At 44.7% G+C, this 123341-nt stretch overlaps 1 protein-coding gene and 1 pseudogene across 2 annotated transcripts; one reads left to right on the top strand and one right to left on the bottom strand.

Annotated features, from left to right (window-relative positions):
* Positions 1-16696: 16696 nt before the first annotated feature.
* On the bottom strand, positions 16697-114580 carry NID1 (nidogen 1). 2 transcript variants are annotated; one of them, XM_070364769.1, is made up of 20 exons: positions 114209-114580; positions 82051-82350; positions 78948-79174; positions 76033-76406; positions 71856-72005; positions 67404-67655; positions 65630-65830; positions 62844-63089; positions 60939-61082; positions 53618-53743; positions 47095-47244; positions 45581-45703; positions 36918-37133; positions 34368-34540; positions 28629-28755; positions 23480-23651; positions 22149-22306; positions 20849-20972; positions 19506-19618; positions 16697-18534 (listed from the first exon to the last, which is right to left on the bottom strand). In XM_070364769.1, exons 1-20 carry the CDS (start codon positions 114431-114433, stop codon positions 18413-18415), a joined length of 3723 nt encoding a protein of 1240 aa, XP_070220870.1. In that variant the 5' UTR covers positions 114434-114580; the 3' UTR covers positions 16697-18412. The 2 variants fall into 2 exon arrangements, with proteins under 2 accessions (XP_070220870.1, XP_005905707.2); XM_005905645.3 differs by having other exon boundaries at positions 36918-37136; positions 114209-114578.
* On the top strand, positions 106309-111438 carry LOC138986062 (charged multivesicular body protein 1B2-like; annotated as a pseudogene).
* Positions 114581-123341: the final 8761 nt, after the last annotated feature.

Genomic DNA, 123341 nt, shown 5'->3' with positions numbered 1-123341 from the left:
ACTGATGCTTTTGAACTGTGGTGCTGGAGAAGACTCTTGAGAGTCCCTTGGACTGCAAGGAGATCCAACCAGTCAATCCTAAAGGAAATCAGTCCTGAATACTCATTAGAAAGACTGATGCTGAAGCTGAAGCTCCAATACTTTGGACACCTGATGTGAAGAGCTGACTCATTGGAAAAGACCCTGCTGCTGGGAAAAATTGAAAGCAGAAGGAGAAGGGGACTACAGAGGATGAGATGATTGGGTGGCATCACCAACTCAATGGCCAGGCATTTGAGCAAGCTCTGGGAGATGGTGCAAGTCAGGGACGTCTGGAGTGCTGCAGTCCATGGAGTCTCCAAGAATTGGCCACAGCTCTCAACCAAACAACGAGGGTCCAGTAGTTAAGACTCTGTGCTTCCATTTCAGCAGGCATGGTTGGCCCCTAGTCTGGGAACTAAGATTCCATAGGCAGTAGGGCCAAAAACGTTCTTTAGCAGAATGGCGGGGAAAGCCTGAAACACAGCTTCTTTTGGGGAGGTTGTCTGATCACCGGCCTAAGCAGACATAGACAGGTGTTTCCTGCCCTCTAGTGGTCACTTCTGGAATTGCCTCCTAGGAGAAACCTTGACTCGGGCTGGAGAGCTCTCATGCTCTCATTCCGGTCCATCTTTCCCCAGGTGGCTCAGTGGGTAAAGAATCCACCTGTCAATGCAGGAGACACAAGAGATGTGGGTTTGATCCCTGGGTCGGGAAGATCCCCCGGAGAAGGGCATGACAACCCACTCCAGTATTCTGCCTGGAGAATCCCATGGACAGAGGAACCTGGCAGTGCAGTGCATAGGATCACAGAATCCGACATGACGGAAGCAACTGAGCATGCACGTGTCCTTCACCTGCACTTCACTTCAAACCACCAGCAGCCAATCTCAGAGCCTGTTGTTCATGGCTTTTTGGCCCTTCCACCTCATAATGGTGTGTTGTTTTGACAAGGGCCCCTTGTAAGCGTTCTTCTCCAAAATAAGGGACTCTCCTTTAGGCATCCTGGGTCAAGAGTTTGACGAGCAGCCAGGGCTGGACCTCTGAGCTGCAGGTGGGCAGTGACCATCCCGCCAGAGTGGCTGGGTCTTTCCAGTCCTCCTCAACCTGCTTGCTCCAGGATCTGCTAAAAGAATTTTGCAAAACCAGATTTCCTCTTGCATTTGTATTTGAAACATTTTTCAACAGAGGTTTGCTCAGTTACAGAAAGATGTAACTTCAGGTGTGCTGTCCACACCGATACTTAAAAATTAAACTGTTACTTCACTCTACTAATTTACTCAGCGAACCCCGAATACAAGAGCATTTTAGATCTTCTGTCAGTGGTTGAAAAGAACTATGAATAAATCCCTTACGTCCTTTCTCTCTTTGTACTTGTATCCCCGTTTCCTAAAATGTTATTGTAAGGGGATATGTTTTTGCCCTGGAAAGTCGTTTACTCACTACGATGAACTGAATAATCCAGATCAAAGGGAAAGGAAAGAATGCTGGAGTGAGGCACCCCATGGGGAAGGGCAGAGAAGCCTGTCAGGTGGTGGTCGCTGTTGATCAGTCGTTCGGTCCTGTCTGACTCTTCGCGATGCCATGGACTGCAGCACACCAGGCTTTCCTGTTCTTCACTATCTCCCTGAGTTTGCTCAAACTCATATCCATTGATGCCATCCAATCATCTCCTCCTCTGCCGTCTCCTTCTCCTCCTGCCCTCAATCTTTCCCAGCATCAGCATCTTTTCTAATGAGTCGGTTCTTCACATCTAGTGGCCAAAGTATTGGAGCTTCAGCTTCAGCATCAGTCCTTCCAATGAATATTCAGAATTGATTTCCTTTAGGATGGACTGGTTACATCTTCTTGCTGTCCAAGGGACTCTCAAGAGTCTTGTTCAGCACCATAGTTTGAAGGCGTCAGTTCTTCGGCACTCAGCTTTCTTTGTGGCCCAACTCTCACATCCATGCAAGACTACTGGAAAAACCATAGCTTTGACTAGATGGAGCTTTGTCGGCAAAGTAATGTCTCTGCTTTTTAATATGCTGTCTAGGTTTGTCATAGCTTTTCTTCAGGGAGCAAGTGTCTTATAATTTTGTGCAGACACACAGAGAAGGGAGCAGATGGGGTTCCAGGTCTGAGGAGCGAGGCTGAGGGACACGGAGGGCTGCCTCATGGACTACTCACTATTATTCTCCATCCCCGTGCTTGCTTCTGGAGGCTCTGTCACCTCACTGTGGTACCTGGAGCACTGCTGCGGAAGGAGGTTGGGCGGGGGGGAGGCAGGGTCTGTCCCCTGCTCTGCTTCTCCTTGGAGACCTTTGAGGAGGAAGATGGCAGTCTGGACTTGGGAGGGGGGTGCTGCAGGGGGCATGTAGGTATCAACACCAAAGATCCCAGAGGCCCCTGTGGAGCAGAGAGGAACACAGACCCACAGGCTCAGCAGCCGGAGGGCAACTCGGCACAGATGGATGCCAGCTAGAAATGCCAGAGGTCCTGGCAGCTGCCCGCTCCCAACACCGTGCCTGCTCCCAGAGAGCTCGGTTCCTGAGGGAATGTGCCTGAACTCCCCTCACCTCTTTTTTTTTTTTTTTTAATCGTTTGGCCCTGCCTCCTGGCATGTGAGAATTTAGCCCAACCAGAGATCGAACCCGAGTCTTCTCCATTGGCAATATGGTGTCTTAACCACTGGGCCCCCAGGGAAGTCCCCCCTCACCTACTTCTGTTATGAGACTTTTCGTTTTGTTAGGGGAACCACAATCCAAAACTGCCTGCCTGGGCCAGGCCCAATAGTAACCACTTACCAGGCAAGGTCATGGTAAGGAACTCTGAACTAACAAGCTACCACCAACCAGAACTCAGGAAAGGTCAAAAGGAGAGAGGTGATGCCAGTTCATATATCCCACCAACCTCCCAGCATCCTTCAAATTGGAATCCATCTTGAATGAGTGACGCGTGTGCCACCAGGAAAGACCCAGAGTCAGAGTGATTGGCCAGAGACAACCTGGAAACTCACCCCACTGCCATAAAGCCTGAGACTGGCACCAAGTGGCGGAGCAGCTCTCCCACCGGGTACCCCTTCCCAATAAGGTCTCTTGCTTTGTCAGCACATGTGTCTCTTTGGACATTTCATTTCTGAGTGTTAGACAAGAGCCTGCTGTCGGGCCCTGGAAGGGATCCCCGTTCTTGCATGCCTCCTGTACTGTCAGAAATTCTAAGTGTTAATATTTATGTTATCTAAGCCCAGCACCATATGCGCACCTAACAGATACTCAGTACATGGTGGTCGTTTCTAAACTAAATCTGTGAATGGATAAACAAAACAATGGAAGCCCTCTTGGGCTTAGTAACCAGATCCCTGAACCTTTATTCCTCAGGTAAGAAAAGTTAGTTGCTATAAGTATTAAAATGAAATGGCTTAAGTAATAGAGGGCATTCATTTGGCTTTGAGGAAGGCTGATCAAAGCAACTATACTTGCACAGCATGTCTGTCTTTTAAGACCTAACAGTTTATTTCTTCTGAGAAGCCTTTTTGAATTACTTATACCTGTCAGCTACAAATTGGCACTTGCCATGGGCACTAGCCATCTACCTCTACAAGGATTAAGTCATACCCTGCTACAACTGCTGACCTTCAATACCGCCTGAAGGGAGTTCAGGGTGGACAGCAGAAATGAAGCACTCTGTCCTCTGAAAAACAGGCAGAACAGGTCTTCAGATAGTTAGATATGTTCAGGAGCTGATATTATGAGCCCAATTCTTGTATCTCCTCGTATCTGCTGCTGCTGCTAAGTCACTTCAGTCGTGTCTGACTCTGTGCGACCCCAGAGACGGCAGCCCACCAGGCTTCCCCGTCCCTGGGATTCTCCAGGCAAAAACACTGGAGTGGGTTGCCATTTCCTTCTCCAATGCATGAAAGTGAAAAGTGAAAGTGAAGTCACTCAGTCGTGTCCAACTCTTAGCGACCCCATGGACTACAGCCCACCAGGCTCCTCCATCCATGGGATTTTCCAGGCAAGAGTACTGGAGTGGGGCGCCATTGCCTTCTCAGCTCCTCATATCTAGGAAAGCACTAAATTCCTTTACAGCGACATCTACTAACTAATCCTTCTGCAAAAATATGTGCTTGATTCTATGAACTCGCCTTTCACCAAAATCATATATGTACTGACCTAGGTCCCTGCCTCTTTGGAGCAGTTTCTCAGAGCTATCTGAGGTGCTATTTCTGGGGCGGCAGTCCTCATTTTGCCCTAAATAAAACTTAACTTGCAGGTCTCAATTTTTTTTAGGTCCACATATCCTTCTTTCTTTCTTCTTCTTCTTTTTTTTTTTTTTCTTGGCTACATTATGCAACATAAAGGATCTGTTTCCCAATCAGGAATTGAACCCATGCCCCTCTGCAGTGGAAGCATGGAATCTTAACCACTGGACAGCCAGGAAATGCCCCATCTTTACTGGCCTCTTAAACTCTGTGTGTGCATGTGTAGGTAAATTGATCATTTGAGGCATCAACCTATGGAATACCCTTTCTCTCTACCCTCTGACCCACTGGGTCTACACCACTGGGACTACATTGGCCCCAGGAAGGCTGTAGTTGGAATTATGGTGAACAAGGTCTGAGACAGAAAAGCCTGGCAGGGCCATGCCTGTGGGCAGAGAAGTCTCCACCCTCATCGCCCCTAGAAGAGCCCAGAACAGAGGAGGGGGGAGGGGAGGAGACAGAGGCAAGTGCTCTTGTGGGGGTGCTGGCCGGGAGCGGGGTGCTGGTGGTGGTGGGGGAGGAGCAGAACCTGCGGGGAGTGGGGGGTGTGGAGGCCCCTCTCAGATTCCACAGGGACCTCCGCAGGGAAGGCCCCAAGAAAGGGCATCGAGGGAGGAAGGCAGCCCACCCACCGCCCTGTCTCCCTGGGAGAGGGGAGGACAGCTTACCTCACCCCATCTATCTGTAGGACGACTGGGGAGCCGCTGTCCGGGCAGGGCAAGTGGTCAGGAGGAGGAGGCTACAGAGTGACCCGTGAGGATCAGGCGACCAAAGATTCTGAGACCCACTGAGGGAGACGCTGGGGCAAGAGAGCTTCTGCGCACAGGCAGCACCCGCAGAGAGCCACTTGGAGGGAAAGGCTGGACACAACTAAGGAGCAGGTCTGCGAGGTCCAGGTGCTGCCAACCAGGTTCATGTGCCGGACACACAGCGAGAGGCGGAGGCAGTGAAACAGGAGGGGAGGGGGCAGGGCACAGTCTTTAAAAGGATGACAGGGTCTTTGAGGATATGACAAAATCTGCTTAGAACTGTTAGACCCAAGATGGTGGAAAGTCGACTTCCAGCAGACCTTGAGACTCGCTGGGCACTCTTTGTAATATATTAGCGCATGCTATGGAGAAGGCAATGGCGCTTCACTCCAGTACTCTTGCCTGGAAAATCCCATGGACCGAGGAGCCTGGTGGGCTGCAGTCCATGGGGTTGCTAAGAGTCCGGCACGACTTTCACTTTCACTTTTCACTTTCATGCATTGGAGAAGGAAATGGCAACCCACTCCAGTGTTCTTGCCTGGAGGATCCCAGGGACCGGGGAGCCTGATGGGCTGCCGTCTATGGGGTCACACAGAGTCCAACACGACTGAAGTGACTTAGCAGCAGCAGCATATGCTAATAACACACCGGCAGGTGCCATGACACTGCTGAGACCAATCATAAAAAGCCAAAAAGTGAGCGGGTAGCCCGAGTCCTGGAAATTCCCACCTCTTCTTGAAAGTAGTAGGAATAATCCTCCCACTTATTAGCTGGGAAATTGCCCCGCCCATAGAAAACAGTGTGTGCTCCCCTTTCAGATGGCCCATATTCTGTCAATGGAATGTGTAGCTCTCTAAATAAATCCACTTTTTACCTATCACTTAGCCTCTTGCTGAATCCCTTCTGCCCTGAGGGATAAAGAATTTGAGCTTCATGGATGGGGAGGGAGGCAGGAGGGAGGTTTGGGATGGGGCACACATGTACACCCATGGCTGATTCACATCAATGTATGGCATAAACCACCACAATATTGTAAAATAATTAGCCTCCAATTAAAATAGATAAATAAAATTTTTAAAAGATAGTGGGGTTGAGTCCCAGCCCATGGGCTCAAGTCCCAAATCTGAGTTTTGGCTGGGTTCAGATCCCATCTGAGTTGTGTGGTTTCAGGAGTTTGGAGCAGAGAAAGGTTTATTGCAGGGCCAAGCAAGGAGAATGAATGGCTCATGCTCAACAACCCCAAACTGGTTTGGGGAGAGAAGTTGTTACAGGCAAAATGTGGGGTGAGAGCGGCAGAGTGTGTGTCTTTCTCCTGATTACTTTGTGGTGAGGTACCTTCTGCTCAGCCTGAAGTTACCATCCTCCACCTGGATGAGGGCTTTAGTTCCTGAAGAAGAACTCAAAGGTATTGTCATGTATGAGAAATTGAATGTGTCCTACTGTGTCAGTAATCAAGTATGTCATAGTCATGGGGGATTGCAGCCCTCCAATGTGAGATGGTGAGCTCTCGGGGAGCTCAGGGAGGGGTAGCAGACCTGCTATCCAGCAGCCCTCAGATGACAGCCACTCCCTAAGGTGAGCCCTGAGGAAAGGAAGCTCAGGATGTGAAAACACAGGACACTGGTCCCGGATAGCTGGGGTGCTCTGAAGGGTCCCAGTGAGCCCAGACTCTTGCATCTTCCCACACACAGAAAAGCGCTACATTCCTTAACTTGAGATACCTGGTTTATCTTGAAAGTGAAAGGAGTCGCTCACTCGTGTCCCTACCCGTTGCCACCCCATGGACTGTAGTCTGCCGGTCCATGGAATTCTCCAGGCAAGAATACTGGAGTGGGTAGCCATTCCCTTCTCCAGGAGATCTTCCCGACCCAGGGATTGAACCCTGGTCTCCCACATTACGGCAAATAGTTTATCATCTGAGCCACCAGGGAAGCCCACTTTCTTTAATTAGCAATAATATTTTGATGTTCAGACTACCTGCAAAACTTATAACCTGGATCCTCCCCTCGCCTCCTCAGAGCAGTTTTCTTGGGGTACTTGAGAGGCTGCTTCCCAGGCTTGAAGTCCTAAAAATTCCCACCGAATAAAACATAACTCTCAGCTTTTAGGTTGTGAATACTTTTTAAGTCGACATGTATTTCCCTTGAGAAGGAACCAGGCTCCTGCTTTAATGGCTGCACCAGTTTCTTGATCGATCCTCTTTTGTTTCTGCATTCTCTGCCTTCCCTGATTAGTAATTGTTTGAATCTGCTCTTTGGTACTCAGGAAGATCTAGGAGGTTGAAGCCTTTACCCTGCAAACAAGAAACTGGGGACACAAAGGTTTTTGTGCCCAGGAGACTCTCACAGGTACCTGCTCAGTTTCACATGAAGTTTAGATTTGGGTCTGGGGGAGAACTTGAGGAAGATTGGAGCAATGATGCTCCTTAATATAACTCAGTTATGACCCCAGAGTGACTGAGCAATCACTGTACTGAACTGGAATCCCCCAGTGTGAGCAGATTCTTTCTGCAGTTGCAGGCTCTGTATCTGAAAATCAAAATGAGCTACAAAATAAATAGGACGTTTTGGCAAATTTTTTTGGTACATCTGTATAATTCATACCTTTTAGTTACACTGTAACTGACATATATCCTGAAGAGGGGTTATAAAAAAAGATTTTTAATTTTTTTAGACTTCACTACAAACATTTGAAAACAAACTCAAAAAAAAAAAAAAAAAAAAAAACCAAGCTCAAAAGCAGATCGTAGAGCTATGAACTTACATATCAGCTAGGGCTTGTGGACTATCAGTAAACAAAGGGCGTTGCTGCCATTAGTCACTGCAGCCGCCTTGGGCTGCACACCCTGAGGGGATTCAGGACGGAGGAAAACAAAATACTGGCCCTAGATACCAAGATAAGGTGCACATCAAAGGAACAGTTTTAATAAACCCAGACTTTTGCATCTTCCCATATATAGACATCTTCCCATACATCTTTCCTTGCCCTCATGGCTCAGACAGTAAAGAGACCTGGGTTCGATTCCTGGGTTGCGAAGATCCCGTGGAGAAGGACATGGCTACTCACGCCAGTATTCTTGCCTGGAGAATCCCATAGACAGAGGAGCCTGGCGGGCTATAGTCCATAGGGTCACACAGTCAGACACGACTAAAGCGACTTAGCACGCGTGTGTGTTAGTCACTCCGTCGTGTCCGACTCTGTGACCTCCCATGAGCACACGTCTCTCGCGTGTCTGACTGTAGCCTTCCCGGCTCCTCTCTCCATGGAATTCTCCAGGCAAGAACACTGGAGTGGGTTGCCATTTCCCAGCATAAATGGATACATAGAAAAGTGCAAAATTCATTGAGATGTCTGGTTTTCTTCAATTAACAGTAACTTTTTGATGTTCTGACTCTCTGTTTTTTTGCTTTTGCAAAACTCTTTTGTATCCTGGCTCCTCTCTTATCTCTTCGGAGCAGTCCCTCAGAGTAATCTGAAACTGTAAAGTCCTCGTAAGTCTGCAGAATAGAACATAATTCTCCACTTTCAGGTTGTACAATATTTTTCAGTTGGCAGTCTCAACAGATTGAAGGCAGGAGGAGAAGGGAACGACAGAGTACAGGATGGTTGGATAGCATCACTGACTCAATAGACATGAGTTTGAGCAAACTCTGGGAGATGGTGAAGGACAGGGAAGCCTGGCATGGTGCAGTCCATGGGATCGCAAAGGGTCAGACATGACTTAGCGACTGGACAAGAGCAACAAATCTCAAAAAAAGCCAAATGTACTCATATTTGGATAATTTGAGGGAAGCAAAAGTTATGGCTTGGCTGTGGGGAACCTCAGAATAGAGCAGTCCTAGTAGATAGTACCAGAGAAGGCACTGGCACCCCACTCCAGTCCTCTTGCCTAGAAAATCCTATGGATGGAGGAGCCTGGTAGGCTGTAGTCCATGGGGTCACTACAAGTCAGATGCAACTGAAGCGACTTAGCAGCAGCAGCAGTAGAGAGTGCCAGGGGCCTGCTAACTCCCTGAGACCCAGAAACCAGGGAAGGGAGTGGTTTCTGGGGCCCTGGTAGACAGAGGGGACACCTGGAGAGGGGCAGTGACCTTCAGTGGTCAAGGGGTACAGACAGCCTTCAGCAACTCAGCAGGGAGGGAGAGGGGAACAAACATTTGGATTCATGCTCCTCTCTCCCTCCTCTGCTAGGAAGCCAGGTGGCAAAGGAGACACAGTTGTCACCCTCGAATGGATTGGCCTCTTGGGGTCCAGCTAACCAATAATCTTAATTCCATCTGCAAAGCACCTAGATTAGAATCTTGGAAATGTTAGAACTCAGCCAACTACAACAATAATCAGCATTTTGCCAAGCTTATGTTGCTGCTAAGTCACTTCAGTCGTGTCCAACTCTGTGCGACCCCATAGACAGCAGCCCACCAGGCTCCCCCGTCCCTGGGATTCTCCAGGCAGGAACACTGGAGTGGGTTGCCATTTCCTTCTCCAATGCATGAAAGTGAAAAGTGAAAGTGAAGTTGCTCAGTCGTGTCTGACTCTTAGTGACCCCATGGACTGCAGCCTACCAGGCTCCTCCATCCATGGGATTTTCCAGGCAAGAGTACTGGAGTGGGGTGCCATTGCCTTCTCCGAAGCTTATGTTACTCGCTTTTTAAAAAAAATTACAGCGATCTTTTAAAAAGCAGATTTATTGAGATATAATTTACATGCCATGCAATTCACCCATGTAGTGTACATTCAGTGTTTTTTGGTATATTAGTAATTTTTTTAAATTGTGGTAGACTATATATTGCATAAAATTTGCCATTTTTAAGTGTACAATTCAGTGGCACTAAGTACATTCATAGTGTTCTGTAACCATCACCCCTATTTATATTCAAAACTGAATTACCCTAAGCAAAAACTCTGAAACCATAAAGCAATAACTCCCCATTCCTCCTGCCCCTAGCATCGGGTAGCCTCTAATCTACTTTGTGTCTTGATGAATATGTCTATTCACATAAGTGGAATAATAATATTCATTCCTTTGTGACTGGCTTATTTCATTTAGCATAATGACTTCAAGGTTTATCCGTGTTACAGCGTATGTAAGAACTGCATATCTTTTTATGGCTTGGTATTACTCCATTGTATGTGTACATTAGATTTTGTTTCTCCTTTCGTCTGTGGATGGACTCAGGTTATTTTCATTTTCCGGATTTTTGTGAATAATGCTGCTGTAAACAGTGGTGTACTTAAAGCATCCGAGTCCCTGCTTTCAATTTTTTGGGTATATTCCTCCAAGTGAGTCATGTGGTAATTCTATATCCAACATTTTTAGGAACTACAAAACTGACTTCCATGGTGACTGCGCCATTTTACATTCCCAGTGGAATCACACAAGGGTTCCAATTCTCCACGTCCTCAACACTTGTTCCCTTCTGTTTCTGTTTTTGATAGCCATCCTCCGTCTTAATGGATATGCAGTGGTATCTAACTGTGATTTTGATTGGCATTTCCGTAAAGAATAATAATGCTGACCATCTTTTCCCGTGCTTATTGGCCATTTGTATATCTTCTTTGAAAAAATGTTTATTCAAATCCTTTGTTTGTTTTTTAATTGGGTTGTTTTTGCTATTATTGATGAGTTGTAGTTCTTTATACATTCTGGATATTAACCACTATCAGATATAGGATTCACATATACTTTCTACCCTTTCATGGGTTGGTTGTCATTTCACTCTCTTGATAGTATCCTTTGATGCACAAAAGTTTTGAATTTTGATGAAGACCAGTTTTTCTTTAAAAAAATTTTTTTTATTGGAGTGTAGTTGATTTCCAATGTTGCCGGGGTCCAGCCCTGGCTGATCCAGGGTATTCGAAGCGGGGACGGCGTCGGTGAGGATCAGGATACAATAGCTTCAATTAGATATTAATTAGAGATATAAAGAGTAATAGAATGAGGATAGCTCAGTAGGAAAATTCAGTGGAGAAAAGAGGCTGAGTAGCTTGGTTTACGCGGGAGACCAATAAAACTTCAAGACAAGAAGTTTGCACCACTTACGTAGGCCACAGGCTCCTTCCGTTCTCCCGAAGGAGAGGAGACACTGAGGCCTCCCCGGTCGGATCTTAGAAGCCCAGGCATAATTAGTAAGCATGGTGGGTTCCGCGCTCCAGATGGAAACTCAGCCAGAGTGAGAGAGAGCGACATGGGGAGACCAGTCTTTCGAGAAACTGATCTCAATTCTTTATTTTCCATGGTCTACTTTTATACACTGAGATGTTATGCAAAAGTCACGTGGGGTCAGCAGTCCTGACTTTTGTCAAAGTCAGGTGCTTCATACAAAAGTATACAGAGGTCTTAGGGGTGTTACATCATCTTCTGGCCAGGGGGCCTGCTGACAATTTATGACCCTCTCCTTGTGACAGCGGTCAGTCAACCAGGACACTTATTTCTCCAGGGGTGATTATTCTTATAACAGACGCCATCCAAATAAAGTTACATTCCTATAGGGTGAGGGTATAGTGGGTTTTAGTTAAGGAAAGAATTTACTTAGCCTAAGGTCTAACGTGATTTATATCAAAGGTTAATACTTATTTCTTCTATATATTCATTAATGTGTGTAAGGGCAGGGGATGTGGAGACTTAGCAACAAACATTGGCTCAACAAATGAAAAACCCTTCACCAATACAATTTCTAATCAGCCCACTATACTTATACTAATGTTTTTTCTAACTTCTCTAAAGAACCTGTTTTCAGAAGGTTTAAAGCATCTTGTGCCTCTCAGTTGGGAGGCTGTGAGCAATCACATGTGGCCAGACAAGCCTGTCAGGCAGGTAGAGAACCTTCAGAGGAGTTTGTAGGTTTAAACACTCTTGTCACGCCCAGGAGTTTTTATTAACTGGAGCTCCAAGTTAACTCCTTCTCCGAAAGAGGTGGTGGGGGACAGCCCCTCATAAAGTCAGAGGTGTAGGTGAGAGCACAAAGTAGCAAAGTAGGCAGGCTCTGGTTATGGGGGTAGATGTTCGAGGATTTCTAGGGGGACTCCTGAGGCTCGATCCCGCCTTTGCGTATGTCGAGCCTCCTTCCTAATGACCTTTGCCACGGGCCGAGTGCCTCACTCTGGCCCCCAACACAATGTTGTGTCACTTTCTGCTGTACAGCAAAGTGAATCAGTTATATGTATGCATATATCCAAACTTCCTTTAGATTCTTTTCCCATGTAGGTCATCACAGGGTGTTGAGTGGAGTTCCCTGTGCTATACAGTAGGTACTAACTAGTTGTCCAGTTTGCATATAGTAGTGTGTATATGTTTATCCTAATCTTCCAATTTATCCCTCCACCTCCCCCCCGATAACCATAAATTTGTTTTTTTTTTTTTTTTAATCTGTAACTACTTCTGTTCTGGAAATAAGTTCATTTGTACCATTTTTTGAGTGCACAGCTAAGTGATATCACATGATATTTGTCTCTGTCTGGTTTACTTCACTCAGTATGACAATTTCTAGGTCCATCCATGGACCTAGATAATAAATAATGCTGCAAATGGCATTATTTCATTATTTTTATGGCTAAGTAATATTCCAATATACCACATCGTCTTTATCCATTCCTCAGTGAATGGACATTTTGGTTGTTTCCATGTCTTGGCTGTTGTTAATAATGCTGCAGTGAACACTGAGGTGCATGTATCTTTTTGAATTATGGTGTTCTCTGGACCTATGCCCAGGAGTGGGTTTGCTGGATCATATGGCAACTCTTTTTTTTTTTAAAGGAACCTTTACATCATTCTCTGCCGGGAGCCGGCATATTGCATATTGAGTGCATATTGCATATTGAGTGCAGCACTTTCCACAGCATCATCTTTCAGGATCTGGAATAGCTCAACTAGAATTCTATCACTGCCGGGAGCCAGCGTGAGGAACTCCGCCCATGACAAAGGTCATGAGGAAGGAGGCTCGGCATACGCAAAGGCGGGATCGAGCCTCAGGAGTCTCCCTGGAAATTCTCGAGCATCTACCCCCAAAACCAGAGTCTGCCTACTTTCTGCTTTGTGCTTTCACCTACACCTCTGACTTTACAGGGGCTGTCCCCCACTACCTCTCTCTGAAAAAGAGTTAGCTTACAGCTCCAGTTAATAATTCCTGGATGTGACAGTGTTTAACCTACCAACTCCTTTGGAAATCCTCTAGCCTGCCTGAATAGGTTTTTCTGGCCACATGTGATTGTTCAGAGCCTCCCATCTGTGAGAGGCAGGAGATGTTCTAAACTGTCCAAACACAGATTCCTTTGAGTAGTTAAAAGATTGATTAGAAATTGTATTGGTGAAGGGTTTTTCACTTATTGGGCCAATGTTTGCTGCTAAGTCTCCATACCCCTTACCTACTGTGTCCTTGGCAATGTATTGATTGATATAATGGGTGTATAGAAATGTAAGTAGTAGCCTCAATGTTTGTAACCTTGGACCCTTGAGTTAATTCTTTTCTTGATTGAGCCCACCTCACCTTTGCCCTATAGGAATGCAGCTTTGTCCAATGCTTTTTTGGAGGCTGGTGCCTGACTTTGGAATAAATCACCTTTAGAGAAAGATAAGTTTCTTAAAATGTTAACAGGCCTCCTGGCCAAAAGATGATGTAATTCACCTGAACTTTTGCATATGATAAGTTTGAAAGCCTGGCTTCGATTAGGACCAGGAACTGCTGTCCTTGCATGACTCCACCCCTTCCCCCATTATCCTCTATGCACAACTTAAGGTATAAAAACTACTTTGGAAAATAAAGTGCAGGCCTTGTTCACTGAAACTTGGTCTCCCCATGTCGATCTCCCTCCCAAATTCTGGCTGAGTCTCCTTCTGGAGCGCGGAACCCGCCATGCTTACTAATTATGCCTGGGCTTCTAAGATCCGACCGGGGAGGCCTCAGTGTCTCCTCTCCTTCGGGAGAACGGAAGGACGCCTGCGGCCTACGTAAGTGGTGCAAACTTCTTGTCTTGAAGTTTTATTGGTCTTCCGTGTAAACCAAGCTACTCAGCCTCTTTTCTCCACTGAATTTTCCTACTGAGCTATCCTCATCCTATTACTCTTTATATCTTTGATAAAATATTTAAATAAATAGGTCGCCGACGCCGTCCCCGCTTCGAATACCCTGGATCAGCCGGGGCTGGTCCCCGGCAATTCTCCTTAATGGTTGTACCAATTTACATTCCCACCAATTAGGAGGGCTCCCTTTTCTCCACACCCTCTCCAGCAATTATGATTTGTTTTTGTCTTTTTCTTTTGTTGCCTGTGCTTTCGGTGTCATAGATAAGAAATTATTGCCAAATCCTATGTCAGGAAGATTTTTCCTCTATTCTGGCCCCCAAACAATTAGAAGCAGTAGTCAGAACCCACAAATCTGATTTTTGGAGAGCAATACTGGTTCTTATCGCTCAACCTGGTCTTAGTAAACTGTACTAGGAACATGGGCTGCTGTCTCCATAGCTGAGTGTCTTGGGGCTGGGGAAAGGGGATGGCTGCCACTATTAAGGGGAAGCTGAAACTTACCATTCTCTTCATCAAACTCTCTCCTGGGTGCTGCAAGCATTCTACTAGACACAAAGTTCTAAAGTAGTTTATTCAGATGGCTCCTGCCAGTTCAACTATTGTTTTATAGAAGGGTGGATTCCTAAAGCTTCCTACTGCACCATCTTCCCCGACATCACTTTAATGTATCTAGATTTTATGACCAGAATAAAACACTGGTCTTAGCATTTAGCCCTAATATCAGTTGTCCGTCAGTAATTCCACAGCGGCAGGATGTATTAATAACGGATCCCATTGGTGGTGCCGTTTTATAGGCGGGCCCTGATGCACCAGGTCCCTTCTCTACAATGATTGCAACCTCATTCCTGCCATTTCTGAGCGCCCTTCACTCTGTCCAAGTCAAAGGCCCATTCTCATCGCCCTCAGGAACCAACAAAGGTAGCACTAGGCATTGGTGGCAGCTGAGAACAGACCAAGGGCCTCACTCCATGGCCAATGCCAGGAAGATAAATGTGTTACTTCTGGATATGAAAAGGGGGAAAAAACACAGCTCATCTTCAGAAATGAACCAGGAAATGCTACCGCCTGTAGCTAAAATTTTTATAAAAAATTAAAGCAATGTTTAAAAGTGTGAAGTCCATGATAGAATTATTTTAAAGTCAATTATCAGCCCCTAAGTTTGTGGAAAAGCAAGAGAGTTCCAGAAAAACATCTATTTCTGCTTTATTGACTATGCCAAAGCCTTTGACCGTGTGGATCACAATAAACTCTGGAAAATTCTGAAAGAGGTGGGAATACCAGACCACCTGACCTGCCTCTTGAGAAACCTATATGCAGGTCAGAAAAAAATAGAACTGGACATGGAACAACAGACTGGTTCCAAATAGGAAAAGGAGTATGTCAAGGCTGTATATTGTCACCCTGCTTATTTAACTTATATGTAGAGTACATCATGAGAAACCCTGGGCTGGAAGAAGCACAAGTTGGAATCAAGATTGCCGGGAGAAATATCAAGAACCTCAGAAATGCAGATGACACCACCCTTATGGCAGAAAGTGAAGAGGAACTAAAAAGCCTCTTGATGAAAGTGAAAGAGGAAAGTGAAAAAGTTGACTTAAAGCTCAACATTCAGAAAACAAAGACCATGGCATCTGGTCCCATCACTTCATGGCAAATAGATGGGGAAACAATGGAAACAGTGACAGACTTTATTTTGTGGGGCTCCAAAATCCCTGCAGATGGTAACTGCAGCCATGAAATTAAAAGACGCTTACTCCTTGGAAGGAAAGTTATGACCAACCTAGATAGCATATTCAAAAGCAGAGACATTACTTTGTCAACAAAGGTCCATCTAGTCAAGGCTATGGTTTTTCCAGTGGTCATGTATGGATGTGAGAGTTGGACTATGAAGAAAGCTGAGCGCCAAAGAATTGATGCTTTTGAACTGTGGTGTTGGAAAAGACTCTTGAGAGTCCCTTGGACTGCAAGGAGATCCAACCAGTCCATCCTAAAGGAGACTGGTCCTGGGTATTCATTGGAAGGACTGATGCTGAGGCTGAAACTCCAATACTTTGGCCATCTCATGCGAAGAACTGACTCATTGGAAAAGACCCTGATGCTGGGATGGATTGGGGGTAGGAGGAGAAGGGGATGACAGACGATGAGATGGCTGGATGGCATCATCAACTCAATGCACATGAGTTTGGGTGAACTCTGGGAGTTGGTGATGGACAGGGAGGCCTAGTGTGCTGTGGTTCATGGGGTCGCAAAGAGTTGGACACGACTGAGTGACTGAACTGAACTGAAGTTTGTGGACTCACTTGGAGGAAAAAACCATCCCTTATAACACTAGGGGCTAAATAGGTTTTGCAGATTATTAAACGACTGTCTTTCCATTGTGAATCTGCCTCCTGAGATTAAGTATCTTCATTCGAACAAGATAAAAGGAGACTTTTTTAACAAAAAAAGTTTATTTTCTGCACTAAAATTTATACAGCTGTAAACTTAAGGAGTTATCCAATACTTGTACAAATCTGGGGAACAGTTAATAAGCACCTTCAATTGTTTCCACAGTTTAAGAATTTACCGTTTAAAAAATTTTTAGAATGAATCTAGCAAAATGAATAAAAGTTATAAACATTATACAAAAATCATGACAAAACATTTGATATAAAGGGTTGGATATGGAATGATAAATAGAAAAGGAAAGTTAAACTAATTTATGTGGTTGGGCTATATAAAAGACTCATGTGTTCCCCAAACCTTGTGATTCTTGGGGATATAGTTGCTTCTCAAAACAAACTCCAATTATTCAAGGAAAGGCTCTTTCCATTCAGGCTCCTATGTGCTGTAGAAAAGCAGTGTGTGTACAGGGGAGTTCAGGGTACTGAGGTTTGCAGATTAGAAGAGGGATATCTTCCTTAAGGAGAAAAATAGGGAAATTCTTTCATGTCCATAAGTGTAGAAATGTCCTCTGGCAAGGAACATACCATTTTTTCTTTGGCATTGTTTAAGAGCTTTTCTTATTGCTATTGTTAAATCTCCTCCTTTATCCTTCCTCTTGGGTTTTCCATTTCTGCTGTTGATCAATCTCTTCGTGATACTTTTCACAGAGTCTTCTCACTTTTCATTGAGTCTTCTCACTTCCTTAACCCGATCTTCACTGACTCAAATTCCTTATCCTTAGCTTTCAATTCAAAATTTCCATTTTTTTAGGACTTTGGGAAGCAGTCACCGCACCCCGCCTCCAAATACCACTATCTATATATGGTCAGGAGATGTTTTCTAAACAAGCTCTAGAAACATAAATGTGAAATGTGGTAATGGTCCTTTTAATTACACCAATGAGGAACAAACAGTTTGGCCTTCCTGGATTGTGTCTGTGGATGAGACTACAGTGAGCAAGGGCCATGGATGGAGGATGAACAAAAGAGCACAGAGCTCACGATTGATTGCAGATTGGCTCTCATGGGTGGAGGGCAGAGATGAGGGACTTCAGGGGGTCCCCAGTCCCAGCCTGTATCTCAGATGGGTCTCCACGTGGAGGCTGGACACGGGTGCCAGCAGTGGGGCTGTGCTGCCCAAAGAACCAGATGCTAGGATCCAAGTACTTTGGATAAAGAGGAATACTTTGGTAATCTTTGGTATAATTTAAGGCACATCGATAAAATCCCCATCCTCAAACATCTGACTCTGCACCTTGAATTTCTCTGGACACACTTGATTTAAGCCTTTGCCTACCAACAACTACTTCAGAAATGCCAATAACTTATCTGGGAGAGGCTGCTCAGTGTCATCCACCAAATACCCATATATCTTTTGGGCACGGTGAGTTTTGACCAAAAGGCAGGGCTTGCTCACATCCTGCCTTGGGCAGGATGCAGGATGCAGGTAATATAGAACTCAAGGGTTAAATGCTATGAGTATAAAGAGGGAAATTAGAGCACCAAGAAAAACTGTGGGAAAGCAAGCTCCCTCCTTCGCTCACAGCCTTGATGTGTCCAGCAGCTGATGGAACAATGGGTGTCTCAAAGTGAGGCTGAGCTCGTGAGGCCACAAGGAAGGGGGGCAGCTCAGGCCATGAGAAGCTCTGCTCACCATGGGGGTATGAAGGTTGGGGCCAGTTTCCAGCACAAGGATGGGGCATATAATCCTCACTCAGGGCTGTATAAGCTAGTCTGAGGGTTAGGGTCAGGGAGACTTTGTGTAGGAGTACAGGCTTTCCCATTCCAGAAGCTGAGGGCATGTGTTTTGGGGAACAATGAAGGCAATGCTGTTGGGGCTCAGGCTGGGTTGGACCTGGGCCTGGTGGCCATTCAGCCACCAGGTCAGACAGTTTTCAGTCTGGACCCTTTCAAGAAGGGCGCTGCTGTGAAATACTTTGGAGAGCACACAAGGAACTCTTCATTTCCGCTCAATACAGTCAACTCCCAGGGTATTGTCAGGGCAACGGCAGGTCCTGCTTCCTGGGGTGGCCAAGCAGAGGTGGGTGCAGCCACCGTTGTTCACTGAGCAGTAGTTGTGACCTGGAAAAGGCAGAAGTAAGCTCAGTGGTTCGATCAGTTGAGAGAGTGACCTCCATACTAGCCCCCTGTTTGGTCTCTGGGAGGCCAAGCTTAGGGGGGGTCCTGGAGAACAAGGAAGCTGTATAGAAAATTTAACTCAGCTTATCTCCTAGCTGTTTCCTCATCATTAAGGATTTGCCAAATGTGCAAAAACCTTGATTCCTGATCTGGGGGATATGCAGATTTACCATCGAAGCTATTAGCAGAGCTCAGGGGGGTTTTCAGGTCTGGTCATAACATGGAGCTGGAATTTTAAAGCAGAATATGCTTTCTATGCAGCTTGGCCGCTTCCCTAGGGGGCAAGAGGGAAGCCAGGAAGGAGGGAGCCATAGCATAGACTCTGCAGCCAGGCTGCCTAACTTACCCCCATGTCTGCTGCCACGAGCACTGGAAGTGACCGTGTGACTCTGGGCAAGTGGTTTCAGTATCCTCATTTATAAAGTGGGCAAAATAATAACACCTACCTCATAGGGCTGCTATGAGGATTAAGTGAACCAGTGGATACAAAGCACGTAGTGACTTTTAATACACGGGATGTACCCAGCTCACAGGAAGTATCACATCCATGTTTGCAATTATTATTGCTATCAATTATTGTTGTTGCTGTCTGGCCAAATGGATGAACTTTTAAAGCAGGAGAGACCCTAATACTGCTTTTCCTCCTTGGAGCCTGAAGACAGCATACTTTTAGACCCACTCCAAGAGTCAATACTTCTCCTCACCCTTATCCACTATCCACTTCATTCCCTAACATTTTCTGTTGATTCATCTGGTTTACCCACTAATTAATGAAGACCCTTGATGGAATGGACTAGGTCTCACCTGCCCTGTGATCAGGGCTACCACAGGCCACATAGGGGGCAGCCAGAGTGTGGGCTCTGAGCCCCAGGGGCCAACCCAGCCCCTGACTACATAGAGCACAGGTGAGTTACCTTCAGGACACTGAGACAGGGCGGAAGTGATGCCATAGAGCCGGGTCTGCTTGTGGGGGTGGAAGGAATCCGTCTCTTTGGAAACAGCGAGATCTACAGCGACCACAGAATTCCTACAAAGGATGGAAAGTTAAAACGCATCTAACAGCAGGATTTCCCTGATGGTCCAGTGGATAAGACTCTTCACTTTCAATGCAGGGGGCGTGGTTTGATCCCTCATGCTATGCGGCATAGCCATACAAACAAAACCCAAAAATATACTAACAAAAAACACATCTAATGGCTTGAACTTTTCTCTACAGGGCAACCTCTTTTGTCGCTTGGAGGATAAAGTGAACGCGTTAGTCTCTCGGTCCTGTCTGACTCTTTGTGACCCCATGGACTGTAACCTGCCAGGCTCCTCTGTCCATGGGATTCTCCAGGCAAGAACACTGGAGTGGGTAGCTATTCTCTTCTCCGGGGGATCTTCCCGACCCTGGGATTGAACCTGGGTCTCCTGCATTGCAGGTGGATTCTTTACCATCTGAGCCACCAGGGAAGCCCTTGGGGGATAAATTGGAGGCCATAAATGGCTTCCCAGGTGGCTCAGACAGCCAAGAATCTGCCTGCCCATGCAGGAGACACAGGAGACGTGGGTTTGATCTCTGGGTTGGGAATATCCCCTGGAGGAGGAAATGGCAACCCACTCAAGTATTCTTGCCAGGGAAATCCCATGGACAGAGAAGCCTGGTGGGCTACAGTCTGTGGGGTGGCAAAGAATCAGACAAGACAGCACAGACAGACACACAAAAAACCAAACAGATACACTGGCCTTACTTCCTAGCCATCCCTCCCTCTTCCTGAAGCCTGCAATTCTCTGGCTTCTTAAAGAAAGGACGAAGGTCAGCTAGCTCTGCCCTCTGGCTCTAAATCCCAAGCTGGGAAATCCACTTTCTATATTGAAGCTCCTGCCACAGCCGCTTGCTTGGTTTAAGCCTACTTTTCTGCAGGAAAGGTCAAGAAGGAGCTTTGGGAATACTGCAGTATAAGAATTATAATAAAATAGTGGCATGGAGTAGGCACGGTCTCTCCTAGGGAGAGAAGGGACACACGCAGCAAGTCCCCATTTATGGACTTGAAGCTGCCCATCCAAGAGCATCTAGATGATACATGGCACCCCCTACTTCCCTAGGGTTACTGCCCTCTCCTTCCTTGCCCTCCTCTCTGACAACCAGAGGGCGAGGCAGAGGGGGCATCTCTGGAGGCGGGAAGGTCAAGCCAAGAAGCTGCTTGGAAAGGGTGTGGCCTCCAGAGAGGGCAGCAAGGCAGGTCCCCCAGCCCCCGCGCTGCAGCAGCTGACGTACGTCTTCCAGTCTGTGTAGTACAGATTCTTCCCAAAGCTCGTAACGGCGAAAGGATACTGCAGCCCTTCAAGAACCTTGCGTCTGCTGGACTGACCAGGCTTCAGGCACTCGGCCCGGTGGGCGCCTGTGTGGGATGAGAACAAGTCGCCCATTGTTCACACAAGAAATGGCCCCTTTGTGTCCAAAACGAAAAGCAAGGAGGGCAAATGTTACACGCTCAGATCCAAGAGAACACAAGATGTGCTCTCCTAAACTGGGAAGCTGTCTGTTATCCTCCCACGCCCCTCTCACTGCTCAGTCCCACCTCCATCCGGTACCCACACCTGGTTCTGACGGGGAGAAGGGAGAAGGGAGCCAGAGCAGAGGAAGAGCACCCCATCTCACCCATTTCTGGAGCAGCCAGGGGCTTAGGAAGAAGGATGCCATCTTCCAGCTTCTGTTCAAATCCCTCCTGCCTGAAGCTCCTCTAGACCTCCCCTCCCTGTTTTCAGAGCCCTTAGAATTGCTAAGCTGCTCCCGCTGGGTGAGCAGGTACGCACAGCCGCGCATCAGTGGCTGCATTATGACCAACTTAAGGCTTGGGTTTTCACTTAACTGTGCTGCTTTACTTCCTGCATCTCCCGTGGCACCTCACAGAGTCTAGAACAAAGGAGGAACTCAACAGAGACTGATGGATGCCTGACATTCTTTCCCAACTGAGCATCCTGCCCACATCAGGGGCACCCCATATCTGCCCAGGCAGGAGCACACATCGGGACTGCCTTACTTTATCTTCCTTGGCTTCAAGTCCTGCCTTAGCCCTCCTTGGGGACAAGCAGGAGCTACAAAAATGTAAGTCATGAATTGCTTAATAGGTACCAGGATGAGGACAGGCTCTTGGGGGTCAGCAAACTTTTTCTTAAAGGGCCAGATAGTAACTATTTTAGGTTGTGTGAGCCAAGAGGTGAAATCGAGGACATTATATAAGAATTTGCATAAGCTTTTAAAATGTAACATTTAAAAATGTGAAAACCTTTTACAGCTCCCAGGTTATACCAAAACAGGTGGCCAAACCATTTGGCCCAAGGCTGTAGTTTGCTGACCCCTGACCTGGAAGATTGAGAATACTCCCTGGGCTACATCAAGCTGAGGGAAACAGTTTTAGAGCAAAGATATGCAGCTGATGTTTGTGCAGAAAAAAAGCAGTTATCTTATGCCTTATTCCCCACAATAGCTACTCTTGATAGTACAGTGGGTAACAATGATTATTTGGTAAAAAACGGTAAAAAACCCAGGAGCCAGGCCTGGGGCTTTCCGTCACCTGCATCCACCCAGCAGAGCTGAGACGAGTAGGCATCGAAGGTCAGCCCATTGGGCAAGCCCAGGTCGTCCTGCACCAGGATCCTCCGGTTTGTGCCATCCATGTAGGAAGTTTCAATTTTGGGGTTATCTCTGTTCCAATCCGTCCAATAAAGATTCCTGGAGCAAAAGGAAATGAAAGCGGAAGAGAAACAATGAAGATGTATGAGAAAAAGTTCACTTAAAGACACTTAAAAAGAACCTATGATAGGGAATTCCCTGGCAGTCCAGGGGTTAGAACTTTGCATTTCCACTGCAGGGGGCATGAGTTCAATACCTGGCCAGGGAATTAAGATCCTGCAGGTCATACAGTGCAACCAAGAAATTTAAAAATAAAATAAAAATTAATGGCTATAAAGAATCTGGAGGTGCCAAGACACATTGCCTTTGTAAAGATCCTTCTATTTGGTTTTTCACTTGAATTGTTCTGTTAATAACAACTTCACTTCCCTTAAATATAACTGACATATCTCAATGAAACTGTTTTTTAAAAACAGAGCACCATAACTGACATAAACACATGTGGATTCTCATATGCTGTCAGCACTCAGGAAGGCACAGCAGACCCAGAGGATGAAGCCCAGAAGCAATGCTGGCAGGATAAGTGGTCAAGGCACCTGAAATCAGAGAGGCGGCCAAACAGCCACAGAACAAGAGATGTGGTCTCACGTCAAAGCATCAAGGAGACATGGGCCTAGGGTGTAAGACTCAGAGCCTGCAGTGAGGGAAAGAATGTGCTCACAAAACCCCTAGGGAGGGCCTCCAAGGTGTTCATGCTGGGTTGGGCCCCCGGAAGGAGCCCCAGGGGGACACTGATGCTCCCTTGATATTCTTCTGGGGTTGATACAACTCAAATATTTGATTAACATTCAATCCAAGTGGAAATATCCAATTTCTGAGCCGTCAACTTACAAAGCTCTTGGTAGAAGATTTGAAAGTGGAGCATGGTACTGAGTTCATGATTCCAGTGGATTATAATAAATGTTCTGGCTTCACCTCAGATATCTAGAAGCCACCAATTGTGGCCTCATTCATCCTAAACTCATTCATTTCAGGACAGCAATGCTGGAGTTACAGTCGAACTTTGAGAATATGCACAAGGGCAGATGCAAATAGAAGAGACACACACACAGATTTACACAGAGATACCCTTTCACAGGGGCTTCCCTGGTGGCAAGATCCCATCCCAGTGTCCTTGCCTGGAGAATTCCAAGGACAGAGGAGCCTGGCGGGCTATAGTCCACAGGGTCACACAGAGCTGGACACGACTGAAGCGACTTAGCATGCACGCACCCTCTCACGGAATCTGTTACGATGCCTCTGGGATTCACCAAGTCAGTCTCAAACAGCACCCGGCGCTGGGTCCCATCTAGCTTCGCAACTTCGATCCGATCCAGTTGAGAATCCGTCCAGAAGATGTTGCGCCCAAGGTGGTCAAGAGCAATGCCTTCGGGGCTGCCAAGATCTAGAAGTAAATACCAAACATTACTGATGTTTTTTTTAAACGAGTAAGATGAGGTTTTTCTGATTACTCAGCGCTTTTTCATCTGGCATCCAACCCTTGCACTTTGAGAAAACCAATGGGAGTGTTAAATGCTTGTTAAGATAAACAACACTTAGTGACAAACGTTACGGGGCTACTCGTTCCCTTGATGGATGTCCATATGGCGAATGGACGGATGTGTACCATACTGGGAACCCGACCCATACGGATGCTGCAGCTGTGGTTGTTCAAGGAGCCCACGGCCAAGCACAATTCAGACTGAGTTCCAGGCTCTGTGGGAGCATGGAGCAGGAACACTGGACTTAGCCTGGGGAGACCAAGGAACACTTCCTGGGGGAGGCAATGCCTCATAAGGCTGGCTACTGCAGGAGCAACAGGACTTTCTCAGGCAAAGACCCTGGTCAAGGTTTTCCGAGTAGTGAGACCAGTACACTGATATAAAGGAAGAATGGATATGGCTTGAAGTATACAATGTCATTCTGTGTGGCTGGAGACCCCGAGGGTGGAGAGTGGCCAGAGATGAAGTTAGGATGCATGTGTTAACAAGCTTAGAGCTTATCTCTTATGTAAAGGGGAGGCACAGGAAGATCTAAAGATGGGGAATGGGACAGACTTATCTTATTCATTAACGGAGGAAAATAGGTCATTGCCAAGAAATAATATATGCAAGAAATCACAGCTGTTATTACTTTCATACAAGTGTTAAGAGTACAAAGAAGGGGTATCAGTGATTGCAAATAACACCCCAGAAGTCTTTACTAGGCTCTAAGTAACTGATTTTCAAGCCAGGGGTTACCACAGTATAAGCTGACTGCAATGGGAGCCTTTAGCACCCACCAAACCTAATCAGGAGTTCAAGACTGCAATGGTTTCCTGACTATAAATACAACCAAAGGGTTTTACTGGGGTCACCTTGGACTCTTCCCCTCTGCTGATTATGGAGGTGAAGGTCATTTAGTATGGCTGGAAGTGGTAACAGGAAGGGGAAGAGCCAAGGATGGAGCTACCCTGCCCCAGGGACTTGGTATGAAACCAGCCCTGCAACACTGTGTTCTTTCATCAATAGCGAAGCAGTCCCAACCCTCAGCCCCCTCCGTATCAGCTTTCACTAAACTCCTACGATGATCATGACTATGAATGATGGAAACATCCAAGCCCCCCTGAAGGACTCCCACCAGAGAAAGCTTATTAAGAGTTAGAAACAATTGTTTCTAATTCTAAACAAGGTCTTTATTATTCCAACCCAAAGCAAAGATTTATAAAGTATAACAAACTGGTTCCAAATGGGGAAAGGACAACATCAAGGATGTATATTGTCACCCTGTTTATTTAAACTTATATATGCAGAGAACATCATGAGAAATGCCGGGCTGGATGAAGCACAAGCTGGAATCAAGATTGCCAGGAGAAATAGCAATAACCTCAGATATGCAGATGACACCACCCTTATGGCAGAAAGCGAAGAAGAACTAAAGAGCCTCTTAATGAAAGAAGAGAGTGAAAATGCTGGTTTAAAACTCAACATTCAGAAAACGAAGATCATGGCATCTGGTCCCATCACTTCATGGCAAGTAGATGGGGAAACAATGGAAACAGTGACAGACTTTATTTTGTGGGGCTCCAAAATCCCTGCAGATGCTGACTGCAGCCATGAAATTAAAAGACACTTGCTCCTTGGAAGAAAAGCTATGACCAACCTAGACAGCATAATAAAAAGCAGAGACATTACTTTGCTAACAAAGCTCCATCTAGTCAAAGCTATGGTTTTTCCAGTAGTCATGTATGGATGAGAGAGTTGGACTATAAAGAAAGCTGAGTGCCAAAGAACTGATGCTTTTGAACTGTGGTGTTGGAGAAGACTCTTGAGAGTTCTTTGGACAGCAAGCAGATCCAACCGGTCCATCCTAAAGGAAATAGGTCCTGAATATTCATTGGAAGGACTGATGCTGAAGATGAAGCTCTAATATTTTGGCCACCTGATCCGAAGAACTGACTCATTTGAAAGACCCTGAAGCTGGGAAAGATTGAAGGTGGGAGGAGAAGGGCATGACAGAGGATGAGATGGTTGGATGGCATCACTGACTCAATGGACATGAGTTTGGGTAAGCTCCGGGAGTTGGTGATGGACAGGGAAGCCTGGTGTGCTGCAGTCCATGGGGTCACAAAGAGTCGGACACAACTGAGCGACTGAACCAACTGAAAATATTTCCCACATCCTTGGAGGCAAAGGGACAATGAGACTGACTTCCAAAGACCCCTTCAGACCTTCAGACAAAATCAGAAGAAATCATTCTAGGGTATATTTGGAACGAGTACATCCTGTCTGAGAGGCACAGGCTATTCAGACATGGTGGGACCAGGGAAGACTGTTTAACAAGAGTATCTTTACAAGTTCCCGGAAGGAACTCCATGCCAATTGTCTTTTTAGAAACAGCCTGGTCTTGACGTCAAACCCAAGAGCAACCAGAACTCCTCCCCCAACCAGAAAAAAACTTCTTTAAAGGCTAAGGAGCCAAAAGGAAAGGCCTGGAAAACCTCATTCTTTACTGTGAGTCAGGACAAGATGGGAAAATTGCAGGGCTATATATTCCACACTGATTATATCAAAAGGAAACAGATGATGATACTTATTAAAGATATCTGGCTAGGACTTTAACTCAAGGAAAAACAGAGAAGCCCGGGATTCAGACATTATGAAATTAGGAAGAAAAAGAAAAGATACCCACTACCATTTTCACTCGCTAGGAAAATACCATGATGAGAATGTAAGTGGAAGCTTCTTTCTCTTTTTTGAAATTAAAAGGACAATGTATTCCTAGTGATCTTTCTTCTACAAAGATCACATTCTGATTTAATTCTGTATTTTCACAGTGGGCTTTTGTCTGGAATGTTTCTTACTGGTCTTAATGCTTTCTTGGATCATTATCAGTTCCAAAAACAACAGGAAATAGCAAACGATGACCTACTCCCCACTTCCTGTGGGTTTTGAAGTCAAATTACAGATAATAGAAACAACATTTTCAACAGCATTAAGATGCAAAAAGTCATCTTCAAACTTGTATTCATTAGAAACTTCATTCTATTCATTAAAGCAAGCCATGAAAACTAGCAGACATTATTTAAATAGCACGTTGGCTTCCAGAAAAGTATTTGAGGTCTGTGTCCATAGTCGACCTGTGTAACTCAACCTCAGCTTAATTCCTGCTATATTATCTCTTATGAAGGAGCCAAGGAAGGAAAAATATATCCCAGCGGCTGTTCCACAGGCACTTCTGACACTATCAAAAGTTGTTAGAGAGATGTTAAATTAGAAAAGCTACACCTAGCCCTTGGAAGAAAAGCTATGACAAACCTAGACAGAGTATTAAAAAACAGAGACATGACTTTGCTGACAAAGGTTCGTCTAGTCAAGGCTTTGGTTTTTCCAGGAGTCATATTCAGATGTGAGCGTTGGACCATAAAGAGGGCTGAGTGCCAAAGAACTGATACTTTTGAATTGTGGTGCTGGAGAGGACTCTTGAGAGTTCTTTGGACTGCAAGGAGATCAAACCAGCCAATCCTAAAGGAAATCAACCTGAATATTCACTGGAAGGACTGATGCTGAAGCTGAAGCTCCAAAACTTAAGCCACTTGATGCTAAAAGCAGACTCATTGGAAAAGACCCTGATGCTGGGAAAGACTGAAGGCAGGAAGAGAAGGGGATGACAGAGAATGAGATGGTTGGATGGCATCACTGACTCAATGGACATGAGTTTGAGCAAACTCCAGGAGATGGTAAGGGACAGGGAGGCCTGGCATGCTGCAGTCCATGGGGTTGCAAAGAGTCAGACACAACTTGGCAACTGAACAATAACACTCAGCCCCAAGCATCAGTAAAAAGAAATACCAAAGAGGCTCAAATATTTTAAAGATGTATCTTTGCTTTTTCCCCCAAGCCAGGAAGTCCTTAAAGATGTACCTTTGAGTGTTTTGCAGAGAAAACAAGATGATTTTACATAGCACATCTCATTGGCAAGGCAATGTTTTTTGACTGAAAATATCTGCAAGGCAGCTGGTTAAGTCACAGACTGAGCAATGTGCAATATTTGACCTTTTCAGTAGAGGAGAATTTTTACAGGTCCTTGGACTTTTTGTCATAATGGACTTGAATCTTGATAAAACATATTCATTTAAAATAGTCTTGACTTATTGACTGTAGGCATTAAAATAATAGAGTCCTTGGCTTAAATTGGCACCCATAAGTTAAGGAATTGAGGTTAAATGTTAAGGGGTAGGCTGTGCCAAAGTGTCATGTGGTTTACCATTAGTGATGCAACAGAAACAGAAATATCTGTAAAAGTTCAGCCTACTTTGCTGTACTCCTCTGGCAATCTGAGCAAGGTCCAGTGAGGGTGAGATGGAATAGAGGAGACCCACCCCACCATGAGGTTACAGGTTGAAGTGATAACCCTTCAAATTGAAAACTGTCTTGGGAATAGACTCACCTCTCAGGGACAGTATTTGCCAATATGCTTGTGACCCTCCCATCTTTATGATTTTTCTGTTTATTGCCTCATGGACCACCCCAAGGGGCAGACAGTCTGAGAATCAACTCGAGGCTCAGCAGCCAGAGGGAGATGCATATATCCAAACCAGATGGTTGAGTTTAGCCTTTATTATTCCTTAAAACTGGCTACATACGCTTTCAGAGACAGGCATGGACACTTACCCTGTTTTAATTTTATTTCAGCAACACATCCCAGCTAAGATGTTCATGATTTAGTGATGAGTCCTTGGACTATTCAGAGAAGGCTAGAAAGGGTGATGTTTGGGCCCGAGAACCCAACCCATCTCCAATCACCATATCCTGCAAGCAACCATACACCACACGACTCTGCTCTCTCCCCCAAGAGCCACGTGGGCTACTAAAAGCAAAACCCAGAATGCTTGCTTGCCCACCTTGTCGAACGATGGTGGCTGGCTCTCCGCCATGCAGACTGGCTCTCCCGATGGAAGGTTGACTGATGTCGGTCCAGTAAACCATCTTGTCCACACAGTCGAAGGCCAGTCCGATGATGACTTTACCCTGGAAGTGTAGACCAGTGGTGAGAGGGTCCCTCTACTCGCGCCTCATGATAGTAGGGATCTTTCATGTGCTTACAGGCATTTGGACACCTTTCAAAATGAAGTGTCTTCGAGTCTTTTGTCCATTTTTAAAATTAAATTATCGAGTGGCAGGAGTTTTTTATAAACTTCAGATAAAAACCTGTTGTCATATAAGTATGTATACGTATGGGGCTTCCCAGGTGGCGCTGGTGGTAAAGAACCCATCTGCCAACGCAGGAGACGTAAGACACATGGGTTTGATCCCTGGGTCAGGAAGATGCCCTGGAGGAGGGCATGGCAACCTGCTTCAGTTTCTCTCAGCAAATAGCACTTTTTCATTTTCTTAAATGATGTTTTTTGGGAGCAAAAGTTTTCAATTTTTGTAAAGTCCAATTTATTATTCTTTTATGGATAATGCTTTTTGTATATTATCTAAGAAACCTTTGACAAACTGAAGATCATAAAAAAGAAATAAAACACATAAATATTGGAAAGGAAGAAGTAAAATGATTCTATTTTAAGACAATATGATTATTTATGTAGAAACTCCTGGGGAATCTATACTAATATTTTAATTAATAATTGAATCTAGCAAGGTTTCAGAATCCAAGATCAACATAAAACTGTATTTCAACATACCAGCAAGAAGTAGGATTTTAAGATAATAATGTTTATAATAGCAACAAAACCAAAATATTTTAGGCTGAATACTATAAGACATTGCATACCAAAATTAAAGAAGATGCAAATAAATGAAGAGATGTTAGTTTAATGGATCAAAGATCCAATGCTATCCATATCAAAATCCCAGAAGGCTTTTCTTTCTTTCCTTTTTATAAAGTAGAAACTTACAAGTTCACTCGAAAATATATATGGAAACATAAGTAAAGCCCCTGGACACCACAGAAGTAAAAGACCAGGAAGATGTTTTAGGAGAGAACCAGTTATCAGCACACACTTCCCCTTTAGAGGTCAGGTCATAAAGGACACAGAGACCCTCACCTTACACCGTATACAAAAATAAGCTCAAGATGAATCAGAAACCCAAATGTAACCATTAAAACTATAAATTTCTTAGAAGAAAACATGGTTGAAAGCCTCATAGTGTTTGATTTGGCAATAATTTCTTGGCTATGACATCAAAAGCAAAAAATAGATAAATTGGATCTTATCAAAATGGAAAACTTTTGTTCAGTAAAAGATACAGTCAACAAAGTGAAAAGGTAACCAACTCATGGAAGGTGAGGAAATATTTGCAAGTCATGTATCTGATGAGGGGTTGATAAAATATATGAAGAACTCCTACAGCTCAGTAACAACAACAAAATAACCACAAAATGGGCAAAGGATATGAATAGATATTTTTCCAAAGAAGATATATAAGTGGCCCTTAAGCACATGAAAAGATGCTAACAAATGTCCATCTAGTCAAAGCTATGGTTTTTCCAGTGGTCATGTATGGATGTGAGAGTTGGACTATAAAGAAAGCTGAGCACCAAAGAATTGATGCTTTTGAACTGTGGTGTTGGAGGAGACTCTTGAGAGTCCCTTGGACTGCAAGGAGATCCAACCAGTCCATCCTAAAGGAAATAGGTCCTGAATACTCATTGGAAGCACTGATGCTGAAGCTGAAACTCCAATACTCTGACCACCTGATACAAAGAAGTGACTCATTGGAAAAGACTCTGATGCTGGGAAAGATTGAAGGTGGGAGGAGAAGGGGATGACAGAGGATGAGATGGTTGGATGGCATCACCGACTGAATGGACATGAGTTTGAGTAAGCTCTGAGAGTTGGTGATGGACAGGGAGGCCTGGCGTCTGCAGTCCATGGGGTTGCAAAGAGTCGGACAGGACTGAGCAACTGAACTGAACTGACCTGAACATCTCATTCACAATCCTTGTGAATGTGAAGTGAAAGTCACTCAGTCGTGTCCAACTCTTTGTGACCCCATGGATTATATAGTCCATGGAATTCTCCAGGCCAGAATCCTGGAGTGGGTAGCCTTTCCCTTCTCCAGGGGATCTTCCCAATCCAGGGATCGAACCCAGGTCTCCCACATTGCAGGAGGATTCTTTACCAGCTGAGCTACAAGGGAAGCCCAATAATACTGGAGGGGGTAGCCTATCCTTTCTCCAGGGGATCTTCCTGATCCAGGAATTGAACTGGGGTCTCCTGCATTGCAGATGCATTCTTTACCAACTAGAGAAATGCAAATCAAAATCACAAAATACCACTTCACACATATTAGTATGGCTACAATTAAAAAAAAATAATAATGTGTTAGCAAAGTAGCAGGGAAATTTGGAATTTTTGTGCTCTGGTGGTGGGAATGCAAAATGGTGCAGTTGCTAAGGAAAACAGTATGGCAGTTCCTCAAAAAATTAAAAGTAGAATTACCATGTAATTTCATGTCTGGTTTATTTCCAAAAGAAGTGAAAGTAAGGACTTGAACAGATGTTTATAAACCCATGTTTATAGAAACATTAATCACAATAGTCAAAAAGCAGAAGCAGCCCAAGTTCTCCACTGATGAACAGATAAACAAAATATGAAATATCCATATGATGGACTATTACTCAGTCATAAAAAGGAAGAAAATTCTGACACATGTCACAATATGGATGAAATCTGAAGATATTATGTTAAGTGAAGTAAGCCAGTTACAAGAGACCAAGCACTGCATGATTCCACTTAGAGGAGTTTCCCTAGAACAGGCTAATTCATAGAAAGTAGAATGAGGTTGCAGAAGACTGGTGGAGGAGGAGGGAGCATTAGTGAATGGATCCAGAGTTTCAGTTTGGGACAATGGATGGTGATGACGGTGGGATTTAATGCCACTGAACGGTGGCATTAGGTACAGTTAAACTAAAATACCTAGGTGGTAAAAACAGATAGCTAGATGGATGTATCCATAAATGGATAAATGATTGATAGATAGATAATAGATAGGAAAGACACAGTGAATATTGTTTCAGCACCTTCCCCTCCATGGATCACATCTCAGTTTCCTGCTTCTCACAGCCTCATTTGACATTTAAGCCTCTCCCCTGGGTGTTGGGGGAATGGCTTTCCCGACTCCTACTACCTGGGAGTATGTGCTGGTGGATATAAGAGAAGAACAATGATTGACCCTTGAGGGATTTGTGCTTCAGTGAGGTAATAGGAAATCATAAAGATCACTTATGCATTCCTTCAGTAAATACTTCTCAAGTGCCAAACACTGTTTGGGGTCTGGAAACAGCATTTGAAACAAACACCTCCATGAAACAGACGGACAACTTCTGGTCTTGGTGTGCTTACAGTCTTTTTTTTAATTGGGGTATAGCTGCTTTACAATGCTGCGTTAGTTTCTGCTGCACAACAAAGTGAATCAGCCATAGGTATACGGCTATCTCCTCTCTCTTGGACCTCCCCGCTGCCCATCCCCTCTAGGTCATCACAGCACTGAGCTGAGCTCCTGCCCATCCCCTCTAGGTCATCACAGCACTGAGCTGAGCTCCCTGTGCAAGACAGCAGGTTCCCATCAGCTATCTGTTTTACACATGGGAGTGCCCATGTCAATCCCAATCTCCCAGTTCATCTTGCCTGCCATCCCCCAACCCCACCCCATCCACTCATCCGTTCCCTATGCCTGTGTCTATTCCTGTGTTGCAAATAGGTTCATCTGTACCATTTTCCTAGATTCCACACACATGCTTTAGTGTATGATACTTGTTTTTCTCTGATTTATTTCACTCTATATGACAGACATTAGGTCCATCCAGGTCTCTATTCTTGGTGGGAAGAGATACATGAGATACAGAACATGTACCCTGAGGAGTAGTGCTGAGTGTTTGCTAAAAGACAGAGAAGGGTGACTGGAGGCTGCAGTCTGAACAGGGCAGCCAGGACAGGCTTCTCCCAGAGGTGATGTGCAGCAGAAGTTTGTGTAAGGTACATGTGGCCGTGTCTATGTACATGTCAACCGTGCAACGTACATGTGAGCCGTGCCAGGGTCTAGAGCGAGAAAACTGCAGGCAGGGGCCAGCAGATGCAAATGCCCTGAGGTGCACGTGTGTGCGGCGAGTTGAGGATCAGCTGGAAGGCCAGAGGGCTGCGGCCAGTGAGTGAGGGGGCAGCTGCAGGAAATGGGGTTGGGACAGGTAGCCAAAGGCCACGAAAATAACTGATTTTTTTTCCCTCTGGGTGAAAGGGGAATCCATCAGAGGGCTTTGTGCTGGGGAAGAACAATCAAGGCTGCTTTGCAAGAGGCTTTTGAAAAGCATTTTTTACCATGGATGGACCTAAAGATTACCATCTCTAGTAAGTTAGTAAGCCAGAAACAGAAAGATGAATACCATACGACATCACTCACATGTGGAATCTAAAATATGACACAAGTGAGCTTATCTATGAAACAGAAACACACCCAGACAGAGAGCAGACTTGTGGTCGCCAGGGCAGTGGGGTGTGAAGGGGCAGGAACGGGAGTTTGGGATTAGCAGATAAAAACTATTGTGTAGAGAATGGATAAACAACAAGGCCCTACTGTATAGCATAGGGAACTACATTCAATATCCTGTGAGAAACCATAATGGAAAAGGGTGTGAAAAACCATGTATATATGTGTGTGTGTGTATAACGGAGTCACTTTGCTGTACAACAGAAATTAACACGACATTGTAAATCAACTATACTTCAATAAAATAAAATTTAAAAAAAGAAGCATTTTTACTTTGCAGACTTTTTTTGACCTTGGTCAAAAAGAAGAGCGGTGTGGCCGTGTGTGGTACCTATGATGTGGAGATTGATGCAGGAAGAGAAAATAGGGCAGGCAGCAGAGACAGGGGAGTGGGGAAGGAAGACGAGAAGAAAGCAACATTTCTATCCAGAATTTTCAAGAAGGCTCTGCAACCAGCACTGAGGGGTGATGAGGATTTCTGCTGGACTTTCATCTCCAAGGCCAATCTCCAAGGCCTGATGGACCACTCACTGCTACTTCTCCCCTCCTTAGAGGACCCTGATGGCCCACCAGTGTCCTGGCACCCCTGTAGTCCACAGTTGGAAGCCTCCACCAGGTCTTAAGTTTGATTTCCTGGCAGAAGGTCAGGATCCCAGATAAAACAACAGCTTCTCAGAGTGTCCGACCTCTATCTAACAGACAAAAATTCCCTAGCTCACAAAACACATCTTTGAAGCTTTGAAAAGCTCTGGTTACTGCCTCCAGGCAGACATGAAGATCTTGAGTTGAGTTGCTGCCAAAAGATGAGTCATTTTGTGAATTTAGCAGGGATGGTGAGATCAAACCTGACAGATGCTCGCAGATAAGATACAGTAAGCACAGGTGATGCCCTCCACTAGGGGTCAGATTCCAAAGTGGTCTCTAGCAGGCATTCCGTTTCTGTTCCCACCCTTGAATCTTCTGGAGGGAGGGGAGGGGACTTAGAAGTAAAGTGGTCTTATTTAGAGATAGACACCCAGGGTCACACAGAATGAAGAGGCCCTAGGTCCAGGGATCTAGTCCCAGTCCCTGGTCTGACCACACCCTGCTTGTTGCTCCAGGTCATGGAAGCAGAAATTGTCACTGAAGTGCCATCAGCCAACACTCACCGGGGCGTGAAGCAGTGTCTTGGCTTCCGACTTGGTCATGGTGCTTCCCTCCAGGGGAAGGCGCTCTATCTTCCCTGTCTGGGCGAAGAGTAGATGGGTCCCAGGAGGCAGGGGGATCACAGTGGTAGGGACCGGGGGTCCATAGTGAACTGGAGGAGCCACTGTACTCAGACCTGGGTGGCGGGAGACGGCATTGAGCAAGGCCCGAATGCAGCAGGAATGCACAAATACACGTGTGTGGGCACACACACACGGACTCATACACGTGCACCCACACGCCTGGTCACGCCACCTTCTCGGCACCACAAACTGCACAGTCACATGTGCCTATTAATATCTGAGAGCACAAGGAACAGAAGGACCACAGCCAATCAGAAGGCGTTTGTGATGAAGATGACACAGGGCTTGAGTATAACATTAAACGTCAAGTGGAAAAAACAGCTCAGCCTCTCCCTCAATGGAACTAACCTGGCTATGGGTGCCCTGCTCTGGATGCTGGGCATCCAGGCTGTGGCAGCGATCCAAAACAAAGAGACAGCAGAAACCCCGAAATCCTGGCCACAGGGAACTCGCACCCCCACGGGAAGCTGCTGAGTATTTTCATGCCCAGTGGACTTGAAAGTCTAGGCAAGTCCATCAGAGTGGACTTGCCCGCTCACCCCATCCCATGGGGGCAGGAGGGTCTCAGGCCCCACAAGCAGGAACAGAGTCCTTCTGGACTTTCCAGGACAAAACGAGGCGGGAGGCTCATCCTCCCTTAGACGCAGCCTTGCCTCCCTGCTGAGCTGCATGCCCAGCAGAGCTCTGGTTCACCTGGCAGAATCTCCCAGGAGGGGACATGCACCCTGGCTGAGGGTAAGGAACACACAGAGGGTGTCGGGGAACCTGGGTCCCCGACCTGGTCCTGCCACTCACCACGTGGACACATTATGGACCTCTGCAGTGAGAGGGTGGAACCAGGTCATGGCCAAGATCATTTTCAGTTCTTTCCTCTGGTCCATCTTGCCTGTTATACCCACTCAGTGACATAAACCAATCTGGTGGATCTCTTTAAATCTCTAGAATCTATCCCTGAGGTGCAGGTCAACCCTCGCCATTTCTCACCTGGCTTAACTGTAAATACTGCAGCAGCCCCCGGCTCCCCATGGCCATGGTCTCATTCCTTCCTCTCAGCTCTTCTAAAACTGAAACCTGGTCACATCAGCACCTGCTCAAAACCCTTCCTGGGCTCCCCTCCCCTGTTCTCAGGATCAAGCCAGATCCCTGCGCAGAGCCTCTGATGTCCTCACTTCCACTCTGCTCCCCCGGCATGGGACACAAACTCCTGATGGCTTCCTTCCTGCCCCTCAACGCGCTCCTGACACTGGAGCACAGATCTCCTCAACCCCACTTCCCCAGTGCAGGTGACTCTGGTCCTGTCAAGGCCTTGGGTCAGGCGGTATTGCCTGCAAAGCCTTCCCTGGCCAGCCCACGACCCCCCAGGTCAGGGACACTGTGGTCCTTGGTCTGCCTCTCTCTGAGGGTTCCTTTCCCTAGCCTGCCTCTGCTTCCCTGGCCCCTGAGGTTCTAGGGCCCACACTGGGGCCTTTCCCTCTGCAGATGCCTGCAAGACCATGGCATCTGACACACCAGGTTAATGCTGGCTGGGTGGGATAATGAAGTTTGTGAGTGATCCCTTCTTAGCAGCCTCTTAGCAGCTCTGGGAAACTATCTGGTAGGGGATCAATTTATGATTATTGGCTATCTGGTGAATGGAGATGTCAAGAATGATTATATTCGATTTCGGTAACTTGTGACAATTAGCCTTTTCTACATCTGGGACTGAATTTTAGAGCTGAGAAACATCTTAGAGATTATTTTGCTCAAGTGAGATGTTGAAGTCAAGGGCGCCAAAACTCAGGCAAGTGTCTGTCCAGTGTCACACAGCCTGGCCCTAGTCCCAACTTGACGCCTTCCTACCAGCACGGATTGTCGCAGAGCCAGCTGGCAGAAACCTTTGTGGCTGTTGGTTCCTGGCATCATTACAAATGGATCAAGCACCTAAAGGTCCAGGCACAACCTTGCAGGAGGCTGGTGTGACTAAGAGTTCCATGCCTGAGTAACAGGGTGCTGAGGAGGGGCTCTGGTTGGTCTCTCCCATGCCTGCCATGCCCCAGCACAGAGCCACTGAAAGGCCAGGCTGCCCAGCGCAGGGTTTACCCAGAGGAGCCCCAAGCGCACACACACACTTTCTGCTATCAACTGCAATCTTATCCAGCAGGCCCTGCCCATCATTTGCACAAGACAGGTTTGCACCGAAAAGGAAAAGAAAAGGGTGAGAGGAGAGAGAGGGTGAGTGGGGAGAGAGATGGTGAAGAGGGCTGTGAGTTACAGGGAGATGGAAAAGGGGGCTGCAGACGGGAGAGAGGAAGGGACGGGACGGGCTTTGAGTCAGTGGAGCAGGTCAGGATTCAGGGCAGGCAGAAAGCGCCAGCTGTGCCCCAGGCAAGGGTCCCCAACAATGCTCGCGGACGCCCGGACATCCCATCTCCGGCGCGCTCTCTGACTTACAAGGTGGCCTCATCCCAGACCTAGTCCTGGTCCCCTGCACCTCTCGGCCGTCGCGGTCCACACACCAGCAGTAGCCAGTGCTGCTGTGGCACTGGGTGGGCACGTACTGTCCATGCTCATCACATTCGGGGACGAAGAGCCCAGGGGGCCGGGGCCGCGAGGAGTCCGCCGTCCCCAGGATGTGCTCCCGCTCATGCTGGCATCGGGTTTTCTCCACTACTGTTAGAGAGAGGGGCAAAAAGAGGGTCGTCAGTTCAAGCCCCTGCACCCAGCTCGGAACCTGGGGAGCTGCCTGGTCATTGCCCCGTTTTGTTTTATTAATTAAAAAAAAATTTTTTGTTCACCTTTATTGAAGGATGTTGGCTTACAATATTCTATTAGTTTCAGGTACATGACAATGATTCAAAATTTTTATAGATTATACTCCTTTTAAACCTATTATAAAATACTGATTTTATTCTCTATGTTGTTGCTATTGTTGTTCAGTCGCTCAGTCATGTCTGACTCTTTGTGACACCATGGACTGTAGCCGGACAGGGGTCCTCTGTCCATGGCATTTCCCAGGCAAGAATACTGGAGTGGGTTGCCATTTCCTCCTCCAGGGGATCTTCCTGACCCAGGGATCGAACTTGAGTATCCTTCTTGGCAGGCAGATTCCTTACCATGAGCCACCTCAAAAGCTCTATATTCCCTATGTCATGCAATATATCCTTAGAGCTTATTTAAAATTTTTTTAATTTAATTTTTACTTTATATTGGAGTACAGTTGATTTACACTGTTGTGTTAGTTTCAAGTCTACAGCTAAGTGATTCCGTTATACATATACATATATGTACTCTTCTTCAGATTCTTTTCCCGTACAGGTTATTACAGTGTATTGAGTGGAGTTCCTTGTGCTCTACGGTAGGCCCTTGTTGATTATCTTATATATAGAAGTGTCTATATGTTAATCCCAGATGTTTTATTAATTAAAAATTTTAAACATCATTATTAATTAGTGGACTTAACAGTCAAGAAGAGTATGTCTGCATTTTCTTTTCCTTTCTAGGCCATTTATTTTTTCAGTTTTGAAAAACAGAGGCAAAATTGACATAATATATAATCAGCCGTTTTACAATGAATAATTCAGGGGTATTTAGTGCAGTCACAATGCTGAGTGACCACCACCTCCCTCTAGTAGTAGCAACACATTTTCCTTACCTCAAAAGGAAATCCCAGATCTATTAACTAGCTGTCTCCACTTCTTCCTTCCTCCCAGCCCCTGGCAACCACAAGTCTGCTTCTGTCTCTATGGATTTACCTATTTTGGTTTGTTCTCATAAATGGAATCTTACAATGTGTGACCTTCTGTGTCCAGCTGCTTTCACTCAGCAGGCTGTCTTCAAGGTTCATCCATACTGTGGCCATGTGACAGGGCTTAGTTCTCTATTCATAGCTGAATAATATTCTATTGCATGTCCACACCACATTTTGTTTACTATTCATCACTTTATGGACAGCACTGACATTTGTTTTAAGAAACTTTAAATTTTTCTTAAATGTGTTCTTTTTGTCATTACCAGCTTCTTGATTAGCCACACTGAGTCCAGGTCAAAGATATGGGTGACCATAGGGCACATTTACCAGCATACGTGTGTTTCCTTTTAATTATGGATGTGAGAGTTGGACCATAAAGATAGCTGAGCACCAAATAATTGATGCTTTTGAACTGTGGTGTTGGAGAAGACTCTTGAGAATCCCCTGGACAGCAAGGAGATCAAACCAGCCAATCCTAAAGGGAATCAACCCCGAACATTCATTGGAAGAACTGATGCTGAGCTGAAGCTCCAATACTTTGGCTACCTGATATGAAGAGCCAGCTCATTGGAAAAGACCCTGATGCTGGGAAAGACTGAAGGCAAAAGGAGAAGGGGGCACCAGAGAATGAGATGGTTGGATGGCATCACTGACTCAATGGACATTAACTTTAGCAAACTCCAGGAGATAGTGAAGGACAGAGGAGCCTGGTGTGCTGCAGTACACGGGTCACAAAGAGTCAGACATGACTAAACAACCAAACAACAACAACAAAAGCCGCTTCCATACTGACTAGAGCTTAGCCACGATAGCATCAGACAGATGCAGACAGGTCAGCGTCGCCATGGCCTGTGCAGCATCCTCCATGTAGAGATGCCCAGGCACAGCCGAGAGCCACACTTCAGCCAAACCGAACGATGGCAGCTGCCCTTCTTTTGCAGGCCTTTCCATTCCCCCATTCATCCATCCTTTCATTTATTGTGTGACTCCCCCTCCTCCTCCTTCGGTGAATCCTTTAAGAATTAGCTCAGGCACGTGCTCCCTCCAGGAAGGCTTCTCAGGCCCTCCAAGAGTTCCCAGGGTGCTCTGGGTTCTCGTCACTCTGATGCTGAGACTCAGAGGCTGCTCCCTGTCTGTGTCCCTGAGCAGATTTTAGGCTCTGAGAAGACAGTGAGTGACTACATCCCCTTAGCCTTGACTTGGGAAGCACTTCCTGGGCTGGAGTCGGGATGCACATGGGAATAACTCCCAGGTCCTGCCCTCAAGGAGCTCATGGAGGGAAGGGAACAAGCAAACACAGAGTGACAATCCAGTGAGTCACTGCTTGACAGGAGAGCCTATGTCACAAAAGATACACAAGACATCCTTTCCTTTTTTTTCTTGGCTGCACCACATGGCTTGCAGAATCTTAGTTCCCCAACCAGGGATCAAACCCGAGTTCTTGGCAGTGAGACTATGCAGTCCTAGCCATTGGACCATCAGGGAATTCCCAAAATATCCTCTCTGTAGGGCTTGGAGAGCAAAGGTGTGGTGGAGTCCTTTTTTATTTTAATCTTTATTGGAAGACTGTGGTTATACAATCCAGGGCAGGGCTCTACTGACTTTTTCTGCTAAGGAGCAGAGAGTAAACATTTGGGTTTTGTGGGCCATATGATCTCTGTCACAATTCAATTCTATGGATGTGGCATGAAAGCATCCAAGTTTAATATATAAACGAATGTGTGTTTCAATAAAACTTTATTAACAGACACAAACGGTGGGCCACATTTGGCCTGTGGGGGATGTAGCTTTCAACCCTGGCTCTAGGACATTGCTAGTTACATTAGGGAGAAACCTCATATAAATACTCATGTATTAATATATTACTGTGTTAATACCATATATATAGTAATAATAGAACAGATAATACTATATTACATATTTCATAGAATTTTACATCTAAAAAGTGTTTTTGTTCCTCAGTGCCACCACTTCTGCTCTTGTCAGCAATGCCGGTCAACCAGTGATGTCAGGAGTAACTAATCCCCTGGTATTATATGAGACAAGAGTGGAATGTGCTGAGACAATGTGCACGGCTGGAATTTTAAGCCCTGCACTCCATGTTCATCTGTGACTGTATCCTCACCAGGCCTTCGCAGCGCCATTCGGGGTGTGCTGCCAGTGAGTGTTTCAAGTGCCTTTGTCTGCACTGCCAGTTCTCACGTCAGCCTGCTGGATGTGGCCGCCCCCTTGATTACAAGCAGTAAGCCCGCCAGAAAAGTGTGTGTTGAGCCTGGCAAGGGGCAACTGGGTCTGCTCGTTTGTCCCAAAGGCTAATAGAAAAACCAAAAACAAGGTCCTACTGTACAGCATAGTGAACTACATTCAATATTCTGTGATAAATCAGAATGGTAAAGAATATAAAAAAAAAGAATGTCCATATGTGTGAAACTGAGCCACCTCACTGTACAGCAGAGATTAGCACACACTGTAAATCAACTGTTTTTGTTCAGTCACCCAGTCGTGTCCAGCTCTTTGTGACCCCATGGACTGCAGCACACCAGGCTTCCCTATCCTTCAGTATACCTCAGTTAAAAAAAAGAAAAACAAACAAAAAGTATTTGATGTAGGAATAACCAAACAAAGATACAAAATAAGCCATCCGGTTGATAATAAAAATGTTGGTCCCGCTCACTCTTAGGGGTAGGGCTTGCTTACATCCTCAGTATCTTACATTTGTACAGGGTTTTAGTTTCTATACCAGCTGTGTCTGTTCACACAGGGTTCACTTAATTCTCGCTATAATCCTGTGCAACAGGCAACTATGGCTTTTACGTCAAATGAGAGAATTGAAGTTTGGATCGGCTCCCCCAGGCCACAGCACTAGCAAATGCTTTAGCTCAAGCTAGAATCCAGGTCTCTGGATCCCCAGCCCAGCCCCTGGCCCTCTGCACACACATGCCCCGTGCCCAGGACGGCCTGTCTGTGGTCTCTCTCTCTCTCTCTCTCTCACACACACACACACACACACATACACACTGGCTTAACACACTCACTGAAATTATCTGTGGCCCACAAACTTGTTTTCCTTCTGTCAGCATCTATATTTGGTGTTGCCTTTCCAATCAGAAAACACGCCTGGTGTTCTGTATACTGTCAACAAAACCAAACTTTTAAGGGAATGGGGGTACCTCTCTTTTCTGTGGCTGACAGGACTGTGTGAGCCAATACACGAAATCTCCAGTGATCTAGAATTTCCAGTGGAACTGTGAAGTGCTATATCTTGAACTTACGTAACAGTGGGGGGAGACCTCAATGGTGCCACAGGAAACAGAACTTCAAGTGTGTTTACGGAGGCTGTGCTTATGTTATCACTGTGCTCCTGGGAATGGCTTCTCAGCCTGGCCCACAGCGGCCCCTCCAGGCCCGCATGGGGAGGGTCCCACTATGGGTGGGGCAGGGGTGGGATGGTAAAGACACATATCCCGTCCTGGCTGCTGGTTGATAAAATGACAGCTGAGGCAAGATTCTCCTTAGTCTTTACTCATCTACTCTCTTTACTCATCTTTATTTATTCTTTCCTCTCTTTACTCGTCTCTTTATTTGCTTGAGGATATACTAATCTGGGGAACATCAGGGAGTCTGGGGTGACTTTTCTCAAACTGAGGACAAAGAGAATGGCAGGAGGTCCTTCAATAGATGAAGGATAAGAAAGGGACGGCAGAGGGAACTACAGATAGAAAAACAAGCTATGCTCCTAAATCCTTGACCCACAGAAACTGTGAGGTAATATACATTCACTATTTTAAGCTGCTAACTCTGGGGGATAATTTGTTTCAGAGACATAGATAACTAATATGGCAGTTTTCAAACTTCCTGACCATGATCCATAGAAATGCATTCCACTCTGCAATTCAGGACATATACACATACACACATTTACACATAAACACATGTGCATACAACTCAGTCATGCACTGGACAAGGATATACAACTATCATTTCATGAGACAAGACTTATTCCTACTGCACATACTCTGCATACTCTATCTTCTTGATTATTGGTTCCTATTTCATTCCATTCCGTTCAAATGAAAATGGTAATAACAACCCACTAAGCTGATTTCACAATCCACACACGCATTTTGGGCAAAGCGTGCAGAAGGGCAGCAGAGAACAAGTCATCATTTTTTTCTGTTTTGCTTATCGTTGGTTGATACTGCAATAGCCATGACCTTAACTGACTAACCTCTAAAGCTAGTTTTTTATTTAAAAATCAATCCCCTCTGTATAGAGTAGGTATCAAAAAATGCTGAATGTCTAATCCCTACACTTCATTACATTTGGCAATAGGAGTTTGAATGATACTATACTTAATTTTTTTGTCAATATTTCATTAGGTATTCATTTGTCAATATTTCATTAGGTAGTCTTTTAAAATTTTAAAAAACATGATGAAAACCTCAGGGTTCCTATTCCAACTGGAAATCCATTAGAAATACAAATGCAGCAAGGTTCCCTAACCCCAGTTTCCTCTCCTGTCATAGAAGGTAACCTTTATCCTGAGGTTTTGGCTTCTCATTCTCATGTGTGCAGTTTATCATTTTATGGCATATGTATATACATATGCAGGTTTCTTTTCATATAGACTTATATTTTATATAAATGTAAGCACACTGCCTATATTCTTTTGTGACTATTTTTTTAATAGGTAAGAAGTAAATTTATCGAGAGAGAGAGACACAGAGTGTGGGCCATCTCGAAAAGTGAGAGCTTTCTATGACTACATTTTTTGCCCAATAGACTGTTGAGATTTATTCATTAACTCTAGTTCATTCATTTAATTAATTAATTTTGGGGGCCACACTGTATGGCTTGCGGGATCCTAGTTCCCTGAGCAGGGACTGAACCCAGGTCCACGGCAGTCAAAGTGCACAGTCCTAACCCCCGGACCACTAGGAATTCCCTTTAGTTCACTCATTTCGACTACTGCTATATATTACTTCATGGTATGAATTGTACCCAAACTCATTTGTCCACCTCTCCTGTTGGTAGTCTCTTAGATTTCTTTTCTCTTAGAAACAATACTTGATGGAGACATGTATATTTCTAAAGTACATTCTCTCTCGAGCATATAAATAGATGATGAATTTCTTGAGAAAACAGGATTAAATACCAAAACAATCCTAGCAAAGAACCCTGATTGGTTTTATCTGCTCTTGTATCCCAGGCTACAGGTCTGGGTTTGTTTCTGTGTAGTCAACAGAGCCAAGGGGGCAAGGAGTTGGGTCAAAAAAGCAAAAATAAAAAAAATGAAACATCTGCTTCCTTTTGAACTGGAAAGATGTGAAGGAAGCCTAAGGAAATAGTGACTTAGTCATTTTTAATAGTTGCTGGAATGTCTTAATTAATTTCAGGCACAAAAGGTTGATGCTGCCTGGGCTCATCTAGGCTGGGGGTTGGTAAATTTTTTCTGTCAAGGGCCACGTAGGAAATATTTCAGGTTTTGCAGGCCTTGAAGGCTCTGCCGCAACTACTGACCTCTGCCTTTATGGAATGAAAGCAGTTGTACACTATTCCTAAACTAAAGAGCCTGCGTGTTCCAATAAAACTTTATTTTCAAAACACAGGCAGTGGGCCAGATTTGACCTGCGAGTCATAGTTTATGGACCTCTGTCCTAACCAGAAGAAAACAATTTAGACCAGCAATATGTAGTATTATGCATCAAAATTTAAACTTAATTTAATATTTTTCTCATTTTAGATCCTCAACTATTCTAAAAACCAGTCACACCAGTCCTGCTGAGAGTATGAATAAATAAATACTTGTATATACCACAGTAGGAATGGAAACTAATGTAGTCACTTATTTCCTTGATAACTATAAAGAACCACGAGCCCTACCATGGACCACGTAATTCTGCTGGACACTGGAAACAGGAAAATAAAATGCACAGGTACCTATGCTCAAAGCACTCAAGGCTAGTGGAGGAGACAGACATTGAAACAGTTCTTAATCACTCAGAAAAGTGGTTATGTGGGAAGTTCCATGTATTTCTTATTGAAACATTGATAAATATACTTGACCAACAACAGTAGCAACAATTAAAGTAAATACCAGCACAACTGGTTAACTCCAGTCAGAGGTGTCAAATGCATCCTTAATCTCATGACAGGTTACCACGTGATTTGGGGAAGTGAATTCAGGTTAGAGTCCATTGGGCAGAGTTTAGTCTTAGTTCTGGCACTTACGACCTCTGGGATTTTGACTGTGCTTTTATTTCTTTATGTTTTAGCGTCCTTTATATAAATAGAAATAGTAATACTACTTGCTTTAAAGAGATGATTAGGAACATTACATGAAACGGGAGATAAAGTACCCAGCACACAGTAGGCGCCATACAAAAGGCAGCCAATGATATGTATTCATTCAAAAGTGTTTGCTGAGATCCAGGATCATTCCAGGTACAGAACTAGGGCCATCATTGTCCTATGGTCTAACGAGATGATCACAGAAGTCTCAGGTCAGTAGGCAACTTTAGAAGCTCCACAGTCCAGGTATAACAGGTAATACAGACAATTCTGAAGAGTCCTAAGTCTGCCTGTTCCCATAACTGGTGGGCCTTCACCTTCCTCACCCCCACCCCAGCTCTGCTCCCCATGACTCTTCAGAACCTGCAATGGTTAATTCTAGGTGTCAACTCGATTGGGCCACAGAATGCCCAGATATTTGGTCAAACATTATTCTGGGTGGTTTCTGTGAGGGTATTTTTGCCTGAGACTAACCTTTCACTCCATAAAGTAGGTAAAGCAGATAGCCCTCCCTTACGTGGGTGGGCCTCATCCAATCAGTTGAAGGCCAGAATTGAACACAAATGTGGACCCTTCCTCAAGTAAAAAAGAATTCTCCCTTCTTGATGACCTATGAATGGAGCATGAGCTTTTTGTTGCCTTTGGACTTGAACAGAAACACTGGCTATCCCTGGGTCTCCAGCCTGCTGACTACAGTCCTTGCAACTAACGGACCTCTATAACTGTGTGTGGGTCAATTCCTTCTAATAAATCTCTTTATATGTAAATAAATACATTTCTCTCTCTCTCTCTCTCTCCACACACACACACACACACACACACACGTTCATTAGATCTACTTCTCTGGAGAACCCTGAATAATACAGATCCGTTCTTACTCCTCTGATCTAGGTGTGGTACCCTTGGAACTGTGCAGTACACAACTGTACTGCTCAAAACCACAGCTGTGCTCTGATCACCCACCTCAGCTCTCCACGAGCCTCCCACATACCCACCTTGTCTTCTCTCCCAGAGCTATATACTCATGGATACAGACAGCAAAGACCTATCTACTCCAAACACCCCAACACCTCACCTCCAGGCACACAATGGAAGCCGTCTCCTTGGTAACCAGATTTGCAGCGGCACGTGAAGGACCCTGGCGTGTTGTAGCAGAAAGCATCGGGGTGGCATCGGCTTGGCTGGCATTCATCCACATCTGCAAGACAGCCACCAAGCCCAGGGAGACTGAGATTTCTTCCAGAATTCCTAGTTTACACAATAATATAAGCCACTCGCTCTCCATTTTTAGGGACCCAATTTCTGATCTGGGAACCACGATTTAAGAACTCACTAAACATTAATTATAAAAACACTGATTCATCGATTTCTATCTAGTGCATTTACAAATGCATTTCACTTTGATGTTTTCATGAAAAATCAAGCATACAAAAGGAAAAAAAATGAAAGGATTTTTATTCATTATTTCCTTCTTATAAATGAGAGCTTCAAAAATGTCTAAGAGTTGAGAGACAGATGATTAATTGATTGACAGAAAAATCTCAGAGACCAGAGAAAATTCATATTCTCAGTAACAAAGAAAAAGTATTTCAGAAATCATGATCTCTTAGAAAGGCTTGGACTTTCCAGAAATACTCTAGGGCATAATGTTAAGTAATTTTGCAAACCAAGGGACCAGGAAACTTTGTTCAGAGTTATCTTATTTCAAACTATCTTGAACAGCATGCTGGCCACCAGCGATCGGCTATCTGAGATCTGAGAGAATTTTATGAGTCATTTATTCTCTGCCTCTGCAGTCAAAAAGGGGACTTAATTTTTGGGGAAGCACAAAATTAGAGGAGGCCAGATGAACAACTGTATGCTGCTGCTGCTGCTGCTAAGTCACCCTTAGACAGCAGCCCACCAGGCTCCCCCGTCCCTGGGATTCTCCAGGCAAGAACACTGGAGTGGGTTGCCATTTTCTTCTCCAATGCATGAAAGTGAAAAGTGAAAGTGAAGTCGCTCAGTCGTGTCTGACCCTTCCAGGCTCCTCCATCCATGGGATTTTCCAGGCAAGAGTACTCGAGTGGGCTGCCATTGCCTTCTCCGGAACAACTGTATATATCTTAGTGAATAAAAGGCTGGACTTTAAGTTACATGTGTGTAAGCATTGTTAGTCTTTTCATGAAAGACAAACAATCTCCTTAGTCCCTAGCAGACAGCAGGCGTTTAATTATGCCTGAACAAGCAAGTGACATGGAACAAATAGTACAGGGAGAACAGGTGTCTTCTCCAACAAGACACAGCTCCCCAAATAAAATGCATAATTCAAACTACCAGAGACACAAAATGCAGCCTGTTTACTCAATAGAGTTGACAGATTTTGTTGTTGTTTAGTTGCTAAGTTGTGTTTGTGACCCCATGGACTGTAGCCTGCCAGGGTCCTCTGGCCATGGGATTTCCCAGGCAAGAATACTGGAGTGGGTTGCTGTTTCCTAGAGAGAATAATTCTCTTGGATTCAGAGGTGGGTGAGTAACTAGCATATGATAAGCATCACCTGGGGAATTGTTTCAGGTCTCACAGAAAGGAAAGTCAGAGCAACCACGCACCTTGGCAGGCTCGGCCATCCCCAGAGAAGCCTGGGAGGCAGGAGCAGGTGTAGGAGGAGCCGCCCATGTAGATGCACCGGGCCCGCTGGGGGATGTCACAGTCGTGAAGGCCAGTCTCGCAGTGGTTGACGGGGCGCAGGCCCACGGCAGCTTCAGACAGAAAGTTAACACACAGTGTTTAGGTGAGTCCCCTAAGCAGTCCCCAGGCCTTCCAAGCAGTGTAGTCCAATGAGCTGGAGACTGTGCCTGGGGCCCAGCCTCCCGGACGTCCCTTCAGGCTCATCCCCGCTCACAGCGGGGTGCTGTCCCTGCTCTCCTTTGTTTCCTCCCCTGATCCCACCTCTGCTAAGCGTGCACAGACTGACCCCACAGTGGGTCATACAGCCTGGCTTCCGACCTCAACTTCAACCCAGGGCTCTGTCTCAGGCCACTCTCCACACCCAGTGACTGGAACCCGATTCCCACTTCATCCGGATGTGGAGGTGGACGCTGCAGGCAGACACGCTTCCTGTGTAACTGTTGGTGGAGCGTTTGGGCCTGAGGGTCTGAGACTGCCACACAGTATTTTTGACTTTGGCTCACTGTGCGTGCCTGAAGTCACTTCAGTCACGCCCAACTCTTTGTGACCCTGTGGACTGTAGCCCACCAGGCTCCTCTGTCCATGGGATTCTCCAGGCAAGAATATTGGAGTGGGTAGCCATGACCTCCTCCAGGGGGTCTTCCTGACCCAGGGATCGAACCTGTGTCTCTTACGTCTCCTGCATTGGCAGGCGGGTTCTTCACCACTGAGCCACCTGGGAAGCCCTTGGCTCACTAGGTGGGAGGAATATTTATTATGAATGCCAAAGTCAAAGTCACCCAACTTCCCACCAAGGAAGGAGAAATCAACTCCCAGGAAGTGAGACAGGGAGAGTGGAATGACTGCAGGGCTCTGGGGAGGGAAGCCCTGGGTTTCAACCAGGTGCATATGAGTCCACTATGTGACTTTGGATAAATCCTACTAACTTTCCAGAGTTGCACTTTCTTCCTCTGTAGAACAGGAATGACTTCCAGCTTTTCAAGCACAGACAGGTCCAGGAGATGGGTTTATTATTTTCTAAAGGGTCCTGATAACAAGACTCCTAGGATGAGGACTCAGGAAGCAGGCATGTGACACAGAGGCTAGACAATCAGACTCCAGCTTGTACTCTTGCCTCAAGATGACAGTCAAGGGTTGAGATGAACTAACTCAATAAAAAATGCTTGAAATAATCAAGGAAACTTGAATATGGACTGGGTATTCAATCATGTTAAGAAATTGTTCATTTTGTTAGGTATGGTAACAGCTTTGTATTTGTATTAAAAAAATTGCCCTTATATGTCAGATATATATTATGCATATAATGTGCATAAAAAACTAGTAACTCTAGTTAGATGACAGGATATTGGGGGTTTTCTTTAAAGACTGAAATATACCAGCAAAATACTACCAGCCTCCCCAGCAGTAGCAGTAGTAGTAATAGGGATGGAAAAGATCTTCACGACCAAGATAATCGCGATGGTATGATCACTCACCTAGAGCCAGACATCCTGGAATGTGAAGTCAAGTGGGCCTTAGAAAGCATCACTACGAACAAAGCTAGTGGAGGTGATGGAATTCCAGTTGAGCTATTCCAAATCCTGAAAGATGATGCTGTGAAAGTGCTGCACTCAATATGCCAGCAAATTTGGAAAACTCAGCAGTGGCCACAGCACTGGAAAAGGTCAGTTTTCATTCCAGTCCCAAAGAAAGGCAATGCCAAAGAATGCTCAAACTACCGCACAATTGCACTCATCACACATGCTAGTAAAGTAATGCTCAAAATTCTCCAAGCCAGGCTTCAGCAATATGTGAACCGTGAACTTCCAGATGTTCAAGCTGGTTTTAGAAAAGGCAGAGGAACCAGAGATCAAATTGCCAACATCCGCTGGATCATCGAAAAAGCAAGAGAGTTCCAGAAAAACATCTATTTCTGCTTTATTGACTATGCCAAAGCCTTTGACTGTGTGGATCACAATAAACTGGAAAATTCTGAAAGAGATGGGAATACCAGACCACCTGACCTGCCTCTTGAGAAACCTGTATGCAGGTCAGGAAGCAACAGTTAGAACTGGACATGGAACAACAGACTGGTTCCAAATAGGAAAAGGAGTATGTCAAGGCTGTATATTGTCACCCTGCTTATTTAACTTCTATGCAGAGTACATCATGAGAAACGATGGGCTGGAAGAAGCACAAGCTGGAATCAAGATTGCCGGGAGAAATATCAATAACCTCAGAAATGCAGATGACACCACCCTTATGGCAGAAAGTGAAGAGGAACTAAAAAGCCTCTTGATGAAAGTGAAAGAGGAGAGTGAAAAAGTTGGCTTAAAACTCAACATTCAGAAAACGAAGATCATGGCATCTGGTCCCATCACTTCATGGGAAATAGATGGGGAAACAGTGGAAACAGTGTCAGACTTTATTTTGGGGGGCTCCAAAATCACTGCAGATGGTGATTGCAGCCATGAAATTAAAAGATGCTTACTCCTTGGAAGAAAAGTTATGACCAACCTAGATAGCATATTCAAAAGCAGAGACATTACTTTGCCAACAAAGGTTCGTCTAGTCAAGGCTATGGTTTTTCCTGTGGTCATGTATGGATGTGAGAGTTGGCCTGTGAAGAAAGCTGAGCACCGAAGAAGCTTTTGAACTGTGGTGTTGGAGAAGACTCTTGAGAGTCCCTTGGACTGCAAGGAGATCCTACCAGTCCATTCTGAAGGAGATCAGCCCTGGGATCTTTGGAAGGACTGATGCTAAAGCTGAAACTCCAGTACTTTGGCCACCTCATGCAAAGTATTGACTCACTGGAAAAGACTCTGATGCTGGGAGGGATTGGGGGCAGGACGAGAAGGGAACGACAGAGGATGAGATGGCTGGATGGCATCACTGACTTGATGGACGTGAGTTTGAGTGAACTCCGGAAGGTGGTGATGGACAGGGAGGCCTGGCGTGCTGCGATTCATGGGGTCGCAGAGTCAGACACGACTGAGCGACTGAACTGAACAAAATGCTTTATAAAATGGAAATTGAATAATAGGTACAGCAGGGTTCACTATGTTTTTCTCTCTACTTCTGTATATGTTTGAAATTATCCATAATAACAATAATTTAAGCCTAAAAAAAAGTCAAGGGCTGAGGTCTAGGAGGTGATTTCTGATGGCTGGTTCAGATACTCTAGGGTTCATAAGGTACTTTAACTTCTGGTTTTATAGTTCTAAGGCCCAGGTCAGAGTCGTGGCCCTCACAATGTCATAATAGAACCTTTCCTTCCCTCCAAGGAGGCCCTCAGTGTTTAGATTATACTGGATACAAGAGAACTCCTCATCTTTTTCCTCAATGAGTCTTTCCAAGATTAATTCCAGTTTATCCTGCCTCAAGGGCTTCAGGAGAGAGAGTTCTTAACACTGCCAGAGGACAGGTAAAGAAGAGGATGCTCTTCAAAGGTCTGGGTCCATGCTGCTGCTGCTGCTAAGTCACTTCAGTCGTGTCCGACTCTGTGCGACCCCATAGACGGCAGCCCACCAGGCTCCCCCATCCCTGGGATTCTCCAGGCAAGAACACTGGAGTGGGTTGCCATTTCCTTCTCCAATGCATGAAAGGGAAAAGTGAAAGTCAAGTCACTCAGTCGTGTCTGACCCTCAGCAACCCCGTGGACTGCAGCCTACCAGGCTCCTCCGTCCATGGGATTTTCCAGGCAAGAGTACTGGAGTGGGGTGCCATTGCCTTCTCCGCTGGGTCCATGAGAGGTTGGCAAAGTACCGTATTGGTGGATGAAGGCCCAGCCTGTGGACTTAGCAGCTTAAACTCCTGAAGTTGAAATGTTAACTAACTCCCATGGATTGGAACAGGGATCACTGAAGCAACTCCTATGGGCTAGAGGGTTACTAGATTTTAAATTGCTAAAGTGGTCCAAATTTCTGTCTGGAAAACAGAAAACCAGATTACACGGAACCAACCCAAAGCCACACTCTGTTTCCTTGAACCCCTCTCGTCGTCTCACTTCCCATCATTTTTAACGTTCTTCTTTCCTCCAGGGTCCTCTCTTGACCAGTTCCTTCAGCTCACAAAATGTGAAAAGGACACACTTGGAGAATTGGGGTCAAACAAAGGTAGAAAAAATGTATTCAGACAGAATAACCAGCAAAGGAGTCTCAGTCCTCCTCCATTAAATATTTGTCATTTAAAGAATGCAAGTGATCACTCCACAGGTTGTGTTTGCTCCTGCCTCACTTTGCCCCACCCGTCATAACAGGGAAGGACCTTGCCACAGCCTAGATGGATGGGTCCTGCTCAGCCATCACCTTCATCTATGCTTCTGTTTATTTTATTATTATATGGGGGGCAGCCAAGCTGCGAGGCTTGAGGTACCTTACTCCTCCAACCAGGGGTTGAAACGGTGCCCCTGCAGTGGAAGCAGGGAGTCTTTTAACCACTGGACCACCAGTTCCCAGGATCCAGTTTGAACAAGGAATGCCGGGAGAGTGAAACTGACCACTAAATTATCCAATGATGAGCCAGAGTATATTTTTTGCTTTCAGGCAGACTTGGTTTTATCCAGTGAGCCATCACTCTGTGTGGTTAAGTCTCAAAGGAGCCAATTAAAAGAGACAAAAGGCCAAGTAAAATGGAATTGCGTAGAGGCTACTGACAGGGGGAGAAGCACTTGAACTCGATGATCTTCAAGTGGTTTTCATACTTGTTTCTAAGCAATGGGATCCATTACTCAAACAAAATGTTACTCGAAATTTCATATACAGGAAAATGAAATACTCTGTCCTTGGCTTACTTGTGTCCCTATTGGCAGATCCTGGGCATCTCTAAGGGCTCCTTGGGACACAGGAAGCCCATGGTCCAGTCTAATCACCTCATTTTACAGGTGACAGAGAAGTTAAGTGTCCTCCTCAAAATCAAAAGCCTAGGAGTAGACATTTGCTTACCACCTGTGTTACACCCTGCTCTAGCCCTTCCATGAGGGTGGATGCCAGGAAAAGCTGGAAACAGAAACCCAGGACATCATGCCTCACACATGTCTGTCCCAGCACTGTTCATGTCACCACCCAAGGGTTAAAGGATCTGCCACCCAAGTTTGAGCCGAAATGTAATGTAAATGGTACTGCCACAAAAATAGACCTTTGAATCTCCTTCATTGAAAAAAGCAGAGAAAGAAAGGCCAAATTCAAAGAAATTGTTGTTCTCAATGGGAAAAACAAAGATAGAGGGAACTTTAGCAGAGCTGAAGTCTCAGCTCTGTGCAAAGGGACCTGGCTGTATCTCAGTACACAGATGTTTGGGTCATACTCAAAATATGAGAACGGCCTGTTCCCTCCACCCTCAAGACACCACCTCACCCTGGGACCTTGGCGGCCTCATATGAGTTTCAAGACACAGCAAACACAAAGCCTGCTAGGGTTTAGTAAACAGCAAGGAAGGGGAAAAGAGATGGTTCCTTGATGCAGTGAAAGAGAAATATGTTTTAAATTGGGAATAAATGTTGAGCTCAGATGCCCCTTCAGCATGTTGCCCTCCAGACCTAGAAATATCCAAGAATCTTTGAACCTGAAAGTCTTGGAAACTACATGTCAAAGTGCAGCAGTGGGTAAAGGGTGGGGAATTTAAATAATCTGGCTCTTTGTAGTCAGCCCATCATCACCACCACGTGGGATCTTAGTTCCCCAGTCAGGGATTGAACCCAGGGCCTCTGCCGTGGCAGATGCAATCTTAACCACTTAATCTTCCGCCAAGGAAGTCCCCTTAACTTCTAACTTTGATAGGCTATGAAGTTATGCTAGTACTTGTGGTTTGTAAAACGGAAATCCACAAACAGAAAGGCCCCAAATGAGTTTTAGATGCAAACCAAGAAGAATTTAATCAAAGGCAGATAATGACACAAATACCTATAAGGTGTTCCCTCCACATGAAACCCAAGGCCACTGATTATAAGGAGAAACATGTCTAATTGTTTGAGTAGCTATTTAAAGAATAATGGAAAGAATTAAAAGGAGTTTTATAAGAAGAGAATGGTATTACTAGTGCAGACAAATAATACTGCTTATGCCTTGTACCTGTGACTCTCCAGGTAGTCAGAAGAAAGGAGCAGAGACTGATTCACCTTTGTAAATGGCCCTCCCCAACAACAAAACCAGGAATCTTCCATCTCAGCCAGGCTAATTACTGAGGCAATACCATTCACACAGGCACTGACATACATCCTATGAACACTCGTTTTGAAAAGTCATCTACTCACAGACATAAAGAACAGACTGGTGGTTGCCTGGGGAAGGGAGGTGGGAAAGGGAAGGATTGGGACTTTGGGATTAGCAGATCCAAACTCTTACGTTTAGAATAAACAGCAAGGTCCTACTGGGTAATGCAGGGAGCTGTACTCAATATCCTGGGATAAACTATAATAGAAAAGAATATGGTAAAAGAACATAAACAAAAGTCACCCACAGAACTTACCCACACATGTTCCCGCCTCTGAAAACTGGTAGCCCTCCACACACTCACAGCGGAAGGTTCCTGGGTGGTTATTGCAGATCGCGTGATTGCCACACACTGAGGGCTGCTCTGAACATTCGTCGATATCTAAAGCAAAATATTGTTTTAACTGCAGACTTAAAAAAAAACACCTCTCCCAACATCACTATACATAATAAAATATAAAGTATTTTGGCCTGCAAATGGATCCATTTTAAAACACATTTTTAGTATTCCAAAAGTATCGCTAAATATTTTCTTCTGTGCATAACTGGAGATAGTGATCCCAAGGCCCTCCTCATAAATAAAACTTGCTTCTCCCACCTCCCCCCAACCCTTTCCACCTTCCATCTCCTGGAGTTAGTTGTTGACCCAGGGACCACTAACATCAGATGGGCACATCTGTGTTAGAAAAATGTGCAGACAAGTCTCCCAACTCTGAATAAGGTTCCTAAGCTACAAACTGTAATTAAATATGCTCTGGTGGTGCTAGTGGTAAAGAACCAGCCTTCAATGGAGGAGACATAAGAGACGCAGGTTCGATTCTTGGGTGGGGAAGATCCCCTGGAAGAAGGTATATATTTTTGCCTGGAGAATCCCACGGACAGAGGAGTCTGGTGGGCTCCACCAGAGTCAGACATGACTGATCACGCATGTGCCACCATCTTGAGTTTAAGGCACTAAAAGGCAAACCATTAACTCATAAGATTAAAAGTGATGTTCTCTCATAGGATAATTCTGCGGTCATCGAGTGGTATGACGGGAACAAAGAAATACACATTTCAAAGCTGAACACACACATACATATACACGTGTTAGTTGCTCACTCGTGTCTGACTCTGTGACCCCATGGACTGTAGCCCGCCAGGCTCCTCTGTCCATGGAATTCTCCAGGCAAGAATACTGGAGCTGAACACAGCTAGGTTCAAATCCTGCCTCCTTTGGTGACTAGCTTGTGTGGTCCTGGAGAAGCTGCCAAACTACTCTGCCTCAGTTTCCCTGTTAGTAAGTACGTACACTACTATTCATCTTGAGAAGTCCTTCTGAAGATTGCAGAAAATAGATGCAAGCCTGACCTGCTCAAGCAATGTACCTATTGGGACTTGCCTAGTGGTCCAGTGGTTAAGACTTCATGCTTCCAGTGCAGGGCCATGGGTTTGATCCCTGGTTGGAAAACTAAGATTTCTCATGTCATGTGGTATGGCCAAAAAAAGAAAAAAAATTAAAAATAAAAGAAATGTGCCTATTATTAAGTATAATACCTATACCACCAGCATGAGGCTGTTCCATTTCTAGGAACACAGACCTTGGATGGCCACGGCATTGGGAGGCCAGTCTGTAGTTACCACTACAGTAAGGCTGGTTGGCCCAGACAAAAAAATCAAGCTGATCTGTCATCTCCTTGGTTACCTGCCCACTGATGATTTGAAATAAACACAGTCACACAAGATCCCTCTGTGCCAACCTCATTCTCAGGGTGTAGTTACTTCTGGCATTTTTCGAACTCTTGGAGATGCATGTGAGGAAGATTTCATAATGTCTGAGACCACACAACTCCCCTCCCCTCTCAACCTCCCCTCCTCAACTCCATAACATGAATCTTGCTCGTGCGTTCACCTCCAATGGCCTGTCTAGCCAGTCTCTTTCCTGATGAGGCAAAAGTCCTGCTGGCTTATTAGACAATGTCACACAACACAAGCATTTTTGCCACTTCAGCCCCACAGTTGGACCTACGCTCAGACAAAACACAAACCAAATGGCATTCAGCTTTTTGAAGCCATACTGCAACGTACATTTCTGTGACATGCTTAAGATATAAAATCTCATATCACTTACATGTGGAATCTAAACTATGGCACAAAGGAACCTACCCACAAAACACATCAAACCAGTCCATCCTAAAGGAAATCAATCCTGAATATTCACTGAAGGACTGATGCTGAAGCTGACGCTCCAATACTCTGGCCACCTGATGTGAAGAGCCGACTCACTGAAAAAGACCCTGATGCTGGGACAGATTGAAGGCAGGAGGAAAAGGGGGCGACAGAGGATGAGATGGTTGGATGGCACCACTGACTCAATGGACATGGGTTTGAGCAAACTCCGGGAGATGGTGAAGGACAGGGAAACCCGGTGTGCTGCAGTCCATTGGGTTACAAAGAGTTGGACGTGACTTAACAACTGAACAACAACAACTGAACACAAACTGACGCATAGACATAAAGAACAGACTTGTGGTTGCCAAGAGGCAGGGTGGGCGGAATGGATCGGGAGTCTGGGTTTGGTACATGCAAACTATTACATTTAGAACGGATAAAAACCAAGGCCCTACTGTATAGCACAGGAAACTATATTCAATATCGTGAGATAAACCATAATGGAAAAGAATATTTAAAAAGCCAAGTATACATGTGTATAACTGAGTTCTTTACTGTAGAGCAAAGACTGGCACAACACTGTAAGTCAACTATACTTCAGTCAAAAAAAAAGAGCTGCAAGATGTCAGCCCAGGGGACAAGTCCAAGTACTGCTGGAAGGTTGCAGAACAAAGCCCCACCGAAGCCCCCTTTTAAGAAGCTGGAGCTGGGCTGGGGTAGAGGGATATTCAGCAAGTGTGGCTTCCTGGCTCTATCCACCAGCTGCTGCCTCAGCAACATGGGAGGAAAAGTCATTCTGGCTTCACTGCCTCTGCACTGCAGCTCTCAGAGGACACCCCGTGCAGACTGCAGGGCTCCACAGCCGAGACTGAGCTGCCAGAGCACAGAGCAGCAGTTTTCAATCACAGGGACAGAACACAATCACCAGGGGATATTTTCCAAGCTTCATTTCCCCCGGAAGGTTTTTTAAAAAGTATTTATTTATCTGGCTGTGCTGGGTCTTAGTTGCGGCATGTGGGATCTTTAGTTGCAGTATGTGAGCACCTTAGTTCCTTGACCAGGGATGAAACTCAGGCTCCCTGCACTGGGAGTGCAGAGTCTTATCCACTGGATCACCAGGGAAGTCTGCCACTGGGAGGTTTATGGAAAGGGAGATTGCATGTTTCAAGAAAGCTTCTTAGGTGATTGGAAGGATGTCCTCTGGCAGGCCCTACTGGGAGAACCACTGGCAAATAGGATCTGGGGGCTCCTGGGATGAGGGAGGGAATGGTTCCCCAGCACCATTCCCACCTCCACAAAGGTCTACACGTAAGAGCCAAGCTGGGTGATGCCTTTTTTTTTTTTTTTTTTTTACAGCAAAACCCTAGCAATCTCCCTGCTGATATCTCACGGTCCTTATAGTTTGGAAATTCTTTGAATGTCTGATTGAAACCCTCTTCTGTAAATGGAAGCTAGGACTCTAATCCATTCTTCAGTAGAAACAATGAACTAGTGATAACTGTTCCTTATAGAATATCACAATATTTCCTTGAAGATTATTGTTCTTGTTTGTGTGTGTATATGTGTGTGTGCATATGCTCTCAGTTGTGTCCAACTCTTTGTGACCCTGTGGACTGTAGCCCTCCAGGCTCCTCTGTCCATGGAATTTTCCAGGCAAGAAAACTGGAGTGGGTTGCCATTTCCTACTCCAGGGATCTTCCTGACTCAGGAATGGAAGCTGCGTGTCTTCTGTCTCCTGCATTGGCAGGCGGGTTCCTTACCACTGAAGCACCTGGAAGTCCATTACTGTTCTTACTGGTCAATATCTGGACAACATTTTCTCTAGGAAGAGATTTCCTCTCAAATAAACCATTCCCTAACCCAACAGGAAGATCCTGAATTATTCTTGTAATCACTGCTTCCGTTTTGACTTTTTTTCTGAGTGGCTACTTTTCACATATTTTCAAAAACTCCAACAAATAATAGTTTCTCCAGTGTGTCCTCCTCATAAATGCCAGGCTCTGGGAGGAGAATTGTCTCAGGACAGATTTGTTAAATGCCTTGAGTGCACTCAAAATTACTCAATGAGAGATTGTCCAAAACTCTCTCTTACAGCCTCCCAACTGAGAAATACAGGGAAGCCATCCTACCAGGCACCAGAGCTCTGATTCAACTGGAAATCTTCTCCAAATTACCCTGAACAGTCACCTTGCAGTATCCAACCAACCCCATCCTTGTTCTGGATGTCATCTATCATTATATCAATGTGACACACGCTGAATGACAAAGGCTCATCCTCATTCTTCTCTTCTGAGGCACTTTCCAGGTCAAAGTAATATGTGAAGTGATCTGCTTAATGCAATTTCCTACCAACAGCCTGGTGTCTCAATGCATTAATACTACGAGGCTTATTCTCGTGACTCAGAACAAAAAGTAGCAGGACTGGGAACAGACCCACGTGCAGATTCCATGGGGCAAATCTGCCACGCTGAGGGCCAACCATAGGGCAAAACCAGGTACACATGAACATGTCTTCGTGGGCGAGGACATAAGAAGGGTTTCCAGGACAGCAACACATCAATCCATAAAGCATGGCTGGTTGTGCCTTGGGAGATGAAGCAGCCAGCCAAAGCAGGATTAGCCCAAGGTTATGGCTTCAGCGAGGCGGGCATGGCAACCCACTCCAGTATTCCTGCCTGGAGACTCCCTTGGACAGAGGAGCCTGGTGGGCTACAGTCCATAAGGTTTCAAAGAGTTGGACACGTCTAGAGCGACTAAGCACTCATGCACATATGGCTTTAGCAGTTGGAGAAGATGGCTCCATGTTTTATTACTGTTCAATTTGCTTAGGAAGCTGAAGCTGGGCTGCATAAAGACTACAGAGTTGGAGGCTTCTGCTAGAGAAATGGGGTCGCCCCATCTCTATGTGTTGTCTGGCAGGGCTCTGCTCACACACACACGGGATCATGCTGCTCTAAACCGGCCTGAGCCAATTCAGCCATTCAAGACTGGTGGGCTCTCTGGGGAAATACTGGGAAACTCTGAAGATCAGAGGTGAGTAGGAACTATGTCCCCTACACAGTGGTATGTTACAAGGGAAACAAGTCTCAGACTGAATTCTGTCACACAGACAAAGATATCAGCAAGCTGGCTGAACAATCGTACAAGCTGTTCCCGTAAGCCTAGTTTCTGTTCTTCATCCTTTCAGGCGTTCCAGTGAACACCATTCGTAAATTTCACTCTGAAGCAAATGCAGCATGATCAGCTAACCTTCACACTAAATCAGCACACTAAAGCTGCCATTAATTGGAGGCATTCAGTGGATTCAATTCAGTGGATTCCAGACCACAGGCATCATTCCCATACTCCAACTTCTGCTGCGCTACACAGATTATTTTGGCTACAGTCATTCAAGGGGGCTGCTCATCATTCTAACCAAACAGACATGTGCACACTACCCATTTCACTAGGGAAGCTTACCTCTAGCATTCCTTACATTTGTTGGTGAGCATACCGTGGCAGGTTAAGGAAGCATTCGACATTGTGGGTTTTTGGCCATAAGGCTCAGCTTGTGGGATCTTAGTCCCCCGGTCAGGGATCAAACCTGTGCCCCTTGCAGTAGGAGCTCAGAGTCCTAACCACTGGACCACCAGGGCATTCCTAGCATTTGCTATTCTTACACTAGTTGCATCTGTGTGGATTTTTCATCAAGATAGGAGTCAACTAACTGTCTTTTGGTGGCGAATTAAAATTTAGTAACAAACATAAATATCAAGCTGTTTATGTGAAAGTATTCAAAGTGAAATTTTAAGTAATAAGTATTATACAATGAAGACAGTGGAATAGAGGCACTTAAGTCAGGCACTCAAGGTCCAACATTCTAATATCCTTGGTTCCAGTTTCCCATCTGTAAAAACAGGAGTAAACTTCCCACCCATGAGGGTGGCTGCTATCAAAAAAACAAAACAAGTGTTGGCAAGGATGTGCAGAAATTGCAGCCCTTGTGTACTGGTGGTGGGATATAAAATGATGCAGCTGCTGTGGAAAACAACGTGACGGTTCTTCAAAAAAGTCAAACACAGAGTTGATGTGATCCAGCAATTCTACTTCTGGGTATATCCCCAGAAGAGTTGAAAGCAGAGTCTTAAACAGATATTTGTACCCCTATGTTCACAGCAGAAATATTCACAAGAGCCCAAGAAGTGAAGCAACCCAACTGTCCACAGACAAATGAATGGTTTTTGTAAAAAAATGAATATATGCATATCATGGACTATTTCTCAGTTTTACAAAGGAGGGAAGGGGGTAAGGGGGAAGGGACAAACTGGAAGATTGGGATAACACAAACACACTACTATATATAAAATAGATAACTAATAAGGGCCTACTGTTTCGCACAGGGAACTCTACTCAATACTCTGTAATGGTCTATAAGGGCAAAGAATCTAAAAAGGAGTAGATATATGTAAAACATATTCACTTTGCTGTACAGCTGAAACTAATACCACATTGTAAATCAACCATAGTCCAATAAATTTTTTTTTTTTAAGTAAGGAAATTGTGACACAGGCTACAATATGTATGAACCTTGAGGATATGATGCTATGTGAAATAAGCCAGTCACAAAAGGACAAATAGTACATGATTCCACTTACATGAGTTACCTAGAGTCCTGGAATTTGTAGAAAGTAGAATGGTGGTTGCCAGGGGCTGGGGCCAGGGGCTATGGAAAGTCATTATTTAATGGCAATAGGGTTTCAATTCTGCAAATGAAAAGAGATCTGGACATGGACGGTGGTGATGGTCACACAACGTGAAAGTACTTAATGCCACTGAACCGTACACTTAAAAATGGTTAGAATGATCAATTTTATATTATGTGCACTTTACCACAATTAAAAATGATTTTTAAAAGACAGAAATGAAAACATCTATCAGAGCTGCTGAATTAGATGAGACGGTGTTTGTGAAGCACCTAACACAACAATGTTACTAACAGTTATGGACACATGTTAAGTCACTTGAGTCACGTCAGACTCTTTGTGACCCCATGGACCGTAGCCCCACCAGGCTCCTCTGTCCCTGGGATTTTCCAGACAAGCATAACGGAGTGGGTTGCCATTTCCTACTCCATATGGTCATATTATGTGTAGTTATAAGCAGCCCTGACTTTCTCTTTCCTTTAAACCTGTGTATTCTCAAGATGAAGTGGTGTATGGCCTTATAAATTCTGCTCTGCTGCTTAGAGTCGGGGCATTGGATCAGATGATGAAGGGGCCAGGACCCTTACCATCGTGGGGAAACACCAAGTGTGGGGCTCAAACAACTCGGCACACCCATCAGTATTTATCTCCCCTGTGTTTCCTTGCCTCTCCCAGCTCTCTGCTTTACAGTATCTGTTTGCCCCCCGCAAGCCTCCCCACACACGTCAGAGTGAATGGCTGTACCATAGCAGGTCCGTCCGTCTCCTCGGAAGCCGATGGAGCACTCGCAGGTGAACTGGGTCCCTGGGCCAGGGCGACAGGCCGCATTGGAGTCACACCCATGACTGCCAATGTAGCAAGGATTCTGAAGGGCATCAGGGGAGCCATCTGCAAAGGCAGAGACATTGAAACCACGTGAGGATTCAGAAACACTTACAGGTTACCTCCTCCCCCAGAAAGTAGGACAGGATTGATGACCAGGAAACCTGCTGACTCCTGCTCACTTGAAGTGGGATCAGCAAACTACATCCCTTTGGACTCATGTCTATTTTTATAAAGTTTTATTGGAAACCGGCCACATGCATTTACTTGAAAGTGGTCTATGGCTGTTTTTGTGCTACAGTTGTAGAACTGCACTCATGACAGAAACTGCATGATGAGCAAAGCCTCCAGGATTTGCTGTTTGGCCTTCTAAGAAAAAATATGCCAACCCCTGATGCCTGGAGCTACAGCAGTCAAAGGAGGGAGAGAAACACCTGCCCTCTTCTGGTGTATGGAGAGCCAAGGGCCAATCTGACCAGCTGGAGAAGTGACCTGAGTATGGAGGGAGAACCAAAAATAACTGAGATAGAGAAATACCACACCCAGACACCAAATATACAGAACCTCTAGGGCTTAAAGACTTGGACTACGTGAGGCCTTGAGGCTGGGCTATCACACTGGCTCCAGCTTCTTCCACAACCAGAAGCAGCCCAGCCCAGACCCCAGCTCCACACTGTGCTGTCCCAGGGCAGAGAGCTCGCTGTAGGCTCTGGGCCTGACTTTTAGCAGATTTGATTTGGATTTCCCCAAGCCCTGAGCACACATTCCTTTCACAGTGAGTGTCAGAGTTTTTTAAAATAGGCACATGAAAAGATGCTCAATATCACTAACTATCAGGTAAATGCAAATAAAAACTACAAGGGGTACTACCTTTCGCCAGTCAGAATGGCCATCATTAAAAAGTCTACACGTAACAATGGTGGAAAGGGTGTGCAGAAAATGGAACCCTCGTGCACTGTGAGGGAATGTAAATTTGTGTAGCTACTATGGAAAATGGTATGGAGGTTCCTCAAAAAGCTAAAAACCAGAGTTGCAATATGATCCAGCAATCCCACTCCTGGGCATATATCCAGACAAAACTACAAAAAGATACATGTCCCTATGTTCACAGCAGCCAAGACAGGGAAGAACCTAAACGCCCATTGACAGATGAATGGATAAAGGTGTGGTACATATATACAGCAGAATATTACTCAGCCATAAAAGGGAAAAGGGAATGAAATAATGTCATTTTGCAGCTACATGGATGGACCTAGAGACTACCTTACTAAGTGAAGAAGTCAGAAAGACAAATACCTATGTTATCATTTATATGTGCGACCTAAAATATGACACAAAGAACTTATTTACAAAACAGAAACAGGCTCACAGACACAGACAACAGACCCGTGTTGTCAAGTGTGGGGGGCAGGGGTGGGCGAGAAGGGGAGGGTAGGACTGGGGAGTTTGGGATTAGCAGATACAGACTATTACATATAGAATGGTATAGAATGGATAAAGAACAAGGCCCTACTGTATAGCACAGGGAACTATATTCAATATTCTGTAATAAATCATAATGGAAAAGAGTAGAAAATAAATACATAAATAAAAATAAATGCCCGGCTGCAGGCAGGTGCAGCCCTTGAATGGTCTACTCTTTACCTTAGGTTTTCTAAGAATCATAGATGAGAAGATGTTTATTTTTGTCAGGAGCTATTTTAGCATGACTTTCTTCTTACCGAGAACAAGAGATGGAGAACAACACGTCAAAAACACAGAGAGGGCCACGCAGGTGGACACACACACACACACACACAACTCCCAGTCCGAGCCGCCACCTCTTACCTCTCACAGGACCAATGGAGTTGCTGAGAGCGTAGCGCAGGATCCTCTCCTCCTGGTTGTACAGGACAAACACGCTGTCCACAGAGAGCTGCTGGGTGCTGGGCAGGGCCGGCCGGGAGTCGTCGTGGAGGCACTCCCGGAAGGTGATGGTCTGGCGCCACCGGTAAGTGTGGGCGTGCGAAGGGGCAGTGCCATGTCGCTCGGGCTCCGTCACCGTGTACTCCCGGGTGGAGAATGATGTGATCACTGGATATGGGTGGAAGCAGGAGACAGAGGAGAGAGCGTGAGGATGCAAGAGGCTTAGGACATGAAAATCATCAGCAGGGCTTCCCTGGTAGCTCAGTGGTAAAGAATCTGCCTGCCAATGCAGAGGACACGGGTTCGATCCCTGGTCCGGGAAGATACCACATGCTGTGGAGCAACTAAACCCCTGCACCAAAACTATTGAGCCGGTGCTCTAGAGCCCAGGAGCTGCAACTGCCGAAGCCCTGGGACCGTAGAGCCGTTGTTCCGTAACAAGCGAAGCCACTGCGATGAGAAGCCTGCCCCCCGCAACTAGAGAGCAGCCCCCACTGGCAGAAACTAGAGGAAAAGCCTGACCAGGCCACTGCGATGAGAAGCCTGCCCCCCGCAACTAGAGAGCAGCCCCCACTGGAAGAAACTAGAGGAAAAGCCTGACCAGAAGTGCAGACCCAGCAAAACCCAAAATAAATAAATGAAATAATCAGCAGTATTCTCTGCTCATAATGTGACCAGATGAGAGGTCAGATGGAACAGGATAAATAAGACCATTTATTTCAGTGTTGAGATTCATTCTGCTACCTAGATTTCCTATTATTGCTGTTATTTGCATTAGGAATATTTATTGCTTTTTCTCATCAAGTGTTTCTCTGTAAGTTCCTTAGTCAACCCCGGGACTAAGGCCTGATGGAAAGAGCACCAGCTTGGAAAGAGATACTCGAGAATTCACAACTTGGACCTTCATTCACAAGGAGCATGATCACAGACCAGTTACTAACTTCTTTACCCTGTTTCCTTTACAACATGGACTGGGGTAAGGATGAGATAATATATATAGAATGTCTGGAATCAAGCAGGCTAATCCTCTACAAGACAAACTACCATTTATGGAGCACTGACCATGTGACAAGCAGAGTGCTGACTGCTTTCTATGGGTCATCTCACTTAGGATTCAATAAACAGTGGCTGCTATAAATAACTCTAGATTAAACGGTTCTCTGATGTATAAAAATGAGACACTAATAGGTTTCAGTAGACAATTTCTATAAATTACTAAAGAGCTGTGAGCAAATCTCAATAGAGAAGAGAGACAGTCTTCCCTACTCAGAAGAGAGCTAGTTTACTTTTGGCCCATGCAGTGAAAAATCTTGACTTCCTATTTAAAAAAAAAGAAGTACAAAAGGCTCTTTATATTTGTGTGCTCTGCTGTAGTTGGTAATAAAAGCCAGAGGATAAATAAAAGATTGGTGTAAGCTGCCTCTTGTCCAGTTCCCATGTGCTGGACTGCCAGAAACACCATCTGGTCACAGCCTGACTTGCAGGTGGGGTCCTCCTGATACTCCTCCCACCTCCTACCCACCCTCTCATTTTCCCCAGGAGAGCCCGAGCAGGCCACGAAGTCATGGTAATTGGTACAACTTTTCTAGATGGCAATTTAGTAAGAGACTTTTAAAGAGTTTCCTTTGACTCATCACTTCTATTTCTAGGAATTCGGTCAGAAAAGAACCAGAAATTTGGTCAAGGTTTATGATGAAGATGATCATTGCAACTCATGGAGACAAGGAAAATTGGAAATAATGTAAGCTTTAGAAAAGAGAATGGTTTAAATTGACAGCCATACAATAAAATGGTATAGATTCATTGAAAGTGTTTGCAAAGCCTATTTAATGGAACTATCAAGCAGTCATGATTTGACCTAACCGGAAAAGTGAACATACAATAATGCGGTATGATTGCAATTTAAATCAAAACTATATACTTGACTGTAGAGTATACAATAGTATTGCATCAATGTTAAACTTCCTGATTTTGATGATTGTACTGGGACCATGAGAGAATATTCTTGTCATTAGAAAAAACATGTGAAATATTGTAAAATATTTAGGAGATGCAGGATCACAGCATCTACAACTTACTCTCTCTTATATATAAGGAAGGGAGAGAACAATTAAGAGAATGTAGCAAAATGTTAACAATCGGTGAAGCTGGGGAAATGATATGTGGATATGGTGCTATTTTCAACTTTCTGTAAATTTGAAATGAAAAGTTTAAAAACTACATATAGATATATAATAAAATTATTTTATTCTGAAATTATATCATATGATGAGCTATTTATGTTGGGCTAGTATACATGTTGATATATATGTGAATATATGTGTAATATACATATGTTGGGATATTTTTATATATAAAGAGAAGTACATGATTTTTCATATATAAGGATAGAATACATGTTGATATATAAATATATATATGTGAGGTATATATACGTTGGGATATATTTTGTATATAAGGAAAAGGCTGAAAGAAATACACTTAATTTAATAATTGTGTCCTGGTTTTAGGTCTGTAAGTCATGCTTATTTTCTTTTCTGCGCTAAAGTCTCTCCAATGAGCATGCTCAATGTCTGTAATTAAGGGAAGGTGATCTGAGTAAGGTAACCCCTGCGTTTCCCTTTCTGGAGGCCAGGAGACAGCATGAGCTCAGGCTGGAGCCCACGTGCAGCGCTGCCCTGGGTTGAAGGATGCGGGACGCGGCTCACCCTGCCGTGAGTAGTGGTAGAGCTCCGTGTAGGGTTCGATGTGCACCGAGGAGCCAAAGGCGATCTGCGGCACGCGGCCCTCCAGCTCCGTGTCAATGGTCAGGTGTCCGTGCTCATCAATGCCGCTGAACTGCTGCTTAATGATCAGCTTGTCCCGGTGCCCCACAAAGGTCACCTCAGCCTGGCGGGTGAACTCCCCCCCTGCAAAGCAAGGTCAGTCTGTCACTTTGCTGTCAAAGAAGTCACATTCATGCCTGCCCGGACTCATGGTGGGGACAGGTTCACACCTCCTCTACAGACGCTTTAGTCTGGTGAGTAGAAACAGGGCCAGTGATGTCAAGGAAAGGGCCATCCTCTCAGCCCAACTCAGTCACGCACAAGGAACAAAGCCATTTCCCATCCGAAAACTAGCATCTGAGACAGGCGGGCTCAGGATTTGTGCTGGAAAAAGCAGGGTATTGGGGTTTGTGCTCAGTACTGGTCGGGTAAACTTGAATGAGTTACTTACACCCACTGAACCTCCATTTCCTGATGATGAAACTGGTGTACAATATCTATCTTGCGGAAATTAGATAAGTATGTTAAAAAGTGCTCTGCCAAATGTCAAGTGCTCTAAGACATCAGTTAAGGGGATGACTATTGTTCACAGCTACGCCCCAGCCAGGATGGGTGAGTTGTTCAGGGCAAACCATCACCAAGTCCAGATACCATCCTAGAAGCACATACCATGGGTGCTGGCTCAGGAACTCCCCTTGGTCTATGCAGGGCAGCAGCCCCAAACAAGCAGGAAAAAAACATTCCACCTTCTTCCAGCTTCCTCCCTTTTCCACGTATGCAGTCTCCCCTGATAGCATGGCTGGCAGCTATTTCATGATATGTGAAAATTATATGAAATTTACATTTCAGTGCCCATGAATAATTTCATTGGAACACAGTCATGCTCATTGATTTGTGTATTATCTATGCCTGGTTTCAACTGATAAAAACAGAGCTGAATAGCTGCAACAGAGAACGAATAGCCCAAAATATTTAGGCAAAGCTTAAACTATTTATTCTCTGGCTCTTTGCAGAAAAAGTCTGACAACTCCTGCTTTACAGTCCCCAGGTCCAGGCAGATATCCCGCTGATAACATATGTTCTGGGGCAGTTAAGAAGGACCACTGTAGAAACAAATATTTGCTGTTGTAGGGAATTTGTAAAGATTACCTCTGCCTCCCTGAAGTTGGTGTAAGTCACAACGTAACTTCAATTTAAATCGACCCATATACAAAGCATCACCAATATGAAACCGCTCCCTGATCAAAATGTAATTCTAGACAGTCTTAGTTAATGTGTTGTTGCTGTTCAGTCGCTCAGTCGTGTGCAACTCTTTGTGACCCCATGAACTGCAGCACGCCTGGCTTCTCTGTCCTTCACTGTCTCCCAGAGTTTGCTCAAACTTATGTCTGCTGATGCCATCTAGCATCTCATCATCTCTCGCCCCTTCTCCTCCTGCCCTCAATCTTTTCCAGCATCACATTCTTTTCCAATGAGTCGGTTCTTCGCTTTAAGTGGCCAAAGTAATGGAGCTTCAGCATCAGTCCTCCCAATGAATTCAGGGTTGATTTCCTTTAGGATTGACTGGTCTCATCTCCTTGTATACTAATGAAAAACTTGATGATTTTACCCTAACACCTTACTTCCAGAGCCACAAAATACTTATTTGTAACTTATCTGCAGACACATAGAGTTCCCTTTCCATTCAACCCAGCCCATTAATTTTAAGGTCAATTACCTGTGATGCTGAAGCCATTCTTGAATCCGTCTTGCTCCACTGCAAACATCCATCCAATGATGCCTCCAATAGGGGCCAGAGGAAGCAGAGAGTACCCGACAGTCTCAGGAATGGTGCTGATGGCTGTGTAGGACCGCCCATGGTTCATTACCACGTACGAATGGAGGTCGGTGTTCTCAAAGACAATGGGGACCTGGCTGTCCCCCACAAAGATCCTCCCTTTCACCTTGCCGTTAACTCGCTGCGGGGAACCTGAACGAGAAACGAAGAAAGAAGCCAGCCCTTCAGAATAGAATAGTGTGTCTGGTGGGCTCTGTACCCATAAAGCAAAGAGCCCAGCAGTGCTGGGGTAAAGGGCTTTTGGGGTAAGTGAAGGAAGTTATTCTTCCCAAGACGAAGGCAGTCCCTGCAGCTGTGGCTATGAGCTGCAGAAATTCCAACTTTCTTCCTCTCTTCCATATTGATGGATAATGGATAGCAGAAAAGTGGGACCCACTGTATGATGAAGGAACATCAGAGGCAAATAACACAATTTCAGGAGAATAGCATCATGGGTGATCCAGAACTAGGTGATATATAACTGATTACTTTTGAGAATATCAGGGACAGAATTAGTCATTTCACTGGGACAATGGGGCTAAACTGGATGGGACATTAGGTTGTCTGATTTATAACTTATCTTAAAAAAAAATAACTATTTTTGGCTGAGCTAGGTCTTTGTTGCTCTGCATGGGCTTTGCTTAGACACAGTATGCAGGGGCCGGGGGAGCTACTCTTCACTGCGATGTGCGGGATTCTCGTTGCAGTGGCTTCTCTTGTCTCAGAGCACGGCCTCTAGGTGCCCGGGCACAGGCTCTAGGTGCCCGGGCTTCAGTGGTTGTGGTGCACGGGTGTAGTTGCCCCACAGCATGTGGAACCTTCTTGGATCAGGGATCAAATCCATGTCCCCCGCACTGGCAGGTGGATTCTCACCTACTGGGCCACCAGGGAAGTCCCTAAGACTCTTAGGAACTTCTCTTAAAGAGCATCTCTGGCTCAAATATAAGTTGGCCAGTCTGAATCCTAGACCCTCACTAACCCAAGCCAGATAGAAGTAGCCACAGTGGGTATTGCAGGTCACACAAATATGCCCTCTGACCCATAACCAGCTTGTGGGCTGGGGTGTGTTTGTTGTTGGTCATTTCCTTTAGATGACTGGGAAAGATGTGAAACTTACTATGGCATATTTACAAGCTTTTTTCACATATTACCAAATAGTATATGTAGGACCCCATTTTAAAAAATTGCATTAATGATAGATGCTAGCATACTCATAGAGGAAAAATGTCTGAAGAGAGCTACACAAAATTGCTAATAGAGGTTAATTCAGGGTGACGTGGTGAACTTTCATTTTCTACACTATATATCTCTATAATGTTGGGATATTAATAACTTACATGTATTTATTATTGCTTAATCAGGAAAAGAAAAAATCTCAAGAAATCAAGTTGTTCTTGAATTTGAATAAGAAAATGGAAGGTTGCCATATGACCCAGCAATTCCAACTCCTGAGTATATACCCAAGAAAACAGAAAACACATGTTCACTTGAAAACTTGTACATGAATGTTCTTAGCAGCATTATTCATTAACAGCCAAAATGGGAAAGCACTCAAATGTCCATCAACTGACGCACAGATAAATAAAATGTGGAAAATCCATACAATAGAATATTATTTAGCTAGGAAAAAAGAATAAGGTACTGGTACATCCTAAACATGGATACACCCTGAAAACATTATGCTAAGTAAAAGAAGCCAAACATGAAGGTCCCATGATATATGATTCCATTTATATGGAATGTCCAGAACAGGAAAACCCACATGGACAGACAGCAGATTAGGTGTTGACAGAGCCTGGGAATGAGGATGAATTGAGGGTGGCAGCTAAAAGATCCAGGTTTGCTTCTGGCATGATGAAAATGCTCTAAAATTAGAGGTAACAGTTGAATAACTTAGTGAATATACTAAAAACCACCAAATGGTATACTTTGATTGTGTTACTGACATCTTAAAAAACAAAAGCTGAAGGAAGAGGTAAGTACATCAGGTTTGATGTAGAATTAAATTCCACCACTTATTGATTGTACATATCATGTTTCTCTTCCTAGACTGTAAATGACTAGAGACAGGACCTTCACACCCAACTCCCTGGTTCCGTCGTAGCAGAGTTTTCTGTACTTACTTTCTGTACTTACTTTCTGTACTTACAGTACAGTTCTACAGTACTGTAAGTTCTACAGTAAAGCTTATAGACTAACCTCAGACAAATGAGCTCTCACCTGAGCACTGTCGTCTGTGTTCTGATGACTTTCTGCTGTGTTTAATATATCCTAGGGCTTCCCTGGTGGCTCAGACAGTAAAGAATCCGCCTGCAATGTGGGAGACCTGAGTTCGATCCCTGCATTGGGGAAATCCCCTGGAGGAGGACATGGCAACCCACTCCAGTATTCTTGCCTGCTGAACCCCCAGGACAGAGGAGCCTGGTGAGTTACAGTCCATGGGGTCACAAAGAGTCAGACACGATTGAGCAACTAAGCACAGCACAGCTACTAAACAGGGTCACTGAGGGCCTTCCCTGGCAGTCCAGCAGTTAAGATTCCACACTTGAACTGGAGGGTGCATGGGTTCAATCCCTGGTTGGGCCCTCATGCCACACAGTATGGCCCCCAAAGCAACAAAACCCCCCAAAACAAGGTCACTGACAAGCCAAGGCAGATTCGACACACAGAGTATTTCTGCACATAAACGGTGTCATTACACTGGGGGAATGCTATGGAGTTAGAAGACTAATATCAAAAAAATGCCTCCCCCAAACAATTACAGAAACAAGCAGGAAAGCCAAGGGAAGAAAACCACATTTTTTCCGTCAAACTTGGAGCTAGAAAAATATTTCAAAAGTAGTAAGATTCCAACAAATATTTAAACCACAAAACTATGACAGGGCGTGTTTAGAACGTCAAAAAATGTAGCTGAGCAATCTTTCATATCCAAGCTTGCTGCCAAATGCAACCTGTCAGCATTTCCAGCTCTGACATTTGGCATGGAAAGAGCTCATGAGATCGATCTTTGAGAAGAAGGGTTCATTGTAAATTGTGGAAGTTCTTCCCAGGGCAAGCAAAATATAAAAGCCAAGCCTAAAACAAAGCAGCAAAAGCATGTCATTCCTGGGGCAACGGGCAAGAAAAGAGATAACACATTTATAGATGTTAAAAACATCCCCCCAAATCAATATGCAAAGCATACAGAATTTTCTGACCTTGCTAAAGACAATATTTAACAAAACCTAGAAGGAACTTTTTTTTTTTGAACCTTTCTTTTTTTAAGCAAATTAAAATAACTGATTTAACTTTAGCTATGGCAGGAAATCTGAAAAACAGAAAAGCATTCCTCCAACTGAGTTTTATTTAGTCATATTTTGCCAAGCAACTGAGGTTCCTCCGTAAACATATGAGGAACATGACGGGTGACAAGTGGAGTGATCTGGCATCTGCAGAGACGTGTTCAGTATGGTTTGCTTTATTTTTGCTTTCATTCTAATTTATGGTCTTGGGTTCCCATAAGTCTCCCTCTCTAAGTAAACTGTTATCCGGACCCTCTAGACTTTTGCAGAGATTTTTCAGAACATCTGAGAACATCAAGACTGGTTGATCCTTTTTTGGGGGTGCAGAGCTCAGGACTGATGCCAGCCCACAGCCAAATATGTTTTGGAGTTGACAGCACAATGGGTCTGGTCTCCAAAGTTAGCTGTGATGCGCCCCTTCTGCTCCTCCATCACCATGCTGGGGTTCCGGGAACATAAGGACAGGAATACCAGAGAGTAGGGGGACTGGAATAGTCCTTACCCCCTACATATTGCATTGGCCAGAAAGTTGGTTTGGTTTTAAGTACAAATAAAAGACACATTTTTCATTTTCACCAAGACCTTTACTGAACAAAGTACTTATTGAACAAACTTTTGGGCCAACCCAACATTTTGGTCTTCACCAGCCCACCATGGCCCTGCTGGAGTTGAACCACCATCAGCATAGTCTGAGCGATGCCAAAAGAAGAGGTTTGAAAGAAACAGGAAAACGAGGGGGCCTGACAATTCATGGTCCAGGTTGCATAATTTCAACATTTCAGCCTGAAGATGGGTTCTCAATGGCCATCATTTCAGAGATGGAGAAACACCACAGGAAAGAAAGAGGCCTCCCCTTATTAGTAAAAAGGGCATTCCCTAGGACCTCTTCCTCCTCACCCCCATAGAGAAATACAGGCAAGAACGAGGAATGAGAGATGAAATATCACTGCCCAGCTGAAAACACCACCTACCTTTAGAGATCTGGGTAAAGGCAAGATTTCAAAACAAGCACCAAAACAAAACCACTCCTCCCTTTTCTCCCCTTAAAAAGGATCAGACAAAGACACAGTACCTTCTGCAACACACTGCCGGCCGTTTCCCGTGTAGCCAGCAACACAGCGGCAACAGAAGCCGGTGGCAAAGTCCCTGCACTCTGCGTGCACAGAGCACTGGTGCCTGTTGTTGGCGCATGTCTGCCGGGAATCCGTGTTGTATCTGAAAACTGCTCGGAGAGAACACAGCACACCAGTAAGCACTTCACCGGCTCCGGACGAGGAGCCTTTAGAACACTGCACCCTCAGCTGTGCAAGACTGGACGTCTGCTCAGGCCGTTCAGACACAGGCCTCTCTATCTGTGGCCACTTAACTAGTACAGTGGTTCCATCACTCAAATCACTGAGGCATGTAGGTCTAAAAGGAGTTTGAGAAATCACATGGGTGAATTATTACTATTTTAATTTTTACTTTTGGGCTGTGCCATGAGGGATGTGGGATCTTAGTTCCCTGACCAGGGATTGAACCTGCTCCCCTTGCGATGGAAGTATGGGGTCTTAACCACTGGACTGCCGGGGAAGTCGCAAGGGTGAATTTTTTAAAAATGCTATAATCCAATGTCCTTAGTATCAATGAATCAATATTGGGTGATAGCTGTCCAATGTCAGTCTTAATATGGCATCCATCAAACATCATCAGATATGCATCAGACCAACCTTTCTAATAAAAACAGCATCAAATTTGGGTGCAGACGTTAAAATATTTTAAAATTATATTTTATCGTGGTAAAAATACATACAACATAAAATGTGCCATTTTAATGAGCTTAAAGTATTTTAAACTTTTTGGCCCCATTCGTCTCACCAGGGGATAAATCAGAAGCTCTTAGAGTTAAAAGCTGGTTAGAAATAATTCCTCAGTCATACCTGCTCTAACAGCCTTTGGCCCAAGAAACATGAATTTCTCCCTAGTGCAAATGGTTCTCCCTCCCAGGTTGATTTTATTAGAATGATGAGCCAGCTCATTAAACTTAAAAATGCAGAGCACACTAATTTGGAATGAATTCAAAAGCACAAGGAGGGATGAACTTTTGGAGGGGATAATGACCCAATTTATAATTGGTATGAGTGAAAATAAAAGTAAAGTTTGACCCCAGGTAGATTCCAGGAGTTCTACACACCCAGAAGGGAATTTCCGGGATGTATAAATGGCATTTGAAGCCAAGAACACTTGGGCCCTGAGCTGAACGCATGTGATGCTACTGATTGCTTAAGCTCAGCTCCCAGTGGGTCTGTTATAGCTGATGTATCTGTGGATGACTATTCAAATAACACCAGGAATGCACTGCTGGCTACAGAAGACTGACCTTTCTAATAAAAACAGTGAAATAACTCGGATCAAGGGCAGAGAAAGATCTCTTTTAAACACAGTTGGGGTTCAGATCTAGGCTTTTTGTTGTTGTTGTTATCAGTACCAAGTAATATATTACCATGAGTTGTTGGGACTAGCTATGCTCTCATTTCAAAGTGATGGCTTCACAAATGAGAATTTCAGAGACACCTATGTGAGGTGAAAACAGGATGAGACTCAAAACTCAACATGCATGGAGGCATGCTAAGTCACTTCAGTTGTGTCTTATTTTTTGCTGACTCTGACCATAGCTCGCCAGGCTCTGTCCATGGAATTCTCTAGACAAGAATACTGGAGTGGGTTGCCATGCCCTCTTCCAGGGTATCTTCTCAACCCAGGGATCAAACCTGTCTCTTTTACATCTTCTGCAATGGCAGGTGAGTTCTTTACCACTAAGAGGTTTCCCTGGTGGATCTGACAGTAAAGAGTCTGTCTGCAATGCAGGAAACCTGGGTTCAACCTGGGTTGGGAAGATATCCTGGAGGAGGGCATGGCAACCGACTCCAGTCTTCTTGCCTGGAGAACTTCATGGACAGAGGAGCCTGGTGGCCTGTAGCCCATGGGGTCACAAAGAGTAGGACACGACTGAGCGACTAACACTTTCTTTACCACTAGCACCACGTGGGAAGCCCTCAGAACTCAACATATGCAAACAAACATGCCCATGACCTACCTTGGGGAGATCACTCTGAGACCCAGCTGTAAGAGCAGAGTGCCACATGCTAGATGTCAGCATCACCCCAGGAAATCCAGGGTGCCATGTGTGTAAGGGGAGCCCTGAGACATGAACCCATGTCTGCATGATGTCACTAAATGTCACCTCTCCATCTCTGTGCCTCAGAAGTAAGTAAGAACACTTCCCTGGCCACCAGATCCTGTCCATGCTTTGGGATACTCGATAAGAACAAACATTTATGATTATTGTATGAGACAAACCACAGCAAGTAAGGAGAAATAAAAATGGGTAAATAACGTGGAATGGGATAGATTTTTCTTTTTTTGAGTGTGATTATTTGTTTATTATTAGCTTCTACTATATTTCTTCAAGGTTTTCAAGTGTGGGAAATGTGACTTTGTTTATCTTAAACTCTTTTTTTTTGGGGGGGGAGTAGATTTTTTGAGGGCCTTATGATAACTTCATAGTAGAAACAATCATAGTAATTATCATTTAAAGGCTTGGGCCATCCCCTTGACAGGAATATTACTGGTCAACCTGAAGGGCAAAAAAAAAAAAAAAAAGAACACAGTCTAGTTCCAATGTCTTTTATAAGACAATTCAAAGCATGATGGGATTCAAATGGTATACTTGAAAATGCTACATTTTCCTCTGAAACTAGCAAAAATCTGATACATTCCGTTCAGTTCAGTTCAGTATCTCAGTCCTGTCCCACTCTTTGCAACCCCGTGGACTGCAACATGCCAGGCTTCCCTGTCTATCACCAACTCCCGGAGCTTGCTCAGACTCATGTCCATTGAGTCACTGATGCCATCCAACCATCTCATCCTCTGTCATCCCCTTCTCCTCCTGCCTTCAATCTTTCCCAGCATCAGGGTCTTTTCAAATGAGTCAGTTCTTTGCATCAGGTGGCCAAAGTACTGGAGCTTCAGCTTTAGCGTCAGTCCTTCCAGTGAATATTCAGGACTGATTTCCTTTAGGATGGACCAGTTGGATCTGCTTGTTGTCCAAAGGACTCTCAAGAGTCTTCTCCAACACCACAGTTCAAAAGCATCAATTCTTTAGCTCTCAGCTTTCTTTATATTCCAACTCTCACATCCACACATGACTACTGGAAAAACCATAGCTTTGACTAGACGGACCTTTGTTGGTAAAGTAATGTCTCTGCTTTTTAGTATGCTGTCTAGGTTGGTCATAGCTTTTCTTCCAAGGAGCAAGCTTCTTTTAATTTCATGGCTGCAGTCACCATTTGAAGTGATTTTGGAGCCAAAGAAAATAAAGTGTGTCACTGTTTCAATTGTTTCCCCATCTATTTGCCATGAAGTGATGGTCTGATATATTGATTTGGCCAAAAAGTTAAGTTCATTTGGGTTTTTCCATAACATATTATGGAAAAAACAGATGTTATACTTTAAAACCATCCTTGAAAAGTGGATCTGGTTATTTTGTATTTTTAATGTTCACAAACTAACTCTGAAACTGACTGGAGCCTGGAGGAAAAATAATCAACCATCCTCCTTCCATAAACCAAGAGGAAATAAATGTCAAAGATAAACCGTGTCAACAGAGGAACTTCTAAAATGTTTTTTCAGGTGGGTGAATATATTGCTGATCTCAGAAATCACAAATAAGGACATCTGACTTTCAAAATAATTCTAAAGCACTTTTCTCTTTAAAACACACACAAAAAGAAGAACAGGAAACTTGAAAGAGGACACATTCTACAGTCTCCCTAACCCCAGCCCTAATCTTGGATCCCTTGGTGTCTTTGCAGCCTTTGGGTCCCTCCACCCCATGCTCTGGTGGCTCCGATGGTAAAGAATATGCCTTCAACGTGTGAGACCTGGGTTCAGTCCCTGGGTCAGGAGGATCCCCTAGAGAAGGATATGGCTACCCACTTCAGCATTCTTGCCTGGAGAATTCCATGGACAGAGGAACGTGGCAGGCTACAGTCCATGGGGTCGCAAAGATTCGGGCACGACTGAGCAGCTAACACTTTCACTTTTCACTTCACCCATGCTCTGTCGCTGTAAGTTCCACCCCTCCTTCTCCACTCTCATCCTTACAAACCTCCAAATAATGCACACAGCTGACACCCCCCCAGTAATGCTCCCCTGTGTGGAAATCCAAGTATCCAACAACATACCACATGCCACACAAATGGCCTTACCAATTTCTGTTTCCTCGACTTCATCCACATCTATGACTTGGGGCTGCTGCTGGGGAAACCTCTCCCCGGGCAGCTGGAAAGATCTGGTCTTCTCCGTGGGAGGTGTGAGGGGTCTCTCAGTAGCCATGCGGCGGGGGGAGAGGTCACTGGGCGTGTTGTATGTGCCACTGTCTCCCCTTCCTGGGGCCTCATAGGGGAAGGATGTAGTAACCGCGTCTTCCAGGCCCACACGCGTCACTGAGTCATAATCCTCGTCGTCATACTCTGTTCCGTCGTCCAGTCCCAGGTTCACGTCTGCGGGGACCACGCCGCTGGCCGTGGCCGGACTCCCGATCTCAAACACCCAGATGCCCTGTAGCCCAGAGTTGCTGCTCCTAGAGGGAAGGACAGGCTTCTTGGAAACAGGCCAGCAACTTACAAACAGCCCCCACCAACCAAGAAGAAGGAGCCCTGGAGATCCATGTCACTTAAAAACCCCATGGCCTGCTACTGCCCACAGCCTCAGTGCAGGATAGGAGAGCAGATGTGGTCCTGTCTGGTCCTCACAGAGCTGAGACCATCCAGCAGGATATGGTGGAGATGTATCCAGTGGGCACAACCCTAGCAAAGGCTTCTTCTCAGCCATTCCAGAGGCATGCTCAGGGATATTTTCAGACCTTAAAATGTGTTTATACGAATCACTGGTCAGTATGAGCAACATGTTGACTGGATTTGTGTGCATTTTTTTCCATTATGCTCTTTCTGGAGACATGCTGTGATATGATAGTATTTGGTCTTTGTCTCTGGTTCTGGCATATAACCCCCAAATCCTTGTAATCTCTGCAGTGATAAGAATGCCTTTTTGTATGCTAATGAGATGGCTAGTGGCTGGGGACCCTGGGTAGCTTCAGAAAGGCGGTTGGTCACTAGGAAGACCAAGGCATGATTATAGGGTTGGAATTTTCAGCCCCACACCCTGACTTCCAGGAAGGGGGTGGGGAAGTGGGGTTGGAGATTAGTTAATCACCAATGGCCAATGATTTAATCAATCATGGCTATGTAATAAAAATTCCTAAGTTATCCGGCTGACAGAGCTTTTGGACTGGTGGACACAGTTGAGGTGTGCTAGGAGGGTGGTGTGCCCAGAGAGGGCATGGAAGCCCCTCACCTCCTCCTCCCCTCAAACAGGGCCCCCTGCCCTATGTATCTCTTCTATTTGGCTATTCCTGAGTTGCATCCTTTATAATAAACTAGTAATAGTCAGTAAAGTACTTTCCTGGATTCTGTGAGCCATTCTAGCAAATTATCAAACCTGAGCAGGGAGTCATGGAGCCCCAATTTATAGCTGGTTGATAGGAAGTGTAGGCAGCAGCCTGGGACTGTGGAGGGATGTCTGAAGGGGGGCAGCCTTGGAGGACTGAGCCCTTACGCTATGAGGTCTGTGCTGATTCCAAGCAGTTAGTGTCAGAACTGAATTATAGGATACCCAGTTGGTATCTGGAGAGTTGAAGAATTAGTTGGTAAGAGGGAAAAAAACCCCATGTATTTAGTGTCAAACGTTATCAGTGAAAACAGGACAGACTTGGTTTCCTAGAAATCCTAACACTGTTAGCTGTGGAACCGTGGATAGGTCTCAGTTTACCTTTTTATGCTCAGAGGGTATAGTAAAATGCAAAGGATATTCAGAATCTAAAGGCATCTTATAAAACACAACAGGATAACCCTAATCTCTACTTCTTGCCCTACCATTTTTACTGTTCTGATACTGTTTTACTATCAGAAATTGTATAAACTGACCAGATTATACGATAGAAAGAAGGGACATACACTATTCAGTGGAGAACACTGAGCAAAAGACTGGGCTGGGACAGGGAATGAGAAATCAAGAAAAGTCCTGCAGAAATCGGACGTCTAATTGGTCTGTCTACCTGGGACTTGAATAAAGGCAGTGATGTACAGGAGCTTGCTTGAACCAGCTTATAAAAAATCAAACTATATAAACTTACAATTTAACTATATTAAAAGCAGAGTCAATAAATGCTCCAAACTCATCCCATATGAATTATGTTCCTATTGGCTATGTTCTTGAAGTTATCTGAATCTACTGCACCTCTAGGGTGAGAATACTATATAATGGTTCACCTTTTCTCAACCTCCAGGTGAGTGACATGATGTAACAGCTGAAAACTGGACATGGTAGAAGTGTTTATACCATGGAAATAGGCAAATCCTATAAATGAGTGAGGGCTTCCCCAACCTGCACAAAGTCAGTTGTTAAATATTTACCAGTATACTGTCGAGGAGTTTTAGACTCCATTGACAAAGTGAAATTGGGAGGAGGAGGTGCTTCATTTTTTAAAGGATAATTAAGTTTAATTATTAGAAAAAAAAGTCTGAGCTTTTCCCCCTTTTGCCAAATTCTACAAAATAGACCAAGAAAGCACTGTTTCTATTATAACAACATTCCCCACCCCCAGTCAGTGTAGGGAAAAACCCTCTCAGCCATGGGTTCATAGCAAGAGATAGTTTTGAATAATTTGTATTTCTAACTTTATAGAAGAGATGATAAAACTGTTTCAAATGAAAATGATATCTAAAAACTTGGATGCCTTTCATTCTACGAGTATATTCCCTGAGTTCATCAGGAAAAAAGTACTATATAATATAAAAACTATATACAAAATTAAAAATTTTTATTTGTTTTTGGTCACACTGCACAGCTTAAAGAATTTTAATTCCCCAACCAGGGATTGAACCTGGGCTGTCGGCAGTGGGAGTGCAGAGTCCTAACTATTGAACTGCCAGGAAAGTCCCCTACAGGATTTAAATCCACATTTTTAGGTAATATTCTATAAAGCCCATTACATTATTCTTATAAAACAGTCAGATGAGAATCTTATTAAAGGGAGAATCTACTGAAGAATAAAAAAGCATACTTGGCCAGATTTCCAATTGATTCTTTGTCATTAGCAAATATATTATAAGCTCCGTCACTCTTCCATATTAATCCTACTAAACCTTGGCTGAAAGCAACCACCGCAGGAACCTGGTTCTCCTCCTTCTTTGAGAACGTCGTGTAGAACTGCAGACCATCCTCAGGATAAAGGAAAATGGCGTAGGTGCTGGAATCAGAGGAGGCCAGAATGGACTGGAATGTGTTTCTCTGTGAAGATGAGTTAAGATTCAGTTACTCGGGATCTTAAACTGTGCTATTCACCAGACTACATATAAAAAATACAGAGATGGCACTATTTGCACCTTATTCTAAAGAAATATTTTTGTAGCAAGGACAGTATTCCGGGATAATTCCACTTAAATATCTCTAAGGCTATGTCAACATGAAATTTTGTAATTAGTCAATGAATACCTTCTGCGTAACTGTGACCTTAAGGTTAACCAAAAATTATAGAGATGTTACCTCTATCTCTCAAGCAAATTTGCAAATTCTTATCCCTAGAATTTGTTTCCACAGCCATTAAACATATTCAACCACATTTATTATTTAGTTTATTAAGCCCTAGCACTGTGCAGTAAGAAAGAACATGAGCTTTGGAAGAAAACAGATCTGGATCCAACTCCTTGCCCTCATCACTGGCTGAGTGACCTTGGGCATGTTACCTAACCTCTCTGAACCTTGATTTTTGAATCTGTAAAATGGAAAGAAAATCATCTACTGCACAGAAATGTTAGGAGGACTATGTGAGCCAGCATATGAGAATCGGGCAGAGAATGTATTCCTTCACGTTAGAATGTATTCCTTTCCTGTGCACCAGACATCGCCCCAAACACTGTGAAGACGAAGGATAATACATGATCCTGGCACTTGAGAATTTTCAGTTTAGGTGGGAAGACTGACATCTGAACAAAACATTCCCAAACTAAAGAATGGATTCTGTAACCAAGCTGCGTGCAGGCAAAGTGCCCAGGGCTGGAAGGGGTGGGGGCAGAGGAGGCTGAGTGAACAAGCAGGCGCTTAACACGAGCAGTGAGGGTCAGGGAGAGGCCATCGCAAGCAGAGCACAACTAGTGCATGAGATAGTGGCTAAAACAAACAAGCACAAAGCCTCATCAGGGAATTGCAAATAATCTGGTCCAGCTGCTACAGTGGGGAGTGGAGAAGTCAGGATGAGAGGAGACTGGGCCCACGAGGCAGGCAGGAGCTCTGTACAATGGGTCGGGCAGTTATTACTCAAGTAAAGAGGATGCACACTTGAGAAATTTAAGGTTTTATTTTATTGATTTATTTTTTTGCCATGCCATCTGGCATGTGGGATCTTAGTTCCCCCACCAGGGAAGGAATCTGGTGTCTTAACCACTGGACCACCACGGAAGTCCCATAAAATTGAAGGTTTTAAACAGTTTTCAAGCGTGTCACTCAGGCGGGTACAGGTGGCAAAGCAAAACATGTCAGATTTCTCCAAGTGTGCTCTATGGGATGCAATGTGTCTTATTTGGGAGGGAAAACGGTACAGCCAAGAGGTTTAGGGATGACTAAATTAAACTAAGTTAAGCAGGTTTCTGTACTGTAGGGCTTTCCACAGTGAGACACCAAGAGGAACCTATAGTTCTAGCATTTCCCAAACTCATTTGGCCCAAGGAGTCTTTTTCCTCAAGGACTCTCTGTAAGACCAGTATTCTGTGGTACACACTTTGGGAACCACCAGCCTGGACCATTTCCTCCATTTAAAGATGCTTTTGGACCTTTCAAGTTGTACTCTACCCTGTCATGCTATAAAACTTAAATAATGGTGGAGTGAAATTATTTTTCCATGGAGAAACTGAAGCATGTCCTAAAGTCTCACTTCAGATCTACAGATGGGCTTCTTGACCTGCTCAAAAATTCCCCTTCTTAGGAAAGAGACACGTGTACCCCAATGTTCATCGCAGCACTGTTTATAATAGCCAGGACATGGAAGCAACCTAGATGTCCATCAGCAGATGAATGGATAAGAAAGCTGTGGTACATATACACAATGGAGTATTACTCAGCCACAGTTCTAATGAGGTGGATGAAACTGGAGCCTATTATACAGAGTGAAGTAAGCCAGAAAGAAAAACGCCAATACAGTATACTAACGCATATATATGGAATTTAGAAAGATGCTAACAATAACCCTGTGTACGAGACAGTAAAAGAGACACTGATGTATAGAACAGTCTTATGGACTCTGTTGCAGAGGGAGACGGTGGGAAGATTTGTGAGAATGGCATTGAAACATGTATAATATCATGTATGAAACAAGTTGCCAGTCCAGGTTTGATGCAGGATACTGGATGCTTGGGGCTAGTGCACTGGGACGACCCAGAGAGATGGTATGGGGGAGGGAGGAGGAGGAGGGTTCAGGATGGGGAACACATGTATACCTGTGGCGGATTCATTTTGATATTTGGCAAAACTAATACAATTTGTAAAGTTTAAAAATAAAAAAAATAAAAAAAAAAAAAAAAAAAGAATGGGAAAAAAAAAAAATTCCCCTTCTAAGCACAGGTCCAAGCTCTACACACCCTAACATCTTTCCCAACCGCTGAATCTAAAAAAACCGCAGCCCTGCTTATGAAGAAACCTGTGTCCTGAACCATTCACATGGTACAAATAGATGATGGGTGGGTTGTTCCCCCAACTAGAACATGGGTCTTATCTTTAGTTCTTCACATCCCTTGGGACTGCTTTATTATTTTAATTTATCACTGCATATTCATAAACTTGTAATAAATTCTCTATCTAGAAACCACCTCCCAAAGTAAGAGCAGCTAGGGCTGTAATTTATCAACTCTGTTCTTGCCATGTGGCTCGTTATCTCAGGGATCTTGGCTTTCTTTACATCTGATCATCATTACAACACAGATTTAGGTAGCCTGCAGATAAGATTTTGGACATTTCAGATCTGCAATAAATAGCTTATTAGATTTTGCTTTGGATGTCCTATCTTTATCAATCGCATGGACGTGGTGTACATCAGAGTAGCACAAACCAGAAGACCAAAGTGTGCAAAGCCAACGTATTAGACTCTTTGCCCCTGTGCCTGGACGGGTGCTTACCTTGCCTTCCAGGGTGGGGTCCTTGCTAGGCCCTTGGTAGGGAGCCACGGATTCCCAAGTGACAACCACCGCACTGCTGGGCTTGAAAGAGACTTCTGGGAACCCTCTCTGGACACACTCTGCTGCCAGCTGAGTGACAGAGGGAGACAAGTCTTCCCGATAGTAGACCTTCCCCAGGCCATCTGTTGTGTCCAAGTCCGCCAGGAAAGGGGCGACTGCTCCAAAGGTTGGTGGGAAGGGCCCAGGGTGGGTTTCTTTGGCTGGGGGTTCACTCATGGCAATGATGCCATTGGTGGTGACCTGTAAAAAACCAAGCATCATTAAAAGGAGTGCAGAGACTTAGAACCAAATTTTGTGCATGCTCAGTTATGTCCAGCTCTTTATGACCCTATGGGACTGTAGCCCACCAGGCTCCTCTGTCCATGGGATTCTCCAGGCAAGAATACTGGAGCGGGTTGCCATTTCCTGACCCAGGGATTGAACCCACATCTCCTGCATCTCCTGCACTGGCAGGGGGATTCTTTATCATTGAGCCACCTGGGAAGCCCAACCAAATATTGGGAACCACCCAGATACCCATCAACAAGAGAACAGGTAAATAAATTCTGGTCTTAGCATACAGTGGAATACTATACAGTGATTTTTAAAAATACACAAAACAACATGAGTGAATCTTATACATATTAAGCCGAGCAAAAGGATCCAGACACAACCATAGTATATGCTACATAATTTCACTTATATGAGGTTCAGATACAACAGAATTGGCAAAAGACATGATCTGGAATTATAAAACTCAGCATTCTCTTCCTAGAGAGGACAGCCTACTGGAAGGAGCAAGGGCAAGAATCATAGACCTTGGGCCTTCCCTGGTAATCCAGTGGTTAAGAATCCGCCTTGCAATGCAGGTGACACAGATTTGATTCAGTTGGGGAACTAAGATCCCACATGCCTTAGAGCAACCAAGCCCTAACACAGCAACTAGAGAGCCCAGGAGCTGCAACTAAGACCTGACCCAGCTAAATAAATACATAAATAAAAGAATCACAAGACCTGACTCTGGCATATGACTTGGGCAAGGGTCCTAAACTTCAAGTCTCAGACTTCCTATGTGTGTGCTTTGTGGCACAAAAAGCACCATTCAAACATAAGTCATCACCAAAGCCTGGCTTAATTTACTCAACAGATGAACTAATCGTGACAAACCAGGGCTGCGCTAGAGCTGTGGGTCCACAAATGGGCACCACCCAGATTCTGCTTTCAAGGCGCCCACCATCCAGAGGATGTGGAGGACTAACGCAAAAGACGACGGGACAATAAGTAAATGAGAGTCAAGGAGTAGATGTGACTGCGCCACGAGACTGTCACTACTGTGAACAGATTAATGACCTACATCAATAGCTAACTGTATTGGATGCTTACCATGTTCCAGACCTCTTATTACTATCGAATCCTCAGAAGAACCCATAAGAATAGCTAGTACTATTTTTTAAAATTCTGAGGGTCATTTTTATTCCAGTAAATTTGCTTTTTCCCCCAAATTTTCAAGATACATGTATTATGTGCATGATCAGAAAACAAAGTTCATATGTAAATAAAAGAACATTAAGATTCCAATGGGAAGCAGGCCAAAGGGTATTTCAAACAGTTTTCAAGAAGAAAGACCAATAAGAGGAATATGTTCCATTTCAACCTCACCAGTTAGCAAAAGGTGCCAAGAAAAGCAATCAGGTGCTACTCTCAGCTGACAGTGTTTTTAACAGCCCTGCTATCTGGGATCCCAAAGATGTGTGCATTTGAATTTCTTCTAAAATAGGAAAAATGAGTATGACAATGAATCAAACCTAGATTAAACCTGTCTTTTGCCAATGAAGTTGTCAAATAGAACTTTTGCTGTTTGTCATGTAGGAAGGACCCAAGAAAAGCCATTGGTATTATCCACATTTTTCTTAAGTGGAAAATAAGGCATTAATAAGTGAATCAATTTGTCCAAAGTTACCAATAAGTGGCAGCACCAGGATTTGAACCCAGGGAGACCAACTCCACATCGACCCTTCTTAATCACTATGTTCACTTAATTCACTTAGTTCACTGTGTTCACTTAATCACTTAATTCAGCCTTCTTGAAACCAGTTATCAGTTACCACTTCTTGAAATCAGTCATCATGTTTTTTCTTTTTTGTCTGCACTGGATCTTTGTTGCTGCACGAGGGCTTCCTCTAGTTGCGGCAAGCAAGGCTACTTTCTGGTTGCAATGCTTGGGTTTCTCACTGTGGTGGCTTTTCTTGTTGCAGAGCATGGGGCTCTAGAGTTCAGGCTCAGTAGTTGTGGCATATGGGATCAGTTGCCCCATGGCATGTGGGATCCTCCAGGACCAGGGATCAAACGCACATCTCCTGCATTGGCAGGCAGATTCTTAACCACTGGACCACCAGGGAAGTCCAGTTAACACTTCTTGAAAGCAGTCTAAAGCCTATGAAAATATTGCTGTGTTCTTACCCAAGTAAAATCCACATTCCCTGGGAAAATGGGGAAGTGTCCATAGACCCCTGGTGGTGGGCATGCTTGGGCCTCCCTGCAAAACCGGGCTTAGGATGAGGCTTTGAGTCTCTCCTATATCCTTCCAGGGCTTCCCTGGTGACTCAGTGGTAAAGAATCTGCCCGCAATGTAGGAGATCCAGGGTCAGGAAGATCCCCTGGAGAAGAAAATGGCAACCCACTCCAGTATTCTGGCCTGGAGAATTCCAAGGACAGAGGAACCTGGTAGGCTACAGTTCAAGGGATCACAAAGAGTCGGACACGACTGAGTGATTAACACACACATATCCTTCTTAATTGGAGAAGGCAATGGCACCCCACTCCAGTGCTCTTGCCTGGAAAATCCCAGGGACGGAGGAGCCTGGTAGGCTGCAGTCCATGGGGTTTCGAAGAGTCGGACACGACTGAGCGACTTCACTTTCACTTTTCCCTTTCATGCATTGGAGAAGGAAATAGCAACCCACTCCAGTGTTCTTGCCTGGAGAATCCCAGGGATGGGGGAACCTGGTGGGCCACCGTCTATGGGGTCGCACAGAGTCGGACACGACTGAAGCGACTTGGCAGCATCCTTCTTAATGCATAGTCCGCTGGGGGCAAAGAACACCACACAAGTGGTCTTTTTACTTCTGGAGTCCATGAATTTTTAAAAAAATCCTGACTGCAATGGGAGTGACTTTGCATATGGTCGCCTAGTTTGCACTTCAAGAAGCTACAGACTGGAAGAACAGGAATGCATGGAAGGGAGTTGCAGCTGTTCAGTTGATTAGAAGTCCTGTGAGTTTTCCAGGTGACTTCCTTCCCTCCCTCCACTTCCCATGGCCTCATCATTCAGTCACTTCAGACCTCACTCCTAGAGGAGGGGGCAGGGGCAGACAAGAAACCCTACAACATGCCAAGAACCAGATAAAAAGGTTCAGCGTTGATGGAGCCAATTTGGGCCCTGGGAAGGGAGAAGAGCAACAGGTTTGGGAGTTACTGTAGACTTAGCAAAACCCTCCCATTTTACCAAGTTCATGGGCTGTTAAGTGTTCAGGTGACATAATTTCCATCACCACCTGGCACCAGCAATGATTATCTGGAATGCATGGACAGGCTGTAGAGAAGGGAGTTGGGGAAGGAGCTTGTCCAGCTGGTCTCTTGCCCTTTTTGCCCCAACCCCATCCAAACATCTCCCAGCACAAACATCCTGATTGGGTTGCCGTGTGGGAGCGTGGGAAACAGCTCACTTTCTCAAGCCACCAGAAGTTGGCAGTTACCAGCTGCCAGTGGGAAGTGATCACACGGAGGCCCCATACAGACAACTTGGTTTTAAAAAGCTGTTTTCCAGTGAAATTTAAATCAGGCCAACAGTTTTGAAAACGCTCCCGGTGTCTTTTATTATTGAGGATCTGGGCACAGGAATGTTCCTATTTTCACAAGAAATGCTTTAGGAATTGAGGTTTTAGACAAGTATCATGAATCCCTGCCTGCAAATACTTTGGACAAAGACCAGATAACCCTCATTAATATTAGCACTATTAGGAAAATTACTTTTCAGCCAGTTTTATGGCACATTCAACTCACTTCTCTGTGATAATGAAAAAAAGATGTCATATACAGAACATCCCGAAGTTTTGATTCTTAAACGTCTCTGTAAACACTTTTGATTTTGTTTTTGTTTCCTCCAGATGTAACAGTTAATGGCAGAGCTGATGAACAACGTTCTCTTACATTTGGGTGCCAGTCTCATCTCACAAATCCATCCAGCTTGTAATGCTCCTACTGGACTGGTTCCTTTTCTCAACCTTTTTAAAGTTGAGCAATTCAATAGAAGGGCAGGCGCACAGAAAGAAGGGCCTAAAAGGCCCCTAGTGGACCAGGAGGAGAGACTGAGTACAACTGAGACAGGCTTCGAGCGCCTGCACTTGGACCTGGACAAATGCCTCCCCCAGCAACAGAATATAAAGAAACTATAAAGTACTAAAAATAACCACACGCATGGGCAGTTGAGACACATTGAGAACAAGATACAAAAGGGCCACAAACCAAGGGCCACTTCTGAGGAGCCTGGAGCAAAAGCAGGTAACTGCACATGATCCCTGCACACAGCACCACCAAGGGGGCAGGCAGACCACATAGGCCTCCTCTTCGGCCCAGCTCGCCAATCTGCCCCCACCCTCACCCCGTTTAGGGGACCAGTTCACTTCTCTCTAGGAGAGCGAGCAAGGGCACCTGTTTCTTGTTTTTGCTCCCTCGTGCTACAGCATGAGTCCCCATAGAGCCTTGCCTGAGTTTCTTGTCTGGCTTCTTATCAATTTCTATTGATTAAAGAGTCCAAGAATCAGGTGCGTAACAGCTTCTCCAAGGGGACGAGACTGCAGACCACAGAGAGTCATGTAGTCCCCCTGTCCAGCTGCCCAGGGCTGTGCCCATAACAGCCACTGATTGACCCAGCTGCTTAAGCCAGGAGACCTGGCATTCGGCCTTGATTCCTTCCTCTTTCTCATCCCATGTTCTGTGTGTCCTGTCTCTGAAGTATACAGCACTTTCTCCATCCCTGAGACCACCAGCACCCTCTTCCCCACCTCTTGCATCCACATAATGGGCTATTTCTCACATCTTCCAGGGCGCCACTGAAATAACACCTTCTGAGATTTCTTTGGGTAGTATAGTCATTTTCACAATACTGATTCTTCCAAGAACATGGTATATCTCTCCATCTGTTTGTGTCATCTTTGATTTCTTTCATCAGTTCAGTTCACTCACTTAGTCGTGTCCAACTCTTTGCGACCCCATGAATCGCAGCATGCCAGGCCTCCCTGTCCATCACCATCTTCCAGAGTTCACTCAAACTCACGTCAATCGAGTTGGTGATGCCATCCAGCCATCTCATCCTCTGTCGTCCCCTTCTCCTCCTGCTCCCAATCCCTCCCAGCATCGGAGTCTTTTCCAGTGAGTCAACTCTTCACATGAGGTGGCCAAAGTACTGGAGTTTCAGCTTTAGCATCATTCCTTCCAAAGAAATCCCAGGGCTGATCTCCTTCAGAATGGACTAGTTGGATCTCCTTGCAGTCCAAGGGACTCTCAAGAGTCTTCTCCAGCACCACAGTTCAAAAGCATCAATTCTTCGGCCCTCAGCTTTCTTCACAGTCCAACTCTCACATCCATACATGACCACTGGAAAAACCAGAGCCTTGACTAGATGGACCTTTGTTGGCAAAGTAATGTCTCTGCTTTTCAATATGCTGTCTAGGTTGGTCATAACTCTCCTTCAAAGAAGTAAGCGTCTTTTAATTTCATGGCTGCAGTCACCATCTGCAGTGATTTTGGAGCCCCCCAAAATAAAGTCTGACACTGTTTCCACTGTTTCCCCATCTATTTCCCATGAAGTGATGGGACCAGATGCCATGATCTTCATAATTTTCTGCATACAGGTCTTTAATCCCTTTAGGTAGGTTTATTCCTAGGTATCTTTCAAAAGAACTAGGCCAAAAAATTTCACAATTTGTATGGAAACACAAAAGACCCTGAGTAGCCAAAGCAATCTTGGGAAAGAAAAATGGAACTGGTGGAATCAATCTCCTCGACTTCAGACTATACTACAAAGTCACAGTCATCAGGAGAGTATGGTACTGGCACAAAAAAACAGACATCTAGACCAACGGAACAAAATAGAAAGCCTAGAGATAAACCATGCACCAATGGGTACCTTATCTTTGACAAAGGAGGAAAGAATATACAATGGAGAAAAGACAGCCTCTTCAATAAGTGGTGTTAGGACAACTGGACGGCGACATATAAAAGAATGAATTAGACACTTCCTAACACAATACACAAATGTGAATTCAAAATGGATTAAAAACTTAAATGTAAGGCCAGAAACTATAAAACTCTTAGAGGAAAACACAGGTAGAACACTCTGACGTAAATCAAAGAAAGATCCTCTTTGACCCACCTCCAAGCTCAATGGAAATAAAAACAAAAATAAACAAATGGGATATAATTAAATTTACAAGCTTTTGCACAGCAAAGGAAACTATAAACAAGAAGAAAAGACAACTCTTAGAACAGGAAAAAATAATTGCAAATGAAACAATCAACAAAGGATTAATTTCCAAAATGTATAAGCAGCTCATGCAATTCAATATTAGAAAAACAAGCAATCCAATTAAAAAAATGGGCAGAAGACCTAAGTAGACAGTTCTCCAAAGAAGACACACAGATGGCCAATAAACATATGAAAAGATGCTCAATACTGCTCATTATTAGAGAAATGCAAGTCAAAACTACAATGAGGTACCACATCACACCAGTCAGAATGGCTATCATCAAAAAATCTACAAACTATAAATGCTGGAGAGGATGTGGAGAAAAGGAAACCTTCTTGCACTGCTGGTGGGAATGTAAACTGATACAGCTGCTATGGAGATTCTTGAAAAAACTAGGACTAAAGCTACCATATGACTCAGCAATCCCACTACCGGCCATATACCCTGAGAAAACCACAATTCTAAAAGACACATGTACCCCTTGGGTACCTTCAGGCTTCCCACTAGTGGTAAAGAACCTGCCTGCCAATACAGGAGATGTAGAGAATCGGGTTTGGTCCCTGGGTTGGGAAGATCCTCTGGAGAAGGAAATGGTAACCCACTACAGTATTCTTGCCTGGAGAATCCCATGGACAGAGGAGTCTGGTGGGCCACGGTCCATGGGGTTTCAAAGAGTCAGACATGACTGAAGCAGCTTAGCAGCAGCAGCAGCACCCCGATATTCATTGCAACACTATTTACAATAGCCAGGACATGAAAGCAACCTAAATGTCCTTCAACAGATGAATGGATAAGAAGTTACTTTACATATATACAAAGGAACATTACTCGGCCATAAAAAAGAACAAATTTGAGTAAGTTGTAGTGAAGTGTATGAACCTAGAGCCTATTAATACAGAGTGAAGTAAGACAGAAAGAGAAAAGCAAATATTGTATATTAATGCATATATATGGAATCTAGAAAAATGATATGGATGAACCTATTTGCAGGGAAGGAATGGAGACACAGATGTGGAGAATGGACTTGTGGACACAGCAGGGGATGTAGAGGATGTGACAAATTGAGAAAGTACTATTGACATATATGCACCACCATCTGTAAAACAGATAACTAGCGGGAAGCTGCTACATAACATAGGGAGCCCAGCCTGGTGCTCTGTGACAACCTAGAGGGGCAGGATGGCAGAGCGGGGGTGGAAAGGGGTGAGGAGAAATGGGTGGTAAGGAGAAGGCTAAAGTAGAAATAGATGTGCTAGGAAAATTTGTTTAATTGCTTACACTTCTCCAAACTCACCATGGTGTTTCACCTACTTAACTGCATAAAAGGTTTTGCATCTATGTTTCCCTTGGCCTCAGAGATCCTTGCTTAGCTTTCATCCTTGGCAAAGTCCCATTTCTCCCTGTGAAGCCCTCCTGCCCTCTCCAAGTAGGGTTTACCACCAGCTCCCGTACATCTGCACCTCTCTCTCTTTTGTTAAAAAACAACAGAAAAAAAAAAAGGAGCAAACAACAATAACAAAAAAGGAAAAAACAAACAAATAAAAAGACAACATGCCCAAAATGGAGTCACTTATGCTAAGCCCCACATCACCAAATCAAGCCTTAATTATAGTTTCCACTATATGCAGGAACCATCTGATTAGCAGTAGTGAAGTAATCTGCTGGGTAGACCCCTGCTACCTTAAAGAAAAATAACTTTGCAATAATACAACCTACTTTTTTCTTTTGCCAGATAACTTTCCTCTTCCCACTCCCTTCTGCCTAATAAAGTCTTTCATTTCATACAGCTCCTCAGAGCTCCTTTTTATTTGCTAGATAGGATGCTGCCCAATTCAAATCAATTTTTGCTCAAATAAACTCTTAATTTTTTAAAATATATGCCTCAGTTTATCTTTTAACAGTTTGCAAATTAGCACCTTGGAATCCTGATTCAGGTTCCCTGAGTTGCGATGGCACCAGCACATTCCTTGCTGTAGATTATGTAATCAGATCAGATCAGATCAGATCAGTCGCTCAGTCGTGTCTGGCTCCTTGCGACCCCATGAATTGCAGCACGCCAGGCCTCCCTGTCCATCACCAACTCCCGGAGTTCACTGAGACTCACATCCATCGAGTCAGTGATGCCATCCAGCCACCTCATCCTCTGGCGTCCCTTTCTCCTCTTGCCCCCAATCCCGCCCAGCATCAAAGTCTTTTCCAATGAGTCAACTCTTCGCATGAGGTGGCCAAAGTACTGGAGTTTCAGCTTTAGCATCATTCCTTCCAAAGAAATCCCAGGGCTGATCTCCTTCAGAATGGACTGGTTGGATCTCCTTGCAGTCCAAGAGACTCTCAAGAGTCTTCTCCAACACCACAGTTCAAAAGCATCAATTCTTCGGCGCTCAGCCTTCTTCACAGTCCAACTCTCACATCCATACATGACCACAGGAAAAACCATAGCCTTGACTAGACAAACCTTTGTTGGCAAAGTAATGTCTCTGCTTTTCAATATGCTATCTAGGTTGGTCATAACTTTCCTTCCAAGGAGTAAGCGTCTTTTAATTTCATGGCTGCAGTCACCATCTGTAGTGATTTTGGAGCCCAGAAAAATAGTCTGACACTGTTTCCACTGTTTCCCGATCTATTTCCCATGAAGTGATGGGACCAGATGCCATGATCTTCGTTTTCTGAATGTTGAGCTTTAAGCCAACTTTTTCACTCTCCACTTTCACTTTCATCAAGATTATGTGATATTTGATCAAGATTATGTATTATATTATATTAACACATATATTATTTATATATTAAATTAATTAATTTTAATATAATATATATTAATAATCATCATTAATATTTCATCAAGATTATGTAATAGGGAAGAGCAAATCTGACTCCACATTGGATCTTTCTTTTCCTTTATCCTTTGTATCCTATTGCTTTTGCTACAAGAATGTTGCCTAGGGCCTGAAATATACAGGCATTTTCAAGGCTCTGACCTTTAAAGGTATAACACTTTCCATTCACTAGAGATAAAAAGTTGCAGAACAGAGAATAACATTTGTCTTGTTGAAGTTTATAGGGACATTGTCACCAAACCTACATGGAGGACTGTTGTAAGAGCAAAGGATTCTCACACCAAAAAGTTTGCAGCAACCAACACCCCTTCCTGTTTGGTATAAAAAACAACCTGACTCGTAACTCAGGAAAGATGGTTTTTTGGGACACAAATCCACCATCTCCTTGGTCTGCTGACTTTCTGAAAAAGCCACTATTCCTTGCCCCAACCACTCTCATTTATTGGCTTGTCATGAGGCAAGCAGTATGAGCTTGGACTTGGTAACTGTTACATGGCAAAACTCTTGTGAATTTGGTGGAGGGGAGGGGGGTGCTGTGCCATGTGGCTTGTGGAACCTTAGTTCCCTGACCAGAGATTGAACCTGTGTCCCTTGCAGTGGAAGCTCAGAGTCCTAACCAGTGCACTGCCAGGGAATTTCCAAAACTCTTTTGAACTGAATGCATTGCTGAGAAAGTCTGTCTGGATCATTGAGGGCTAAAGTAGTAATAATATTATTGTCTTAGGGTAACTCTCACCAAATACTGCCTAGCTGAGGTTTTTGGTAGAGTAAATAATACCTTGCTTCTTTATTGAAAAACAGCCACATACAGCACATTGAATCTTGCTGACAGTTTACACTGCGAAAAAAGAAGTTCCTTCAGCAAAGGTAATGTTCAGCCTAACATTTTACTAGCACAACTTAACACCCCTGTACAAAACACACCTATTCATTCACCCCAAGGAACACACCAAACACCAGGCTCTTCATCCAGCTGCACCATCAATTACATCACAAAATGCCTCTGGTGAAAATGCAAGCCCCACACAGCTAACAGCTGGATCCACTTACAATCCTTTCAACTCTGTTGACAGTAAGAAGACGTGGGACGGAGCACAAACTCACAATGGAGGAGTGGTCCCTATTTTAAAAAGCACTTCCAATCTCCATGCATCTTTAAAGTGAACTCAGAGACACGTGAAGACACGTGAAGGAGAAAGTCAAAGGCAGATACTCCAAACATTAAAATTATGTGTTAGATTTCTCACATTTAAGTGCACACTGAGGCAATGAAATAACATCCATTTTTTGGCTCCAAAGAGCCTAGTAGCAGAACCTCAGGGCAGAAAGCAGCCTGCAACACTGAGGGGAAAGCCTTCTTTAGAACAGATGTGGTTAAGAATACTTGAGGTAGGCACAAATAAGAAACAAATGGGCCCCTTTTAGAAATGCAAATAGCTGTACTGGGAAGACAATGAAATTGGTAGGAGTTGCAAAAGCAAACTCCAAGGGTGGGAGGAAGCAGGAACCTAAGGTAAAGTAATTTGGGGCCAAGAAGGAAAAGGCAGCAAATGCTTCCTGCTAAGTTTGAGGCCTTTACTAAAGCTGTTCACACTTTTAAAAGTTTAATACCACCACCTGCTTTTCAGGTATATGAAACAGATAAAGAAATGACAAGACTTAATTTAGCTTCCAGTCACACAGTCCGCAAGAGATGGGACCAAGATTTGAACCCACACCTGGTCGGGTCCATGACCTGCGCTCTTTCTGTTATATTCAGCCATGTAGTTTAGAGAAATTGGGAGCAAAAGTCCTGGAAGTTGCAAAGCTTCATGGGGTGGCTTCATGCTTAGAGGTTGGGCAGCTAGGAAAAGCTGGAAAACAAAAAGGGCCTAAGAAAACAAAAACTTGAGGAAGAAGCCCCTGAAATAGCCTGAACTAGTAACAGTCAAGGTGGTGGAGATCGACTGATTCCAGCTTAGAGCCCGAAGCGGGACCTGGGGCCTGCCCCACTTTTTTTTTGTAATTTGGCTGCAGCATGTGGGATCTAGTTCCCTTACCAGGGATTGAACCCAGGCCCCCTGTGCTGGGAACTTGGAGTCTTAGCCACTGGACCACCAGGAAACCCCTGACCTACTTTTGTTGTATTTGACAGTTTACAAAGCATTTTTACTCCAGCTATCACAGTCAAAGTGCTCAGTTGCTCAGTCGTGTCCAACTCTTTGTGGCTTCATGGACTGTAGCCTGCCAGGCTCCTCTGTCCATGGAATTTTCCCAGCAAGAATACCGGAGTGCGTTGTCATTTCCTACTCCAGGGGATCTTCCCAACCCAGGGATTAAATCTGCATCTCTCATGTCTCACTGCATTGGCAGGCAGATTCAGTATCATATTCATCCTTCATTTGAGAAAAAAATGAATTTCCGTTTATAAGACTTGCCTAACATCATACACTAAAAGTGAAAGAGGAAACAGACAGAACAGGCTCCATCTTGAAAACAGGACCCTATCTTGGGCTGGACTGTGGACTTTGAACTATATGCCCAGTATTTATGGAAACAACATACCAACTGGAAAACCAGGCCCCCTGAATGGAAGAGCCCCAGGGCTCGTACCTAGACTCTCTGTTGCCTAAAAGAATACCCTAATTATCTGTGTAACCGAATAGAATCATAAATTCTATTATGCTTACCGGGGTATGACCACAGGCCTGTTGATAATTGTCCACTGTTAACTACCTAGGCTTAAGGCATATGGATCCAGGCTAACTTTGATTGCATCTTTCTTTTCCTTTGTTCAGACCAGTTTCAGGGAATTTGGGGAGGTGGGTTTGGGCACATGCACTTAGGGTATATAAGGTTTTCAGAAAAACTAGTTAGGGTCCTTGGCTAAGAGGAGACTCTGCCTTGGGCCCACCGGTGGAATAAACTGCACTCCACTATCTGCATTGTCCTTCTGAGTGAGTTTGTTTCCCAGAACACGTGGCTACAACATTTGGTGCATGGGCCGGGAAACACCTCACTTTGAGAAGACAAGTCCCATCTGGGACTACTCTGAGGCCTTGCGGCTCGAATCTTCTAGAGGAGGCATGGCGCCTCGCCCTTCTGGAAGGATTCTGCTTCTCAATGCCCAGACCCTTCATGTTAGCAGATAGTGGATGGCAGCAGGGGAACTGAGCGCTCAGGTGAGAAGGAACCCACCCGGTAGGATGGAAGAGAGGGCCTGATCACCCCTCTGGGAGGGACTAGAAGGAGCGGGGACCCACAGGAGCCTGGAATTGGCAGGTGGCAACACGCTGACGAGTGTGTTAAGGCTTAGGAAGGAAATTTGTGAAGGTCATTTAGGAGGTGGTGTCCACGCCGTCTAGGGGAAAATTATTACCAAGCCATTGCCAGGGGATTTTTAGGAGAAGAAATTTGGTTTTTGTGTGTTCGTATTCTGCTCTCCCCAAGGAGGTGTCCCATCTGCTATGAAATTCTTGACCCCCTCGGAATTGTCAGGCTAGAAGAAGGGGGATACATAAGTGAGTACAAATTGGCTTTTCCAGAGACGGCCTGGGACATGGGATATTTAACCCATCTGTATTTTCATCCGCATCTAATCAAGCCCACCAAGGCAGAATGGACTTAAAAGTTAAGGGAGACACAGTCTTGGACCACGTGGTGTTCTGGTTCGGCTGTGCTGACCGGCAGGTGAAGACACACAGATCCCCCTTCTCCCTCTGGGATCTGGCAGGTAAGGCTCTTCTCACCCCAATTAGGAAGGAGGCAGAATGGCAATTTAAGTGTCATTGAGTGGAAATATCAGAAGTACATAGGGTACTGAGAACTTCGTAGACAGAACAAAAAGGAAAAGTAGAAGGTCCGAGAAGGTAAGCAAGATGGGGGGAAGTGAATCTAAGGCAACTGTATTGGAGCGCATGATTAAACATTTAAAGAAGGGATTAGGAGGAGACTATGGGGTGAAGATGAAGCCTAACTGCCTCCACATACTCTGTGAGGTCGAATGGCCCCCTACGGGAGTAGGATGGCCACCAGAGAACACCACGAACTTACAAATAGTGGAAGCAGTCTAGACAGTAGACTGTTGGGATATGCAGTAGTCATGGAAGAAACCATCGTTGGGGCTAGCTCTCTGCCATCACACTGGTCCGCTCAACAGGCCGAACTATATGCTCTAACCCAGGCCCTCCAGCTGTCAAAAGGTAAGAAGACAAACATTTATGCAGACTCCAGGTATGCTTTTGCCACATTACAGGGCTCTGTATAAGGAGAGAGGCCTCTGATAGCTAGTGAAAAAGATATTAAAAACAAGGAAGAAATTAAGACTCTATTAGTGTTCTTGCCTGGAGAATCCCAGGGATGGGGGAGACTGGTGGGCTGCCGTCTATGGGGTCACAGAGTCGGACACAACTGAAGTGACTTAGCAGCAGCAGCAGCAGATGCTGCTTGGGAACCACAAAGGGTTGCAGTCATACACTGCTGAGGATGTCACAAGGAGGATACTCCCCGGGCTCAGGGAACAGACTGGCAGATAAGACCGCTAAACAAGCGGCTGAGGGCTTGGGGGTGACAAGTGAAGCCCCTGTTAAAGCTCTCATATTGGCGGAGCTACCTGAGCTAACGTTAGACTCTCCAAAATACACTGGAGCCCAAAACCAACTAGCCAAGGCAGAGGGGCCATCAAGACTGAAAAGGGATGGTGAAAATTGCCAAGTGGCAAATTATTAGTACCGGAGGAGCTGGCACCCACTCTGTAAGCCAAACGCACCAAGCAACCCATCTAGGCCATGATAAACTGGAAGAGCTAATCTGAAAATATTTCTTGGTTTCGCGCCTCTCTTCCCTAGGCAGGACAGAATCTCAAAATTGCCCTGCCTGCTCACAGGTCAATGCTGCCTCTCGGCACAGACAGAAACCTCCAGGGATTCAGGTAAGAGACTCGCTGCCCTTTGAATACCTGGAAGTGGACTTCACTGAAATGAAACCTCACCGACACCACCATTACCTGCTGGTCATAGTATGTACGTTCTTGGGATGAGTAGAAGCTTCTCCTACCCGGACTGAAAGAGCATCACAAGTAGCCTGGTGCCTGCTCAGGGAGATAGTTCCCAGATTTGGATTTCCTACCAGCATTGGATCAGACAATGGCCCGGCTTTCGTAGCTGATTTAGTATAACGAGTAAGCAAAACTTTAAATATCAAGTGGAAATTACATACAGCATATAGGTCCCAGAGTTCTGGGATGGTGGAAGGAACCAACTGGACACTTAAAGAGACAGTCTCTAAGTGGATCTTAGAGACTGACGGTTCCTGGGTGGACTTGTTTCTGATGGTTCTGCTCAGACTCATGATGACCCCACAGTCCCATGGCTCTTCTCCGTACAAAATTGTGTATGGGAGGCCCTCTCCCATAATAAAACAGGTGTCAACAAATTTGCCTCAGGTAAGGGGAGATGAGATTTCACAGCAGATGGAACAACTGGGTAAGGTAATAAATCAGGTAACTAAGTTTGTACAAGAAAGGGTGCCATTCCCCCTTGGGGAACGGATTCACGAATTTGTGCCCGGGGATCAGGTGTGATCAAGGACTGGAAACACGACTCCTTGGCCCCACATTGGAAGGGTCCATACACTGTTGCTCTAACCAGCCCTACGGCAGTTAAAGTTGCAGGTGTCACTCCCTGGATCCACCACATGAGGGTGAAAAGAGCATACCACGCAGACCCGGACGACGCCGAGCGGACTACACAACAGGACCCCACTGACCCCTGTGAAACCAAGGTCATCCTAAAGAAGAACAAGAGGTGAAGCTCTACAATCAACTGCTGCTACAAGGACTTGCTGGTATCATCTTGAGACTAACCATAGTTTCAGTAGAAAGAGGGACCTGTGCTTTAATTAAAGTTGAATGTTGTGTATATATTCCTGATTTATCCGGCTATATATCAACCACCCTAGATGACATGAGTCGGACACGACTGAAGTGACAGCAGTAGCAGCAGCAGCAGATGACATGAAAGGTCAGGTAAAAGTTATGTCTGATGATAATCTTTCTTTTTGGACTTTGGTCCTATCTGGGTGAAGGATGATTAGTGGAAAACTATATTTAGCATTGTCATAGTTGCCTTGATAGTTCTGCTTTGTGGACCCTTTATTTTACAATGTGTTATGAACTTGTAACCCAAAGGTTGTTGTTCTCCCAAACTGGAGGTCAGAGAGTCAGGCGCAATATATCCCTATGAGTGATGCTCATACTATGAGTTATGAGCACCAAGAGAGGGGAGTGAAGGAGGAAACAGACAGAACAGGCTCCATCTTGAAAGCAGGACTCTATCTTGGGCGAGACTGTGGACTTGGAGCCCTATGCCCAGTATCTTTGGAAACGACATACCAACTGGAAAACCAGGCCCCCTGAATGGAAGAGCCCCAAGGCTTGTACCTAGACTCTCCATTGCCTAAAAGAGTACCCTAATTATCTGTGTAACCGAATAGAATCATAAATTCTATTATGCTTATTGGGGTATGACCACAGGCCTATTGATAACTGTCCACTGTTAACTACCTAGGCTTAAGGTATATGAATCACAGGTTAACTTTGATTTTGTATCTTTCTTTTCCTTTGTTCAGACTAGTTTCAGGGAATTTGGGGAGGTGGGTTTGGGCCCGTACACTTAGGGTATATAAGGTTTTCAGAAAAACTGGTTAGGGTCCTTGGCTAAGAGGAGACTCTGCCTTGGGCCCGCCGGTGGAATAAGCTGCACCCCACTATGTGCACTGTCCTTCTGAGTGAGTTTGTTTCCCAGAACGCGTGGCTACAGCAAAAGTGCCAGAACAAAACTCTTGAGTCTAAATTGCAAATGTTTTCTCTTAACCCCACTGATCCAGGGAAATGACTCTGGCTTGAATTAGAAACAGAAACAAAAGGATTAGCAGATTAAGAACAAGGGGCAACCTAGGGGTAATAGTTAAAAGATGAGCCAATGTTCTAAACTTAATCCAGCTAATGCCTAATGAGAGGCTCTGGATCAGTTAGCCATTTCTTATGCAGGGAATTACTATTGAGACACTGAGAAGTGGTTGAGAGTCTTTAAATTTTAACTTCTGATGTGTCTATCACAGAAGAGGTAGAACTGTCCTTCTGCATTCCAGAACAGTAGGTGATCAGGGAAGGGAAGAGAAGGACCTAGTCCAAACCGGCAGTCTCTGGGGAGAAGCCTGCCTCTCTAACACCTCTGATGGAGAAATCAGAAGTTTACCTGTGCTGACTAGGGCACCAGGACTCCCTGAATTTGGATTATATCAACCCCTTAATTTGAACATCAAATATCACAAGGAAAGAATTAAGCACTCATCTGCCTTTCCAGAATGAACCATGTCAGTATAGCCCCAAAGCCCCATTTGATGAAGGACTTTCACTTCACTCACTTCACATGTGAAGCCAGCTAATAATGTATTAACTGAAAGAATGCTAGAAACCAACCAGCAAAGGCAACAAGCCAACAGCAAGACAAAGTAGAACACCATTTTGCAACCCTTAATTTAGTAACTGATTTAGGCAAAGAGTATCAATAGTTGCCAGAGACATTAAGTGAAAGGTTGGTGGGCAAGAGGACAGCTGTGTAAAGTCAAAGTATCACCCCATTGCTTGCCCTCTGCTCACAAGGGGAAAAATGTAACCCAACAGACATGATCTAAGCTGTCATCACCTTAACACAAGCAGCTAACAGAGATCACTTGCCTCCTGATGTTATACAGTGTGACATGCACAGCTTCATTCATGAAATATTCTTGTTAAATGTTTAACCTACTCATCAATGAAAATATGAAACCAATTAAAAATGAGCAAGGGATATCCAACAGCCAATAAGGACATGAAAATATGCTCAACATCATTAGCATCAGGGACATGCAAATCAAAAGCACAATGAGATACCACATTACACCCACTAGGATGGCTAAAATCATAAAGTTAGATAACAACAAGTGTTGAGGATGATGTGCAGAAACTGGACCCCTCATACGTTGCTGATGGGAATGTTAAATGGTACAGCTTCTTTGAAAGCTGGTTTGACAGTTCGTCAAAATGTTAAACATAGAGTTACCCTAAGATCTAGCAATTCCACTCCTAGGTATATCTAACAGACCTGAAAGCAGATGTCCACACGAAACCTGGACACGACAGCATTATTCCTAACAGCCAGAAAGGAGAAACAAGCTGAATATCCATGAGCTTATGGATGGACAAAGTCAACAACAGAATATTATTCAGTCATAGAACCAGGAACTGATATGTACAGCAAAGTGGACGAGCCTTGAAAATGTTATGCTGGGTGAAAGGAGCCCGTCACAAGGGATCACATGTTGTATGATTCTATTTATGTGAAAAGTCCAGCACAGACACATCCATAGAGACGGGCAGTAGATAAGTGGTTTCCAGGGGCTGGGGGAGGTGGGGAGAGATGGGAATGATTGCTAAAGGTTACTGGGTTTGTTTGGGCAGGGGTGGGCTGGGGTGGGGTGAGGTGTGAGCAAAATATTCCAGAGTTAGACCATGCTGCTGCTGCTGCTAAGTCACTTCAGTCGTGTCCGACTCTGTGCGACCTCTACCACAGACGGCAGCCCACCAGACCATGATGATGGTTGCACAATTCCCTGGGATATACAAAATCATTGAACTGTACAGTGTAAAGGGGTAAATTTTATAGTACGTAAATTATATCTCATAAAGCTGTGATTTAGAAAATCAAGGAAGTGTACAAAACAAGAGGGAATGTGCACATACACATGTTTGTACATTTGAGAATCTCTCTGCAAGGAGATAAAAAATTCATGAATAGTAATATTCTCTGGGGAGAGAACAATGGGGCTGAAGGCCAGGCTAGTAAGAAAACTTAGCACTGTTTTGGCGAGTTTTTTTTTAACCCATTTGCACTGTCTTACTATTTCCCAAGTTAATTTTAAAATAAAATTCTACGTTTTCTAACAAAAACAATGTTTAACCTGAATATTTCCAAATTACCAGTTTTCAGAAATTATGGAGATGCAATTACAGGCTAGACTACATTACAAAAAAAGTCAAATGCAGAAAATAGGACATTATATAGGACAATAAGCAGTGACCCTTAAATAACTTGATAAATCAAAAGTGGGGAGAGGATCAGTAAAATTAAAAGAGACTTAAGAGTCAAATGCAGCGCTTGCCATTCTTTGGTCCTCAGTCCGAATAATTCTAGCTTGTAAAGACAGCTTTGTGGATATCAGAGATTGGATATGGACAAGGCATAAATTGAAAATAGGAAATTATTATTGATTTTGTTTTTGTCATTATTGATTTTGTTAGGGCTTCCTTGGTGGCTCAGGCAGTAAAGAATCTGCCTGCAATGCAGGAGACCTGGGTTTGATCCCTGGGTCGGGAAGATACCCTGGAGGAGAAAATGGCAACCCATTCCAATATTCTTGCCTGGAGAATTCCATGGACAGATAAGTCTGGCAGGCTACACTCTATGGGATCACAAGGAGTCAGACACAACTGTGTGACTAACACACACACGTTGATTTTGTTTAGTGTGATAAAAGTATGCTGGTTAGTTAGGGAAATGCTCTTATTGTTTTAGGAATGCATATAAATGTCATACTGACTTTAATTTATTTTGGATACATGAGTAAAGAAGAATCAATTAAATAGGGAAAATGCTAACAATGGTTACATTTATGTAATGTGTCTATGGGTGTTCGTGATACTAATTTCTCCCCTTTTTTGTATGCATGTGAAAACACTTCTGAGTAAAAATTAAAGGGACTTCCCTAGCAGTCAAGTAGCACTTCCACTGTATGGGGCATTGGTTCAACCACTGGTTGGGAAACTAAGATCCCATATGCCCCATGCCACAGCCAGAAAAAAAAAAAAAAAAAAAAAAATTTACCTGAGGAAAAAGCAGTCAATAAGCCTGCTCCTTAAGGACTAAGAACCAACTTTTTTCACAAGCAATGCAATGGTGAGTGTTGTGATGTGTATGTTGGGATGCAGTGTGAGTGGTGTGTCAGTAGTGAGTTCCATGGCAGCAAGAACCAGATGAGGTGTCACCCATCATCTGATGTAGCCACACACACCTGGCCCCCAAATCTGTACACCACAGTGCTGATCAGACACTGTGAAATGAATAAACCAGTGAAGGAAGGGAAGAAATCAGTGCCCAAGGTGGCACAGTACAAAGACCATGGAACTCGGAATGGTAAGATCTGAGTTCAAGGTCCACCTCAGCACTAGCTGAGTGTATTTTGACAAGGTATTTGACAAGCTGCAGGGGTCAGTTTTCCTCTCTATAACATGGGGCTGGTCCTAGCAGCTGCCCGAATGACCTCACAAGGCGGCTGTATGTCTCAGATGTGATAACATGCGAGCAAGCCTCCTTACACACACAACCCCTGTCCAGACACTGTCACACCCTCCCCTGGATGCTGGCAACAGGTCTCTAGCTGTGGACTTTACTCTTCCTCCTCCACACTTCCCCCCAAAATCCTCTATCCAGAGGCAGCCTAATTTTTTAAAAGCTTCTTATGATAAGATTACTTATAAGGGAAAAATTTCAAACACACAATGAAGAATCACCAAAAGTATCCACACGCTCTAGTTCTCATTTTATCTATTTTTTCCACATATGTGCATTATTTGTTTTTTTTTTCCTCTTTTGAAGTATTTTAAATGAAATCCAAGGCATCAGATTATTTCACCCATCAATAACTCCATATGTAGCTCTTCTAGAAAAGCAGTTTGTCTCAAAAACGTCTTTTCCGGCCACTTTGTCTCCATCAGGATTCAACAAAGTCTTCACTTTGCATTTGACTAACTTGTTTCTAAAACCCTTTTAATCTAGGCAGTTGTCCCTCCTTTTTCTCTAACACCATTTTTTTGTTGAGGAAATGGAAATCTTTTAAAAATAAATCATGTCAGGAAGGGATGGGGATAAATTAGGATCGTGGGATTGACATTACACACTGCTATATTTAAAACAGATAACCAACAAGGATATTGTTGTTGATAATCAACAAGGATACTGTATAACACAGGGAAGTCTATTCAATATTCTATAATAACCTAAATGGGAAAATAATTTGAAAAATAAATATATGCAGTAATTATGTATAACTGAATCACTTTGAATACCTGAAATTAATGCAACATTGTAAATCAATTAAAATCCCATGGACGGAGGAGCCTGGTAGGCTGCAGTCCATGGGGTCGCTAGAGTCGGACACGACTGAGCGACTTCACTTTCACTTTTCACTTTCCTGCATTGGAGAAGGAAATGGCAACCCACTCCAGTGTTCTTGCCTGGAGAATCCCAGGGACAGGGGAGCCTGGTGGGCTGCCATCTATGGGGTCGAACAGAGTCGGACACGACTGAAGCGACTTAGCAACAGCAGCAGCAGCATACTCCAATATTGGAGAAGGAAATGGCAACACACTCCAGTACTCTTGCCAGAGAATTCCATGGACTGAGGAACCTGGCAGGCTACAGTCCATGGGGTCGCAAAGAGTTAACACGACTGAGCAATTAACACACACACATACTCCAATATAAAACAAAAATTTTTTTAAATCAAGTCACTCATCAACTCAGAATCTCTAGTGGCATCCCACTGCTTTATAGAATAAAGAAATACCTAGAAGTCATTCCTTCCTTCATTCATTCAACAAACCATAACAAAGGCCCTGCTGTCCCCCAGACACTACTCCTGGTATCAGGCAGAGAGCGGTGAATAAGGCAGGTCAGACTACGCCTCCTTCAAAGGGCTCAGAGTCTAATGAAAAAAGACGAGTAACAAACAAGTGAACAAATAAACTAGTTTTAGGTGGCTATACATGCTGGGATGAAATTAAGACAATGCAACAAAACATCACACACGGGGGTCTGCGGGTGAGCAGAGACCTGCGTGACGGGAAGGTGCAGACACATGGAGATCAGAGGAGAGAGAAGAGCCTACACCAGCGTGGGACAAGCTGGCTGTACTCAAGGAAGAAAAAGTGGCTGGTGAGGCATCAGTCTGGCATGAGAGAAGAGCGGGGTAATAGGATGAGGGCAGATAGCCAGCACGGCTGTACCATGTAAGTTGCAGACACGTGGTGAGAAGCTGGCTATCAAGTGCAAAAGGAAATGCTCGGAGGGCTTTGAGCTGGCGTGTCCAAGTCTGACGTAGCTCCTCCAGTTCTTGCCCCGCCACTCTCACTCACATCGGCTCTCATCCCATCCCAAAGACATGCCAAGCTCTTCCTCTCTACCTGCTCCTGGTCTTACACTCAGTAGTGAGCCACCATCCTGACCTTTCCCTTTTTCACATGGCTAACCCCCTTTTTCCAGGCTTCAGTTTCAGGTTGAGAAGATCCTCCTGACCCTCCACCTACCTCAGTTTCACCACAATACATGAACTTCTTCTTCATAGCACTTATCATAGCGGCAATTGGTCAATGACCTGTATCATTACTGATTTAATGTCTGTCTTCCTCACTAGACTATGAAGAGCAAAAACAACACTGGTCTGGGTTCAATCTCTAGCTCCAAAGCTTAGCACTGGTCCTGGCATGTTAGGAAACAGAGTAAATATTTGTTGAATGACTAGACGATGTATTTCAACACTGCACTGCATTTTATAAGAAACAGCCAGTGTCCTGAAATAGGGCTTCCTAGGTGGTGCAGTGGTAAAGAACCCACCTGCCATCGCAGGAGACTCAAGAGACACGGGTTTGATTGATTGATCAATTGATCCAAAATCTTGAAATTAAAATGGAATCACAGATAAATAGCCTGGAGACAAGGATGGAGAAGATGCAAGAAAGGTTTAACAAGGACCTAGAAGAAATAAAAAAGAGTCAATATATAATGAATAATGCAATAAATGAAATTAAAAACACTCTGGAGCCAACAAATAGTAGAATAACAGAGGCAGAAGATAGGATTAGTGAATTAGAAGATAGAATGGTAGAAATAAATGAATCAGAGAGGATAAAAGAAAAACGAATTAAAAGAAATGAGGACAATCTCAGAGACCTCCAGGACAATATTAAACGCTACAACATTCGAATCATAGGGGTTCCAGAAGAAGAAGACAAAAAGAAAGACCATGAGAAAATACTTGAGGAGATAATAGTTGAAAACTTCCCTAAAATGGGGAAAGAAATAATCACCCAAGTCCAAGAAACCCAGAGAGTCCCAAACAGGATAAACCCAAGGAGAAACACCCCAAGACACATATTAATCAAATTAACAAAGATCAAACACAAAGAACAAATATTAAAAGCAGCAAGGGAAAAACAACAAACAACACACAAGGGAATTCCCATTAGGATAACAGCTGATCTTTCAACAGAAACTCTTCAAGCCAGGAGGGAATGGAAAGAAAATAACCTACAGCCCAGATTATTGTACCCAGCAAGGATCTCATTCAAGTATGAAGGAGAAATCAAAAGCTTTTCAGACAAGCAAAAGCTGAGAGAATTCTGCACCACCAAACCAGCTCTCCAACAAATACTAAAGGATATTCTCTAGACAGGAAACACAAAAATGGTGTATAATCTCGAACCCAAAACAATAAAGTAAATGGCAACGGGATCATACTTATTAGTAATTACCTTAAACGTAAATGGGTTGAATGCCCCAACCAAAAGACAAAGACTGGCTGAATGGATACAAAAACAAGACCCTACATATATGTTGTCTACAAGAGACCCACCTCAAAACAGGGGACACATACAGACTGAAAGTGAAGGGCTGGAAAAAGATTTTCCATGCAAATTGGGACCAAAAGAAAGCAGGAGTCACAATACTCGTATCAGATAAATTAGACTTTAAAACAAAGGCTGTGAAAAGAGACAAAGAAGGTCACTACATAATGATCAAAGGATCAATCCAAGAAGAAGATATAACAATTATAAATATATATCCACCCAACATGGGAGCACTGCAGTATGCAAGACAAATCCTAACAAGTATGAAAGGAGAAATTAACAATAACACAATAATAGTGGGAGACTTTAATACCCCACTCACACTTATGGATAGATCAACTAAACAGAAAATTAACAAGGAAAAAAAAAACAAAAACATGTATCTATAAAGCTCACTAAAGCAAAGCACAGTAAAATGAGGTATGGCAATAAAAGGCATTAAATTTATCAAATAAAAAAAAAAAAAAAAGTGCTGAAAAATTAAAAAAAAATAAAAAAAATAAAAATATTTCTTTAAATTAAAAAAAAAAAAAGAGACACGGGTTTGATCTTTGGGTCAAGAAGATCCCCTGGAATAGGAAATGGTAACCCACTCCAGTATTCTTGCCTGGAAAATTTCATGGACAGAGGAGCCTGGTGGGCTACAGTCCACGGGGGTCTCAGAGTCAGATGCTATTGAGTGAGTAAAGGTACCTATTCAACATCTGGTCACTTGATCAGAGAACATCAAAGATCCACGATAAAATGAACCTTAGAGATAATCTTGTCAAATCTCTTCATTTAATAATAAAAAGAGGTCTGGAATAGTAAACGGGTGATATATGAAGTGACTGGACCTCAATAATAAATCAGTTAATCAACATGATTCATCAATTTCCTTTTCACTTCTGATGGAAATTAATACTCTATTAAGTATTCTGTGACCCAGCCAGGGCCACTGTTAGACCGTAGGAGGCCTTTAGGCAAAACAGAAGCAGGCACCCTTTTCTCTGAATGGAAAGGCCCATGCTGAGGTTCAGGGCTTGGTGAGTGGCCTGTGGGCTGGACTTTAGCCAGTCTGTCCTCTCAGCCAGAGCCCTGTGCTGCAAACCACTTGCATAACCATGGGTGGTGGTCTTGGACTTAAGCGTAAACTTCCTTTGTGCCAGTAAGTGCGGCAGGTCCATGAGTGATGGCAAGAGGCATACAACAACCTCACGGAGCCAGGCTGGCCTGCAAGCCACTCACAACTAGGACAGTTGCAGGCAACCTCCCATCCAACCCAGACTCTAGCCTCCCCCAAAAAAGTCATGGGAACATGTTGAATATGGAGAAACATCTATTCAGCTTTCAATCTGCTAAAAAAGAACTTAATCGGAGTGCCAAGACATATGAGAAATTATAAAAGGTTGGAAAGGCCAAGATTAAAAAACCAATTCAGAAGAGCAATCCAGAAGTTACAAGAACACACGCTGAAAATGCAATCCACCAGAAGAGCCAAACAATTAATTTCTTTTTTGTTATTTATTTTTAATTGAAGGATAATTGCTTTACAGTACTGTGTTGGTTTCTGCCATACATCAACATGAATCAGCCGTAGGTATACAAGCAAGCAATTAATTTCTTGAGCAGGAACACTGGGCTTCCTGCTGCGGCAGCGGGAAGTTCAAACTACCAGCAAAGTGACAAAGTTCACAGCTGCTGGTTGGGTCTGTAGATGCTACACTAAGGAATATGAACCTTGAAAAGATTTTGCCATGATAGGTACATGAGAACACCAACTGGAAATGCTGAAGGTTCAAACACAACAAAAGGAAGACGCAACGAGTAGTCCCACACCCTAACACCACCACAAAACCAAGGGGGTATGTTGCTTCAGGGAATGGCAGATGACACTACTGACAAACAGATAACTAATGAGTACCTCGGAGAAGGCGATGGCACCCTACTCCAGTACTCTTGCCTGGAAAATCCCATGGATGGAGGAGGCTGGTGGGCTGCAGTCCATGCGGTCGCGAAGAGTCGGACACAACTGAGCAACTTCACTTTCCCTTTTCACTTTCATGCATTGGAGAAGGCAATGGCAACCGACTCCAGTGTTCTTGCCTGGAGAATCCCAGGGACGGGGGAGCCTGGTGGGCTGCCGTCTATGGGGTCACACAGAGTCGGACACGACTGAAGCGACTTAGCAGTAGCAGCAGCAATGAGAACCTACTGTATGGCACAGGGAAATCTACTCAGTGCTCTGTGGTGACCTAAATGCGAGGGAATCCAAAAAAGAGATATATGTATACATACAGCTAATTCACTTTGCTGTACAGTGGAAACTAAAACCACGTTGTAAAACAACTAGACCCGAATAAAAAAATTTTTTTACTAAGTAATAGAAAAAAAGGAAATGCCAGATGAAGCTGGTCATGATCTCAAATCCAACGGCCACGGAGTCAGTAGGTTCTGTGGGCACAAGTGTTGCCTCGATGAAACACCATGAACTATGCAAGAGACTTGCTTGCCTGCATGATCAAGAGTAATTTACAGAACTGGTGCTTCTGTTTACTTTACTCGCTTCTAAAATATTTAGTGTGTATATACAGAAAAGTTTCGTTCCAATTACACTAAGAACACTATATATGCCAGAATGTCTAAACACTATTTGTCTGTAATGCTTTATTTTGCTTTGCTATACTTCCTAACACATTAAGAAATTGCAGGGCATTTCCACTTTGACTTATTTTGTGGTTCTGTATATTATGTGTACAAGGGACATCTTTTCGTTGATGTCTTTGAAAGAGTAGCATTGGTTTGTTGTGCGTGAAACATGTTTCTCAAAAGTTACATCAAAAAACTGAACACCACAGACTTCCTTGGTGGTCCAGTGGCTAAGACTCCTCACTCCCAATGCAGGGGGCCCAAGTTTGACCCTTGGTCAGGGAACTAGATCCCACATGCCGCAACTAAGCATTTGCATGCCACAACTAAAGATCCTGCATGCAGAAACTAAGAGCTGGCTCAGTCCAATGAATAAATAAAAATAAATATTAAAAAATCTAATACCAAGAGTGAAGTATAGAAGAAAGGTTTGGATTTAAAAAAAAAAAAAAAAAAAGATGTGATCTCTGCTCTCAGTGGAGAAGCAAGCCCAGTTTTAGAGCACACTGCCTCAGGATAGTGCTTTAAACACAACCCAGAGACGCTGCCATGGAGCAAGCAGATGTAGCCACAGAGTTTGGTTACAATCCCCAAAGAAAGGAAAAACTGAACAAAGGAAATACACTCTACAACTTTAGGGGCTTTGTCATCTGTTTGTGGACAGACAGAATAGAGGATGAGATCAGCAATGATCACAGTACAATGTTTCAAGGACTTAGCTCAAACCTACTAGGGTCAGGGACTGAACCCGGTTGAGTGGAGCTCGTCCGGAGACTCTGAGCTCCTCAAGTGTTGAGTGTTGTTCCTTCATCACGATTCACAGTGCAGGGCACTGGGACCACCTGTTCCTCTGTGGCTCCCTCCTGACACCGGGACTTCCTTGAGGGCACGGATCTGGTCATATTCAGAAGCTGCATTTCACATGGTTTAGAGCCCCAGCGCCTTGCACAGTCCCATACAACACACAAGAATCTCTTGGTAATCCCTTGGTGGGAATGAAGCAAGTTTTGAAGAAAATGAGCAGTCTATATTGGCATAGAAGCTAGGGTAAAAGTTGGAAGAATATTAGAAGGTCTTAAAAGGAGAGTTAAATTTACCCTACCTAAGGAAAGATTCCTATGTGTAAGTGATATAATGAAAATCAATTTGTGGAAGATGTGGTGTGTGTGTGAGAGAGACACAGACAGTCGTACACAAGGAAGATGAGGAGATGAGTCAGGAGAGTCAGGATACAATCTTTTTTCTTCCAAGGATATCCTTTTATTGTTTTTCCATCACAGGAAGAATTTTATTTCCCACACCAACTGAACATATTAAATAATAACTAATTCATTTCACCATGTGTATGAATCAAGACATAAAGAATATCGTATGCAACTGAATCACGTTCTAGAATTTCTTCTATTGGCCTACAGGCAATTAGAGCTTTCAATCAGCATGAGATAACCAGCCTTAGTAAATCGAGGTAATAAGATTCCAAACAAAAGAAGTGAATGTCTTGATTGTTCTGCACAACTGCATTGTGTTTTTGAAGAACTCTTGCCTGGGGGAGTTCACAGCATTGGCCAAGGCAGCAGAGCTGGCTAAGCAGATTTACAGACTGGCCCACTCCCCACTCATTATCCAGGATAGGGTCCAAAGAATGACTGGCTTCATCACTGGGACTGCCACTTCAAAAATAAGAGGTTATCCCACAGGGAGAGAAAGATCTTATCATGCAACGGCCCACAAGAGCAAGGTGGGCAACCAAGAGGGCCCCTCGCCCCACCATGGCTCAGTCATGAGACTTGCTTTAGTCTGTGAGATGTTAGGAAACGTGACCCAAAAGAGAAGACTTGAAAAAGCACTACGCAGTTCCACTTACTCTCTTACATTTTTGACATCCCCATGAAAAAAGAACATGCTGGCCCTCTGAAACATCACCATCTAATAGCATTTTTAGTGGTAATGCATACATTCAACAGCAGCAATGTCAGCTATTGTGATTCAAAAGCTGAAATTTTAATATTATTTCATTTTAATCAATTTAATTTAAAATAGCTATACATAGCTAAACGGCTATCATATTAGGCAAAACAGCTATGCTAAGTGACAGACACTTCCCACATCCCTGCCTAGAGTAGAACCAGATCATCCCAGTTGCTCCTGCTGAAGCCACCCTATATGAACCCACCATCTACTAATTCCAGACACATGAGCAACAGATGCTTATTGTTACATGCCACTGAGGTTTTGTGGTTGTTCGTTACACAGCAAGAGCTAGCTGATACGTTTATTTTCTGACTCCCATCTGCCTATCCCAGGAAGAATCCTCCTATTCCAACAAAAACACTCTGCTCCAGTGGGGTCATATTCCTCACTTTCCCAGCACCTGCCAAGCTTGTTCCACCGTCATGCACTTGCCCCAGCAGTATCTTCTATTTCTGGCCTCTCCATTTCTGCCTCCGTCTACTGAAACTGGACTCGTCTTTCAAATCTTAAATGTAATCTCCTCTGTAAAATCTTCCCTCATGACTCTAATTCACAGCAATCCCTTTGGTCCATCACATGTTTTAGGGTTGATGTTGAAAGCATTATGAGTCAGACACAGACTTGGGCTGATATCCTAGCTTGGGCATTTTTAATTGATGCTATGCAGATGACACCACCCTTATGGCAGAAAGTGAAGAGGAACTCAAAAGCCTCTTGATGAAAATGAAAGTGGAGAGTGAAAAAGTTGGCTTAAAGCTCAACATTCAGAAAACGAAGATCATGGCATCCGGTCCCACCACTTCATGGGAAATAGATGGGGAAACAGTGGAAACAGTGTCAGACTTTATTTTTCTGGGCTCCAAAATCGCTGCAGATGGTGACTGCAGCCATGAAATTAAAAGACGCTTACTCCTTGGAAGGAAAGTTATGACCAACCTAGATAGCATATTCAAAAGCAGAGACATTACTTTGCCAACAAAGGTCCGGCTAGTCAAGGCTATGGTTTTTCCTGTGGTCATGTATGGATGTGAGAGTTGGACTGTGAAGAAAGCTGAGCACAGAAGAATTGATGCTTTTGAACTGTGGTGTTGGAGAAGACTCTTGAGAGTCCCTTGGACTGCAAGGAGATCCAACCAGTTCATCTGAAGGAGATCAGCCCTGGGATTTCTTTGGAAGGAATGATGCTAAAGCTGAAACTCCAGTACTTTGGCCACCTCATGTGAAGAGTTGACTCATTGGAAAAGACTCTGATGCTGGGAGGGATTGGGGGCAAGAGGAGAAGGGGATGTCAGAGGATGAGATGGCTGGATGGCATCACTGACTCAATGGACGTGAGTCTCAGTGAACTCCGGGAGTTGGTGTTGGACAGGGAGGCCTGGCATGCTGCGATTCATGGGGTTGCAAAGAGTCGTACACAACTGAGCGACTGATCTGATCTGATCTGATGGCCTTGAGTAATTACTAATTATTATTTCTTCATCTGAAAAAAGAGGGGCAAGTTGCTGTGAGGATTAAATAATGTAAGACTAGCTAGACCCTGACACATGTAAATATACTCACCCAGTAACTGTTTTCCATTTCGATGGCTTTCCTTTCTTTTTCCTAATCTAGTGCCCAGAACAGTACAGACCATCTAGTTCATACTCACACTCCCTGTCAATTCACTTTTTCATTCAGAGCCCTGTAAGGGTTTCCACCAGCTAAAAGAGCATCTACACAACAGATAGTGGTGGACGCTGTGACATGGCACCAGATCCCCCTTCAGCTCCCAGGAATGCAGCCCACAGCCCTCCTCTTTGATAGTGCCTCTTGTTTCCATGGAAAAAACTGCCTCACCCAAGGGTCATAACTCCTTCCAGGGCTGCTGCTGCTGCTGCTGCTAAGTCGCTTCAGTCGTGTCCAACTCTGTGCGATCCCACAGACGGCAGCCCACCAGGCTCCGCCATCCCTGGGATTCTCCAGGCAAGAACACTGGAGTGGGTTGCCATTTCCTTCCAGGGCAGCCCTAATCTAATCACTGATCACCTTCTCAGGAGACTTGAGAGCTCTGAAAGTCTTATCCCACCTTGAGAGCTCCCAGAGGGGTGGCAGGCATCTTGCTGACCTGCATTGCAGCTCAGCTACTTCACGGCCCTCCTTTCCACAGGGGTGGATCTGAGGAGCTCTCCCTAATGAAATAACCTGCCTGCTAATCTCTATCTCAGGGCTTCCCTGGTGGCTCAGACAGTAAAAAATCGGCATGCAATTTGGGAGACCTGGGTTTGATCACGGACGGGGTCGGGAAGATCCCCTGGAGAAGGGACTGGCAACCCACTCCAATATTCTTCCTGGAGAGTCCCATGGACAGAGGAGCCTGCCCAGCTACAGTCCATGGGGTTGCAAAGAGTCCAACATGACTAAGTGACTAACGCTTTCACTTACAATCTCTATCTCAGGGTCCTTCCTGGGAACTGAACCTGTAGCACAGAAGTTAAGATGTGCAGAGAGCTCTGGGAGTCTTTCTCCTTGATATGTAGATTAAAACCCCAAATAGGCTCAGGGGACTTCCCTGGTGGTCCAGGGGCTAATACTCCATGCTCCCAATGCAGAGAGCTAGGGTTCGATCCCTGGTCAGAGAACTAGATTCCATATGCCACAACTAAGGGTTCCAAAGCCCCAACTTAAAAAGAAAAACAAAAGATACTTCAGGCTGCAACTAAAGACTCTGCATGCCACAATCAAGACCTGGTGCAGCCAAATATATAAACATTTTTATAAACAAACAAATAGGCTCAAAAGGTGTGGATTGACAGGAATCACTTTTCAACAATAGATTTTCTAGGTCTGCAGAATGTAATGTGTTTAGTCTGATGCCACAAGTAAAGGAGAGGAGAAGAGCCCTAATTTAACATAGAGGTTCTGAGCTTAGGATCCAATGACCACCTACCCCCCATAGAACTCATGGGTCTGTTAACTTAGAAAAATAAACTTCATCTTAATTTTCAGTAGCCCATAACCCAAATTTAGCATTTCCTTCCATTGTAAGTGTAGGTAACAATTGTATTAGCACTTAATGACTATGCCACTAACAGAAGTCACAGATATGCTCCTATCACTATATAGTCATTATAGAAGGTGTAGGTGTATAGTAGGTGTCTCTGAATACTGTTTACAGTCCCATGACCTTTAAAGTTCAGTCATTAGCTGACCATACAATGGAGCCACTGCTTCACCTTGTTATTTAATATAATTCTTTTTTTTTAAATGACATATATTACTTCAAACAATTTTTTAAAAAATATTTTAACACGTATTTCAACAGAAATTGATTTCCTTGACAATCCTATGGATTTTATCTTGCACATTTAAAAACCTAAGAGGGAGTTTTCTAGGCTACAGGAGACTGCCCAAGGAGTTCAGGGCGGTGGGGATAGCAAGGGGACACCCTCTGTGGGTGGAGACTTCAAGGACTCATTCTTTTTCTGCAAAGCCGACAAGCTCCACGTGGGTGTTGTCCCGGGCGCAGTCTGCCGGGATCAGACCAGCAGAGCCATTTCAGGGGCAGGACAGGCTCCAGCCGCTGTTGGAGCTGTTCCCCCGCCCCTCTTCTGGAATGCACACAGCTTTATATGAAATCCACATGGTGCGCGGCAGCGACAGGAGGCGGCACGAAAGGACTTTACCAAGTTGACAGCGTCCCCGCGCCCAGCCAGTCCGGAGAACGCTCCAGAGAGCCAAAGGTCCCTCCCTGTCCCTCTCCCCATCTGGCTCCCCACCCCCCATGGTGACAATGGTCGGCTACAGGAAATTGGATCACCGAGGCACTCTGCTTTCCCAGCCCTGAACTCTGGACACAGAGCAGAATCATTGCCAAGATGTATCCGGAATCCGCACACACAAATGCAGGAGCTGTCGACTGCATTCCCGGGGCCGAGAGCTGGGCTTGGCGGTCTTTTTCTGCCCCGGCACCTACAGTAATCCCGGGGCCCGCGAGACGGCCGCTACCCAACTCTGGCCTTCGTCCGGCGCCTGGTCCCAAGCGGACCGGGTCCTGTCCCCCAAAAGCAGGGGACAATGGCTAGATGCGGACAGACTTCCCGGCCCACTGCCGCGGGAGAGGAAACTCCGCCCGGGTCCCGGGGTCCCGGGTCACAGAGTCCGGAGCCTGGCACTGCGCGCGCGGGGCGGCGCAGACGGGGCGAACTCCCCAGAACCCAGTGACCCTCCTCGAGCGACCGTGACCAGGCGGCGGGGAGGTCGGCTGGCCGGGCGGAGGCGGGAGCCCACTTGGGTTTGGAGACGGAGCGCCGCACCCCGCGCCCCGGCGGCCACCGGGTGCGGGTGCCCGCCCACGACGCTCCGGTCCGTCCGGCTCCGCGGGCGCCCCCGGCCCGCCCGGGCCTTCCTTCAGACGCCGCCTCAGCCCCTCGCGGCCTCTCGCCCAAGTGCCCCCACCTCCCGCCCGGGGTCGCACTCACGTAGACCGAGTCGATATCGGATCTGTCGAAGAAGTGGAGCGCAGTGCTCAGCTCCAGGGCTGGAGAGACGAGGTCGTCCCCGGCCTCCAGCTCCAAGTCCCCATGTTCGGGGCCGAAAGGAAAGAGCTCCTGGCGGCTCAAGCAGCCCCCAGGCCCCGCTAACAGCAGCTGCAGCAGCAGCGCCCGCGTCCACGCAGCTCCGCTCCGGCGGACCGTGGCCAACATGTTCCCGGAGCGCCGTCCCACAAACCGAGGAGCTCTGCGGCCGGAGGGTGAGGAAGGCGGAGATGTAACCGGACGCCCCTCTGCAGCCCCTCCGCGCCTCCCGCCTCGCGAGGTTCCCACACCGGGAAATAGGGGAGGGGAACCGAGGGGAGATGGGGAGGGCCCTGCCCCGCCCCGCCCCGTCCGCGGAGGCTGCCCAATGGCCGCGAGGGGGAGGGCGAGGGGCGACACCGAATCCCCCAGCCGTTCGGGTCCGGTCGCCCTCGTTCCCCGCCGGGTAATGGGCGCTAGAGGCCGCGATTCCCAAAACCAACCCAGTTCCGACCGAACGGCCCCTGCGGGAGGTAGGAATAGAGTGCCAGGCTTTGCACCATTGTCCTTGGCCCAGGGCTAAGTCGTAGAGATCCGGGGACGTGGAACTACCCCGCGTTCGGACACAGTCCACCCCAAAGCTGTTTGGTGGCGTCCGGAGGTCGGACTCACATGGTCAGACTGGTAGGAAGAGGGGGTACTAGATGCTGAGGATTAACAAGAAGGGATCCGGCCAGGACCACGGCTATTGACTCAAACATCCATTCTTTCAACTTAACAGTGAGTGTGGGATCCTGTGCTTCGTAATGGAAAGTTGGGCCAAAAATCCGGTCCAACCTCCAGAGTCAAAGTCATGAGTGTAGAACATCATTCAGGCAGGCTAAGGCCCCCAAGTGATGAAGGACATCAGGACTGGAATAATTGGTCAAGGATAGCGTCTCTGGGGTTATGGAAATCAAATCAGGTCTTCCGGAAAAGATAAAATTTCACCCAGGGGACTGGAGAAGGTACGTTCTAGAAGCTGGAGTTGGTGCCGTTCCCCCAGGAAAGGAATCCTATGCCTAGTAAAACCTTTAATACCAAAGCTAGGAATTTGAACTCTCTCTAACATCTACAGAAGAACTATTTAGAGTTTTTGACAAAGGGAGATAGAACGGTGTAAATTGTATCCTAAATAATCCCTTGATCATTAATTTGGCCCTGGGTTGAAAGAAGAGACGCAGGGGTCATCCAAGGATCATTGACAGGAAAAATAAAAAAAGGATGAGAAAAAAAAGTGGAAGTTGAGGAAAAAATGAATTTAAAAGGCATTACAATGAAAGAAGGAATAAAACCTGATTATAAATTTGATATGGGAAGGGAGAGGGGAGAAACGTTTAACTTGAGTGGAAAGTTTTGAGTCTCAATTCAGTTCAGTTCAGTTTAGTCGCTCAGTTGTGTTTGACTCTTTGCCTAGAGCATTGCAAACCTCTGCTGCCTTTTGAAGTCAGGGGATGGGAGCTGGGACTTTGGGAGTTCCATTTGTTTGATGTCAGACTTGTTAACCTGGAGAGGTCAACAGGGTATCAATCCTTCCTCGCCCACCCCCACCCCCCCAGCCCTGTTGCCAGCTAAAATTAAGGACCTGGGACCCAGTCTGGGAGAATTCTCCCAAAAAACAGCGAATTCTGTATCACATTTAGGGAACATGAGTCCTGAACCAGTAGAAACTACAAGGAAAGTCAATGAAATACACCCTTGTTTTGCAATCACAATAACCCAAGGAGACAGAAAGCACCTCCACATACAGAAGATGGACAGAGAGAGCCAGAGAGGTTTAAATCACTTTGCCAGAGTTACACATCTGGAAGCCTGTATGGGGACCCAGGGTGGTCCGATTCCAGGGACCTCTTAACCACAACGTTAAGTGGAACCATTATTGCCACAATTGTTTCCCTTGATGCTAAAGAGTGATTAACACAGCCTGCAATCTGTTCCCAAATTTAGTGGCTTTTCCTTCAATTCCTTCCCAGAAATGCAGTACCCTGGAGCCTCTGTCCTGCCCCGGAAGCCCTCTGACTCTATCCCATGCTATCCATAGTGGCCTCAGCTGCTGCACCACCCATTTCGGTGCTTTTGGTCTCTGGGAGACTCATCTTCCTCCTCTGTGCTCACCTGAATGGCCTCAAATTTCCCAGTGTGTGCCCGGCCAGCCTCATCCCGCCTGCCCTTCAGATTTTCCCCTTCCAAACTTCCTCCCCACACCTTTTATCTCACATCACTGCCGGCTCTGAAGCCTCAGCCTGCCCCTGGAATGATCTCACCCCTTCTCCTGAATTCTCTGCCTTTTTAGTACTCAGACAGCTTCTGAAATTCCCATTGGTCCATGGAAATCTCCTTCGCTAACACAGAAGCAAGAACCATTCTCCTCTCTGCCAGTTCAGGGTAGCTTGGAGTCCAGTCTGTCTGAGGCTCTGCCATTTACTATCCCTGTTAACTTGGGCAGGTTTCTATATCCTTCTCATTTGCATGGAATGTTCATACCTACAATCAAAGAATTGTTATGGGAATTACCCAAGATGATCCACAAAATGCTCCTAGCACCAAATTGGAGCATAAAGGAAGTACTCAGTTAATATTAAGCCATCATTATCTAAATGTATATTTTTCATGATTTTTATTATTTCCGCAATTACTAAGAATCCATTTGGAGTCAGACACTGTACTAGGAATTCTAAATACAAAGACTGTTAACTCATAATCCCTTTTGCAAGCAGCTCATAGTCTGTTGGGAAAGACAGACACACCTTTAACACCGTGGGATGTTTAACAGATAGAAAGCAACAGCAGACACCCCTCGTTGAATGCCTGCTTTTGCTAGATGCTTTATGGAGCATCAGATTTAATACTAAAAACAACTGTGCAAGCTAGTAGTTTTATAGTAGATGCAGGGGAAATGAGATCTGCAAAAGTTAATGTGCTCTGTAAGGTATAGCTCAGGCTGAGGCAGAAAGAGGAAAGATGACCTCAACAGAAGTAGGTTACCTTTATTCAGACAAGGAGGGGCAACAGTCGGCCAGAGGACCAGGCTGAGCACAAAGGACCAGGCTGAGTGCGCAGAGGGATCAGGGAGGCTCCATATTTATAGGGAGGTTTGTGTAATCGATAAGAGAAACGTTAATCAGGCGGGATGTTTTGGGTATACTTTAGTTGAGATGGCATTTGTAGTTGGGCAGGGGGTGATAAGTCTTCTGGACAGGTGTAGGGGGTGGAAGGTTTCCGGACAGGCGGTGATAAGTCTCAGATAGATGCAACCAGCCTAGAGCATCAGGGCGGGACCTAAAGTTCTGTTTTGTTTTCTCCAAAGTTAGATGATTCAACGAGGGCCTTTGAAACTGTTGTTTTCTTTTCTAGGCCCCAAAGACTCCTTCATGCCCAGTTTCACACAGTTAGTGGAAGAGCCGGGTTTGAATCCCAGTGTATCTGAAACCAAAGCTGATATTTCTACCACACCTTCCTGCTTATCTGTAGATGGAGAGCTTTCATCCTCAATTTCCATCTGCAAAATATATTTGCTCCCTTGTTTATTATACACAGTGTTCACGCTCTATTTATGTATGCTTGCTAAGTGTGCGCTAAGTCGTGTCAGTTGTGTCCAATTCTATATAACCTTATGTAGTGTAGCCTGCCAGGTTCCTTTGTCCATGGGATTCTCTAGGCAAGAATACTGGAGTGGGTTGCCATGCCCTCCTCCAGAGGGTCTTCCTGACCCAGGGACTGAACCCTCTTACGCCTTACTTCTTCTGCATTGGCAGGCAGGTTCTTTACCAGTAGCGCCACCTGGGAAGCCTATTTACATATGTGTCTGTTCCCTAATGTCATTAGTATCATCTTGCTTCATAAATCTGGGGTATACTGTAAACTGTCTGTCATTTCCTCTTTATAGCCTTGCACTCACTGCACATTTCGTGGGCTGGGGGAACGTGACATCTATGCTCTGCCTCCCATTAGAAGAATATGGGCTGAGTGCCAGCCACTTTAGAATGTATAGTTTCAAATACATCTAGGGTGTAATCACAATCTACATCATAGAATATTTAATTTCATACTTTGCTCTAGTCATTATCTAAGTGTTTTTAACACCTACATGTTTCTAGTTGTTTTTTGTGTTTTTTCTTTCCCAATATAAGCTTCTTGGAGTGAGGATCATGTGTTCTTTTCTTTTCCAAAGTTCACGGAACCTAACCCAACACTGTATGCAACCTTTAATAAAAGTCAACAGTTTCAGAATTCCCTAGTACTTTTAAGAGTCATTTGATATCTGCAGTAGCATTCAGTTCAGTTCAGTTGCTCAGTTGTGTCTGACTCTGTGTTCTGTAGCATGCCAGACTTCCTTGTCCATCACCAACTCCTGGAGCTTGCTCAAACTCATGTCCATCAAGTTGGTGATGCCATCCAACCATCTCATATATGCACTCACAGTTACATGATTACACCAGTTTTTTCCTACAGCTGGAAATGTAAACCCTTGCATATATTATATTCTTTTAAAAGGGCAGCAGAGGATGAGATAGATAGCATCACCAACTCAATGGACATGAATTTGAGTAAATTCCAGTAGATAATGAAAGACAAGGAAGCCTGGCGTGCTGCAGTCCATGGGGTAGCAAAAAGTCAGGCATGACTTAGCAGCTGAACAACAACAAAAATTGACTTTTGGGCTGTGCTGTGTCTTTGTTGCTATGTGAACTTTTCTCTAGTTGCAGTGTGTGGGCTTCTCATCGCAGTGGCCTCTCTTGTTGGGGAGCATGGGCTCCAGGGCGTGCGGGCTTCAGTAGCTGTGGTACATGGGCTCAGTAGTGGCATATCTGAGGTTATTGATATTTCTCCCGGCAATCTTGATTCCAGCTTGTGTTTCATCCAGCCTGGCATTTTGCATGATGTACTCTGCATATAAGTTAAATAAGCAAGGTGACAATATGCAGCATTGATATACTCCTTTCCCAAGTTGGAACCAGTCTGTTGTTCCATGTCCAGTTCTATCTGTTGCTTCTTGACCTGCAAATTTCTCAGGAGGCAGGTCAGGTGGTCTGGTATTCCCATCTCTATTATAAGAATTTTCCATAGTTTGTTGTGATCCATACAGTCAAAGGCTTTGACATAGTCAATAATGCAGAAGTAGATGTTTTTCTGGAACTCTCTTGCTTTCTCTATGTTGGCAATTTGATCTCTGGTTCCTCTGCCTTTTCTAAATCCAGCTTGAACATCTGGAAGTTCACAGTTCACATTCTGTTGAAGCCTGGCTTGGAGAATTTTGAGCATTACTTTGCTTGCATATGAGATGAATACAATTGTGCGGTAGTTTGAACATTCTTTGGCATTGCCTTTGAGATTGGAATGAAAACTGACCTTTTCCAGTGCTGTGGCCACTGCTGAGTTTTCCAGATTTGCTGGCATATTGAGTGCAGCACTTTCACAGCATCATCTTTCAGGATTTGAAATAGCTCAACTGGAATTCTATCACTACCACTAGCTTTGGTCACAGTGATGCTTCCGAAGGCCCACTTGACTTCACATTCCAGGATGTCTGGCTCTAGGTGAGTGATCACACCATCGTGGTTATCTGGGTCATGATGATCTTTTTTGTATAGTTCTTCTATGTATTCTTGCCACCTCTTCTTAATATCTCCTGCTTCTGTTAGGTCCATACCATGTCTGTCCTTTCTTGTGCCCATCTTTGCATGAAATGTTCCCTTGGTATCTCCAATTTTCTTGAAGAGATCTCTAGTCTTTCTCATTCTGTTGTTTTCCTTTATTTCTTTGCATTGATCACTGAGGAAGGCTTTCTTATCTCTCCTTGCTATTCTTTGGAACTCTGCATTCAAATGGATATATCTTTCCTTTTCTCCTTTGCCTTTCATGTCTTTTCTTTTCTTAGCTATTTGTGAGTCTTTCTCAGACAACCATTTTGCCTTTTTGCATTTCTTTTTCTTGGGGATGGTCTTGACCACTGCCTCCTGTACAATGTCATGAACCTCTGTCCATAGTTCTTCAGGCACTTTGTCTATCAGATCTAATCACTTGAATCTATTTGTCACTTCCACGTATACTCGTATGGGATTTGATTTAGGTCATACCTGAATGGTCTAGTGGTTTTCCCTACTTTCTTCAAGTTAAGTCTGAATTTTGCAATAAGGAGTTCATGGTCTGAGCCACAGTCACAGGAAGCCTAGCTCAGTGCTTTGTGATGTCCTAGATGGGTGGGATGGAAGTTTGGGAGGGAGGTCCATGAGGGAGGGGATATATGTATACACATAGAGGATTCACTTCATTGTACAGCAGGAACTAACACAACATTGTAAAGCAATTATGCTCCAATTCTTAAAAAAGAATTTACACAGGTGGGTGTGAGAGATAGTTTGATTTGGGGTGATCAGGGAAGCCATATTCAAGGATCTGTTTTTGGAGTAGAGGTCTGAGGAAGTGAGGGAGTAAGCTGTAGTGGTGCAGGGTGAAGGAGATTTCCAATTGAATGTCTGGGCACGGCTGCACTGGGGCACCAGGGACTGCAGATTTCAAGTTCCTGAACAACAACGGACTCCCTCTGTTCAAAGAATAGCGATTGGGCCAAGGAGGCAGAGCTGAGTGAGCCCCAGTAAGGGCTTTGGACAGTTGGCCATCACCTGACAATAATTCAGTAACCACCAGCCCATGTGGTTTTCCATGAGGCAGTTGGGGTGATTTGGGAAATGATATTCCAGAAAATTCCTCAGCCAGCCATTCCCTAAGAAAGGGAATGTGTTTGTGCTAGTCAGCTCTGACTTGTATAAGACTTCTACGTCAAAACCCTCACTTTAGGCAGGTCTCCCAGCTGTCCCTCTGGACATTCAGGGTTCTGCTGAGTTTGACCCGAATGTACCTCTTCGAACTTACTTCCACTGGCTGACTTCAGTACCCTTCTTTTCTAGTGAGTTCTTTGCTGTCAGAAGGTAATTTTTGCTGGTGGTTTTCCAGCTCTCCAGGTGAAATGCTGCCAGGTTGTAGAATACCTCAAGTGGGGTCTTATCAAACCTCTTACACACCCATTCACTCCTCCTGAAACTCTACTGGGTTGCAAAAGCAAGCCCACGTTCCCTGAAGATAAAATCCAAGTGCAATTTCTCACTGCATAACCAGAACCAACTTTTTGTGTTTTCTGTGGGTTAAATAACAACCCTAGGAACAATTACATTGCAGTTACATCATGATGATCAGTCAATAGATAAGAAAGGTCAGTCTAGGGCGTCAAGAGGCTGGAAGAGCAGGCCTGGCCCAGCTTATCACACAGGTCAGGGATGGGGGTATATTTTCAGGCAATGAGGAGCCACTGATAGTATCTGAGTGGTGATATAAGCGGAGTTGTCCTCTGAGAAGATTACTCTATCAGTAAGCTTTAAATGGAACTAGTGAAGAGATGTCATGAAAATGAGAGTGTCTGGGACAATGGAAAGATATCAATCCATTATGGAGATGAACTCAAGCAGGGGAGAAAGGAACAGGGGGTTGTGGTAGCCATGGAGCTGTGCTGCTCTGATCTGAATCAGCGAGGACAGTTGACTGACAGCACTGGTTGCAGGCCTCCTGCACCCACTGCCATATCAGGCCGTGGCCCCACTTTCTTGAGTTCCATGTGCAGCCCCCCTCCTGCAGGATGCAGTTACTCCCTTCGGGTGACATGGGCAAGAGTCATGCCACAGCCTGAGTGTCTTCCCACCCATCCTCTCACTTCCCCCATCTCCTGTCACAGGTGTGAGACCTGTACTGAGTCTGATGGTCCTCCCTGCCTTCTCCTGCTCCCTTGATCCTCCTCAAGCCCAAGAAAATGGGTCCAGGTTGGGGACCAGCTGACTCACCGCCTGGTGGTCAAAGAGGATGGTTACATCTGTGCCATTCACAAAGTACTCAGGTTGGCCAAAAAGTTCAATCAGCTTTTTCTGTACGATCTTATGCAAAATCTGAATGAACTTTCTGACCAACCTCATATGTATCACAGGGCTTCCCAGGTGGCCCAGTGGTAAAGAACTGGCCTGACAATGCAGGAGGCACAGGAGACTCAGGTTCAAGCCCTGGGTTGGGAAGATTCCCTGGTGTAGGAAATGGCAACCTTCTCCAGTATTCTTGCCTGGAAAATTCCATGGACAGAGGAGCCTGGTGGGCTACAGTCCATGAGGGTCCCATAGAGCTGGACACGACTGAGTGACTGAGCATGCACTAACTATTACAGCAGCCTTGTAAGAGGCTATGATAGTCTTCATTTTACTGGTGAGGAAACTGCTACTGCTAAGTCACTTCAGTCATGTCCGACTCTGTGCGACCCCATAGACAGCAGCCCACCAGGCTCTCCCGTCCCTGGGATTCTCCAGGCAAGAACACTGGAGTGGATTGCCATTTCCAGTTTAAATGGTTGCCCAAGGTCTCAATAGCTAATAAATGTTATAGCTGAGGTTAAAGAATGTGGTCTTCTTCTAACGGCAAGCAGGATACTCTTTCTACTCCTGTAATGATATTCAAGTGTTTGTGTAAACATTTTTTAAGCCAGTCTGAGACTACTCCTTTGCTGACAAAGGTCCACCTAGTCAAAGCTATGGTTTTTCCAGTAGTCGTGTGTGGATGTGAGAGTTGGACTATAAAGAAAGCTGAGCGCCGAAGAATTGATGCTTTTAAACTGTGGTGTTGGAGAAGACTCTTGAGAGTCCCTTGGACTGCAAGAAGATCCAACCAGTCCATCCTAAAGGAAATCAGGCCTGAATATTCATTGGAAGGACTGATGCTGAAGCTGAAACTCCAATACTTTGGCCACCTGATGCGAAGAACTGACTCATTGGAAAAGACCCTGATGCTGGGAAGGATTGAAGGCAGGAGGAGAAGGGGACAACAGAAGATGAGATGGCTGGATGGCATTTCTAACTCGATGGATGTGAGTTTGAGCAAGCTTTGGGGGTTGGTGATGAACAGGGAAGCCTGCTGTGCTGCAGTCCATGGAGTTGCAAAGAGTCGGACATGACTGAGAGACTGAACAGAAGACCATTCCTGAAATACAGGTATTTTTTTTGTATTCTAATCTGCTCATATATACAAA

This window comes from Bos mutus, chromosome 28 (assembly GCF_027580195.1).
Source record: "Bos mutus isolate GX-2022 chromosome 28, NWIPB_WYAK_1.1, whole genome shotgun sequence".
Classification (NCBI taxonomy): domain Eukaryota; kingdom Metazoa; phylum Chordata; class Mammalia; order Artiodactyla; family Bovidae; genus Bos; species Bos mutus.
This window is presented reverse-complemented; position numbering and strand designations above follow the sequence as displayed.

Excerpts from the sequence above, each read along its gene's own strand:
- NID1 (XM_005905645.3), bottom strand. The coding sequence starts at position 114,433 with ATGTTGGCCACGGTCCGCCGGAGCGGAGCTGCGTGGACGCGGGCGCTG. Across the intron at positions 53,744-60,938 it reads AGACGGACGGACCTGCTATG|ATATCGACGAATGTTCAGAG; the intron begins GTACAGCCATTC and ends ATTTTGCTTTAG. Across the intron at positions 22,307-23,479 it reads GTAACAGATTCCGTGAGAGG|GAATCTTTATTGGACGGATT; the intron begins GTGCGTGCATGC and ends CTTTTGCTCCAG.